Source organism: Bombyx mori, chromosome 22, assembly GCF_030269925.1.
Source record: "Bombyx mori chromosome 22, ASM3026992v2".
In the NCBI taxonomy this organism is placed as follows: Eukaryota; Metazoa; Arthropoda; class Insecta; order Lepidoptera; family Bombycidae; genus Bombyx; species Bombyx mori.
Window position 1 is genome coordinate 1,418,549 of NC_085128.1, and position 117,141 is coordinate 1,535,689.

Here is a 117,141-nt window from a genome sequence, read left to right on the forward strand (position 1 = left end):
CCCTGGCATTGCTGACGTTCATGAGCGATGGTAACCGCTCACCACCATAAGATAGTTAATATACAAGGTCAACGCTGCCATTGTGTGACGTCCACGTTATTTCGGATCCTCCCGATCCACTAACGATGCTTTTAGATACCCCAAGCACCGGTCATCATTCTCGTCGAACCCGTCGCGATGAAGGGCTCGGCGAGTAAATTAACCCACAGAAACAGCCCAGTGAGTTTCTCGTCGGATCTTCCCAGTGGGTCGCGATTTCGATCCGGTGATAGACTCTGCGAAGCACTGTTCTTCCTAGGGCTAGTGTTAGCAAATTCTCTCAGGTCCATCCAAACGTAGCTGGAATAGGCCCTTAGGCTATCAACGAATAGGTGGGGGGAAAAAAAAAATCCATCAACACAAACAAACATGTTAAAGTTTAGAAAATAATATAAAATTATGAAAACAAAAAAACACCTGTCCCACAAATCCTCATAAATCCAGTAACATACTTAAAGCGATCATCTCGAGTGAGCGCGCGCGACACCGCAATATCATAACACAGAGATTTTGTCCTAAGCCGGCGTTAATTCTTCGCCCCTCACCCCTCGCCCCTTGCCCCGCTTCGCCTCGGTCCGGTGACCGCCGTTGCCTGAGCGTCAAACACAATTTTACGGAACGATGGACTCTGAGCCGATTGCGAGAGACACGAGACAAAACCTGCCGGGGATGTTTGCGGGATTGTATCAAAATGGATGTGGTGATTTGAATTTATTGCAATTTACTGACGTTTGTAGTTTTAAGGTAGGTTTTTTTTCTGAAGTAGCCTATAAATACTGTTTTCTTTAGCAAATAGATTAATACAAAGGCTTAGACAAAGAGAAGATCATCAGCCGAGCGTGTGTTTTTTGCTTCGAAGGTCTTATATTTGTTATTTGCCCACTTAGTTTCTCGCCGGATCTTCTCAGTGGGTCGCGTTTCCGATCCGGTGGTAGAATCTGCGAAGCACTGCTCTTGCTAGGGTCAGTGTTAGTATCACCCCGGTTTGAGCCCTGTGAGCTCACCTACTAGTAAGATTACGCTGAAATAGCCTCTCAAGGCTATCAGCTTAGGTAGGAAAAATAAAGTTATTTGAAACTCACATATATTTTGTGCAAAGCTGTATTGTGTTTCTGCTAACACGATTAAGCGTTTTGCTAGGTTTGTGAGAGACTAATAACAAAAAAAGGGTGCGTGTACTTATGTACGCGCGTAAGAAGTTATACTTTATTTTTATTAAATTTATTTCTTTTTTTATATTAAATAATTAATAATAAATATTTAATGTTAATAATTTAATAATATTTAGTATGAATTATCTTAAATAATAATTTTGTCATTTATATTACTAAATAATGAATGCTAATAACACTTTTTTTACGAGTGTACATGTGCAAAAGTTCACCTGCGGCTATATTCAGACTCGCCAAGTTACGTCGGTCGTATTGTAACGAGCGATTTAGTGGGCAACTTTAATTTTGTGTCACGGTGCGCGCGCATCGTAAAATTTCACTCTCATCAATTTTTCATAACGCGTCTAAAGAAGTATAACTTCAAAAACTGTTAATTTTCTACTCGTCTGAAGTTGTAATTAAAATTAGCTCGTGTAATATCGTATCACCTAAAATCGTTTAAATTCCGGAACGATAACGAAGATGCTAAATCATCGCAAATGAAAATGCCACATCCACTAGCACGACGTGATCTCACATAATGCGAGCGGTCACGTATTGGTTAAAGGGTAGTCGAATTTTCGCGGATTATAGCGTCCGTTCGCGGCTCGAACGCGATGCTATCCGATGCGATACAGCAACTGAGCTGGATTACTGGCCTCGCGGAAGTTTTTAAATTAATTTTTATATTTTCACGTAGTCTTTGCGTGGTAGTCAATACTGCTCTGTCAAGACAGTACTGGGAAAAGTCGGCTGCAGCCATATCTGGTGAATAAGTTCCTTGATGGTTTTCTGTTATAGGTATTTTGGTCAAAAATTCGCTTACAATGCTGGCCTTGTGCGAAGGTGCATTGTCATGGTGTAATATCCAAAAAGTTTCTTTCCAAATTAGGTCTTTCCACTCCAATATGAACTTTTAAATGCCGCATAACGCTCAAATATATTTTTTTATTTACCATTTGACTTTCAGGCAAGAATTCCGTGTGCACAACACTGTGATAGTCAAAGAAAACAGTCAACTTTTGGTCGACTTTGGCGTAGTTTTTTCAATTTAAATCATCAATTTCAACGGTTCAGTAGGAAGGTGACACCCCAAAGCTTGCTCCCATGTCAAACTCGTAAACGCAAGCTTCGTCACCAATAACAATGCGTTTCATGAATGTTGGGTTGGAGGAGTCAACTGTAGCTAGAACGATATAGCATGTCCACAGCGACTTTTGCGTTGATCAGTTTTTAAAGAACATTTACTGGTGGTAGGACCTTTTGTGAGTCCGTATGGCTAGGTACCACCACCCCGTCTATTTCTAGCGTGAAGCAGTAATGCGTTTCGGTTTGATGGATGGGGCAGCCTTAGAACTCCTTAGCACCTACTCGTGCGGACTCAAAAGAGGTCCTACCACCACCAGTAATTACGCAAATTATGATTTTTGCGGGTTTGGTTTTTATTACAAGATGTTATTCCTTTTAAGGAGATCCGTCGAGAAACTCAGTGGGCTAACACTAATACCTTGTACACGTCTTCTCATCTCGTATAAAAATATACAAAATGAATAATATTCTTTTTTTTTATTTTTATTTTATTTATTGGGTACCAACATGTACCATACATCAGCACAGAATATTACATGTATCATATACATTGATTTCTACATTAAATGATGATACACTAAATGCTAACACTATTACAGGTACCGACTGCATCCACTGATAAAAAAAGCGTTTCGTTGCATATTTCTGTCCTACTTATTTCTGCCATAAAGCAGTAATGCGTTTCGGAAGGGTGGGGCAGCCGTTGTAACTATACTGAGACCTTAGAACTTATATCTCAAGATGGACGGCGCATTTACGTTGTAGATGTCTATGGGCTCCAGTAACCATTTAAGACCAGGCGGGCTGTGAGCTCATTCGCCCAAGTAAGTAAAGAAAAAACTATATATAACATTACATGAAAACCTTACATGAAAATACCGACAATGGTAGAGGTATCATAATCACGGGGCACGTAGCTTACCACGCATTTAAAAAAAAAATGAATCAACCATCCCCATTGCAAATAACAGTTGCACCGCAAAAGCTTCGGCTTATTCAACGAAAATAATAAAAAAGCTTTTATTGTTGTTATATTTTCATACAAAAACCGATGATCAGTTGAAATTGCTTTTTAAATGACGTCAAAACGTGCGAGCTTTGTCTGTGGGAAGCTGTGCACTTGTCTCAAATTATTTTCGTTATCGGATTAAGTAACTATTTTTTACTATAAGCGATATGATCACGTTCACGGCTCTGTGCCCAGACAGATCGTTAGCTCCTCTCAATCAGGGGGACCCAGGATCGAGTCTGTTCTGTCTCCATACAACTTTGTTTTTAATTATCTCTTGAAGCTAGTTATACATGGCGTGAAGTTTGAACTTTAATGTCATTCACTTTGAAATATGAGGTCATAGTTGAATTGTATAATGGCTGTTTCATTTTTCAAATTGAGACTCATATTTGCGTTACGACAGAAGCAGAATACACATCTTCTTCAAACGAGGCTTGTAGAGAGTGTTAAGTGGTAGGCAGCGGCTTGGCTCTGCCCCGTCATTGCTGACGTCCATGAACGACAGTAACCACTTACCATCAGGTGGACCGTATGCTCATCTGCCTGCTCAGGCAATAAAAAATAAAAGACACATCTGGACTCACAATATGCTCTTCCACCTACCTTTACGCAATTTCATAAATCGACAGCAACACCAAGCATCTTTGGAAGAATGTCAGGATCTCTCACAGGTGGCGCGCGACAATTATACCAGAGCGTGACCGGGTTTCTCTACTAAAATATAAAACAAGATATTTTTGTAGTCCTAGGGTACCTTGCTGGTACATAGGGCTCTCACAAGCTGTCTCCACTTCCACTTGACCCTGTCTCGCGCTTACTTCTTGACATCTATGACCTCGACGGATATGACCTGGAGTGATGTCAAGGAGTATGTCATAAAACAAGACAATCTCTCCTAACTACGCATGTTATCAAATCAAAGAGTATAGAATACAAGTGTTATTATATCGAAAGATACCTCGAATAACTTTAAGTTCTCTTAGCACAAAGAAGACCGCTTGGGGTCTACGGACCGTCGAGGCAGTCTACCCGGTCTTTGATGACTGGGTGAATCGTGGCGGGAGATGCCTCACATTCGGATGTTTCGGGAAGTACCTGTACCGGATAGGAGCTGAGCCGACGACGAGGTGCCATCATTGTGGACAGGGCCGAGACACGGCGGAGCATATGCTCGCTCTCTGCCCCGCTTGGGAGGTGTAGCGCAGTGTCCTTGTCGCAAAGACAGGACCGGACTTGTCGCTGCCTGGCGTCGTGGCGTCAATGCTATGCTCGACTTTTGCGAGTGCACCGTCTCGTGGAAGGAGGCGACGGAGCAAGTGAGGCCAAGCTCTCCTCACTACGCAGAAATCCGCTGCCACCGAGCAGGGAGTCGGGACCGGGGCCTCTTCCGTGACTTGGCCCCCTAAGAGCTTCAAGCTCCACCCGCTTTGCGAGGGGAGGGACCCAGGTGCAGCGCGGCGTCGGCAATGCGGTTTCCCGGACTTTCGATTGAGGGAACCGGTGGATGTGTACGCGAGTAGACATTATTGATATGCATCGGGTAAATAATAATCAAGTTTTTTTTTATTGCTTAGATGCGATAGACGAGCTCACAACCCACCTGATGTTAAGTGGTTACTGAAGCCCATAGACATCTACAACGTAAATGCGCCACCCACGTTGAGATATAAGTTCTAAGATCTCAGTATAGCTATAACGGCTGCCCTACCCTTCAAACCGAAACGCATTCATGGCAAAAATACGCAGGGCGGTGGTCTCACAAGAGGTCCTAAAAATATTCAGGGTTGCAGGTTCAGCAGTTTCAAGTCAAGTCTTGTTATGTGTTTGAGTGAGATAATTTATCGATGCTGATAAATAGGCCTTGTCAAAAATTAATGATGTAATACAAGAAACACCATTTATACAATCCGTCGATTTGTACACGTAACCGATAATCGGTTTTATCTCCCGGCAACGCTGGCCGATGCTGTTAAGCACCCAGCTTCAAACAATCCCGGGATACGGGCGCTGCACTTGTACGAACGTGAGGGAAATGATAATGCGGGATGATTCTAGGTTACGATACGATTTTTATTATTCGGTTCTTGTGATATTTATCGTAAGGATTAAACTACACAAAGTTGCATTAAACTGGATAAGGCTTGCTTTCAATAGTTTTGTGGTGGTTGTGTGTATGGATATGCCTACGCAGTCTCCACGATGACAGTTAAAATACAGTTACAGATTAAAATTATGCATTAATTAAAAGTTGTCAATTAAAACAAAATGTTCTTAATATATATAAATCACGTGTCACGTTGTTTGTCCGCGATGGACTCCTAAACTACTTAACCGATTTTAAATTAAATTTTCACACCGTGTGCAGTTTGATCCAACTTGAAAGATAGGATAGCTTATTATTTTTTTTTTCTTGCTTAGATGGATGGACGAGCTCACAGCCCACCTGGTGTTAAGTAGTTACTGGAGCCCATAGACATCTACAATGTAAATGCGCCACCCACCTTGAGATATAAGTTCTAAGGTCTCAGTATAGTTACAACGGCTACCCCACCCTTCAAACCGAAACGCATTACTGCTTCACGGCAGAAATAGGCGGGGTGGTGGTACCTACCCGTGAGAACTCACAAGAGGTCCTACCACCAGTGATTACGCAAATTATAATTTTGCGGGTTTGATTTTTATTACACGATGTTATTCCTTCACAGTGGAAGTCAATCGTGAACATTTGTTAAGTACGTATTTCATTAGAAAAATTGGTACCCGCCTGCGGGATTCGAACACCGGTGCATCGCTAGATACGAAAGCACCGGACGTCTTATCTTTTAGGCCACGGCGTCTTACGAATAGTTAAATTAGGTTTCATTTTTTAATTCTATATATCTTTAAAAACTATTCTATTGTGATGAACAAAAAGTTTTCATAATTAAACCACTTTGATGGCTAAATCTCGCCTTGTTTATTGTTATTAAATCATTAGCTACGTTATCGAATACACTGTTTTACAGTTTTCGTGGTAACGAAAGACTAAGGAACATAAGTATTCAAAACGTTGGGAATAAATCGTCGTATAAGCCGTTTTGATTATGTCAATGATTCGCGTATACCGAAGGACATATACTAAGAAGTCTTGACTTATAAACAAAGGCAATTACCTTTCTATGCAGAAGATGGCTTATGTACTTTAAAACGAAGTTTTGTCATAGACACAGACCACTGAGTTTCTCGTCGGATCTTCTCAATGGGTCGCGTTTACGATCCGGTGGTACAATTCTGCGAAGCACTGCTTTTACTAGGGTTAGTGTTAGCAACGTCGTCAGATTTGAGCCTCGTGAGCTTACCTACTCGACCAGAGAATATAGTATAACCCCTCGAGGTTACTGGAACAGGTAGGGAAAAAAAATTTGAGCCAATCGTTTGACTTTATTCGATCCAATAAAAGTACCCCGACGTATAAATCGTATGGTCTAAAAAGTATCCCGAGTGGATCTGAGCGCTTGTCCGAAATTACCGCAGTGTAGTGGCCCTAACAAGTCCGCAGTCTTTATCCACTCAACACAGAATAAGGATTTACTTGCCTTAGTTTGTTTTTGTCTCTAAATACTTAGTCTTTAAGCCTTTTCGAGATAGAATAAAGATTGATAATACGTACCTAATTTATTAGCTTACCTTACTACCTCGCTTTTGTTTATTGGTAAATACAGTTCTTTGTTAGGATGAATCATTTGGTAATTAACAAGAATAATACTGCAGTATATTTGTAGATTTAGATGCTTATCCGTTATCCAATAATAAGTGGTTACCGGAGCTCATAGATGGTAAAACGTGTCTAATACCGTCTTCAACCTTAAACTCCGAGATCGAAGTCTCGATGCTGTAATGTCCTTCAAACTAGAATGCATGAATGCTTAAAAAATAGGAATCGTGGAAGAATCTAGAATGTAACCTCATAAGCTCTCGTAATAAGCCCCACAAATAGTCATTATCTGATGTTTAATTCATTTTATGTATAATTGGATTCTATTTTATTAAATAGTAACAGGAAAAGAAACGGCCCTAGAATCGAATTCTAATGAATCACATCCGCTCGATTCGCGCTTGAATACACCGGGCGTCTTACCTATTAGGTCATAGATGTGGCTAGAATTTTGGTATTTTATAGATTTGTTCAAATTTAATAACCTAAATGTTATAGAAAGTAAATTTGTTAGTTTGTTTCGCTTTCAGGTTTAAGTATGTACATATTTTATGTCTCCAGTGTTCTTTTTTTAATTTGTAGATATCTTGCACTTCTACACAAACACAACAAAACACATGATTTTTTATATTTATTTATGTATGTTCGTAACTCCTTTGAAAGCTCATTATACTTTGAAAACCGACGGAAAGGCGAGCGGGACCCGTCTAAATTTGAATTTCCCCCGCAAATTACTACAAAGACATTCTCATACCGCACACACGCAAAAAGAAACGCTTAGAAAATGTGGTCCGGAATAAAAAAAAATGTGAATTCAAAATGGCCACTTACATATTTTTGGCGCGATCAAAGGAATGTGGATAAGGAATGATTTCGAATCGAGAATACGCTCAAGCGCCTTTTGTGCAATCAATATTCAATGTTGGCAGCGCCGCTCGTAATGCCGAATTTGGATTTCGAATCAATCATTCGAATTTCAAATCGAAGACGTTCGACGGCCGAATTTAATATTAATGGCGGTTTATTCAAATGTATTTTAGAACGGGAAAAAAATTATAATAAAAATCTAATTTCTATAACTGAATCAAGTAAGTAAATACATAAAGCTATTTCTGCATATAGATAATGTTACGCGCTGGGGTTCGAAATAAATAAAACTTTCACCGAAGTACAAACTGAACCTTTATTTAACACTTAGAGCACTTACAATTCGTAATTCGCTTCTTCCGCTTCGCTTCAGGTGATTCGTTCGCTGTTTCGCATCGAGTAGATCCGATTAAACTGCCTTCGTGTCATCATTTTAGGCAACGCACTGGCGTCGCTGGTGACCGTGGGCGGCGGTGAATCACTTACCATCAGGTGACCCGTCTTGCTCGTTTGCCTCTTAGCTGTTATAAAAAAAAAAGAAAAAATCTCTGTAACGCTTCTATAGTCGATACGACATCCCTAGAATTATCGGAAACATTCCTGATAGATCGAGTAGTTTCGATGAGTTTTCGCTATTCGGTAATAGATGGCGTTGTACTTCTCGAGTGTTCTCGAGTTTACTAGTTCTTTGGTTTCTGCTATTCGAGGACAGATGGCATTACTCTTACCGGCGTAAAAATAATTAAGATAAATCATGGATCATACCTACAGAACAGTCATTAAGCATTACAAAGTTGATGCATTATGATAGTGACGTAGCTACATATCTCATATTATGAGGCCCGCGGCGCATTGGAGTGAGCCCTAGTAAAAATAGTCTATAATTTATCTATTATAGTTGTAATTTAATTTTAAAAATCACTGAATCAGCTACCCAACTGTATTATTACTATTGTGTACATTAAATATACAATAAACTTAATTTTCAAAATTATAGGTATTATACTCGTATAGTTATAATAAAATTAGAATTGAATCGCTAGCCAACGCCACGAGTATGGCGACAAAAAATGAAGCAACCAATGGATGCGTATTAAAATAAAGTCATCTTTTATTATTATTTAACTTATAATTTTATGTGAAATGAAATTTATATATTTTAATTATATATTTTTGGTATATCTGTATTTTCTTCATTATTCAATAATGTCCGTAAAGGTTTGGTATATTTTTATAGACAACTCTGAATATCCTCAATAATACTACACCGCAACATACCTTTTGTTAATGTTTATAAATATAGCGTGGTCTTATTTTATTATTGTTTTAATATTAAATTATTATTGTCTAATACTTATACTACTAATAACTTATAATATCTAATACTTACATAAGTTGATAAAAAATGCTATGCAATAGCTTTATCGCGGCAGTCCCCGAGTGCGAAACGTGTTTTTTTTATTGCCCTTGTAGGCAGACGAGCATACCGCCCACCTGATGGTGAGTGGTTACCGTCGCCCATGAACTTCAGAAATGCCAGGACCAAAGTCAAGCCGCTGCCTAGCAATGCTAGGATTGATAGATAGGAGATGCTAGGAGCTAGCATCGATATGAGGATGTTGTCTTGATATGACAGCTCATCAGCTGACAGCTGACTCATCAAAGTGGTAAGCATATCTGTTTCGCGGCGGGCGTAGGCCAAAGTAGGTGGGATCTACCATTGCGCTATTACAATTCAGGTAACCCTCCTATAATACGGTAGATATGTTCCTATAAAGTCCCGTGTTGTGCGAAATCGTATTATGACTAGACTAGAAGCCAGTACAAAAAGGGGGTAATTTTTCTGAATATAATATCTCAATTATGACTGTATGTATTTTTTTAACTATTATACATAAAAATAAACAGTAAAATTCCGGTTATTCCCATATACTGTGTGCTTATAGTGCATAATGTAATTTTCTAAATTATTTTGAACAAAAATCTCACTATCGTTTTGTAGTAGTAGTACCGTGTTATAAGAGAGTTTTCGGGAATTTTTCTTTTCGTGTTAGAGTAAAACCGTGTTGTAAAGTATTGCATTATGAATATACGGAGCAACTGTTATCAGTACAAAAAGGAAAGCTAAGAGTTTTCATTGTCATCACATTATTTCCGTAGTTTCAAAAAATATACAGTTTTTGGGGTCAGGCAAACTCGACCCTTATTAAATAGTTTAATTTATTAAGTTTTTTAAGATAAATCGTGAAAACACGTATGATTAAAAAAAAATGTGATATGATGTGATAGACGATTAGACACGATCTAATATCTACGATATGGTAAATAATGGTAGGCGCCTGAAAAATTCAAATGCTATGCTTAAAGTTTGTACAAAGTACAGCATTCAGGGTGCGAATAAAAAAGAAAACTACGAAAACATGCTATATAGTACTAGCAAGCCATTATAATTTTTCTTGATATTGGTGTTAGATCGCGAAATCACTGAGAATTACATTAAAATATTCTTTTATGTAAATAAATATATAGATACATTGGTACCTTTAAAAGTATATTGGAAATAATTAGTAAAATAATATTAAAAGTTACTGTTAGTACGGCATATTATAAAGCCCGCACGGGTAGATACCATCACCCTGCCTAGTTCTACCGTGAAGCAGTAATGTGTTTCGTTTTGAAGGGTGGGGCAGCTTTTGTAAAACTCTGGTAAAACTTGATATTCCCTACATTCTCATTTAATTACGAACTATCAATATTTGAGGTCGCTAATTCAACAGATTTTTTTTCTAAAATTCTAGTATTATATAAACATAGCATACAGTTTATTGTAGTTGGATATTTGGTACGAATAATTTTAAAGTTTAGCGTCATCTATAGAATCAGCATCCGACTAAAAACTTTTAATATGCGCCATCTAGTGGCTTGCAAAACAATTATTTGCGTAGTCAAAATCATAGACAAGACACAATTCGAATTTTGAAGTTTTAGAATGAGAAACTAGATGTCGCTGCTTAAAATTATTGCGCCTAGCGCCATCTCGTGATGATTTTACTATTTAATAAGATTCTTCGCAGAGCTTTCCGACTGGAAAAGTAGCCATTTTTATTTCGGGAAGCTTTCATAATTGTTAGTAAGCTCCGTATAGATGGCGTTAGTTATGGGGAGACATTTTATTTTAAATTTAATGTTTCTTTGTTGAATTTTAATAAATTGCCGTAGGGCAGTGCTCCATTTATTTTTGCTTATTTCTAATAACGTGAAAGAAATTTATGATAAAATATTGCAATAAGTATTATCTTCAATTAAATATTTATTGCTAGTTATTGATTTTTAACATTCACTAATTGAAAGTTCTGAGTTCGTCAAAATGTCATGGTTTTATTATTTTGCGAAATGCAAAAAAAAGAAGATTAGAATGTTACAGTAATATTAAAGTTTCCCTTAGAAAAATGCCGATAGATTTCTCACGGAGCTTAATTAAAGTGTTCCCATCAATGTTATTCATTTTCTCACAATTAAAACTTTTTTGTGACTTAACCGCTACTTAGAAATACATGGTTCTGTTGACACCAACAATGTTACATGTGAATGGTTACTGCATAAGAACGGGATTCAAGTCCTATGATCGTATGATCCATCGCATCAGTGGCACGCGGAACGCCGCGAGATGCACATGTGTGTGTATAGAATTAACGGAAAAATATTTTCGAAAACCGTTACATAAATTAAATACAAAAAAAAAAAAATTTTTTTATCTTTGAATTACGAATGTGACGTTTACGTGTTGTGTTTTGTGAGTTGAACGAAATACATTGACTAGTTTGTTGAAAATTGTGTATTATGTGCGGAAGTCTGACTACAGAGCTGTTTGTTGTCTCAAAAAATGTGTTTTATTTTTTTAAATCGCATGCCATTTGATATGTTGTTAGCGTGATATTCGGGAATCGCATATTTATTTTCAATTTCAAATGAATCATCGTGATAATTTTTTTGATAAGATAAACTAAATTATAATAGTCGATTTAAGTTACTAAAAAGTTTTCTGCGATGGACAATTACGCGAAAATGTTACAAATGGGCAGCTCTCTAAATTTAGAAATTAATCTATTGAAATTGATTTGGATTACGTCCATGATTACAATATTTATTGGCGAAGTAAAAAACGGAGGTGAGATTTTTTTACTTATTTAATTAAATATGTTATATTTTAATTTCAATACAACATTCTTATGAATTATTGGCGCTAAGCAGTAGCTTAGCTGTGTACTGGCATTGTCAATGTCTATGGGTTAGCGTGGTCGTCTGCCTGGGGAGACAATAAAATAAAAATACAAAATATGTAGTTCATTAAATAAAACACAATAAGTAAAAAAGATGCAGTAACTCCCAGGCATCGCTGGAGTAACTATTAAACACAAAAATGCCGGTAAATTTAAATACACAAAATTAACAATGAATACAAAGCTGATACGACACAACAAATATTTAACTATAAAAAAAAAACATAAAACCATTGTGTAATATACATTTACCTACACAGGTACTATTAGGAATACACATTATATAAGAGTATCTTAAATAAATTTAATATTTTCACTGGTGGTAGGACCTCTTGGGAGTCCGCACGGGTAGATACCACCACCCCGCCTATTTCCGCCGTGAAGCAGTAATACGTTTCGGTTCGAAGGGTGGTGTAGCCGTTGTAACTATACTGAGACCTAGAACTTATATCTCGAGGTGGGTGGCGCATTTACGTTGTAGATGTCTATGGGCTCCAGTAACCACATAACACCACGTGGGCTGTGAGCTCGTCCATCCAACCAAGCAATAAAAAAAAAATACAGGCTATAATTACAATATTATTGAACATAGCGTGTATTTAATGCCTTTCCCAATCACTGACCTTTCATATTTCTGTTCACGAATCGGTCGCCCGCAGAGAAATAAAAGCTATGTTAATATTTTTAATTGATACGCCCTATACAAGTGTAGACTTATAATAAACATTGTCGGCGGTAATACATCACTGTCATAGAAATACAAAAAAAATGTGTGCGTGTACTAGTGTACACACGTAAGAAGTGAAACTTCTTTATGGCCTTATTTTTCGAAAAATGATCTACATGCAACTTTCTAGAAATTGGTTAAATAAAGTTAAATTAGATAAAGTTTAAACAAAAGGATTTTATTATCATAGACATGAATACAAAAAAGTTAAATTAGATAAAGTTTAAACAAAAGGATTGTATTATCATAGACATGAATACAAAACAGATGGCGCGTAACGGAAAAAAGTGACGCGTAACCGAAAAATGTGACGGATAATTTTTTTCCAACGCCGATAAGGAAGTTTCACTTCAAAAACAAAAGAAGAAACACCAATATATACTAATTAAAGAGTTTTTTTTTTCTTCGGCTTTCTCAAGTCACAATTAAAATAACTTCTACGGTTTAATCTCGAATTTATTATTGTCTTTAAATTATTTCCGATACATATATTCAAATGCCAACACCATTTAATCCTGTGACCATGAAAACATTAAAGCATAACGTACAATAAGACAGTAGCAAACGCAAAATCAGAGCGAGACAGACAATGAGCGCAAGTTTTAGTGTTGTCAATCTTCTGTTACGGTAAAAACTCTTAGGTATCAGTGTCTATACTGGTGGTAGGACCTCTTGTGAGTCCGCACGGGTAGGTACCACCGCCCCGCCTATTTCTGCCGTGAAGCACTAATGCGTTTCGGTTTGAAAGGTGAGAACTTAGAACTTACATCTCAAGGTGGGTGGCGCATTTCCGTTGTAGATGTCTATGGGCTCCAAAAATCACTTACCACCAGATAGGCTGTGAGCTCGTCCACCCATCTAAGCAATAAAAAAAAAACTGCTCCCAAACTAAGCAAACACTTTCCGATTGGTAGGAAGGTTGTAATTCAATCGAGACATTGTCCTCAAACAGTAGTCCACTGAGTTTCTCGCCGCATTTACTCAATGTGTCGCGATTCGGTGGTACATACTCCGAACCACTGCTCTTGCTAAGGCCAGTTTGCAAGTTCTCTCTTGTTGAGGGCTTGAGCTCACCTACCTTTCTACGTGAAGCCGAAATAACCTCTGATGCTATCAGCGAACAGGAGGGAAAATAAAATCATTTTACTATCTGCCTAACTATGACCCCACGCTCTGCCCCCCATCGAAACGAAACCACCCTTTTGCTCTAAAGCAGCGGTCGGGGAACCGGGGTAAATTACTCTAAACGAGGTAAAATTAAATTTTGGGGGTAAAAATGAAACTATTGTGAGTAAAAAGTATATTATATTGAAGTGAAACTTATATTACTATTATTACCGTTATGTAGGTATTACATTGATAATTTGAATAAATGATGTTTAAATTAAATTTTTAGTTATTGTTTTCTTTTCAAAATTATCATGGGGGCTATATTATGAAAGATGCTAAAAAGTAGGTAGCGATTTCGTTTTTTTTGTTCTTCGCTATGGGATACTATCAACTTACACAAAAATATTTTGGGGTAATAATTAAAAAAGTTCCCCGACCGATGCTCTAAAGTAATTATGTTTTCTAACTTTAAGGGGAGGGTCACCGTTCTTGTGGGATTGTGACTTCGATTTTGTGTATTCACTTTGTCGGGTCTATTGCCGCTAAAAATGCTCATTTGTCTGTTATCAAAAAAACAAAGATACATTTTTGGCGAACAGGTATTTTGTAATTTTACATATACAATAGATACGAATGGATATACAAACAAAAGATACAATAAGTAAACGATTAAGGTGATTTCAGTATAGTCCATTTTTTTTGTAGGTAATTAGTATAAAGTTTGTTTGTAAACATAGTTTATTAATCGGTATATATTTCTTCTTAGTTGGTCTCTTCATTGCTTAAGTTCGAATCTAGCTTGAAGTGTTGAACACTCGATGCACTATGCTTCTCCACTTCTTCCTGTCCTCAGCGATGTTTATAGGTTAACCAAATAGGCTATCAACAACACAATATTAATCTGAAGAAAATCCTCAGCAGTCGGTTAGTTATAATATAAGCTCCGTGAATCGAATCCTTGCTTTAGTACAATACAGTCGTCGTGGCCAAAAGGATAAGGCACCCGATACATTCGTATGTAGCGGTGCATCGATGTTCGAATCCCGCCGGCGGGCACCATTTTTTCTAATGAAATACGTACTTAACAAATGTTCACGATTGACTTCCACGGTGAAGGAATAGCATCGCGTAGGTAATAAAAATCATACCTACAAAATTATAATTTGCGTAATTACTGATGGTAGGACCTCTTGTCAGTCTGCACGGGTAGGTACAACCATCCTGCCTATTTCTGCCGTGAAGCAATAATGCGTTTCGGTTTGAAGGGGCACCCGTTGTAACTATACTGAGACCTTAGAACTGATATCTCAAGGTGGGTGGCGGCATTCACGTTGTAGATGTATATGGGCTCCAGTAACCACTTAACACCAGGTGGGCTGTGAGCTCGTCCAACCATATAAGCAATAAAAAAAAATAAAAAAACTTGAGAGCTTAGAACTTACATTTCAAGGTGGGTGGCGGCATTCACGCTGTAGATGTCTATGGGCTCCATTAACCACTTAACACCAGGTGGGCCGTGAGCTGGTTTAAATAAATTAATCCAAGGATCCTCACGTTTATTGTCACATTACGAAGCTGACGCATAAAAAATGTCATTACTTTTGATCTTTCAAGTTTGAAACTAGTTTGAGTTCGGCCGGAATTTTAATTAAAAGGTAAAGGGAACGAAATTAAAGATGCTCTTTCAAATATTTTTATTGACACAAATGTATTTAGGCTTATAAGTTGACGGGACGCATGGCACACATCGTAAAATCATTTTTTTTTATTGCTTAGGTTAAGATTAAGTCCTAGAAGCTATGTTAATCGTGACTGAGAAAGCCGAAGAAAATACTTTAATTAGTACATTTTGGAGTTTCTTATTTTGTTTTTTTTTTTTTTTTTTTTTTATGTTTATGACTGCGATGTATTACCGCCGACAATGCTTATTATAAGTCTACACTTGTATAGGGCGTATCAATTAATAATGTTTATTGCAAAAATCTCTGTTGTATTCATTTGTGTTGCTATCTTACTTGGCATAAAGTATCGACATAAAGTATCGATAAGTAAAGTATCGTCATAAAGTATCGATAAGTAAAGTATCGACAGGTGAAAGACTATTTGGTTTAAGCAAAAATTTTGCAACTTTATAGGAGAGCCATTTAAAGTTAAAAATTTGGAAACAATATCATATCAAACTTCTTTAGCTATTTGAATGGAGTAAACTTAATTGAAGTTCAATTAAAAACATCAAACTGTTGATGCTAATACCAAATAAAACGCACCTTTAATTGCAAAGAGAAATATCGCGTATTAAGCGAAATGTCGTTTAAACTAAATAGCTTTTCACCCCTCGACTTTACTAAAAAAAGCTTTAAAATGACGATAAGAAATCAATTAAAATTTGTAATTCTATTTGAAACCATGGATATCCGACCATGTCTCTCCTCCTCCTCCGTGCGTTGTATTCCTCAGTGCTGAGGGTTGTGACCTTTACGGAGCACTTTTGTTAAAACTATGTTCCTCCATTCACTCCAGTCCTCCGCGCAGTTGATGCTGGATTCCAAAGTCGTCTTAATCTGATCGGACCAGCGCATGGGACTACACCCCCTAGGTCTCTTTCCTTCCACTTTGCCGGTGATGAGAAGTCTTTCGAGATTGTCACCCTTTTTCCTCGCAACGTGGCCGAAAAACTCTAAAATCCTATGTAAGCAAATGGTGGAAAGTCTTGAGGAGACGCCTAGTTCTTCCAGGATTGATGCGTTTGTCCGATGCGCCGTCCAGCATTTCGTCCGAATCTGCAGCATTTTCCTCCAGCACCACATCTCAAACGCGTCGATCCGACTTCGATCAGCCTTTTTCGGTGTCCATGTCTCCGCCACATATAAGAAAATAGAAAATACAAGACATGTTACAAGTTGTCTAATGCCCAGTATGTCCTGTCTATGACTCATCCATTAACAGTAAGGTTACTCATAATAATGGCGACTCCGTATATATATTCCCATTCTGTGTTTGCGTATTGGGTTTTAATATAATATTAGTTTGATGTATGGTTGCTTGAAGACGAAATTTATGCTTTTTTTGGTGTAATGGACAGAAGATTTTACAGTCCACAATAACAACGACAAACTTGTTGCAAGAGTTCAAAAGTTGAATAGCATACACAGGTATGACAGATGTGCGCTCCATTACAATAATTTCATGCAAAACTTTTAATTCTATAACCCTTATGTAACTGCAAAGGAACATTTGTGCAAAAAAGCAGTGTGAAAATAAAAATTTAAAATATATGCATTCTATCTTTGTTCAGTATTAACAATATAGCTTCTCTTCGCAGATCAAATGATAGAGAATATGTTGATTGATGGACTTGATATGGTTGAAATAAAAACATTGTTACAGATCCAGAACCAACGACAGCAAAAGAACTAAGACCAGAGTACATACATCCAGATGGCCTACTAACCTTCGACCCTTACCTTTCTGACATAAAACCTCAAGAGGAAGAAGAAGAAGACGATTATATACCTTTACCAGAAAACGATGAAACCATTGATGGTCTTCCAATATTCTTATTAGAACCTAAAAACTCGTATGTCATTAGGAATAAACCAGCCACGATTCTCTGTAGGGCTGCCAATGCTCTTCAAGTGTTCTTCAAATGCAATGACGTGAGAACTGATAAGACAGTACAATACGAACACGTGGATCCTCAGAATGGAGTGAGGGTGGTCGAAGCAGAGCTAAATGTGACCAGAAATGAGTTAGATGAATATTTCGGTGGAAAATACGGGTGTGAGTGCTACGCTTGGAATAGTAAAGGGCGGATTCGCAGTCAGTCCATTTTCATCGAATACGCTTGTGAGTACTTATTAGATTTATATTATTTATAATTTCGCATAGATTACAGTTCATATCGTTGCTAGTGTTAGGAAATTCTCTCAGGTAGAGCCCGTGAGCTCACCTACCCGTCTGCGCGTAGCTGGAAATTTATATTTACATATGTATCATTTTTGTTGTTTATACCCTGCTGAATATAAGCATGCCCTAAATATTCTTAAAATAACCGGTTGCATGCAGTGTAAATTTAGCTAGTTCCTTAATCCTTTTGATCTTCATGACATTATTGTGATGGTCGAGAGTTAGAAATCTACTTCTTAAGCGAAACGCAGATTGACCAAAAAAATTAATATATAAGTCAAAAGACACGATTTACAAAACAAATAGTAATATAAACGTTAAAGCCTTTAAATGCCTTAAGGGCTGAACACGGACAATCGAAAGCCTTAAACATCTCACTTTCACTAACCCACTTAGCAGTAGCACCCTCTAAACATAAACGGGAGCTAGTGAGCATTCGTCAAAGTGCAAAGTGCTTGAGTTAACGAGCGGAAGTAACGTTTCCTGCACATAATGGTTCCGCTACCCGCCCCTAGATGCGGGGGATGAAAATAAAAACAGTCGTTAAAAATTATGATTTCACTCTGTTCAATGGTCTCAAAGTCTATGTTGTAAAAGTTTCGAACGCTTCGTTCTGGAGGTGATTTTGGCTCGATGCGATGTTACGGTAGACCTTTGAATTCCGATTCTTGGTTGTTCTTTTAGTAGGGATCTTTATGTCAACGTATTTTAATTATTTTGAAGTTAAGCATCTTTTATGTACAATGTAGTAGGTGTGGAGATGGTAGTGATTCAAATTTTTATATTACATAGTGTGAAGAAACATGGCTAAAATCTCCGAGGTTTTTAGGGCTTTTCACTGCAGGTTTTAATAAATTAATACAAATAGAGTACTAGTTTTTATTCCATTTTATTTGTTCACATTATCACTTACATATTTTTTTATTCTCAACACATTTGACCCAAAATATGCTCTATGTAATTCCACCCACAATGCACTTCTCAATTAGCATTTTTAACGAAGTTCATTGATAAAAAATGTATCCTCAATACGAGCGGAACGTTTAATATCCCAACTTGTAACAATTCAACATAAATAATAGTTTAAAAAAACTAACAAAATACGCTTTTATAGAAAATCCAACTAAAAAATAGAAAATAAATTTTAATAAATTTGAATTAAAAATAGTGTAAGAAAAAAATCTTTTATTGTAAAAAAGCGCTGCTTTTTTTAAACTATTATTTATTTTTCATTTTTTAGTTGAATTTCAATTTTTATAATTATTTTTTTCAATTTTTTATTATTATTGAATTTTCATCGGTCCTTATTAAGTGTACCAAATTTCGAGTAAATCCGACGTTTTGAAGGGGGTCAAAATCATGTTCAAAGATTCCGTTACAAACACACATACCTACTGTCTGAAGCTAATAATAAAAAAAAAGCGTATTAAAACCATGCCGGTTATAGATAAAGTGAGAATTTCTTCATTAGTCAATAGTATAGCATTCTTCGTCGTTCTACACCAACAGTCATCAAGAAGCATTTCGTGCAGCAACCGCAGTCAGCGACAGTCGAATCAGGCAAGAGCGTCACATTCCGATGTATTCCGCCACAAGCCACACCAGCTCCAAGTCTCAAATGGACAAGAAATGGAGTGCCTATTGAGGCAAAGGACGAAAATTTAGTGCTTCCTAATGTTGGGTTGCAGGTAATGTTTTTTTTCTTGCTCTTGTGGGCTCGACCTGATGGTGAGTGGTTACCGTTGCCAGGGGCAGAGCCAAGCCGCTGCCTACTGTTTAATACTCTCGACAAACCTCGTTTAAAGAAAGACACGTCATAGGAAGCACCGTAATAAAAGTTACATATGTATGAATTATAAATTTATGTTATTCATATTAGTGGTTAATTAGTTATATTAATTAGAACTGCGATTGAATCAACTTCAACGGCTATTATTTCACAAAGGGATATTTAAAGATATATCTTGGTTTCTTTATAAAATTGTTTAAAAATTCTTCGCAAATGTTATGTTTAATAAGGAAGATTTATTTTGATTACACAAATTATAGTCAGACGAGTCCACGGTCACCCTAGTGCTGCGCAAACGAGTTATGAGTTTTCCATATGCAACATCAATGCTTTTTATTCGCATTGTCCAATACATGTAAGCGTTCAGATGAAATGCTATTTGGTTTAAGCGGGCGATATTTCGCTTAATACCCGACATTTACCTTTGTAATTAAATCAGCGTTTTATTTGGTATTAGCATCAGCAATTCGATGTTTAATTAAGTTTACTCCATTCAAATAGCCGACGTTTTTTTGTTATGATATTTTATACGAAATTTTGTAAAGTAGCAAAAAGTCGCTCAAACTATAAAGTCTTTCACCTCTCGATGCGATATTGTTTTTGGGGCATGTAAGTGTGGACAATGGTCAATGGTAAGAGATCTCGTGGACGAATCCCCATGCGCTGGACTAATCAGGTGAAAGACCTTACTGAAACCCCACTTAACGAGTGTGTGCGCCAGGCCTCGGTTCACAAACAATGGAAAACATCTGTAAAGGCTTTAATAAGCAAGAATTCCACATGACCACGACTGCCAAGAGCAACCGACTATGATGATGAAGTGTGGACAAACAAAAATTGCATTCATGACCGAACCAAATGTCCTCACCACGTCCGCATGAATGATCACCGCTGACCGCGCCAATGTAATTAACGCTGCTCCGATATATTTGAGTGTAATAAGTGCAAAATATTAAGGTGTTATCACTTTGCGAATTCAATCACAGGACATGACAAACTACACCTGTATAGCTGAGAACGTCGCCGGTCGGCGCGAGTCGAACGTGGCCGTGCTCTCTGTATACGGTATGTTTTTAATTTCCGATCCAACAATGGTTATTATGCTAGCTGACACTACAATAGCTTCGTGCAAACTTTCCAAGACATGACGTTTTATATTTGGCATCATTTCGATAATTTTATCAACTATCGTTTCGAAAAGTTCAATCTTTATTTATTTATTGCTTAGATGGATGGACGAGCTCACAGCCCACCTGGTGTTAAGTGGTTACTGGAGTTCATAAACATCTACAATGTAAATGCGCCACCCACCTTGAGACATAAGTTCTAAGGTCTCAGTATAGTTACAACGGCTGCCCCACCCTTCAAACCGAACGCACTACTGCTTCACGGCAGAAGCAGGCGGGGTGGTGGTACATATCTGTGCGGACTCACAAGAGGTCCTACCACCAGTAAAAGAGGTACTACCACCAGCGAAAGTGTAGATATTAATAAATAAAAATAATCCACGACATTTAAAAGGTGTGACAATGTAACTTGGGATGTTATTAAGATTCCAAAGACATCCCAAAAATCCACATCAGCAAAATTACGAAGGAATAAACAAATATGAAACTTGGAAACATTGCATTATTTTTAGTGGGCAATTGTATAAAAATAATTTTTTTCAGTAAATATTTTGCTCGCATATGAAACAGAAGTGACATAAAACAGCAGCCCCTAATGAGGTCACGTTGAATCTCTGTATAATCTAAACTCAAGGGATTCTTCTTTGAACTTAATTTTCAGATTTCATTACTATGCAAAATTATTAACATGTCGATTAGTTTTTAAAATGTAACTATTATTAATCCATACGCATATTAGAGTTGTCTACTTGCAACTGCAACAGAAATTGTATTGTGGTTTTTCTTAATACTGTGAGTTGTATTTGCTGATGACTCACAAGAAAATACTGGATTTATTTAAAAGAATTTACACGGCAGAGACTATTGCGATGCGGCAGCCCCAAGAAAACTATTTCATTCAACCATACAATTTCTGTCGCGTGTATTGAAGTTTATTTTTTATTGCTTTTGTAAGTAGACGAGCATGCGGCCCACCTGGTTGTGAGTGGTTACCGTCGCCCATGGACTTCAGCAATGCCAGGGGCAGAACCAAGCTGCTGCCTACCGATCGAAAATCGGATATCACTTAATTTTAATATTGCCAAATCCACGTCACAGTAAATGGAGGCTGGTCAGCCTGGTCTCCGTGGATGCCGTGTCGTTGCGGCTCCAGAATTAGCGGAAGACGTCGCACGAGAACTTGCACAGAGCCTCCGCCGGCCAACGGAGGAGCGCCCTGCAGAGGCCAGGCCTCGCAGAGCGACGAGGAATGCTTACGATGTCAGACCGGTAAGAGTGCGGGTACCAAGACACACTCTTCATGATCGTAGTAGGATATATTGTTAATCTACAACAAGTACCAATATTCTATTTTTACCGCAAAGCAGTCGAGGGTCTGGTTTGGAGCAGGCGTCTACAGGCATAGACATCTACATAGTAATATGGCTACAGTAACCACTTAAAGAACTAATGTTTTTACTTAAATAAAAAACGAAAGAAGTGAAACTTCTTTTGCGGTGTGTCGTATTGTAGCTTTCTTCATTTTTTCATTCTTAAATAAAATTTCTCTTGTAATAAGGAATTCTGTGTATAAGAGAAAACGACTTAGGGTCGATTCGACCAAACAAGAGTAAATCTTATTCTTAGAATAACTCGTCAGTTAATCGAGAGTAAATCAATTTTACGTTTTACCATCTACAATTCTAAGAATAGTGGGCATATTCGGGAATTGTTACTATACCGCCGTTTCGCACGGAATAACGGAGCTATTCCTAGAATAAAGTAATGGCGTCAGTCAGTCCAACATCTGATTTCTGTCATTTCATAAATTTTTATTCTGTTTTAATTTCAAGTCACCGCAATGCACTAAATTATTATTAATAGTCTGGCATTGTATAATGCAACGTTTAAACGAAAAAAGATAAAACCACACGACAAAACTTGACAATTCCCTCAAACAAACAACAAATAAAAATAATACGTTTGACAGCTGGATATCTTACACAACAGCTACTTTTTCACACTAAAATACGGCAAAATCGAGTTGACGATTTGTATGCTCTTACACTATGCCGTTGAACAACAACATTTCTTGCCGGATTTTATTTTTGTTCACCATTCACTCTGCTATTCGCGTATTGTTATTCCTAGCGCAAGTATACGTGGAAAAACGACTATGGATTTACTCGAGATTAAAATCATGGAATAGGTTATTCCTCGTATAGTTACTCGAGTATAAATTTAAGTTTGGTCGAATCCACCCTTAGCTGGCTTTCTCCCTCTCTCCAAGGTCGAGTGGTTCGCAAGACGCTCTGCCTACTCTCTCACTCTCGCTCGTCTTAAATCTGTATATTTTCTCTCTGGCCGTAACGAAACTGTCACGAGTTAAATTTTACTCTCAACGCGCCTAAAGAAGCTTCACTTCAAAAAAGTAGTTGAAAGTATAGTTTTATCCATGTCTTATCTCAGAAGGTTCATGGTCTCCGTGGAGTGCCTGGTCCACTTGTAGTGGAGACTGCGTCAGGGTCCGTCGGAGGGAGTGCACCGGAGAGTGTACCGGGTCTACCTTGCAACATGCCACTTGCGTCGATGGCATGTGTCCCGCTGGCCTGAGTAAGCTCAAATATGATATTCAAATGTCGATAACTTTGCAATCCCTAAGGTTTATAGTCTGGTCCGTACTGCGAGCATCATATGGTAGGATCTACTGCAAGCACGCACTGGTTGGTCTCACCACCTCTATGTACCTATTGAGATCGCGAAGCAAATGCGCGCTTGGGCTTAAACGACAAAACAACTTCTATTACAATATGTTTTTGGTTGTGTGATATCGACTTGCAGCAATATATACTGAGTTTCTCGTCGGATCTTCTCAGTAGGTCGCGATTCCAATCCTGCGGTAGATTCAGTGAAGCCCTGCTCTTGTTGGGGCTAGTGTTAGCAAAGTCTCTTAGGTTGGATAAGAGAGGTCATCTACCAGCCACTGATTAGATGGAATAGCCAGCGAATAGGTAGGGAACAAAAAGGAGCAGTACCATCTTATGTGTTGATACTCACTAACCGCAAAGTATTTTGAAAGCCTCCACGGGTAGATAACGGGTTTAAGCCTGCCGCAGAACAGACTCGCAACCTCGAGATTTAAAGGTGGTGGCATTTACGATGTAATGTAACCATTTAACACTAGACAGATGGTAATAAAAGATAATGTGACTTGTAAAAATGGTGACTCGTGTAATCTAGAACCTCTTGTAAGTACCACCACCCTGCCTATTTCTGCCGTGAATCAGTAATGCGTTTCGGTATGAACGGTGGGGCAGCCGTTGTAACTATACTTGAGACTAGAACTTATATCTCAAGGTTATCTCAAGGTAGATGTGTATGGGCTGCGGTAACCACTTAGCGCCAGGTGGGCTGTGCGATCGTCCACTTATCTAAGCAATAAAAAAAAACATAGTTACACTATACACTATAAACAGAACACATACACAATGACATACTCGTAGGTCATTAAAGACACTCAATAAATTCTCATACATAAAGTTCGCGGTGAAAGCTTTAAGGTCCAACCGAAAATCTAAATTGAAGTCTTACCGACCCGGAGTTGGTATGGGGTTCTCAGGGGGTCCGTCTTGCCGCAGGGCTGTATAACACTAACGACGTCACTATGTACGTGGGAGTTGGCATCACGGTGGCGATGCTGGTGGCGGGAGCTACCATCCTCTACGTCTGGTGCAGATTTAGGAGCAGGCCCGGCTACACCGCCGCCAGGGCAGGTACAAAAACACTTGATTTTTACATCTTCAGCTAAATCTCTTGGATAGTAATGATACAGTCCTTTTTGGATGAGCATTAAGATAATCTTATTGCTTTAGCTTGATTTCACCGTGCTTTGTATAATAATGTATGTAATGTAATTTTTCTAAATAATCTTAAACAAAAATCTCGTCATTGTTATTGGAGTGTTACCTGTATCATTGAGCGTTCATGAATATTATAAGAAGTCTATTTTCAACTATTTCCTTAAAAACAGGTTTTTCTTAAAATTAAAATTTTAAGTTGTTTCCGTTATAGAAATTCACTCCAGTATAGCTTACCCCATTTTTCCCTGTTCTTCGCTTTGGTTCTCCATTCGTTTCTCGCTGTTTCTATTAATTCCTTGATTCATCTGTTCGCTGGACGACCTCTTCTTTTGTCCATCGGTCCTTCCTATATTGTTGTTTCTAATGTTCATTTTTTGTCCGTGTATCTAACTAGATGTCCTGTCCAACGCCACTATTGTGTTACAACGTACCTGAGAGTACCTATCTATCAGCTTTGCCTTTTAAGTATACGCAGCTGAGCATAAGATGCCTTAAACATATTCCAAAGCAATGTTATTGGAGACGGTGTAATCTCATCATTATAGGTACTCCAAAACACATCGGTCGAGATAAAGGTAACGCAGGACCGGACTTGACGAGGGCCTGCAACGAGTATTGGATGCAGGGGCCCGACAATCATTACGACATGCCTCACGTGAGAGACAGGTTGGTTTTATAGAGGCCAAGTGCAGATTCCTTTCCCGAGATCCGTGATGGGTAGAGTACTTTTTAAGCATCAGCAGTTTCACACAGAATAAATAATTTCATATCGACATTTTTACAGCTTTACAGGAAAGCCATTTCAAAATTAAAATTTCGAAATAATATCATAACAAAAAATCTTCTTCAGGTATTTGAATGATGTAAAATTAATTGATGTTCAATTAAAAACATCGAACTGTTGATGCTAATATGCTACTCGTAATACCAAATAAAACGCATATTTAATTACAAAGACAATGTCGCGTATTAAGCGAAATGTCGCTTATACCAAATAGCCCTTCACTCCTTGATGTATAATCCCTTTTTTAAATCCAATTTCTAGCGAATTTTACAATTTCATTCAAAAACAGAACTATTTGAACTATAGTAAAACTCGCATAGAGTAAGTTCGACAAAGTTAAAGATATAGGATCTCGTAAAATTCCTGCTCATTGTCATTTACTTCTGTAGTTATTCTACCCCGTTTGGAAACAGAAGTAGACATCAGTCGTCCATGGGAAGTAATCACTACGAGATGAAACCGTACAGCCCTTCGGGCGAATCCGCCTCTAGCTGCTACACAAATTGTAAGTACTTGTTGGGCACATTAATAGGTTAAGGGTATAGTTGATCCCAAAGGAAGCGCAATAAGATACGCTATGTCGACCAGATAGAGCTGATAATCGATTTAAGTAGATACTGAGACTTTAGAACTTATATCTCAAGCTGGGTGGCGCATTTGTGGTTGTAGCTATGGGCTCTAGTAACCGCTTAACATCAGGTGGGCTGTGAGCTCGTCCACCCAACTAAGCAATAAAAAAAATAAAAAATAAAGTATTTTATGACATCATTTTGCGACAAGAAAGAGCACATAATATTTAACAATAGATATGTGTTGTAAATACTACTTTATATTTTTTTTTTCGATGTTAATTTTGTATAAAAAGGTTTCCAGTTTAAACAAACCATAGGCATCCTTACATAGGTATTTTGAGACTCAACAGATCTGGTATTGTAACTAAGGTAGAGATTCCACAATGAATCCTTATCTTCCAGCCCGAACAGTGACCTCGAGGTCCAGTGAATGTTCCTCATCCCAATTAGCAGATTTGGTGACCGGAACCCCCACCCCGGTGTCCAAGGTCGACGTGGCGGTCACCATGCCGACCAGCCACACAGACAACAGCTACAGAGACAAAATATGCTTGACCATAGTTAAATAGGGAACGAGAGTTTGAGGGTAGTCGACAATGCTTGAAGTACACTGCCGGCTTTGCGAGCCGATCGGAGGTCGGTGTGGATCAAAACTAGTATTGTAATGCATATAAAAGAAACAGAACGCTCTTATTATAATCTGGTTGTACTGATCAAAGTATTATGACGAACTAAAGGCTTCGTCAAACAGAACGCGTACTTAGCGCGCGTCAGAGTGTTAAATCGACGGCGCGCTACGACGCCAAGATGTGTTTGTTGTACTGCTATGGTAATATACTGTGAAACAGAGCGCCGTTGCTATCAGTACGCAACGCTCTGTCGCGGCGTTAGGACGCTTTGACGCAGCGCTAAGTACGCGTACTGTGTAATGAAGCCTTAATAAGTTTTTTGCAATTATAATCGTAATCAAGGTGCGTACAAACTATTAAGTTAATCAGTCGTCTTGAATTTGATAGACATTATGTAATAATAATAAAAATTCGTTACAGAGATAAAACAGTTCAAAGTAATACTATCCTTCAAAAAAAATGTATAAAGTTTTAACGAGATATAAAGTTTAGAACTATTTCAATTCTAACTTTTTTGTTTTAGTTTTCTAGACTCTGAGCACTAGGTCTGTCTCGTCCTGTGTGTTCTTATAACTTCACAAACAACTTTACTTTAAGATGTACGTTTCTCATTAATCTTTATAATTTGAAATGTTCCTTTTTCCAGATTAGTAATTTATTCATTGTCATAAAATAAAAAGATAGCGTTTAAAATATTATTTTCCATTTGGGATCTTTCAATATTGATTGAGCTAATAACTTCCTGAAGTTATTAGCTCAATCAATACCTACCTGTAGTCCTTCGATTTCAGAGAACAGAGGAGATGATATCTAATTCTATAATAAATGTAAAATTATATATTATAATATATATTGCATATATACACAACGTATTTATACCTAGTCAAGTCATAAATTCTGTCACATGCTTAATGTAAAATAATTGAAACAAGTTTATTCTTTATGTAACCATTCATATACCAAAATGAACTTAACAAAACATAGATTCTTATGACACTAAAGTTTATTCAAAATGACCTCCGTGATTTTGAATACAGACCTTCAATCTGCGCGGCCAGTCGTCTATCGCAGCACGAACGAGGTCCATGTCAATATCGGCGGCTGCCTTAATCAAGGAAGTCTTGAGTGACTCCAAATTGGGATGAGGCTTTGAGCACGCCTTTTCCTCCAAGTGTTGCCATATCTTGTAATCTAACGGATTCAAATCTGGACTGGAGGAGGGCCAGGCTTCGTGCCGGATGAAGTCGATTTCACGCGCCGCCAGCCAGTCTTGTGTGCTCTTCGCTCTATGAGCTGGCGCCGAATCTTGTTGGAATACCCAGTGCCTGTTATTGAACATGGTATGAGAAACAGGTTCCACAAGGTTCGTCAGGACTGTATTTTGATACACAACTGCATTCGTTTTTTCACCTTTCTGACAAAAATGTACCTCTGTTAAGCCCCAATAAGAAACTCCCAACCATACCATGAGCGAGGATGGAAAATGACCTCGTTGGACACGCGGAAAACGGTTTCTCGCTTCTTCACTACTGTGTGCGTACACCTTATCATTTTGTTTGTTGTAGCTCTCTTCTACGGTAAAAAATTTTTCATCCGAAAAAAGAATTTCCCGATATTTTCTTCCCGCGTACCGCTTCAACAAAGCGCGGCATTCAAACGATGTCCTGTTTTTCTTCGATATGCCCGAAGCCCTAAGTCTTCATTTAACACCCTTTTCACCGTGGTTCTGCTTAACCCCATCTGAAGGGCCAACAGTGTCTGCTTACGTTTGGGATTTCTTTGAATTCGCGCCTTCACAGCTTTTATCACTGCTGGAGTCCTAACAGACCGAGGGCGACCACTTCTTGACCTGTCATCTACACTAGAGTCTTCATTGTATCGTTTGATGGTATGATAAACGAATCTTTTGGTTATATTCAAATTTTTCAGTATGTTAAAAATTTGAATTGGCGCATAACCGCAACGATGCAACGCAATAACTGCAACATTCCGATAGAGGCACCCGTCACGTGCGGACGTGCTCATCGTCCACTCGATCGCCCGGTCTTTGTTCGCCCGGCTTTTGTTAGCCCGGCCATTGTTCGCGCGGCCTGTGTTTGTGGTACATCTGCCGACTAAGTGCTCTTTCTGGAAGTTTTTATTTGTTTTGTTTCCTTTTGTTGTTTCTGTGTTCGTGGTACATCTGCCGACAAAGTGGTTTCCTGCAAGTATTTATTTGTTTTGTTTCTTTTCGTAATTTCTGTTTTGTTGTGCTTTTTCTTTGTCCTGTAGTAATCGCGCCGCATTGCCACCTGTGTTCAATAGAACCGCTCAGGTCCGAGAAGTTGGGGCCTCGCCGCAAGGCGAGTGTTTTCAAGACCCGGGGCCGCCCCACCTGGGTACTCAGCGATCATGGACGCTGTATTCGCGGAATTCCTCCGACTTCGCCACCCACAGCTCGCCTCGGAGTTTTTGGCCTTCAAGGCCAATCACACTGCGAGCCCTCTCGAGGACTCCGCCGCGCTCGCTGCTCCTGCGTCGCCTGTACCTGCGTGCAGAGCTTCTGCATTGAGCACCGCAGCCTCTGTCGTGCCTGCCGCTCCCGTGTCGCCTATACTGGCGAGAAAAGCTGCTGCGTCGTCCGCCGTGACCATCGTTTCAGCTGAGCGATCATCCGCGGCCTCCGTCGCGCCCTCTAAAACACCTACACTTGCTCGTAGGTCGCCTGCACCCGCCTCCTCGTGCTCCGACTCTGACTCGGACATGGAGGTCGACCTCGCCCCCGCCTCATCGACGGATGGATTCACCCTGGTACAGAAGGGTAAGAAGCGTGCCGCGGAGTCTCGAGCTCCCGCGGCCGCTAAAATTAGCAAAGCCGTGAACGCGTCGCGCCCCCGCCCTCAGACTCCTGTTGCGCCCCCAGCCCGTGCCACTCCGTCGCCGCGTCCGGTGGCACAAAATAAAACCCAGACCCCTCCCCCGGTAATCCTCCAAGAGAAGGCAGCTTGGGATCGAGTTTCCCTGGCCCTTAAGGCCAAAAATATCAACTTCACGAATGCCCGTAACCTCGCGAACGGCATTCAAATTAAGGTTCGAACACCCGACGACCATAGGGCCCTCTCTTCTTACCTCCGTAAGGAGCGTATAAGTTTCCACACGTATACGCTCCAGGAGGAGCGCGAACTCCGTGTCGTCATACGTGGCATCCCTAAAGAGTTGGATGCCGAGCTAGTCAAGGCCGACCTTCTCGAACAAGGCCTACCGGTTAACTCCGTACACCGCATGCACACCGGTCGCGGTAGGGAGCCATATAATATGGTTCTAGTCGCTCTCCAGCCTACCCCCGAGGGTAAGAAAATCTTTAACACACAGACCGTCTGTAGGCTCTCTGGTATCGCTGTCGAAGCCCCCCATAAAAAAGGCACTCCTAGCCAGTGCCATAACTGTCAATTGTACGGGCACTCTTCCCGTAACTGTCACGCGCGCCCCCGATGTGTTAAGTGTTTGGGCGATCACGCCACGGCCCTCTGCGCTCGCGACCAAAAAACCGCGACGGAACCGCCTAGCTGCGTCCTGTGTCGAACACAGGGTCACCCCGCGAATTACCGTGGTTGCCCCCGAGCCCCTAAAATAAATCGCCGCGTCGCCCGCCAAAACCGCCTCCGAGCTTCCGGCCCAGACATCAAAGCCTCGGCACCCTCTGCGTCGCAGGCTAAGCCAGCGTTCGTTCCGGCGGCGGTGCCCAGTGTCTCGGCCTGGGCAAAACCGCTGCCGTACACGAACACGGCTACAACTCCCTCCTCCGCGATTCGTCCCGCCCCCGCGACTCGTCCCTCTCCCGCGACTTGCCCTCCGACCGCGTCCGACAATCTCGCTTTAGCGATCGACTTCTTTCAGTCGATCAACTTTGAGCGCGTTAACGCTTTGGGCGACGCCATTCGCGCTGCCTCCACTGCACAACACTTTATCGCCGTTGTGCAGGAATACGCCGACGTATACGCGTCATTAAATACGTACGTCCTCCCCTCACTCCGCCGGTAATCAATGGCGTATATAAGTAGAATAAAGCCCCTATCCGTAACGATAGGATTTTTTAACGCTTACGGTCTCGCAAATCAACGTGATCAGGTTTCTGACTTTTTGCGTGACCACCAAATTGATATCTTTTTAGTGCAGGAGACCCTACTTAAGCCCGCGCGCCGTGACCCTAAAATCGCGAACTATAACATGGTCAGGAACGACAGGCTCTCTGCCCGTGGTGGTGGTACCGTCATTTACTATAGAAGAGCCCTGCATTGCGTCCCGCTCGATCCTCCCGCGCTCGCTAATATCGAAGCATCAGTGTGCCGAATCTCACTGACGGGACACGCGCCGATCGTTATCGCGTCCGTTTATCTTCCACCGGATAAGATCGTTCTAAGCAGTGATATCGAGGCGCTGCTCGGTATGGGGAGCTCTGTCATTCTGGCGGGCGACCTAAATTGTAAACACATCAGGTGGAACTCACACACCACAACCCCGAATGGCAGGCGGCTTGACGCGTTAGTCGATGATCTCGCCTTCGATATCGTCGCTCCGCTAACCCCGACTCACTACCCGCTAAATATCGCGCATCGCCCGGATATACTCGACATAGCGTTATTAAAAAACGTAACTCTGTGCTTACACTCGATCGAAGTAGTTTCAGAGTTAGATTCAGACCACCGTCCCGTCGTTATGAAGCTCGGTCGCGCTCCCGATTCCGTTCCCGTCACGAGGACTGTGGTGGATTGGCACACGCTGGGCATCAGCCTGGCTGAATCTGATCCACCATCGCTTCCGTTTAGTCCGGACTCTATCCCGTCTCCTCAGGATACCGCTGAAGCCATAGACATCGTAACGTCACACATCACCTCGACATTAGATAGGTCATCGAAGCAAGTTGTAGCGGAGGACTTCCTTCACCGCTTCAAATTTCCCGACGATATTAGGGAACTCCTTAGAGCTAAGAACGCCTCGATCCGTGCGTACGATAGGTATCCTACCGCGGAAAATCGTATTCGAATGCGTGCCCTACAACGCGACGTAAAGTCTCGCATCACCGAAGTCCGAGATGCCAGATGGTCTGATTTCTTAGAAGGACTCGCGCCCTCTCAAAGGTCTTACTACCGCTTAGCTCGTACTCTCAAATCGGATACGGTAGTAACTATGCCCCCCCTCGTAGGCCCCTCAGGCCGACTCGCGGCGTTCGATGATGACGAAAAAGCAGAGCTGCTGGCCGATACATTGCAAACCCAGTGCACGCCCAGCACTCAATCCGTGGACCCTGTTCATGTAGAATTAGTAGACAGTGAGGTAGAACGCAGAGCCTCCTTGCCACCCTCTGATGCGTTACCACCCGTCACCCCGATGGAAGTTAAAGACTTGATCAAAGACCTACGTCCTCGCAAGGCTCCCGGTTCCGACGGTATATCCAACCGCGTTATTAAACTTCTACCCGTCCAACTCATCGTGATGTTGGCATCTATTTTCAATGCCGCTATGGCGAACTGTATCTTTCCCGCGGTGTGGAAAGAAGCGGACGTTATCGGCATACATAAACCCGGTAAACCAAAAAATCATCCGACGAGCTACCGCCCGATTAGCCTCCTCATGTCTCTAGGCAAACTGTATGAGCGTCTGCTCTACAAACGCCTCAGAGACTTCGTCTCATCCAAGGGCATTCTTATCGATGAACAATTCGGATTCCGTACAAATCACTCATGCGTTCAACAGGTGCACCGCCTCACGGAGCACATTCTTGTGGGGCTTAATCGACCAAAACCGTTATACACGGGAGCTCTCTTCTTCGACGTCGCAAAAGCGTTCGACAAAGTCTGGCATAATGGTTTGATTTTCAAACTATTCAACATGGGCGTGCCGGATAGTCTCGTGCTCATCATACGGGACTTCTTGTCGAACCGCTCTTTTCGATATCGAGTCGAGGGAACCCGCTCCTCCCCACGACCTCTCACAGCTGGAGTCCCGCAAGGCTCTGTCCTCTCACCCCTTCTATTTAGCTTATTCGTCAACGATATTCCCCGGTCGCCGCCGACCCATTTAGCTTTATTCGCCGACGACACGACTGTTTACTATTCTAGTAGAAATAAGTCCCTAATCGCGAAGAAGCTTCAGAGCGCAGCCCTAGCCCTAGGACAGTGGTTCCGAAAATGGCGCATAGACATCAACCCAGCGAAAAGTACTGCGGTGCTATTTCAGAGGGGAAGCTCCACACGGATTTCCTCCCGGATTAGGAGGAGGAATCTCACACCCCCGATTACTCTCTTTAGACAACCCATACCCTGGGCCAGGAAGGTCAAGTACCTGGGCGTTACCCTGGATGCATCGATGACATTCCGCCCGCATATAAAATCAGTCCGTGACCGTGCCGCGTTTATTCTCGGTAGACTCTACCCCATGATCTGTAAGCGGAGTAAAATGTCCCTTCGGAACAAGGTGACACTTTACAAAACTTGCATAAGGCCCGTCATGACTTACGCGAGTGTGGTGTTCGCTCACGCGGCCCGCACACACATAGACACCCTCCAATCCCTACAATCCCGCTTTTGCAGGTTAGCTGTCGGGGCTCCGTGGTTCGTGAGGAACGTTGACCTACACGACGACCTGGGCCTCGAATCAATTCGGAAATACATGAAGTCAGCGTCGGAACGATACTTCGATAAGGCTATGCGTCATGATAATCGCCTTATCGTTGCCGCCGCTGACTACTCCCCGAATCCTGATCATGCAGGAGCCAGTCACCGTCGACGCCCTAGACACGTCCTTACGGATCCATCAGATCCAATAACCTTTGCATTAGATGCCTTCAGCTCTAATACTAGGGGCAGGCTTAGGGACCCCGGTAACCGTACTCGTCGAACTCGACAAAGAGGTCGACGTGCAACCTAACCCATGCATCAGCCCGCTGAGTTTCTCGCCGGATCTTCTCAGCGGGTCGCGATTCCGATCCGGTAGTAGATTCATTCGCGAAACAATTGCTCTTGAGTTGTTAGGTCTCCTTCGGAGGCGCTCGGGCAGTTGTTAGCAAATCCCACCCCTCTTGGCTGAGCCTTTGCTCGCCCACCTGTCCTGGTGAAACTGGAAAGGCCTTCGGGCCACCAGTAAACTTTCAATCATAAAAAAAAAAAAAAAAAAAAAAAAAAAAAAAAAAAAAAAAAAAAAAAATAACTGCAACACGGTCTTCTTTAAGCGTCCACTCCATATTTAAAAATGAGTAAAATTCTAAAAGTATACAGTTTTATTTTCATGAACAATTCGAAATTCGAATTCAATAAACTTTTTTTGTGGCCAGCATTCTAAAAGAAAAGTTTTTACTGTGTGACAATACTTATGACCTGACTAGTTATATACAAAGTTTCACATTAACGAAATCCTTAGGGAATTAGCTTTATCAGGTTTCTCAAGTCGTAGTCAAATTAAATGTTGGAGTCTGAAGTTAATCAAATTAAACACGAGACGAAACTGCAAAAAAACCTTTGTCTCTAAATAGTTATCTACTAATTTATATTATTTTAAGTTAACGCCGCTATCGGTGAAGAGACTGTAAGACTAAGAGTTAAGGTTTATTTTGCTATGGCACAGCTAGTGTAATTAGGCATTATATCTGAGGTACCTTTTATGGTTTGTTATTTTCATAAAAATAACGAAATCAACGGAAATATATTATTATATGTATGGATGGAAAATGATTATAACGTCAGCTATATACTGATTTCGGTAATAGTAGAGCGTCGATTTGATTGCTATCTAAATGTAGTAGGGGAATTAAAAAGCTTTGGCTTTTCAAGACAGTAAATTTTTAAACTCCGACAGTAAGTTGAATACCTGGATCTGGACAAGCTTTTCGTAGTCCACGATGTGGCTTTAGGTCCTATAACTTAAACGAGAGATTAACTAATTGCGTAAAAACAAAGTGTAATTTTATTCTGAATAAATGTGTGTGTACAGAAGATGTAACACAGAATGAAATCTGTGTGCGAAACTAAGTTGTTTTATTGTGTAAAAAAAAAACGAGCTTAATTTAATATTAATGTTATAATTTAATTAAGAATGTACTTGTTATAATAATACATTTAGGGAGATTCACCAAATATTATTTCTTTTTTTTTTAATTAATAAAATTAATCTGTTTTTTTTTTGTAAATTAAAAAATAGTAATATCAAATGTTCGTAGCTGGTATTTATTACTTATCGCATTGTATAGTAGTGATTATGTGGTAGCTACTTAACCCCACATCATTAACGCCATCCACTGGTGAGAGATTTTATCCAAGTCTCAATTCTCAATTACTTTATAGAATAGTTTTCCGACCCCTCTGATCGAAACGCCTGACAGCTTCGCGGTGGAATTATGCACATGGGGGTACATAGTAGATGTATTAATACCACGAGCTATTTCTTTTTAATACGCTTTAATTAGCTTCAGACGTATGTATGTTTGTAACGGAATCTTTGAACATGATTTTGACCCCTTCAAAACGTCGGATTTACTCGAAATTTGGTACACTTATTAAGGGCGGATGACAATTCAATATTAAAAAAAATATTGAAAAAAATTAAATACAACTATAAAATGAAAAATAAATAATAGTTTAAAAAAAACTAACAAAAAAAAACGCTTTTATAAAAAATCCAACATAAAATAGAAAATAAAATTTAAGGAAAGAAGACAAATTTATTAAAATTTGTTTTCTATTTTTTATTTGAACTTTCTATAAAAGCGTATCTTTTTAGTTTTTTTAAACTATTATTTATTATAATTACCTTTGGAGGCACAAGAGCTTGTAGGGTATCTGATATAAACTAGTTCACACTGCCAAAGACGACCATCAGAGCCACCACCAATTACTATTTATGAATCTATTTGAAGTGGCATGTCACAACGCACTGTTAATACCGAGGACAGAAACTTCTTCCAGGGTTTCCAAAGATCACGTACCATTCTAAAAGCCATATACCATTCTAGAAGTCGATTGTACTAAAAAAAAACCACGCTGTATATTGCATTACTTTGAATCTTCGAACGAGTTGCGTTTATCGTGCTGTAGTGGTGTGTTCGCCAAACATACAGGGTGGTTTGAAAATTAAAATCTTACACGAAACCATTTTATTTATTTATTGCATTGATGGGTGGACGAGCTCACAGCTCGCCTGATGTTAAGTGATTAACGCAGCCCATCTACAACGTAAATGCCACCACTTACCTTGAGATATGAGTTCCAAAGTCTCATTATAGTTACAACAACTGCCCCGCCATTCAAACCGAAACGCATTACTGCTTCACGGCAGAAATAGGCATGGTGGTGGTATCTACCCGTGCGGACTTACAAACTGTCTTACCATCAGTGAAACATCAAATAAAACGCGTGTTTAAGTTATAATTTGTAAAGTTTGTTACTTTTTTTGTTTTCCTATCTAAGCTTAAAGTTAGCCTTAAAGGGTTATGCCAGCGTAACCGAACAAGGTTTTTTTACACTTCACTCAAACGCAATCAAATATAATTGGACGCGTGTACAGTCACCTGGGAGGTACATCTCCTACCTACTCGTCACATTACAGGTAATAATAAAAGTATCAAGTTTTTTTCTTTCTTTTCTTATAAAATAAAGAAAGTGTGGATGTTTAAAGTTCGGGTAGTTTTGATTGAGATTCGGGGTCGTTCTGTTTAAGCGCTGAATTATAGAGAGATTGATATTAAATATAATATAATATATTTATCTTACACAATAACTTCTATAAACTTACAAATGAACAATAAAATTATTAAGTGACCAAGACTGAGTGTGTATAATCTTTATTAATAAATTGACAATTTTTTTTTTTTTTGGTGTTTTGTTCTCCTAATCTGCAATCGATTTGAATAATGTATTAAAATATTTTTATGTATCCTTAAACTGTGATATTTTAATAAAGAAAATTAATATTTATTTAAAGTAGTTTTATTTTTGATGTCATTATAAATGTTTGCTGTTGGTTTGAATGAATTTGAATGCTATTTTGCTTAGCCTATATTAGCTACGAGTATAACCTATTAGCTATAACCTGGATTAAAACATAAGTTTATTTATTTATTTATTGCATAGATGGGTGGACGAGCTCACAGCCCACCTGGTGTTAAGTGGTTACCGGAGTCCATAGACATCCACCCTTAAGATATGAGTGCTAAGGTCTCAGTATAGTTACAGCAGCTGCCCCACCCTTCAAACCGAAACGTATTACTGCTTCATGGCAGAAATAGGCGGGGCGGTGGTACCTACCTGTGCGGATTCACAAGAGGTCCTTCCACCAGTAAAAAAGATGCTTTTACTGTAGCCCGAGTGATGCAAAGGCATGTCTGCTATAATAAATACGTCAGTGTGTTTGTTTATTCATAAGTTTACCTACAAATTGATCTACAAATGGACCAATGAGACAAACGACTCTTTATTTGTATTAAAATACACTGTATTTCATTCTTTAGTCTTATTAAGATAAAAGTGAGATTTCTGCTCCATTATGAGATTTTCCCAAACGTTTGATAGAATTTAAAATTCGGCGCTGACATTCTTTTTGCGATGTAAGCGCTCATTCGGAAAGGTTTTTACGCAAATTTAGTCCAGAATGGGTTATGCCCCTACCATACTCACTCTAACCGTCGCCATCTAGGCGGACTTCGGATAGCCTGCCGACCGAGAGGGTCGTGGCGCCGACGACCGCCGGTCCGGCGTCCCGAGGGTGACGGGAGAGTTGTGTTCCGCACTAAACGCTTCACATTCCCCCCTTTGCCTTTTCATGACTTCTGTCTTATGCGAGGTTAGGACGTGGGTCGTTGAGCGACAGGAGGTTTTAGTCAGTTCGATTCCGATATTCCCCGCCATCCGTCTCCAGTGGAGGGCGGAAGTCCGGCGATTTCCTCCTGACCAAAAAAAAAGCCACACTATCGCACACATAATAGTCAGCATAATATGATGCACCCGTGGGAAACCCGGGCGCGACGCTAGTCAAATATAAGCCCCTGGGATGTACTCATAGACTGGAGTAACTTTTACGCAAAAAGCTAGCAAATAAACATTCTAAATTCGACACCAAACAGGTTAACCCCCTACGTCAATAATTATTTATTTATTCACGCCGCCGAGACCCTTGCAAAAACAAAGAGACCGCTTGAAACTGGCAAAACCCGCTCCACATGCGACCCGAAGCCGTGGTTCATGTGCAGCAAATGAAACTGACCAGCTATCATCGCTAAAACATAAGGTGTCAGCCCGCACTCTGCAAAAGGACGACGCGCATCTTAATACGAGATAAGAATACCCAGACCGAGAAAACCATATTTAATCGAGATATTAAATCGTATGTAGATACCTACTATATTGAGTATCGAACCCAGGCGATCATCCTATAGACGTGCTTATGGCGGGTAGCCATCATTCAACACAAACATATTTGACAGATGCCTGAATCTCGCTTACGACATTTTCAACATAAGCGTACATATATACAAGTTCCGAACAAAAACATTCGGACCATCGGTCTACCGAGCAATATCACCCGCATAATGGAAGATCTTCTCTCCGTCGTTAAGCCTTCCAAATGCTCATTAAGCTAGATTTGAGAGGCGTCTCGTTATTCGAGCCGCGTCATAAATAAATAGACAAATAAGGAGCTACTGGTGGAGCTATCTCTTGTGAGTCCGTACGGCTAGATACCACCACCCCGTCTATTTCTGCCGTAAAGTAGTAATGCGTTTCGGTTTGAAGGGTGGGGCACCCGTTGTCTATACTGAGACCATAGAATTTATATCTTAAGGTGGTTGGCGCATTTACGTTGTAGATGTCTATGGGCTCCAGTAACCACTTAACATCAGGTGGGCTGTGAGCTCGTCCGCCCATCTAAGCAATAAATAAATAGAAAGCTATTACTGCAAATTTGAATAGCAATTAAATTAAAATAGGTAATAGCAATTTATTACTATTATGACGTGAAAATACCATTACCCCTTACACCTTACATTATGGCCCCTCATCACATCTAGGACACAGGTAATCTTCGATAGAAAAATGACAAATCACATGATATTTATTGGTTAAATACAAATACAACTAACAAACGATTAGAGGAAGAGGTAGACCTAAGAAGAAATGGAAAGGGAGTGAAGAAATGGTATACGATAGAGGAGTATGGAAGGAGAAAATATGTTGCACCGACCCCAGGTGACTGGGAGAAGGGCAGGAGAATGATAATGACTAACAATCGATATGTTTAGGTAATTATAGTTTATGTTCATCCTAGCCTGTAGATAAATCGACCACTATCCGCATATTGAGATAAAATTATTAATGCCTACCCATGCAAAGATATCCAAATATATAAATATGCATCACGGAAATCTGGTGTTTAAATTCACAGCACAAATATCACTGATATAGAAACATGGTCAAGAAACGATATAAAATCCAAACAAAAAAAACAGAAATAAAATATTAATGCATTAAAAACCAATCAACTGTAACGGAATAGCCCTTCGGATGTCAATGAACCGTGACTCACTCATAGACCACCCAGGAATACAGTTACATAACCACATAATAATATGAAGCTCATTGATGTGTGGCCGATACACATTCTCATGTGAAAATCGGAAACTTTAATGAAGTTTGTGGTTGAAACTTCTGATGGATAATGCATCTGAGATAGGGCACTTCTTAATTGGAAGATTTTTTAATACGCGCTCTTAAGAGCCTGAAGTTAAATAATAGTAACTGACATACATGCGTGTACTTTAAATATGTATATATTTAGATAATAATTAATAGATAGATAAGAACATTATATAATAATAAATAACAGATAAACGTGTTCATCAATGTTTGTCCGATGCGGGATTGAAATCCACCACCCTCGGCGCAACAATAAGGACTGTCGAGTCAGCCAGTTAATAAAAAAACAACAATTTCTGTTGCAGAGATACAATGTTTCAAACAGATCGACAGTTTGCCTTAGATGGGTTGCCTATTTATTGGGTTAGTCTAATAAAATATAGGGGACAAAATTTAATCGATAGATTATAAGGATAAATAAATAAATAAACTACATATTATGCTATATGAATTAAAAAATAAGGATAAATCCAGTAGAGTCAGAATTCTGTTGTTAATATATTTAAAAAAAAACCTAGTAATAAAAATGTAGATTGTCATATCTTTTCACTGGTGGTAGGACCTCTTGGGAGTCCGCACGGGTAGGTACCACCACCCCGCCTGTTTCCGCCGTGAAGCAGTAATGCGTTTCGGTTCGAAGGCTGGGGTAGCCGTTGTAACTATACTGAGACCTTAGAATTTATATCTCGAGGTGGGTGGCGCATTTACGTTGTAGATGTCTATGGGCTCCAGTAACCACTTAACATCAGGTGGGCTGTGAGCTCGACCATCCATCTAAGCAATAAATAATAATAATAATAATTGGTTTAAAATACTTTATTATAAAACACATTAGTCAGTAGTTGCGGGTATAGACTCGCATTTCCCTCCTTAGCTCAATTAATAATACGTCTTTAACTATTCAGTTGCCGTTTGCAATACTAACCATTGAATAGCGGTTATCAAGTTGGTCAGACTTTGGGTTGAGTACCTGGGCGATGTCCCAAATGAAATGTTACATCTAAAAAAGAGGCAGTACAAAATGCCTTTGAATAGTTTGGGGACTCCCGTACACCTGACTTCTTAAAGAAGGGCATGGAAACATTACCACTTCGCTGGCGGAGATACATTAATTTAATGGGTGCACAGTTACAAGAAAAAAGACTAACTAACTGTCTGTATACTAAAAGGAGATTTCGTACGAAACACATGAATAAAATATTTATTGGCTCCGAAATAAATATTTAGAAAGAGAGACATTGCTAAAATTGAGTCATCATCCAAAAATAAAAGCCACACGTGGTCGTAACCCGGTTGTCATCTAGGAATCAAGGAAATCAAATGAGTAACAATCCGATTGAACTAAACATCACTTGTTTCACAGGAATTGAACACGATGAACAAAACCAAAAAAAAAGAAAGTAGGGAAATTATTTCAGAGTTTAATAGTAAATGAAAACTAGACAGATCTGGTATCTATACATTATTACGTGAAGGAAAAACTTGGTATTCCTTTTTATGAAAATTGCGCGGACGGAGGAGTATGAAATTGCCCACACTTATAGAAAATATAGAGAAGGAGTGTCTAATGCTAATATTTTTTTTTAAATTATGCCTAAAAAAAACATTACACTCACTGCCATGTATTCGACGCACACACGCATACATACTATTTATAGGTATTTATTTTCAAACTTTTGTTCTTGACGTCTGTGGTCAAATTGAGAGTAGATTAAATTGTTTGTCTTTAGTAATATTTTTCTATAGTGTAGTCTTGGCGAAATTTGTGATTATAGAAGTATAATCATCTTTACCAATAGAATGATAATAGTGTACAACTTATATTTCAATTAATTATAGCGAATTTCGCCACGTTAACTGGTCCTGTGGTAAGTTCGTAAAAAACTCGTGTTACAGGTACCAGATAACGGAAATTAATGCAAGATTTTTATTATACACATACATATATTTAATGTATACCCTGGAAAAAACATTTTATGTTATTAATACAAATATCTTCCCTCGGCGGGATTAGAACCCGCGACCACCTTGTGTAGTGACCATGTCACTTACCACTACACCAGACAGCCGTCTGGCAATAAATAATGGGCAAATTTTTGATAACTTGATTGAAAATACTAATTGTTGTTCTTATGTACCTACCGCATCGCAAACTGATCCTAAATTGTCCAAACGAGGCACTGTATCACTTTCTATCCACTTAACCCTTCCAATTAGTGCGTAAGAATGACTTATGTGTGCACTTAAACGGAACTTTGAACTTCTTTTAACATTTGACTAATGTTCCTCTAAATATAGATTCATGATTTGTTGCCTTGAAAATTCTTAACGATTGTTTAACTTGTACTTTAGTACGTTAGGTCAATTAATGACTGTCTTCTACTAATTTTAAATTGGTTAATCACTAATTGCTTTCATACTTTTTTGGTAAATCCTGAATCAAGGTGACTGGTGGTAGGACCTCTTGTGAGTCCGCACGGGTAGGTACCACCACCCCGCCTATTTCTGCCGTGAAGCAGTAATGCGTTTCGGTTTGAAGGGTGGGGTAGCCGTTGTAACTATACTGAGACCTTAGAACTTATATCTCAAGGTGGGTGGCGCATTTACGTTGTAAATGTTTATGGGCTCCAGTGACCACATAACACCAGGTGGGCTGTGAGCTCGTCTACACATCTACATCTACAATAAAAAAATAGACGACTCATATATGAGTCGTCTATTATCAAAGGCGGCAATCTGTACATTTGGACAAAAAATTTTTATTGATATGTCAATACAGATTTATTTGAATATAATCGTCTCCTTCAAAGAATACGGTTCAAAACCTGCATTAAATAAAGGTTAATAGTTAACCTGTTATTTATCTAAGATGTCGTTCCGAAGAGTTTTGTGACTGCCAGTGGAATACAAAGTCAATAATTCGTTTTTCTGATTTACCAATCATTGTCCAAAAGTCAGATTGCCGCCTTTGATAATAGTCGACTCATATACACTATATATACAGTACAGTGCAGATTTGAATAGCCATTATTAGAACATAATTGAGGCACCAATTTCGAAGATTCAATGAAACAGAATCATTCACGTTAACGTTCCCATGGGATTATAGCACGAACTTATAACGCCATAAAGTAAAAAAAGATGTGTGGTGTCGTGGGACACCGGATAGCAACGAAGTTCCTTATTATAAAAATATAAATTTTAAGTTCTATTCGAGGTATAAAGAAAATAATTATTCGGGTATACATTTTTATTATGATTTTTTTTTATTGATAAAAAAAAGACAAAGTTATGAACGTTATTTCATTCAAATTCAAATTCAAATTCAAAATCATTTATTTCAACTTAGATGTCATCAAAAACACACTTGTTGAATGTCAAAATGTAAATGAAAATGTTAAATCTACCACCGGTTCAAAAAAAAGCCACAGTCCTGAGAAGAACTGGCGAAACAAACTCAGCGGGCTTTTTTTTTGGATGTTCTCAAATATTTTCTTTTTTTTTTAATAAGAAAACATATTTACAGTATACGAAAAATCAAGTCAAAAAATACAATTCAAATAAATAATAATAATAATGAAAAATGAAAAGGCCAGGAGCGAACGCCTCAATCCCACGTAGTGCCATCTAGTAAAAAATCCTTAACTTTATAATATGCCTTGTTGCACAAACGTTCCTTGGCAGTTTTCTTAAATCTATGAACAGGTAGTAGTTGAACGTTTTGTGGGATCTTGTTGAAAAGTTGTACACCCAGCCCCCTAAAAGAGTTGCTTATTTTCTTAATTCGAGCCGCCGGCAACGATTTATAACACACAATGATTTAAAAAAAAAATTTTAATAAACAAATATTATTTTTTGTTCGTTATTACAAAGTTAAGTCGTACACTGTGTGCATTACTAATAAAAACTTACGTTACGGACGTTTTTTCCCGGTTAGGGTACCCCTCCGCATCGTTCCATAAGGAACTTCGTTCCAAAAAAATATCACTGATCGTATACATATAAACCGCCATTACGAATTCAGAAGATATACCAATACAGCACAGTATGTTCGCAGAGTGCTCACATCTCTGAATATTCATTTAGTTAATTGTTCGGTCTGCCTGAATCTATTAGCTAATTCACGACGTAATAACAGTTATGGATGTTTGCGTGGGTTTCGAGAGGAGCCTGGATGTAGATTCGACTGGCTTCAAGCTCGAACTTAATAAAATGATTAGATTTAGTTTATCAAAGACAGATTATTACACCGAAACGGTAAGCAGCGGCTTGGCTCTGCCCCTGGCTTTGCTGAAGTCCATGGGCGACGGTAACGACTCACCATCAGGTGGGCCGTAAGCTCGTCTGCCAACATGTGGAAATAAAAAAAAAAAGAAACGCATTACTGATTTACGGCAAAAATAGGCTGGGTGGTAGTACCCACGGAATAGATAAATAAGGTTGGAAAGGCCTTTGCTCTAATTTTGTATTAGAACCAGTGTCGCCGCTTCATCCCCACTATTTTAATTTCTACACATACACATACTGTGGTTACAAGTATTTCGCATACAACAAAAACACCCACACATAAATCTCAGGACAGATATTCGTTCGCAAACTAGCACAAAACACCCGTAGCGTAGCATACACACTCACACACGCAAAAAGGCAATAAAAATGTTCATACACGCTAGTGCTTGATAAAATCGATATTCTTTATCGATAAATTATCTGATGAATGAATGGAGAAAATGAAACATGAAATAAATATTAAAAAAAAAAACTATTTTACTTTTATTAATTACTAGCGACTCGCCCTCGCTTCGCTTCGGAAACATTAAAAAACACATGAAACCAAAAAAAAATAAAAAATAAAAAAAGTAGCCTATGTTCATCAGGAACAATGTCGGCTTCTAATGGAAAAAGAATTTTTCAAATCGGTCCAGTAGTTTCGGAGCCTATTCGAAACAAACAAACAAACAAATCTTTCCTCTTTATAATATTAATATTATAATTAGTATAGACAAATAGTCACTGTCCCTGAAATAAAACGTATTTGTTAAGCAGTTGGCGCTTGCTATTAATTGCGAATGAATTTTTCAAAACTAAGTGTATTCTGATTTTTTTTATGGTAAAATCATTTTCAGTAAAATGTTTAGAGCAAATAGTACTCGTCTTTGTCTCCAGTTTCCTCTACCTGTCACGTCAATCCATTGTTCCCTGGCGTTAGGTTCTTTAGGAAACCTAAATTTTTTAATTTACTGCATAAGTCAAATAGCATTTTACTTAGATTTTAATACGTCTTAGAAAATATAGTAAATACCCGTAAATGAAAGGTCTACATGTCCCTTTATATTATACCTTCACATTAATTCAATGATAATAATTCAATAATAATAATACACATTTATTTTACTCAAAATACGTCTCACTAAGAATATACTAGGTTTCATTAATTAAATATAAAATAATGCAAAAAGTATCCATGTCAAATGTAAATATAGTCGAGAATTCTGTCGATGATTTTATTTCAACACATGGTCACCTCACTATCGGCAAACTGCACCACGGCCAATCAGGGCAAAGGCGGAAATTTCAAAGATTGAAGAGAACGCAATGCATGTAGTACATTGGAAGCTGACTTGGTCATTGCGTTCATTGGGCGAGTACACATCGCGCAATGTATGCTATTTATAACTTGCTGCAATAATATTGTTAATGTTTGGAATTTCATAATGCTCCGTATATTTTTATGTTTTAGACAAATAATATTGTAATTAAATGGTAATTTCGACTTACCGATCGAAAGATATACCTCCTCGCTCTATACTTGAGGTCTGATTTTTTGTTTTACAAGTTATAATTGCACAACACGGCACTATAAAGCGGAGATCTGTTCGCCCAAGTAGTCCGAAGCGCACTAAACGCGGTGAATGAAAGAATCGGTCGAGTTATGATTGTGGAATCATAACTGTGGCACGCTTGCCCTGCCTACACTACCATTCCAACCTTATTTATCTATTCCGTGGTAGTACCTACCCATGCGGCCTCACATCCTATCATGGACATATATCCTAGACCTATCATCGACATCCTATCACTAGTAAACATACAGATCTGAAAAAATTCATAAGTACGTGATCATCATATTTGTGTTTTTATTATTAATAGAATAAACGGCGTGGAATCTAGCTTACCACGTGGGATTCCCAGGATATCATTGGCTCAGATTGGAGACAACAAGCGCACAGAAATTTTTATAATTCCTCGACCAAAGCGGACGTGATCTGGATACAATAATTGGAAAACACAAAATACTCGGGCGACTTGACTTACCTTCTAATATAGCTAAACGTTAACTAGCATATGTTGTCAAATGTTTACATTTGAAAATGGGTGTATCGGTTTATACAATATGCAAAAGTGCATCAGTAATTACCCATCAGCAAAAGCTATATGTAAAACATCATCATCAGTAACTTAGGGGTTATTGGTACCTGAATGCAGTTGCCTACATCGGTATATACCTTCAGATCATGTACCCTCAGACCCTTTGATTAATTCAGAATTTTTGGCAAATTATTGAATTCTCGGCAAAAATAATCATTAGATTTTTTTTTTGTTCTGGTACGCAGACGGGCATAAGGCCCACCTGATGGTGAGCTATTACCGTCCTCCATGCTCGTCAGCAATGCCAGGGGCAGAGCCAAGCCGCTCCCTACTGTTAAGTACTCCCCACAAGCCTCCTTTGACGAAGGATGGCAAAAGTCGTTTGAAGAAATGCGAAACAAACAACATTTACGAACGTCAAGCCTTTAATTAGCCGGCGACTAATTTCACACAATTGAAATCCGTACCTACATATTTTAATCACTTCATCTTTGGTATCGACAATATAGAATTACAGCATAATGAAAGAGCCCCTCAAAGTAACGTGTTACAAAGTACGTGGGACCGACCACAGTTTGATTGACGATAAAATGTGAACTTGCGCGGGTCAGTACCACCTGCTTGTTTATTTCTGTCTCGAATCAATCACGTGGCTGCTTGCTTCAGGTATAGGGGATAGGAAGATCAGTTATTCCAATTCAATTGAGATTCAACGGCGTAATTCACATTACGATGTCTGGACTCTGGCTTGGACCCAGCAAATCGTTCTTCGACTTCATTTAAAAAATCAGATAATCAAATTCCATTAGACATAAACACGGTACATACATTCTACTTAGATGATACCAAATAGCCAGTTTGTCAACCAAACGTCAGAGTATTCCCGTAGTATGAATTCCGGAGTGTCTAGCGACTGACACGCGACGCATTTAGTGGGACTGCGGCCTATGGCGGATGTCTCAGCATCTGCGAGAAGGGCTCTAAAATGCCGCTCCCTTGAAATAATTAGATAATATAAAGTAAAGCTTTAAGTAAGACGGCTTGAACTAATTACATTCAGAATTAATTCAATCTTTTGTTAATGATGTTGACTTTGATTTATATTTATGTTAAATGTATTAATAATCGTTTAAGATTAGTCAGACCATGTTGTCTAATAAAAAAAATAGCTATGACGAATTCATTTTTCGACACTTTGACAAATTCATCTCCAAAAATAGTTTTATAATTTAATAAGTGTTATGAAAAAGGTTTAATAATTTATTGATAACTTAGGTTAAAGCATTTTATCACCAATCTCCATTGGAATTGTTTTTATACAAATGAGAAAGAACCATTCTAACTACTTAATGTAAAGTGTAATTTCAGTGTGATTCTTTAAGTAACAAAACCGTCGATAAAAATACTAGAGGCCATGTGCCACTGTGCTTTCGCATTTTAAATATTTTCTTCTAAGTTTAATGTGCATTATAACTTAATTTGTTTATGAGGTATTCTTGTTAGTACTAGGTTTTTAAGTACCTACAGGTGAATCATGTTACATTTTAGTAGTTCTAAGTACGAAGCACGTCATAACCGTTCGTACTCCGCATCTCCAGCGCATTCTGTAGGCTTCTATACCTCTTGAATAACGTAGATATGATCAGCAACAAAAGACTTTCATCTCTGACTAAACGCAATACGAACCAAACTCCTATATCAAATCTACGGACGATCTTCATTTATCTCCACCGGAATTTGACCTGTACGTTCCGTGGTTATAAGGTTGATATTGTTATAAGCGTTTATTGCAAATCTTTGATTACATACAGTACAAATCCAAGAATGAAATAGATTCCTGTCTAATAGCTTCCCTTATCTGATCTGTTTTGAGTTTTAGTTAACATACTATTGTTATTGTTAAGAAATGACAAACGAACATCACATGAGATGTCACTGTCAATGTTTGGCAAAGGTCATTGTCAAATGTATTTCATGAGTGAACGCTCTGAAAAAAATTATATAGTCTGCACTAACTGTTTCCGGACGCTTGGTTGTTGATAGCGGATTGAACATTAAGATGTAAAAAAAAACCTTACACAAAAATTATTGTAATTATTTTAAAAGAAATCCAAAAATAAAGAGGTCCAGTTAAAAAACAAGCAAGAATTTCATTAATTATTTTGTAATATACGAGTGGCAGCCAGCCCGGCAGGTGGAGCGTTGATTTGTGAAGGGTGCCCGGCGAGAATGAGGGGAGCCGAAAACTGGACTTAGTGGTTTATGTTGGGGGAGACCTATAGACCTAGAACAGCGGACGGTTGCGGGCTAATGATAATGATGATCTACTGCTGTCCGTCTTGTTTCTGACACGAAGCAGTAAAACATTCCAACTTTTAAGTGGGGCAGCCCTAGAACTTTTTTTTTTATTGCTTAGATTTGTGGACGAGCTCACAGCCCACCTGGTGTTAAGTGGTTATTGGAGCCCATGTACAACTACAACGTCAATGTGCCACACACCTTGAGATATAAGTTCTAAGGTCTCAAGTATAGTTACAACGGCTGCCCCGCCTTTCAAACCGAAACGCATTACTGCTTCACGGCAGAAATAGGCAGAGTGGTGGTACCTACACGTGAGGACTCACAAGAGGTCCTACCACCAGAACTGAGATTTCCAATAGAACTCAAGGTGAAATTCACACTGTAGTGTCCACCACACTACACCGGTAGTGGAAAGCGTGCACAACCTGCGTGAGAAGAGGCGCGCAGTACATTTAATATCCGGGAACATAACAGCAGATCCCGCGACTAGGCTCCAGGAGTCCACCCAGATGACCCTTACCATCGCGGCGAAAGCGCGCAACCCGAAGGGGACGTACATCAAAGCCCTTAAGGAGATGGCCACAACAATAAAGGAGGCCACGGAAGATCTAGCTTCCAGATCGGCCAACGAGGAAACCCTGAGGCTGCAGGCACTCAGCGAGAGACAGGAGGCGGAGATTCTGCAGCTCAGGAAGGAAGTAGAGGACGTAAGAGCGGAAATGGTGCGCCTCGCTCAGACGACAGCGCAGCCCACTCCCGCCCCAACACTGCCAAACGAAGACGACGAGCGACACCTGCAGATAATCATGCGAGCAGTCGGGTCCATGTTGGACGCCCGACTCGCAGGTCTGGAGGCCCGTCTACTCCCAGAGCCTCGCTTGCGACCACCTTTGGCCGCTGACGCAAGAAGGAGGAGCAGAGAGAGCGAAATCGATCCAGACACTGCAGGTCTTGTGTCGGAGGCGACGCCGCCTTATGCGGCTCTGCCCCAGCTTGAGACCAACAAGAAAGTGAAGCCCAAGAAACAGAAGGGCAATAACAAGAAGACGACGCCGTCAGCTCCACCCGAGCCGCGCGCATTCCCTCCGGCCCCCGCTGCCCTTACGGTCAGTTGGGCGACCGTTGCGCGTAGAGGAGCACGGCCGAGAAGGGAAAAGGAGCCAGCACCGACGACCAACGCGGAAGGCCAACGAGACAGAAACCCTGCACCGCTCAAGCCTAAGAAGAAAGGTAGAAAGAAGAGACTTCGAGCTCCGCGCTCGCAGGCCGTTATTCTGAGGCTGCACCCGGAGGCCATCGAAAAGGGGCTCTCCTACCGGGAGGTGCTCGCCGAGGCGAGGGCCAGTATCGACGCCGGAGCCTTAGGGATCCCCATCGAGAAGGTCCGGTCAGCAATAACCGGAGCCAAAATACTCATAGTGAGCGGCGAGGACCAGATCGCGAAGGCCGACTTGCTGGCCGAGAAGCTCAAGGAGGTTCTCTCTTCCAAGAGAGTAACGGTGACAAGACCGATGGTGACCGCTGCAATCCGCATAAGCGGACTTGACGATTCGCTGACGGAGGAGGAGATATGCACCGAGCTTGCGCGCATCGGCGAATGCTCCGTCGATGCAGTCAAGGCTGGCTCTATCAAGCCCGGATCCGGAGGAATGGGCCAGGTTCTCGTTCGTTGCCCGATAGCAGCGGCGAAGAAAATTGTTACAGTGACGAAGTTGCGCATCGGGTGGAGCGTTGTTTGGGTCCACATGCTGGAGGCCCGGAGGCTACAATGCTTCCGCTGCCACGCGTTGGGCCATGTGGGTGCGCGGTGCCCGTCGTGGGTCGACCGCAGCCACGACTGCTACCGGTGCGGACAGACCGGCCACGTGGCATCCGGATGCACACTGGCACCGCGATGCGCCGTCTGCGCCTCCGCCGGGAAACCAGCGGACCACACTTCAGGGGGCAAGGCCTGTGCAAGGCCCCCGAGAAAACCGAGGAGAGAGGACGTCGCTGCACCCGCGGCCGCACCCGTTGCTGCAGACCGAAGTCAACTCGGCGAGACGACGACTCCGATGGACGTCCAGCCTCCGTCGGGCACAAGGAAGACCGGGGCTTTATGAAGAACCGGGCATGCCGATGAACCGAGGAGGAAGTCGTGAGGAGGAGGTCGTGAACCTCGGTTCGTAGGCAGTGAAGGCGGAGCGGGTGGTGCGGGCAGAAAGCCCCCACCCGGCTCCTGCAGGGGCCGTCGATTGCTGGGTGCGGGGGCGCCCGGTGCTCGGCACTAAGGTCCTGTGGGGTGGTGGTGCGCTGTGGCTCCGGTGCGCCCCTCACAAGTCGTGGAGATGAGAGGGGGAAGAAGTCCCCGGTGGCAGATCCCGCCCAACGTAACATTGGGGTTGGAGCCGGCGAAGGCGGGCCTATGGCGCGCACATGGCGGTACCTGGGTCCCTGCCCAGCCGGAGTGGAGGAGCTCGTTGGGGTTTAGTCGGTAGTCGTTAAGCTGGGCGGGCTTGGCGAGAGCTGAACTTAGCCCAGCGCGCCTTTCTAAAGGCGTAGTCTCCGTGGACCAATTGGTTGAAGGCGCGGACCTCGGTTCGCGACTTCTTCCTCTTTCTTCCACCGGAGGCGCGGAGTCCGACATAACCCGGTCCGACTCCCGTCGGCAGGGTATCCGTAAAGACTAGGATTCCCCAACGATACCAAAAAAAAAAAAAAAGATGGGAGGTGAGCTCTTTAACCCGTCTACACAATAAAAAAAAAACCAACCATTCGTTGGAGAATAGTAAAATCCATACATTATCAACTACAGAATCGTGCAGTATGAGCTGCGAGCAGGGGTGTGATGTGAGAGCTAGGCGGTTTAACGTTACACGAGGGGTCATGAAATAAAGGATATTTAATAAAAGGACGAGATTATGAAGAGCGAGGAAGGTCGTAATAATAATAATATTGTCGTCTAAAGTCTGTTTAATTTATTATGAACTAGCTGACCCGGCAGACTTCGTAGTGCCTCAATCGATAAATAAAAAACCTAAACTTCTGTATAAAATAAACTTAAAACAAACAAAAAGAATCCGTCCGACGGATGACACATCAAAGGACAACAAAAATTGTTATTTTTATTCAATTCCGAGCATTTTCATATTTATCTACTGTTTTAAACCTTCTCTGGACTTCCACAAATAATTCAAGACCAAAATTAGCCAAATCGGTCCAGCCGTTCTCGAGTTTTAGCGAGACTTATGAACAGCAATTTATTTTTATATATTTCAGAACGGGTGTTTTTTTTTTTTTTTTTTTGGTCAGGAGGAAATCGCCGGACTTCCGCCCTCCACTGGGGATAGAGGGCGGAGCATGTCAGAGTCGAACTGACTAAAACCTCCTGTCGCTCAACAACCAACGTCCAAACCTCGCACGAGACAGAACTCATGAAGAGGCAAAGGGGGGAAAGTGAAGCGTTTAGTGCGGAGCACATCTCTCCCATCACCCTCCCCCTCGGGACGCCGGACTGGCGGTCGTCGGCGCCACGACCACCAGCCCTCTCGGTCGGCAGGCTATCCGAAGCCCGCCTAGATGGCGCCGGTTAGAGTGAGCTATCCTACGGAATACCCCGCTGGACCAGAACCAGCGTGGGTCGAGGATAGCCGGCCTTCCATCACCCGGATGCTCTTGCGTAAAACGCGTGCAGAGCAGCTTGCACGTCGTCTTCTTAGGCCCCCCTCGCCGGTCCCCAGACCGACATGTGAGGGGGGACCCGAAACACTTAGAGGGCCAGGGCTTGGGCGAGGTCCGCCTCCCTGGCCCCCGCTCGACGGCGGCGGGATTGTGCGTCTCTCACGCGCCCCGCCGCCTCCTTCTGCGAGATGGTGCACTCGCAGAAGTCGAGCATCGCCTTCCACGACTCGTCGTCGCCGAGCATCGATGCCACAACACTCGGCAACGACAAGTCGTTTCCTACTTTTGCGACGAGGACACGGCGCCACCCCTCCCACGCGGGGCAGGCGACGAGCGTATGCTCTGCCGTGTCCAAGTCGCAATCACAATGGTGGCACTCTGCCGTCGGCTCGGCTCTGATCCGGTGCAGGAACTCACCGAAGCAACCATGCCCAGTGAGCACCTGCGTGAGCCGGAAAGTGAGGCGTCCTCTGTCACGATTCACCCAATCCACAAGGACCGGGCGAATCGCCTCGACGGTCCTACGACCGGCCGAAGGATCAGCCAGCCGCCTGGACCATGACTCCAGCACGGACCGCCGAGATTGGGCCCTCCGCGCTCTGACCACACTGTGGCTGGGACGCGCCACGCCCCGGGCGCGAAGGTCAGCCCGCCACTGATAGTCAGCGGCGAGCGCCTCCGCTTCCAGAGCCCAAGGCGGCGTCCCAGCCAGTACACACGCCGCCTCAAAGGAGATGGTGCGATAACCACGGATGACCCTGACCGCGATGGTGCGTTGCGGCCGTTGCAGCAGCTTCGCCACCCCCGCGGCCAGGGACTGGCCCCACACAGGCGCCCCGTATAGGGCCATTGATCGCACCACCCCCGTATAGAGACGGCGCGTCACCTGGTCAGGCCCCCCGACGTTGGGCAGAAGCCGGCTTAACGCGCCGGCCACCCCCAACAAACGAGGGACCAGGTGCTGAAAGTGAGCACGGAAGGTCCAACGACTGTCCAGAATGAGGCCGAGGTACTTCAACTGCACCCCGACCCCAATCCGGACGCCTCCAACCACGATATGGGCATCGACAGGTGGCACTCTCCGGGGCCTGTGGAACCACATGGCCTCGGATTTACTGAGTGCCACGTCGAGGCCCAATCTCCTGATTTTGCCGACGACATGCGCCACCCCAGCGGTAGCAAGACGGGCAGACTCAGCAAAACTCCCCCCCCGGGCCACGACCAACGTGTCGTCTGCGTAACAGATTACGCTTAGGCCCGGGAGGAGGGCACCCCTCAGTACCCAGTCATACCCGATATTCCACAAAAGGGGGCCGAGCACCGACCCCTGTGGAACACCGCGCACGACCGGGAACCGGTGCACGATCCCACCGTGTCCGGTACACGTGACCGATCTGTCCTCCAAGTAGGAACCCACCAGCCGGCGAAGGTAGGGGGGCACTCCGTGCCGTTCCAGCGCCCCCCCTATCACGGACCAGGGCAGGGTGTTAAACGCATTGGCGATGTCGAGAGACACCGCCAAAGCCACCCCACCCCTGGAGACGGCCTCCTCCGAGAGGGCCCGCACGCGAAGGATCGCGTCTACCGTTGAGCGGCCCTCTCGGAAGCCATACTGCTCCGCCGACAGATCGGGTCCCACCCTGACCAGATGCTGGATGATGCGGGCTGCCAGAATGCGTTCCAGCAGCTTGCCCACCTCATCCAGCAACACGATGGGACGGTACCCGGCGGCACTATCCGCCGGGCGCCCCTCCTTTCTCAACAGCACGAGTCTGCCCGTCCTCCACGATGAAGGAAACCGTCCCGACTCGAGGCAGGAGTTGTAAAGCCTCAAGAGTCGGTCCCCCAGGGCACCAAGAGCCAAGGCCCAAACCCGGCCATGGACGCCATCCGGACCGGGTGCAGTGTCCTTCGCGCACATTTTGCGCACGGCCACACGGAGCTCCGCCCCCGTTATATGGGGCACCTCGTCAGGGACTTCGCCGTCGTATTCCGGCGGCGAGTCCATAGCGGGAGCGACAAATCCCTCCCGCTCCTGCGGGAACAGCGTCGAGACGATGTCCCGCAGCTGCTGAGGCTGGAGACGCTCCGTGATCGGGGGGGCCCATGGGCGCATTTTATTGCGCACCATATGATAGGGCCGCCCCCACGGATCCTCATCCAGCGTCTCCAGGAGACCCTCCATGTGTTGATCCTTGGCTCTTCTGATGGCCAGCTGCAGTGCCCTCTGCGCGACGCGAAATACGGCGTGCAGCCGGGCCTCTGCCGCCGCGAACGCAACTGGATCGTTGCGCCGCGGCAGGCGGCGGCGGCGATGCCTGGCGCACTCGCGCCTCGCCCGAACGCACTCCACGCGGAGTTGCGCAATTTCGGGCGACCACCAGTACGCCTGGCGATTAGGAAGTCGAGGGCCGATCCGGGGCATCGACACATCACAGATGCGACGCATCGTGTCCCGAAACCACCCTGCCTCGCCCTCGACCTCGACCGGGTGTGGACGCATGGGCGCCCACGCCGCCACTGTAGAGGCTTCCATCAGGAGCTCCTTATTCAGGCGCTTCAGTGCCCACTTGGGGAATGACCGGGACGCACCACGGGGGTGATCCCCGAGGGCGTCCGCGACTGCGGAGCGGGCGGAGAGATCAAACCGAATATATCGGTGATCTGACAACGTCTCCGCCCCCTCCAAAACCCTCCAGTCGCGGATACGGCGCGCGATGGCCGGGCTCGCGAACGTAACGTCCACAATAGACTCGCCCTGCCACCGCACGCACGTTGCAACCGACCCTCTATTCAACAAACAAAGGCCGGCCGCGTTCGCCCACCTCTCCAGTAGCCTACCACGAGCGTCCGAGCGGGGGGAGCCCCATGCGATAGACTTCGCATTGAGGTCCCCCGCGAGAATCACTGGACGAGGAGCGAGGCGGCGAGCAATCGCCCCGATCCCGCCCAGGAAATGCCCGAACTCGACGGTAGGCCTGTTCGGAGAGAAGTACGCCCCGATCACGACGGTCCCTTCCAGCTGCACCGCGACGAACCCTTGACCCCTGGTCACCATCGCCAGGGGGGGGATCGCCGCGTCTCTTCTTATGACTATGGCCGCCAGGCCGCCGTCGTCCCCAAACCAGCAATCATTTGCTGGGGGAACGAAGTACGGCTCGGCGACCACAGCCACATCTATGGACCACTCCGCCATGCTCTGAGACAGCATGTCCTGAGCTCTGGCGGAGTGGTTCAGGTTTCCTTGGAGGAAGTGATAGGTGCGGTCCATTACTGTTGGACCACATCCATCGCCCCCTCCCCTTCACCACTGCCCCCGCCCTCCGGCACCAGCGCCGCAGCGGGGATTACAGTGTTGGCCAGTGCTCCTCTGGCCAACCTTCTCTTTTGCCGGCGCTTCGATTTTCGGCGCCGGTTGCGTTCGGTATTATTACCGGACGGGAAACACGCCTTGCCTCCCGCCCGGTGGCTTGCCCTGCGTCCGGCTGCAGCGCACAGAGCGCAATACGGGGCGGCCGTGCAGGACGCAGCTTTATGGCCCGGCTGGCCGCAGCGGAAACACAAACCGCTGCGGTCAACTGAGCTGGTGCACCTAGCGAGTCCGTGCCCCGTGCTGAAGCACCGGAGGCATCGCCAGGCACGTGGTTCTTGGAGACGCACGTGGGCCGCTATCCAGCCCACGCGCAGTCTCCCCGGATCCCCCGTCGATCTTCCCGGTGGAGGAGTGGCCAAGGAAGTGGCCGCCTCCACAGGGCAGCGCGCCCAAGCTGACCTGGCCCCGGAGTACCCTGAGCGAAGTTCGCCCACGGTCACGCTCTCTGGGGCACATCTCCCCTGGGCCGCTATCGCAGCTACCACCTCCTCCTTGGTGGCGCAGTCGTCCAGGCCGGTGATCCTAATCTCGGCCATCCTCACCGGCCTGTGCACACGCACCTCTTCCTCCGGCAACGCCACGCGGAGCGTCGCCACTAGTTTGTCCGCGATGCCAGAACTATCGGCACCGGGACACTCCAATAGCTTCGCCCCATTGGCTGTGTGCCGGAAGCGGAGGCCCTCCTCTGCCCCGATTTCTTCCAAGCTTACGGCCGCGCGCGCCCGGGCCATAACCTCATTATACGTGAGGCCCTTTTCGATGGCGGCCGGCAGCAACGTCACTACAACGGCAGCCGACCCCGCTGCGCGCGGCTTCTTCTTCTTGTTATTGGTCTTGCTAGCGGCCGGTGCTCGACCCTCGCGGGGAGCAGCCACGGCCGCCAGCGCTGTGTTTCGGGTAACAGCAGTCGGCGCTCGACCCCCTTGGGGAGCTGCCAGAGCTGCTGTCTGTCGCAATCTTTTGGTGCCCCGCTTCACCACTTCCGTCCAGCCCTCGTCCATGCTTGACGGGGGGGGAGGAAGGACACGGGGCTGAGGTTGGAATCGCGGGGCAGGATTCTGGGCGCCCGCACCTCTGTTATGCTGATTCCGGCTTCCACGTCGTGCCACCCTCGCGGATGGGGTAGAAGTGGAGGTCGGCTGGGTGGCCTGGTCCCGCGGGGCGGTCGCGGCTGTTGGTACAGGGACGCAATCTCTGGAACCAATCGACGAGCGGAGCATCTCCTCAAGGCCAGCCAAGTGTTTGCCGACCTCAACCGCCACCGCCCGCGAGATACAGGCCATCATTTCCTGTCTGCTTGGGAGGGCGTGATCCACTCCCCCCATTTCAGCAGCCATGTTATAAGGCCTCTGCGACCCTGCAGCACGTGGGGGCGAAAGAGGCGGCTCCGAAGACCTGGGCCGTGGCAGCGCCGGCCACTCGTCTACCATTCTCGCCAGCGGCGAGCGGATGTCCTCAGTCCTTAACCTTCCTGCCTGTATGGATGCAGGGGCGGCCGATATCCGGGAAGGCGGCGCAGGCCTTAACTCAACCCTCCGAGGGGGGCGAGGGAGCGCGGGAGTAGGCACGCGCGGAACAGGGGCCACAGAAGTGGGCGCTGGCATGAGCGCCGCCACACTCATCCCAGCCCGCGAAGGCGCGCTGGTGTCCATCTTCCTCACGGGTGGCTCAGAGCGTGCCGGCGCAGGCATCGGCGACAAGGGAGTCCCCTCTCGCAAGGCTGGGGAGTCCCCCAGAATGCGACTCTCCCTGGAGTCAAGCTGCGCTACGAGTTTGGACATGGTAGGGATCAGCTTCGTCCTAACCATAGCGGCTCCCTCCCGGAGCCTCTTCCGGTAGCTGCTGCCTGGCTCGGCGCCCTTGGCAGCCACGGTCGACAGCAACTTAGCCAGATTGACCAGGGCATGGTCGAGGTCGCGGAATGCCTCGTCCCCGCTAGCCAGGGACGCGGCCGACGTCGACATCGACTCCACCGACGTCGCCGGTGACACTGCGCCCCTCCTCCTCACTGGTGCCCACTGGGGTGCGGGCATCGTGTCTTTCGACGCGGCAGGCCCCGAAATCACCGGAGCCACCTCCTCGACGGCCATGGTCTTTTCCGGCACCTCGGTGCTGGAGGATGACGCACCGCCGTCGTCGGAAGCTGCTACGGGGATCTTCCTTCGGCCTCTCTTTTTCCCCGCCGATGGTTTGGTGGGGTTCATCGCAACCGATTCGCTGGCGAGCGCAGAGCGCATCGAGCCGGCGATCAGGGAGCGCATCGGTTCGACGGGAATTCCGCTGCCCGTCGCACAGCCTCCTTCATCTTGGCAATTGTTGCCCCCCCCAGAATACGTGGGGCAGCGTGCTTCCACCGAGGTGGAAGCACGGAGGGATTCTCCGCCCGACTCGCAGGCGGTACCCTCCTGGGGTACTAACTTTTCACAATTGGCCATCATCATTTGATCCTTTTTTATTAACCAGGGGTTTGGTCCCCTGGGATCTACGACACCCTCGGGACTGGAAACCCTCCAGCCATACATCCCATCGCCGGGTGTCGAGCTTGAGATTGGGGCATTTTTGAAGAGGTTTGCGTCCTCGCAGCTCCGACCAGTAAAGGCAGGAGCCCCCGTTCCCCATGACTGGGGTTTACGGTTTGGCCGACGGTGGCCGAGGCCTGTCCGTCGCCCACAACGCGGTGTGGAGCCACGCCGGCGAGCCGGTACCTCCCATATCTGGAAGGCTTTCCCCTGTAACCGAAGCCGGGGACATGGCAACCCGCAGCCGGAAGACACAAAAGTGCCGCCGGCTCATCAGGCTCCCGAGAGCCAACCCCTCATCCCCTGAATGCCTCCCTTTGCCAGTGCAAAGGGCGTGGGGAGAGAGTCCCTCGCTCTCTCTCAAGGAGCACCCGTGAATACGGAAGCAGCCAAGGAGAGCTGGGCGCAGTTCTCTTGGTCGCGGCGTCCCACACAGATTCCTCTGCACGCGATTTTAGGGACGCACGCTTAAGCCCCACCGCCACGACAAGGCGGAACTACATTCGGTGGGGAGAACGGGTGTATAGTATATTAGTCGGTTAGATAACGCGACTGGTATAGTAATAACGGTAAAAAACCTCAAGATTATTGTGCACTAAAGTTTGTACTCTAAAATAGGTAAATATGTTTAATAGTTATTGGATAGACGAGCGAACGTACTTATCTTGTGTTGTACCACCTGATATTAAGTAGTTACTGGTTGTCCGCTAGCGAAGTTGCTTAACGTGCTTATAGAATTAGGGGATGCATCTTCCCAATTAAAAAACTGAAGTAAAATTAGAACAACCGTTACTCCTGTTGTTTTTTTTTATTGCTCTTTTCTATATAAGAATGCATCAGTAACGAACTGTGTTGGATTTTCTATAACTAATCGTACTGCGTCCACTCGTGCGGACCCACAATATGTCCTATCAACATCAATGCCTAGAACTTAAGCATTTAAAAATGAAGACTTGACATCGCTTCAAGTGAAACACATAAAACATAATTTATGGAAGATGTTCAAAGTAGAGATGAAACAAGACGAGTTCATCCCGACGTTTATGTGGCCATAAACGTTTTACTGTAGCTTTGTCTGCGAAATATGAGTGCAATACGACATAACTAATTGTAGGTATACTAAAAAATACAGACCGCACAAAAATGAGTAATTATTACCATCCAGAGCTCTAATTTAAATTGCTAGTCTAAAGAACTAGCACAGTAATTAAAGGCTCTTGGAGCTTTTTGCTTTTGCTTCGAGTTGAGTAGGCTTCCACCTCTTTGGAGGACAGATAGACTCGTGCTGCTGCGAAATGAGGAGAGCCCGGAAACAGTCGCTGGGTACCATGCTGATCGACAATGACCTTACATGGAGTTCAGTTGGGGGACATTCTTCGACTCCACTTCCCTGGTCATTAGTGTGAGGTTTGACAACTATAATTGCCACGGATAGGGCTATTTGAGGCTATAGTATCAATCTTCTTTAAGGGAGTCAGCGACCACCCTGGTCTTTGGATATTTTCTTTTCTCGAGATCCTTTACTAGGTTTAAACGTTTGCAATTAAATTTTTGGTTTGAATTGAAAAAAAATTGCTTTGAAATTATCTGAACGCGATGTGGCAAGGATGGCTAAGTACACATTTTGTAGCTTACGCAGCGGCTTAGACCTCGCTTAATCGCGACCATTGCGATGCGTTATGCGAGCTATATGGTATCCTAGCCGCCATCCTAGCCGTAGACTTGTATCTTTATTGGGAAAATCCTGAATGGCTATATAAGATTTCATCTCGCTTCTTTTTCTCAGCTGATTCATTAATTTTCCACCATCAGCATTACGTTTCTCGTGGCTTCACAGTCATTAAAAGGGCTTGCTTGCTTCTGTAATCATATCTAATGACAAGGCCACTTTACTTTTGTTAGGCGATTGATGCGTTGATACGAATTTTGTTGGTATTATTAATAGGATGCGGGGGCTGTATTTTGGCCATTCGTTGACTACTTACAATCAGAGATTTCAAAGATGCAATCAGTCACCGAACTCTTTAATCATGACCCTATTTCCCACATCAATGGGGCTCTGATTGCAGATCCTTTAACTACAGGCAAACCTCAAATTTGAAAGCGGCGGATATTTACGCCCAACAAGAAAATTGTGTCGTTTGATGTGTATTGCGTTTATGAATAAAGATTAATTGGTGATTATTAAACCTAATAGAATAATGTGATGATATTATTTGTGGTGTAGCTGTAGGGATGGCGTTTTCTAATGTTTGCCATAATTATAGGTGTGTTCATAATTGGTTTTTTAATTTATAACCCAATAAAATGATAAGACTGTTGCCAAATTTGAACGCACTCTAGAGATTTTAAGCCTGCAATTGTTCTGGTGTACAGTCAATACTGCGTTTACCATAACGTCGCCTTACCCAAATTGTATTAGTAGTTAGCGTGGGTCGTCAATACACCTTTTTAAACGTTATGTATTTTTTTGTTTTGTATTTACTGTTCGCTATTCTGTTGCCGATTTCGCAGTAGGCAGCGGCTTGGCTCTGCCCCTGGCATTGCTGAAGTCCATGGGCGACGGTAATCACTCACCGTCAGGTATGTCGTATACTCGTCTGCCTTTTTTTTTTTTTTTATTGCTTAGATGGGTGGACGGGCTCACAGCCCACCTGGTGTTAAGTGGTTACTGGAGCCCATAGACATCTACAACGTAAATGCGCCACCCACCTTGAGATATAAGTTCTAAGGTCTCAGTATAGTTACAACGGCTACCCCACCCTTCAAACCGAAACGCATTACTGCTTCACGGCAGAAATAGGCAGGGCGGTGGTACCTACCCGTGCGGACTCACAATAGGTCCTACCACCAGTGGTTACGCAAATTATAATTTTAAGCCTACAAGAGCAATAAAAAATAAATCTTGGAAATCTTTCTCGAGAAGAAAAAAAAACCTTCAATGGAATCAATTGTGTCTTGTTATGCCAATTGTAAACCGTATCTGAATTTGTATTTCCTAAGCAAAAAAGCAAAGCTCATTTCTGGCGTCCCGCCCCGTTGTGTAGAAAATGCTAATGCTTTCCACTATTTACGAAGGTCAACTTTTAGCCTAATATTATGTAGCTATCGTCGCAAAACCACATTTATCCACTGTTAAATATCGATTTAATTATTTTTTTATGAAAATCGACCTAAAAAATTACTTTTAATGTTGCAGGTTAACATTATGCTATCTCTCTCTCTTTTTTCCTAGCTATTCATCCCAGACAGGGATGGGGTCAGCTTTTTTTTATTTTTCTCCCCCATTTTGCTCTGTCTTCGACGCCCTCCACCTTGTATAACATTAAGCTATCGTTTCAAAAAAATTGTATAATATTATTACTCGGACATACGGAAATTAAAAAGGAACTTTCCGACTTCGTTAAAAGGCAAAACCGGCGCCGCCTCAACTAGTTAATGAAAAGGAAAATAAAAAAAAAACACAAAGCAAACAAATACGCAAAGAAAAAATAAAGTATTGTTAATAAAATTGTCACGGGAGAGGGTGAAACTTAATTTCCTGTTTCGTCCGGTACTTAATAAGGAATGGGGACACTGAAAGATGAAAGAAGAATGATACTGGTTTTCATAAATTGGTTAAAGTATGTAGCATCGTGCTGCTGTGATAATTGAAGTCGTCGTGGCCTAAAAGATAAGACGTCCAGAGCATTCGTGTTGAGCGATGCACCGGTGTTCGAATCCCGCAGGCGGGTACCAATTTTTCTAATGGAATACGTACTTAACAAATGTACACGATCGGCTTCCACGGTGAAGGAATAACACTGAGTAATAAAAATCAAACCCACAAAATTATAATTTGCGTAATTACTGGTGGTAGGACCTCATGTGAGACCGCACGGGTAGGTACCACCACCCCGCCTATTTCTGCCGTGAAGCAGTAATGCGTTTCGGCTTGGAGGGTAGGCCGCCGTTATAACTATACTGAGACCTTAGAACTTATATCTCAAGGTGGGTGGCGCATTTACTTTGTAGATGTCTATGGGCTCCACTTAACGCCAGGTGGGCTGTGAGCTCGTCCACCCACCCAAGCAATAAAAAAGAAAGATTATATTCTTCTCAGTGGCTCCCTCATTGTTGAAGATCATGACTCTTATGTAGTCTTCATACGGTTTCTCTCCACCTATTCTGATTATTTTTTCCTCGTGGGGAGCTTCGTTCACCAGAATTTCTAGCTGCCGAGTCACTTAGCTGATCACTTTGAGCTTCAGCCTCTAGAACTTTTGCCTTCCATCCAAATCCAATATGAAGATATGAACATGGATATGAATAATTTTACATTAAGTTATTTAATATGCTAGTTAAAAGCTGTTCTTAATGGGTTCTTTCAGAGTACGACAATATTACTTTGTTGGTAAGTATTAGGGTGGTAGATATCATTTAGAAAGTGAACCAATAGGTAACACCATGTGATTCAGTTATACCGCAAATATATGTCTAAGTTCGGCAGAAGTGATGATTTTGTTTACAGTTAGAGCTTGAGCATTTCTGTTAATCAATAGAAATATAAAAAAAACCAACGAATTGAAAACAGTTAAACTAATATAAGTGTTAGCACTAAACTTGTTGATTTAACTCATCACATTGCTAATATGCGAGATGTATGGAAATGGTAGTGCAAGGTAGAGGGGGAAGAGGTCGACCGAAGAAGACATGAGTGGAGTGTGTGAAGGACGATATGAGAGAGAGAGGAGTGAGTGTTGAGATGACGGCTGATAAAAGAGAATGGAAGAGAAAAATTAGCTGTGCCGACCCCACCTAGTGGGATAAGGTGGAGAAAAAGAAGACTGCTAATATGCGTTAATCAACAGAGCATTAATTTATCCGATCCGGTAATTTCGATATTATCGCATTTGGTGTGCCACTAATTTTGTATAGAAGTAAATAAAGCTGGTTTTACTGTCGGAGTGCGTTTGCTGCCGTGTTATTTACCACGTTCGGGTTGTAGCGTCAGACTACACTGATTTACTGCTTCAGGAAGCTGAGCTTTTCTTCAAGACTTTTATTAAAGCAATAGCGTGCTTATCAACATTATTTAACACGTTCAACCTCGTGAGTGTGAGCAACCACATCTTTTTTTTTTTTTTTATTGCCTTTGTAGGCAGACGAGCATACGGCCCACCTGATGGTAAGTGATCGCCTTCGCTCATGGACGTCAGCAATGCTGGGGGCAGAGCCAAGCCGCTGCCTACCATAAGCCAAGCCGCTGCCTACCATAGCCAAGCCGCTGCATACCTCATTTCTGAATATTGCTACTGTGGCGCATCTTTTTTTCTCATACAAAGTTTAGCAACGTCTAAAAACGTCCCGCCGTAATACGTACATCCTGTGATGATTTTTTTAGGGAACGCGACGGTGAAGGCTATGAGAATCGAATGTGTTGCGGCGGATCACTACACTGTACATCAGTACATCAGATGAATGAGGGCTGAATTTTCGATTCGATTTTCTGTTTATTAATTATTTTAAGAAAACCCGAAACTATGGTGGTTCATTCACGATTCAATAATTATGAACGTTTGACAATTAAACCAGTTAAGCACTTTGACGGCACTAGAGTTCTACAAACAAATGCATAACAGAACACAAAGTCCAACAGCAAGGCGCGAAACAAAAACCTTTGTAAATCCATTAAATTTACCATAAAACGAGTGCGCTGGATGTATTATTAAGATATAACTCCAACGGTCCCGGAGATTCCTCTAAACGCACAGACAGTCATGATTTACGACGCGGAAGCTGCACTCTCATGTGGTTGTGACTTTACAAAGAATAACAAATATGTAGAGCTACCTTTATTTTAATGATCTGATCTTAAATAATTTATTGGAAGGTGAAGGTACGTGCAATGTGCAATGCCACATAAAATCGGTATAGAAGCAGGAGCTATTTAGTCGTTTGATATTAGTTTCTGCTTATAGACCTCTTAGCTACTACCGAATTTAGCTTTTTCATGGTAAGTCTTTTTTTTTATTGCTCTTATGGGCAGACGAGCATACGGCCCACCTAATGGTGAGTCCTTACCGTCGCCCATGGATTCCAACAATGCCAGGGGCAGTGCCAAACCGCTGCCTACCGTTAAGTACTCTCCACAAGCCTCGTTTGAAGAAGGATATGTCATACGGCTCGGGAAATAAGTCGTCGCATTCTTAGCCAATTGTCATCATCTAATCATTTCAACTAGAATTGTTGGCTCGGCTGTACCCTGAAATTGTCGATATGTACACGTGTGACTTTGGTCGTCCGCCATCAAGAAAGACCTAAAAAGTCATCTGCGCTCATAAAATCTATCCAGTCTTTCTTAGTATGAACAAAAAAACATCCAATTTTACCGCGAACCTCAAGCCGCTTCGTCTGAAGTGGAAATCGTTTCCATACATTGTTGCTTACAATCTCAAACTGCGGTTTAAGGGTCGTAAAGTTGCTGTACAGTCTGAGATGTTTTTAATACGCACATTTTCAATGGATGTGCTTTGTCACGCATGATGCACAGGTTCGAAAAAGGGCATGTCTAAAACGATGATAAGCTACAGACAGTGTTTTGGGGCAAAACTGGGTCATTGAGGCAATTGAATTCAGATTTCGACCACATACACATCTCAAGGTGGCATTTACAATATCATGTCCATAGGCTCAGTTCACCAGCTACAACGAACTTAGCTGAAAACTCATTTACTAACCTGGTGAAATTTTTTTAAAGAAAAAAAATTAATATTCTTCTCTTGATTTTACCGAATGCACCTTAATTACAACGATCAAAAATAGATATTTTAACTTTTTGTTTATTTTTTATTTTCTTCCTATTCTAGTGAACTCGGTAAATACACTATACGACTTATAGAATAGGCCAAGAGTTTTTAATAAATGTGCTATACTTATAGACTCACTTTTTTTTTTTTTTTTTTTTTTTTTTTTTTTTTTTTTTTTTTTTTTTTTTTTTTTTTTTTTTTTTTTTTTTTCCACAGGAGAAAATCGCCGGATCCCCACCCGCACGGCAGGTGGGGTATGTGGGAGTCGAACCTCACTAAAAACTCCTGCCGCTCCAGTCGGAGTTATTGAGACGGCGGGACAGGGTTTACGCAAAGCACATTACATCCATCCCGCCGTCCCCCAGACGCCGGACCGGCGGCCGCCAGCAACATGACCGCCGGTTCCCTCGGTCGACGGGCCAAGAGCCCGATTGATAGCGCCGCGCTACACCTTCCCCCGGAGCGGTCGGGGGAACGCGACCTACCACGCTGCCCCACGCCTAAGCTCCTCCCCGCACAAAGCGGGTGGAGCCCGAAGCTCTTAGGGGGCCGGGTTACGGACGGGACCCCGGTCCCGACCCCCTGCTCGGCGGCGGCGGGTTTCTGCGTAGTGAGGAGAGCTTTGCCTCACTCGCCCCGCCGCCTCCTTCTGCGAGATGGTGCACTCGCAGAAGTCGAGCATAGCCTTCCAAGACTCGTCGCCGCCAAGCATCGACGCCACGACGCCAGGCAGCGACAAGTCTGGTCCTATCTTTGCGACAAGGACACGGCGCTGCACCTCCCAAGCGGGGCAGACAGCGAGCGTATGCTCCGCCGTGTCCAGGTCGTGTCCACAATGGTGGCACCTCGTCGTCGGCTCAGCTCCTATCCGGTGCAGGTACTTTCCAAAGCATCCGTGCCCAGTCAGCACCTGCACCAGACGGAAGGTAAGGCGTGCTCGGCCACGATTCACCCAGTCATAAAAGACCGGGTAAACCGCCTCGACGGTCCGTAGACCCCACGTGGGGTTGGCCAACCGCCTCGACCACGATTCGAGCACGGACCGCCGAGAATGGGCCTTCCGCGCCCGCAGCTCACTTTTGGAGGGACGCGCCACGCCCAGAGCACGAAGCTCACTGCGCCACCGATAGTCGGCAGCGAGCGACTCCGCCTCCAGCTCCCATACTTATAGACTCATAGCTCGTATTTAGATTCCATTTATTCAGGCCAAACTGTAACGTTGTAAATTAGATGATTTGTATCAATTATTATTGTACTACTTTTGTTTGTTCATCACTAAGAAGAGGTTGTTTAACCGTCCGTATGGGTGTTTTGATTATTATTTTTATTTGGGATGTGGGCTCGTCCTCACGGCCCACCTGATGTTAAGTGGTTACCGGAGCCCATAGATATCTACCCTGAGATAATAGTTCTAGGATCTCAGTTTTTACAGTACAACGGCTGCCCCACCCTTCAAACTGAAACGCATTACTGCTTCACGGCAGAAATAGGCAAGGTGGTGGTACCTACCCGTGCGGACTCATAAGATGTCCTACCACCAGTAATTACGCAAATTGTAAGTTTGCGAGTTTTTATTCCACGCTGTTATTCCTTCACCGTGTAAGTCAATCGTGTACATTTGTTGAGTACGTATTTCATTAGAAAAGTTGGTACCCGCCTGCGGGATTCGAACACCAGTGCATCGCTACACACGAATGCACCGGACGCCTTAACCTTTAGGCCACGACGACTGCCAAATATTTAGAGTATGTCCTCTTTAGAAGCAGCAATAGCAGTTCAGAGAGACGGAGGACATATACATATTATCTGAAAGCCACACAGCCTGACGCAGACTTCTAATCATGTGATCTAAAATTTGGTTATTAATGCACATAAAAGCTCTATTAGGGCCTAAACTCGCGTCTATTATGTATGATAACCGAGAAATATTTGAAGCGATCCTGACATTGTACCATGAAGTCGTCGTGGCCTAACGGATAAGACGTCCGGTGCATTCGTGTTGAGCGATGCACCGGTGTTCGAATCCCGCAGGCGGATACCAATTTTTCGAATGAAATACGTACTTAACAAATGTTCACGATTGATTTCCACGGTGAAGGAATAACATCGTGTAATAAAAATGAAACCCGCAAAAATATAATTTGCGTAATTACTGGTGGTAGGACCTCTTGTGAGTCCGCACGGGTAGGTACCACCACCCTGCCTATTTCTGCCGTGAAGCAGTAATGCGTTTCGGTTTGAAGGGTGGGGCAGCCGTTGTAACTATAATTGAGACCTTAGAACTTATATTTCAAGGTGGGTGGCACATTTACGTTGTAGATGTCTATGGGCTCCAGTAACCACTTAACACCAGGTGGGCTGTGAGCTTGTCCACTCATCTAAGCAATAAAAAAAAAACTACCATAAGTCACGTAATGGTGATAAGGCTGGTTTGTGAGTGCACACGGGTAGGTACGGGACCACTGCTTTAACTATTTCTACCGTGAAACATTTCGGTTTGAAGGGTGAGCCATTGTATTGTAAACTAATATCTCAGGGTGAGCGGCGGAATTTACGTTGTTGATATCTATGGGCTCTGGTGACTTAACACCAGACGAGCCCTGACCTTATTCTCTAAAAAAAGTGAAGTAGTAAATAAGTGCTCTGAGGAATTGTTCGAGATGATACCGTCATCTCGTTTTTACTATCGCACCGCCCGCCACCGGAGTAGAGTTCATCCATACTACCTGGAGCCACGGCGGTCATCCACAGTGCGTTTCCAGAGGTCTTTTTTGCCACGTACCATCCGGCTATGGAATGAGCTCTCCCGCACGGTGTTTCCCGAGCGCTATGACATGTCCTTCTTCAAACGAGACGGCAGCGGCTTGGCTCTGCCCCTGACATTGCTGAAGTCCATGGACGACGGTAACCACTCACCACCAGGTGGGCCGTATGCTTGTCTGCCTACAAGGGCAATAAAAAAAAAGAAATTGTTGTTTTTGAGCATGACCGCGATTTAATGGTTATAAATAAACAAATAAGGCAGCCAAACTCGCACGCGTACAGTGTATAGAGTCGTGATTTAGCATTTAACTAGTTTCTTTGTTTCCCGTGGCTTCGTAATTAAAATGTATAATGTGTTAATTTGAATAAAAGGTCCGAAGTTCAATACCATTACGGCAACATGGCCCGTGTTAATGGACTATTCTGTATGTGTTATTTTGATACACATACATACATAAAACACGCATCCCGGTTGTATGGGCGAAAGTTGAAAGAATATTTGCGATTCTATTCAGAAACAGTTCATCTGATTCCTATCTCTTTCAACCCTTTTTTTATTGCTTAGTTTGGTGGACGAGCTCAAGGCTCACCCGGTGTTAAGTGGTTACCGGAGCCCATAGACATCTACAAAGTAAATCCGCCATCCACCGTAAGACATGAGTTGTAACTGATTTTTAACAGTACTACGGCTGCCCCGCCCTTCAAACCGAAACGCATTACTGCTTCACGGCAGAAATAGGCAGGTTGGTGGTACCTATCCGTGCAGACTCACTAAAGGTCCTACCACCAGTAACATGCAGGGAGTGTGCTTTTGGAACTGCTAAGATAGCTGAACGAAGTCCTACATAGATACACCTTTTGTTGAGATATTTCCGGGCCTCATAGAAGACACCACTTACAAAAATCAATCTTATAGATTGTAGATAGATAGTCTACTTAGTCATGTGGAGTTACAATACACGCCAGTTTTCAATATGTCCGTAATTGTTTAAGCGTTAATACAATTGCGAAAGTTGAAAATCGCGAACCATGACGTCACAAGTGGAACAACCCTAACAATGAAAGTTTAATGACATCAATCAATACAGAAAGTGCAAGCCTGGGAGGACGGAAGGGGCAAGGAGCAGGCAAGGTAAATAACAGGGTCGGCAGTGCGGGTAATTTACCAATTTACCCTAGATCGGGCTTACCCACGTATTGACTACTGACACGTGGAACTTGGGATTTATTTTGTGATTTAGACGATAAGAAACGGCATGCCTACCCACATGTCTACTCAAATTTGCGATGGCAGTCTCAAGAGGCACGCAAAAAACGACCAACAAGCAAGATGTGATAGTAAAATCAATTATATTTTTACTGGTCACTTACACGCATCAGGGCCGCTGTACCAGTCACTGGGGCAGACGGGGGTAAATTTACTACCCTAGCAACTTTTCGCATTGGACTATTGCTTGTAAATTTAGAGTTATAAACCTGCGACAAATAATAGGATCCAAATTAGGATATGCTCCCAAATTAGGATCTGTGCGAAGAAAAGCAGGGACTGATTGTACATACCAGTAGTGAAACCTCTAGTGAGTCCGCACGGGTAGGTACCACCCTGCCTATTTTTGCCGTGATGCGTTTCGGTTTGAATGGTGGGGCAAGCGTTGTACTATTCCGAGACCTTAGAACTCATAACTCAAGGTGGGTGGCGGTATTTACATTGTAGATTGCCTTTGGGCTCCGGTAACCATTAAACATCAGGTGGGCTGTGAGCTCGTCCACGCATCTATGCAATAATAATAAAAAATACTTTATTCGTTTTAACTCATGGTCGAATTGGTTGGTGTCCACTCCAGGTCAAACTGGTCGTGGCTAAGTAAATTCATCCTTATATTGTTATAACGATACGAACTATCATTAATAGAATATTCGAGTTTGTATCGAAATATATATATTATGAGAGTTTTAAAGCTCTAAAAGAAATCGACGAACTTCTGAATGAACGGTTAATTATTACGATATAAAATATAACAACCATTCCTAAAAATACTAATTACATATCTATACAAATAAATAAAATTGGAATGTCTGCTTGTAATAATATAATAACCCCTCTTTACTAAATGCGTAAGTATGTATACCACTGTACATATTATTATATCCAGTTTTTTTTTGTTTTTCTGTTCCAGCTAATCTCTGGAACGGCTGGACCGATTTTGACGAGACTTTCACTGATAGGTAGCTGATGATATAAGGAGTAACTTTTTTTAGACCAGCGATGTAACATCGCGGGACTCAGATATCAATAACAAAATTTAATGTTTCCGAAGCGAAGCGAGGTCGGGTCACTAGCTTAATATGATTTAAGTTAAAAATGATTACAATTTTAGTTTCCCAGCTTTCTCGTTTCAGTGACGTGGACGCCGTCGATGTGTATGCAAAAATCGTATTATACGCGACTGCAGTATGGAGTGACGCAAAAAAATCCATAAAAATGCTTCAATATTTCACGACTTACGTTGATTTCCCTTTAAGCCAATAGAGTAAAGACGACCGCTTGTTTTACGAGCAATGTATTTTGCCTACTACCACTCAATTTTGCAAGCCTTCGGACTTTGTCGATTTATCATCTTGTGAATCTTCCCTTTTTTTTTCCATCCTGTGGTGGTCCTCTGGTGGTAGCTAAAGCTTATTATAGCTTCTCGCAGACGGGTGTGATACTCCACATTCCTAATTCGATGACTCAGAGTAACTCCGAGCAAAGCCCTCTTCTCTGGTCTTTGAGTAAGTCTGAGCCTTCGGTTAACTCCCACAGTGGGCGACCAACATCTCAGTGCCACATTTCACTCATTGTGTTTACTGCACTGTTAGTTCATACAAAATTTGAAATTCTAAATAAATTATTACATACTATATGAAGGGTTCTTACCACAAGCATTACTGCTTTACGGCAGGGAGGTGGCACCTACCCGTGCGGACTAACAAGAGGTCCTGCCAGCAGTAAAAAGTATGTATAATACATTTCGTCATTAAGTATAAAAACTTTAATGATGCGAGAAAAGGTCTGTTGTCTGTACGTTGTCTGTACGCTTAGAAGATAATCGATAGAACAAAATCACTTTACCACTACTAGGACTTTTACCGAATTAGAGACGTATCAATACTCTTTTGTTTTATTTAAGGCAGATAATAGTAAAAAACACAAATAAATGGATCAAATATCTCGAAGGATGTAATAATCTTTTGTCCAGAGCACGTCTTGTGTACGATAATCTCCCTATTGTTTACGAGCTGAAGACGAAACAAAAGTAAACAAAACGTTATTCAATCTACCCTCGTGCTGTAAGCAATCACTTGAAGCTAGGGAGATAGTCGCGAGTCGGGCCAGGAAAAATACGAAAACTGGCAATGGCAAATAAAACAAAAACATATTCATTCAACGGTAGCTAGGTTCTAGAAATGCGTTCTGTGTTATTAGTATCGGAAACATAGAAATACAAAAACTAGTTCGGATTGGATAAGCTAGTTCTCACGGATCGTTTGGAACCTCTGGGTCTGCGGAGGGACTTCGCTTCTCTTTGTATTTTGTCTAGTGTGTTCCATGGGGAGTGCTCTGAGTAATTGTTTGAGATGATCCATTATCTCGTTTTTACCATCGCACCACATGCCACCGGAGTAGAGTTCATCCATACTACCTGGAGCCACTTCGTTCATCCACAGTGAGTTTCCAGAGATAGGGAGATTCCAGAGATTCCGGCTTTGAAATGAGCTCCCCTCCGCGGTGTTTCCCAAACGCTATGACATGTCCTTCTTCAAACGAGACTTGTGGAGAATATTTAACGGTAGGCAGCAGCAAGGCTGTGCCCCTGCGACAGTAACCACTCACCATCACGTGAGGTGTATGCTCGTTGACAAGGGCTATATAAAAAAAAATACGCTCAGAACCAAAATGCCAAATAAATATACAAATATATCAACAAATACACAGCGACAAGCAATCGAACAAGATCCTGTATCACAGTAGTCGGAATCACGAACCATTACTTCAATGAGGACATTAAGCAATAACTTTGGTGAAACACAGTCAACATTACTTGGCCTATCTGATTTGGCGACACTCGAAGGTCGGTCTGTTAATTATCAGGGAACCGCTGATTTCGTAGCTCTGCCTTCACGAGCGTGACTGACACGTCCAGAATCACGGCGACATTCTCCCAAAAACGTTTCGACAAACAAACGGAGGGACTTGTGACAGCAAATGTTTTATCATCCAGCCTCTTTGTATTGCTAATGGACTGGTCATTGACGGACTTTTTTGCTATCGAATTTCGAGCTGAGACTCCGGCGATGTCTTGTCAAATGATAGATGGAGCCAATAGGCATTTGATGAGAATAAGAATATCATTACTAACTGTTATGTTTGAAATAAATGTTAGTGTGTCACTGGCCGTCTTGAGTATCACTTGTCCCCATACACGCTAACACAACATTGGCGACGAGGTACCCACACTAAAAAAAATATAAAAAATGTCTTTCGGAAATTTAAGTAATTTCGACCATAATACGCAAACTTGGAAGACTTGGAGATGCAGACTCACACAGTGGTTCATCGCGAACGATATTAACGTGGTGAAAGATCCAGCAGGAGTCAAAAGACGGGCCATATTGCTTAGCACACTCAGCGAATCTACCTACAAACTGGCAGCTGATCTCGTGTTGCCTAAAGAAGTTCAAGAAGTACCATACGAAGATATAGTTAGTGCTTTGGACAACCATTTCACTCCAAAATCAGTGGGTTTTGGCGAGCGTCATCGTTTTTATGCCGCCACACAACTACCCCAGGAGACACCATCACAGTGGGCTGCGAGGTTACGAGGTCTCACTGCTCAATGTGACTTCAGCAATGTAGAAGAGGCATTAAGAGATCGATTCATTATGGGTATGCTGCCGGGCGTGGAAAAAGAAAAAATGTACGTGCAGGAGCTGGCCGGGCTGACCTTCGCCAGGGCTGTGGAGCTGACCGAGAGCTTGCGCAGCGCCCGCGCGGCTGCTGCTGCAAGCGCTGCTACCGAGGCTGTCGTTACAGAGCTGTACAAAATAGGCAAACGTTCTCCGACTAGGGTACCTCAAAGTGCAAAAGTGAAGTGTTCCGTGTGTGGTTATTCGAATCACAAAGCCGCGGAGTGTCGTTTTGCGAGTTACACTTGTAGGAAATGCAACGAAAAAGGGCATTTGCGCAGAATGTGCAAAAGAGTCAATTATGTTGTAACGGAGGAGAACGATGAAGGTGACGATGACGACGGTAAAATTTATAACATTCGATCTTTGCGAGGTGAACCATTAATCGAAGCCGTGTGTGTCAATGGTATCAGAATGAACTTTGAGATTGATAGTGGGTCAGCTGTTACCGTTATGTCCGTAGATACATATAACGAACATTTTAAAAACATTCCCTTATTAAGCACAAATAAGAAGTTACTAAGTTACTCGGGTGACGTGTTAGGTTGCGCCTTTCGCGCTCAGTTGTTAGTGGAGTGGCGGGGTCGCGCGCGCCAGCTCGACGTGTACGTGGTGCGCGACGGTGGACCGCCTTTACTGGGCCGCGACTTCATCGCGCAATTTCAACTGCAGCTAACGCCCGTATATAAATGTGCCACTACCCGAGACACATTGAAATTAATTCAGGAACAATATCCCGCTGTGTTCTCGGACAAGCTAGGTCAATTTAACAAATATAAAGTTAATTTGAGATTAAAAGAAAGTGCTCATCCTATATTTTTTAAACCACGGCCGGTCGCATTTGCTCTGCGTGAAAAAGTAGAAAAAGAGATAAACCGTTTGGTGGGACTGGGAGTACTCCGACCAGTCGAACATTCCGACTACGCGTCACCAATAGTCCCGGTACTGAAACGTGACGGTTCGGTCCGTATCTGCGCGGACTACTCTGTTACTATAAACAAGCAGTTAGTTGTAGAACAGTATCCGTTGCCTACCGTAAACGAGTTGTTTTCTAAACTATACGGAGGCCAGAAATTTACTAAATTAGATTTGTCTATGGCCTACGGACAGTTTTGTCTGGATGAAGAATCCCAAAAATTAACTTGTATCAATACACATAAAGGGATCTTCGCGTATACGCGTTTGGTGTTCGGGTTAGCTAGTGGGCCATCAATTTTCCAGCGAGCTATGGATACAGTGCTAGCGGGCCTGGACGGCACGCTGTGTTTATTGGACGATGTGCTTATAACGGGTCGCAATGACTCTGAACATCTTGAGAGACTGCATCAGGTCCTACAACGGTTGCAAGACGCAGGATTTGTTTTACAGAAGTCTAAATGTCAGTTTTTTCAAGATGAGATTAATTATTTAGGGTCTACCATTAATAAAGAGGGGCTAAGGAAATCACCCAATAAAGTGGAAGCAATATTAAAGGCCCCAGCGCCTACGAATGTTAGCCAACTGCGATCTTTCTTAGGCTTAGTTAATTATTATAGGAATTTTGTACCGAATGCATCTTGTATTCTCGGGCCATTGTACGAACTTTTAAAAAAAGAAACAAAGTGGCGTTGGTCTAAGTTACATAATAAGGCGTTTAATGAAATCAAGAAATTGTTAGCATCCGATAATGTATTGGCCCATTTTAATCATAATGCAACTATAATTCTAACTGTAGACGCGTCACCCAATGGATTGGGTGCTATCCTATCACAGGTGAGTTCCGATGGCCAAGAAAAACCTATCTCTTTCGCTTCGCGCACGCTTAACGACGCCGAGAAAAGGTACTCACAAATCCAAAAGGAAGCAACTGCGATTATATTCGGTGTTCGTCGATTTCATCAATATTTGTACGGCAGGTCAAATCCATTTATACTAAGGACGGACCACAAACCGCTTCTCTCGATATTTGGCCCACAACGAGGCATCCCAGAAGTCTCGGCAAACAGACTTCAAAGATATGCAATTTTTCTAAGTGGTTATAATTATGTAATCGAGTACGTGAAGAGTGCAGATAATAGTGCGGACTATCTGTCTCGTGCGAGTCTACCGGTCGGCTGGCCGTCTTGAGTATCACTTGTCCCCATACACGCTAACACAACACTAACTTAAATAGGATTAGATGATTACTAGAGCTATAAGCTTGAAAACTTCAGGTTTGCCTCTGAAAAATAAACTGTCTTCAAAAAGTCTTATCTTTCCGCAAAAAAAATCTCCAACTCTTCTAGCTCATTTTCTAGATCAGTCTTCGCAAATGTCAGTTTCTTAAAAGCTTCTAAGTTGAAATTTAATTACATTTAATTTTTATTTTCTTTCATACTCAGTTATATTGAACTATTTTATATTAAAGTTGCCGTATACTTTAAATTGCCCATCACCCTGTATTTGATTTGCCGAAAAAAGTTCATTAATGAGATAGGTACGTTCATTTTTGTACATGTCTTTTTTATCATTTGTCAATCATATTATTAAGTTAATTTTGTCTGTATATTCTTAAAACAAATTCCAAAATCATCTTTAAATAACGACTATCCTATCATTTAAATCGACTTTTGCTTTCTGCGAAAATGTAACGCGTAGAAAACCACGCGAGCTGACAACATTTCCTCTCCGACCAGATAAAATTTTAACACCACATGTCCAATATCAACACGCAACTCTGTATTTACGAAGCTATGTCCCCTACCTCCAAATCACATAACTCAAATATTTAATTCATCGTAAACGGAAATTAACATTCCCATGTCTCTTGTTAAATGGACCGAAAGTCCTGGATTTAATGCGTTGAAGGTATTAGGATAGTTTGGACGTATTATTCAGGTAGGTTCGAGTATGGCATGAAGCTTGCAAAGGGAATTTCGGGTCGGGATACGAGAATAAATTCTTGAGTAAACGTTGCGATGCGACGACAATGCTTGAAATTTGAATTGATTGACGATTGAAACCGAAACTTAGACTGCTATTAGAAATCCAAATAAAAAAAAAATATATTAACCTACTTTACTAAAAAAATGCGAGCCGTCACGGGACGCCTGGCAGATGTGAAACATCGACATTATTTTGTAAAAGTAATATGCAGAAAAGAACAGATTGTGATAGGAACTAAATATGTCATAATGATAAAATAAAATATTACGAAAAAATAATTTGTTTTCAAGTAAAACACAGGTTATGTGTACTGTAGTAAATAACACTGTATACACTACGGAGTATACACTATAGGTATCCGAGCTCAGTGTAGCGAGAGAGATGGCTTAACGCCGGATCGAGTGGGAGAGAATCGCACAGTCGATTGCGCATGGCGACGCGTCGCCACACCGTACACCCTACTGCATATACACTGTATATATATACCATCATATAGCGCGGCTACGCGTCGCCACGGCATGCGTCGCCACGACATACGTCGCCACGCCAGAAATCGGTTTTACGTGCGGCTATAGATGTTTCACATCAAAAGATGTACATGTCAGTGACGGGACAATGCATCTGTTGTTTAATATTACATACACTCCAACAGTACTCGCATATCTATTACAACGAGCCAATGGAAGATGCTTTTTTGTATCTTCTTTTGGTGTTTCTTTTACTTCATCTGTTTCTGGTTCTGTAATTTTCATTTTATTATCATAAAAGCATTTACACTAAAATTATGAGTGTCAAAAACTTTTTTTCTGCATTTTGATATGTATGTATTTTAAGCAATAGCATATACCAGAAGGAGCGTGGTTTATCAAACTATGAAATGAAAACTTACTATGGTTGTTGAATCATATAATTTAAAAGAACAATTTCAAAAGTAGTTTTTCTGGATTCCAATATTGGTATATAGCATTGCGTTAAACATAATATCTGTCTAAACCGTGACGGGTTTCACAGTGAGTGTGTTCCTGAAATAATTATAATTTAGTACTTCTCAGAATGTCTCATAACTCAACTAAATGGAGTAAGAACATGTCGCGGCGCAACTTCGGACTTTGAATTAGAATTCTTGTTATTAGTATTATCCGAACGAATGTAACATATCTAGGAAAATGGAAAACAGTCCTTAATATTAGGAACATATAGGATATTCTTGCCTATTTCGAAAGAAACCTAACACGTCGTATTTGAGTTTAAAATAATGTCTGTGACCACACAGACATTCAACATTTTAGGCTGATATTAAATAAGGATTGTTTCCAAATTTCCCCTTACTAATCGGTAAGATGCTTTTCATATGGTATGGATTTTGACTCAAACACAATATTTTCTTACGCGAATAAAAGAACAACTTCGTGTACAAGCCAGACTTATTAAAATGGACGGGTAGAGTACATTTGTAAGGTCAGTTCTTGTTCATTTCTGATGCGATCATACGTTTCTGTGTAAGGATGCCATATCAGACAAAGCTATTGAGGAATTATATGGTATGGACGGTGGTATTTCGATTATTATGCTATCATTAGTTTCCAGTAAGTGTTTAAGGTCTTGCTTATAAGGAGTCCATGGATACCCAATACTGTTGCTAGGGATGGACGAGACGAAAGTAGTAGCTGGAGTACTTACTCTCAATTTTAAAAATCGCATATGTGTGACTTCTGACTGATGTTAGATCCTGTAACCTTTTTACTGGTGCTAGGAAGTCTTGTGAGTCCACGCGGATCGGTACCATCATCCTGCCTATTTTTGTCATGCAGCAGTAATGCGCTTCGTTTTGAAGGGTACAGGGACAGTCATGGTACTGTTAAAACCGAGACCTTAGAACTCATGTCTTGAGGTGTGTGGTGGCATTTACGTTGTAGATGTCTACGGACTTAGGTTACCACTTAACACCAGGTGGGCCGTGAGCTCGGGTGAACGAATCTAAAAAATACAGGAAATTTCTAAAGGTTTTTTTTTTAAAATACTAATCTTTTTCGCCAGAATGACTACTGGAATCCTCAGCATTGAAACACTGCTACCCCTCGAATACATTTGGAGTCGTAAAGATAAATTTTAATCCATTAACTCTTCAAAGATCAGCTATTAAGAAATACATATTTTTACGACCTATCTCAGACATGGAAGGGGCGGTGCTCGAATGCACATGACTTTGGATCGGATCCAAAACGTGCGTCAGTGATAACCTATTACCATAAAAATACGTATGCTCATACAAAAAAACCAAGCTTTTACCTATTGTTTAGCCGTATTACAAATAGCTTTTTTTTGTCAGTCTACCTTGAGCTCGAAGTCTCAATTTGTATAGCATCTAAACTGATTAACTGACAATAAAATAAACAATCTCAAGTTCCAACATTAATAGATATCGATGCGCGCATACATACGCCGCAATGTACAGCTAAGCGTGCGCATACATTGCGGTACATTGATCATCCCTAAATAATACATTCTTGTTGAAACATTTCGTGCTCATTTTCGAAGCTACGACACGTTGCAAAGGAAGCAATGCACGAATACGCCCATACGTAAATTCAATTTACATACACTGATTGAGTCATCTCTTTTATAAGAGGAATTTACTCACAAGTGTTTTCACTCATATTTGCTTGCTGCGTTCAGTTAAAACGCGCATATCCTGTTCTCATATCTCATACTATACAAGCACTAACACATGTTTAATATTAGTGCAGGATGCCAAAATAAATATATTTTTTCAATTTGTATTCGCTAATATCTTCGCCAAAAATATTCCACATTAAAATTGTCAGCAAATTCGTTACAAAAATGGTACGCATTTATAATACCATTAGCCCAGAGAACTGCTCATAATAAATCTTTTAATATAGACTATTTAGAGAATTTCGTTTGAAGCAAATCGGGACTACCTCTAAAAGAGTTGGTACATTGTTTGACGGCCTAAATTCCAAGGCGTGCTATTTTTTTGCCGACATCTACCAGTCACTAGAAATGTCTTGAGAGTCTGATATTCAGTAGTCAGCGTCCCCGATCCATTAACGGTGCTTTTAGGCACCACAAGCACCGGTCACCGTCCTCGTCGAACCCGTCGCTTGCGACGAAGGGCTCGACGAGCGAATTAACCCATAGACACAGCCCACTAAGTTTTTCGCCGGATCTCCTCAGTGGGTCGCGTTTGCGATCCTGTGGTAAGTCAGTGTTAGCAACACTTCGGTTTGAGCCCCGTGAGCTCACCTACACACGTTAGGGTGAAGCTGAAATAGCCTCTCAAGGCTATCAGCATAGGTAGGAAAAAAAGTCAGCGTCTCAAAAATGGTTAGATGTTTTTTTCATTTTTATAAAGAATAGAATGGAGAATCTGCAGAAAAAGGCCCATTAGAATCGATAAGCCTTAAAAATTAATGTTATTTCGTCTGCAACCCCTTGTTTTTTCAAGGAAATTGCTCCGATCCGGGAACCCCGGGGACGACACTCGAACGCATTAAGTAAACTTTCTTTTCATTGCGTTAAGGGTGCAGTTTTGTTCTGTTGGTATTTGCGAACTTATGATACCTAGTTGTAGTCCTAACTTAGTCTGAATTTGTCCAATATTCAATACTGCCCCTAATAGAATTTGAAAAATTTAATTTGGGAACGATCAATATCAACAGTCGTAACATCAAATGTATGGTTTTTATGAAAGTTCTATGAATATGTATTTTTTTAAAGGGATTTTATTACTTGGTATTACCTTTAAGTCAAGTCCTATTTTAATTTATATACTTATTTTTATGAACAATGATATTAAGGAGTGAAATCAATTGAAATGAAGATGATTAATTTGAGACATTAATCAACTGGGATGAAATTAAATGAAATGAGATGAGATAATATGGGATGAAATATAACCTCAGTAAAATGGTGGATATTTACTGAGATTTTTTCAGTGGACTTTTTAGAGGATCCCGAGAAGTTACGTTCAGCAGCATTGTTTCATTTTCGCACATTTGTGCACTTTCACAGATATTAAACAGTTAATAAACCACCGTTATTACACATTTAAACCTGAAGAAACACTAAATAGACAAAATAAAACAAATCACACAACTTCACTCATCGCGTTCCCGCCAAAAAGCCATGAATATGTATCTGTGTGATCGGACCATAGATTAAGTACGTCAATAATATGATCCGTCCGCATATCGACTATTATTCTATAAATGCTTACAACCAGAGGTAACGTCCATACGACGGCTCTGCAGTCTGTGGGGTGTCCTAAGCGGCATTGTAGCCCTTCTTAACTGTGAGAGTGACAGTTCCGGGAGGTCTTCCATATTCCCCGTCGAGCTATTATCGTAGGTACCGCTTCGTTTCTGCTGCTCATCACAAAAAGTCAAGTATCCAAAAAGTAACCAAGTTACTCTTCGCCGCTATTGTCATAAAAGTATATTTCAAGTAGACTTATTTGATGAAACGCTCACACTACATCTATATCACGATGACGTCACTTCCTCACACTATTAAATCTTCGACATTTTCAGAGTTCCTGTGACAATACTCCCCCTTAAACGCCGAAGACAAAATCGTTGCATTATTAAATCGAAAACGTTTGATGTTTCGGAACAAACAAGATAATATTGTACGGCAACGTGCTTAGCGTTTTTTGTGTACCCAGCGAAGGGGCTCAATATTTCGGAAAAACTGTTTAACTTTCCAATTTAAGGTGGATCATTGAAGGTGAATCTGGAATAAGCAATAATTCCAAATTGTCCATTGGAAACCAACCGTGCTTGGAGTTTAAATGTACCACGATGCTTGTATCACGAGGTTTTACAGGTTCGATATAGGGCACGTATATCTTCTATTTCACGCGTTCATAAATACTCAAGATTTAAAGGTAAAATCGTATTTGTCATGATCGACCTATCGACAGATTTACTTGAGCTAGTCATTCAAAAATAAAATAGATTTGGATCAAGAATCAATAGAAACCATTAAAAGCATTTGCCTTTGCTAGAATGAATATAGCGTTGGCTAAAACTTGTAGATAAAGAGATCATCAGGGAGGATCCGTTGGGTAGATAGAATAATGAAAATCACAGATTGAAATTAAAAAGAGATAATAAGCCCCAACATAGTTTTTCTCTAAAGGTGTGTTTCTCTTTGAATGCCTCTCTTGCTTCTGTGAAAGAGTGCCTATGGACATAAGATTAGGCTAATAAAAACGTAGTAAAATGGTATTTTATAAACAAATACACACATACAGGACTGGTTAACAATCGAATGAATGCATTCTGCATCAGTCTAATGGGAATATTCAAGTTATTATATTGCCAGGGTCAACATCTGATTAACTTCATTAGATCTACTTATAGGCTATTCCGCGGCATCAAAAGCTCACCGTTGCTAAATTTGGATGATTGCAAAACACAAAATCGTTCTGAAGTGTTCTGATAAGCGAATTTTATGATGAGTAATTTTAACGAAAAGATTCGCCATACAGATCAAGTTAATAAGACCTGTTAAAACTAATTAGCATTAAAAAGCTGCAAGAGTTGATATTACTTTGATTTCGTTGAGCCAGAAACATTCAAAAGACAAGCTACCCCACAGCGAATAATTAAAACGCCACTCCACGTAGTCAAACGTCTATAAATATTCTTAAATTACCATTTTATTTATAAACCATCGTGTTAAAACTAGTAATGAAACAGTCTTAAGTATTTTTGTATGGACATTTATTAGTACGAAGCTATTACACACATTAGGGATACTTAGATTAGATTAGAAGACGGCTTAAGATAGTGTTTCGGGGTTTTAGTTTTATTAGTTTCGAGTAGGTACTTTAAAAGATATTTAGTTTTATTTTGGAGTTCATTTAAAAATACTGAAAGTTTCTCGAAAGAAGAAAGAAGTGCCCATTGGCTTATGTGTTACCGTTCCTGATTGTTGTTGTAATTTCAATTTTTTCGGTTTCTTCTTTTTTTCTATTGGCTACGGAATCCTAAAAGCGACAGATTTGAATTTGTTTCGCCGGTACTCATGAATATTAATTTCTCTTTTGCATGTTTATTTTGACTTTTGACATTAGTCTGTAAAACATTTAGGCTGAAATTAATGAATTTGAATATTTTCTAAATGACACATTTAATGTTAGACGTCTGAGGAGAGATTGGCTTTTTTTTATTCATGTTTCTGTAGATGAATTCATCCGATTTTAACTAGTTACCGGGCCTCATAGATATCATTAAGTCGTATGTTGCCATCAACCTTGAAATATGAGGTTTTAATTTTATTTCACAGCAACCCTCTCATTCTTCACTCCGGTACGCATCATTGTTAAAACATGCAGGATAATGAAGTCTATACTATGTTAAAATGTGTTCCCATGGAAAAGAGCTCTTTCAGGATTAGTTTGAGATGTTTGCGTCATCTCCTTTTTTTTCCTACCTAATCTGATAGCCTTGAGAGGCTATTTCAGCGTGACCTTAATTAGTAGGTGAGTTCATGGGGCTCAAACCTGACGACGTTGCTAACACGAACCCTAACAAGAGCCGTGTTTGTAGAATCTACCACCGGATCGAAAACGCGACCCACTGAGAAGATCCGACGAGAAACTCAGTGGGCTGTGTCTGTGGGTTAATTTACTCGTTGAGCCGTTCGGGTTCGACGAGAACGATGACCGGTCATCTCCTTCTTATCATCGCACTGTCTGCTCCCACAAACGTTGAACTTATTGTCACTGCGCCGTCAGACCCAGGTCATTTTTGACAAATCACACCGTTAACTGAACTGCTCTCACCATATCACCATATCACACTTCTCGAGCCTCGTAATCTTCTCCAAACGAGGCAAGGGCAAAGTGTGCGATATGGGAGAGAGAGGAGTGAGTGTTGTGATGACGGCTGATAGAATGGAAGTGAAAAATTTGCTGTGCCGACCCCACCTAGTGGGATAAGGTGGAGAATAAGAAGAAGAAGCATTGACGAATCATTAGTACTCAAATAAGATGTGAAAAGAGTCCTTTTTAGATAGTTTGCTGTGTCCTTGATTTCGCCAATACCACTGAACGACTTTCGTCTATTAGAATCAGGCGGGGTCTAACCTAACGGTCTAATGGGAAAAAAAGACATCCTTGGTGATTTATTATCATTTTGACAGTCGAAAAAGTGATAGTTTTTGATCGCCATAAATCAGGACCGTTTCCGAAAAGCGCGCGATGTGCACACTGGCTTATTAGGAAATGTCAATTTAGAACATTTCCTTCGAAGATGATATTAGCGGAGTGCGCAGGAGTGACGCGACGTCTGCTACCAATTAGGAGGGGCGGGTGACAAATGCGCACGCGTCGATTGAATGTACTGACGGCAATAGAAATGCTTATGTTCGTTTTAAAATTAGTTATGCGAACGCCTTGTTTTTTTTTCATCTTACCTAAGCTGATTGCCTTTAGAGGCTATTTCAGCTTAACCATAACTAGTAGGTGAGTCTACGGGGCTCAAACCGGAGTGTTGCTAACACTGACCGTAACAAGAGCAGTGCTTCGCAGAATCTACCACCGGATCGGAAACGCGACCCACTGAGAAGATCCGGCGAGAAACTCAGTGGGCTGTGTCTATGGGTTAATTCGCTCGTGGAGCCCTTCGTCGCAAGCGACGGGCTTGACGAGGACAGGGACCGGTGCTTGTGGTACCTAAAAGCACCGTTAATGGATCGGAAGGATCCGTAATGACGTGTTTTGGGCGACGTCGACTGTTTACCATTCGGTCTACAGGATCGGGTATGTAGTTTCCAGCGGCCACGACAAGAGGGTTCTCATGTCGTGCCGCCTTCTCAAAGTGAGTCGCCTTGTACACGCTTTGTGATGCACCGTGGAAAGCGAGATGAGGGCTGCCGACATGACCTGGAGTGATGTCAAGGAGGAAGCGCAAGACAGGGTCAAGATGAGACAGCCTGTGAGGGCCCTATGCACCAGCGGGATACCTTAGGACTGGGACTATAGGACTACGGTGGACCTATATGCCGGGTAATTCTAAGTGGTTTTTCCACGAATTAATCGGAAGAAATGTGCTTCACTACATAATATAAAACAAAGTCGCTTTCTCTGTTTCTATATCCATATGTATACTTAACTCTTTAAAACTACGCAACGGATTTTGATGCGGTTTTTTTAATAGATAGAGTGATTGGAGAGGAAGGTTTATACGTATAATAACATCCATTAAATAGTGGAGAAATCAATAATAAATTACAGTTTCCGAAGCGAAGCGAGGGCGGGTCGCTAGTATCGTATTTAACAAGGTTATGGTGATGGCACCGATACATGATTAATTCAGTCTGTGGAATTAGTCATGTATCGGTTCTTGGAGAAATTGGTGGTCACTGGAAAGGTCGAGGGCAAGCGACCAAGAGGCAGGAACCCGACCCGTTGGACGGACCAGATTCGTGCAGCCCTGGATACCACAGTGCACGATGCTCTGCACTCAGCTGCAGATAGGAACAGATGGCGGTGCACTATAAAAAACAAACTGTTTCAAGGCCATGACCACGACCCTCAGTAATGAGGAAACCGACGCAAGGAGGAGGAGGAGGAATTAAGTACACGCAGCAGATGCAATTAGTTGCGGCATACGTACATTTACAAATCGTTCTGGTCGAAAGATAAATGTTGAGCATTAAAATTTAAAAAAAAAAACAATGACATTTGCACCCGATGATACGTTCTCAAGCGCACGCAACGTCGCATTTGACTAATGATCAAACAGTCAACATGACATAAAGACAAAACCATTTAATTTGAATCGTACGTATCTTCTTTGTGTGTACATACATAAATAAATTGCGAAGGGATCGTGTGATTGCAAAAATAAAATTTATTTCACAAATGCTTTGGGTTGATTGTACTAACTTATCAACTGGTGGTTTCGGAGAATAATTATGAGCTGATGCTAGGCTCCTATGAATCTTGAGCATTCGTGAGCGCACTTCGGGCGACTTGGGCATGTGTAAATTATATTATTGTCGATTGCAAGAGGTCTATGTCCAGCAGTGGATGACTGTTCGCTGATGAGGATGATAAACAAAATAACTAAGGCCTACTCTTTATTACTGGCGGTAGGACCTCTAGTAAGTCTGCACGGGTAGGTACCACCACCCCGCCTATTTCTGCCGTAAAACAGTAATGCGTTTCGGTTTGAAGGGTGGGGCAGCCGTTGTAACTACACTGAGACCTTAAAACTTATATCTCAAGGTGGATGGCGCATTATGTTGTAGATGTCTACGGGCTCCAGTAACCACTTAACACCAGGTGGGCTGTGACCTCGTCCAACCAATAAACCAATAAAAAAAAAGTGTAATTGGATTATATTAAATTAAGCCGTGTAACCTATGCATATTCAGAAAACGAATATAACCCCATCTATCGAGTACTATTAGCGTTTATAGAATTTTATTCCCAATACGTTTTGTTTTAATGAAGTTTTTTTTTGTAAGGGCAATGAAGTAAATCTTGAAAACATGACGGAGGCCTATTTAGTTTTAATGGTATATACATACATCATTTTTTGTTGATATAATTTTTAATTTTCTTATTAAATAGACTGTAATAGTAAACTTTATGTTGTCACGGAAAAAAAAATGGACTTTTTGGAGTGAAGTTGTGTGATTTGTTTTATTTTGTCAATTTACTGTTTGTTGGTGGTTTATTAACTGTTTAGTATCTGTGAAAGTGCACAAATGTGGGAAAATAAAACAAAGCCGGACGTAAGTTCTTGGGATACTCCAAAAAGTCCACTGAAAAAAATTCAGTAAATGACCACAATTTTACTGAATTTATATAATCTCATCTTATTTCATTCCATTTCATGCCATGTTTCATATTAATCAACTTCATTTCACTTCATATTATCATTTTAAAATAAGACTTGACCTAAAGGTCTTAGTTATCAGGTCTAAAATCCCTTTAAAAAAAAGAAGAAAAAAATCTGCGTATGAACTTCGACACACGACTAGAGATATTTTTGCCATTGTGATGATCATTGAATATACAATTGGTAAAAGACATAAACAAACATATCTTATAACTACATAACTAAAAACATATAATATAATTTTAATAATTTAAAACATTCTTTTATATGTCGTTATATATGTATTGGTTAAAATGCCTTACATCAATAATACATGTGCTGCCATCTATTGTCACTAACTCTAAAGCCATTTAAGTTTAAAATATTCTGCTTACATAGCACTAACACAACTAATTTAAACAAGTTAAACTAAACTTAAAATTAATATCGTTAAAATAAATCACTAGAAACCAATATTTTTAATAATACGATGATTATCTAAATAATTTATTAAGTCACTGTCATCTATATGCAATTTTTGTACAATCAATATGCAGTCCAATAGAAAAATTAAGTAGACATGTAACTAATCTCGAAATTGAACATCAAGCAATTTTAAGTTATGTCCTTAAAGTCTGTGAAATGTATTCAATTGCAATAAAAAATGTAACGTTTTTTTGTCAAGGCTCTATTTTACTGTTCATAAAATTTTCATGACGGGGTCTCTAAGCGATCCTTAAAAAGTAAACCAAAAATAAAAAAATTACATGTGTGCAATTCACACGTGGTAGAAGTGAAACCTTCCAAAATTAAAATACAATTATCCTAAACGTCTTAAGTATATGTAAAATTTTGTCATTAGTAAATAATTGTAAGGTAGCGCCCTCTGTGAATTGATATTTTAATTTCACGTATAATCCTAAATTAAAATTCACTACAAGAGCTTTCATACACACGTTAGTATTAAAAAATCTCACAGATGGCGCTGTATTAAATAGTATGTATATTTCTGTCTCATTCTTTGCTGGCTTCATCCTACACATTTTTGTATTTGTGTCTCTTACCTGTCGTTTTTTCCGTTGCATCCGGTTTGAAATCACAACGATTCTAAAGATGTTTTCACTTCAAAAATCTCACAGATGGAGCTGTATTAAATAGTATGTATATTTCTGTCTCATTCTTTGCTAGCTTCATCCTACACATTTTTGTATTTGTGTCTCTGACCTGTCGTTTTTTCCGTTGCATCCGGTTTGAAATCACAACGATTCTAAAGAAATTTTCACTTCAATAAATAAATAGTCCTCGGTCTGATCCGGTGGTACAATCAGCGGAACACTGCTCTCTCGGTGTTAGAGTCGTGAGTCGTGGCCTAACGGATAAGACGTCCGGTGTATTCGTGTGAGCGATGCACCGATGTTCGAATCCCATGCGGGTACCAATTTTTGTATTGAAATACGTACTCAACAAATGTTGACGATTGACTTCCACGATGAAGGAATAACATCGTGTAATAAAAATGAAACCCGCAAAAATTATAATTTGCGTAATTACAGGTGGTAGGACCTCTTGTGAGTCCGCGCGGGTAGGTACCAGCGCCCTGCCTATTTCTGCCGTGAAGCAGTAATGCGTTTCGGTCTGAAGGGTAGGGCAGCCATTGTACTGTTAAAAAGTGAGACCTGAGAACTCATGTCTCAAGGGGGAATAACTGATAATTACTTAACACCAGGTCATCCCGCCCACCCACACATAAAAGTATTAAGTGGCGTCCTACCACCATGCACCATTTCAAAACGATTATCAGCAAATTTCATTATTATACATTTATACATAACAGTACTGTCCTGCTAAAAACAGTACGAATTGTCACCTTAAGTATAGTGTACTTAAGAAACGTCAGAGTCATAACTGAAAATAATATAGGCAAACATCTCTCAGCAGCCCTAAGTCCCATTGAAACTGGCCGGTGAAACTCCGAAGACAATTCTAATAGCCCTTAAGTACTTCACGATTGGAACAAACAGCTCCATGCCGTTGTCCACTTCTGTCGACTTTGTTATACTGAACCACTAAGTTATTTTTACGGGCGATTCAAACGAGATTCGACTTTACGATTTAGAAAATAACGCTGCTAGATTACAATGTGATTGTGTAATTATTGTTGTTTTGCGTCCGTGCCGTTTCCATGGTGACAGAATTATTATGACAACAGCAGGCTGTAGTATTTCAAACGAATTTCAATCACATACCTTTGTCATTAAAGCTGTAATGGAATGCGTAAATAAAGTTGCCAAAAATTTTCAATTGCAGGAATATTTTCTGCAACTTATTCTCTGTTTAGTTAGGAATTGATATTTTTCTATCTGACTGTATTGTTATATGACGTATAAATTACAAAAAAAAAAATGAGTACACACTTCTCAACAACTCTAACATATTCAATTCTTACTTGAGTTCTTGGTGCAAAATGGTAAGTGCATTCCCTAAGGCAATATTAAAATAGGTACCTAGAAATAAAACGAATCCATTTACGCTGGTTGAGATTTCTAGCTCTTGTCTCAAGATGATAGTGTTTAAATCTATGGGCTCCGGTAACCGCTTAAAGCCGGGTGGGCCGTAGGCTCGTTTATTCATCGTTCCACTAAAAAAGTTTTTATGGCAATTTTTATTTTTTTATTGCTTAGACGGGTGGACGATCTCGCAGCCCATCTGGCGTTAAGTGGTTACCGGTGCCCATAGACATCTACAACTTAAATGCGCTACACACCTTGACATATAAGTTCTAAGGTCTCAGTATAGTCACAACAGCTGCCGCATCCTTCAAACCGAAATGCATTACTGCTTCACGCCAGAAATCGGCAGGGTGGTGGTACTTACCCGTGCGGACTCACAAGAGGTCCTACCACCAGTCAGAATATAATAGACGCAATAAAAAAAATTAAGCCAATGTTCTCATACCTACCCCTCAAAATACCTTTAGGGTATCACACCTTGTAACATAATAATATATTGTTACACACGTTGGACTGTTGAAATTCTTTGTAAGTTTTCCTTGTTCACAAACTTTTTTTTTAAGAATTAAATCTTATTTTAAATATAGGGAATTATATTCTCCAACTCTTTCATTTGTTTATTTTCACTACATTCGTATCTTTTTATTTAGTATTTTTATCTTTATATTCTATTTATTATCTTTGTAGCTTGTATCTTTGTTGTTGGTAGCAATCTCGAGAGTTGACCGGTAAGGTAGATGGGAAAATACCTCTGGGGAACAGCCCAATACGTTGGTCCGACCAGATCCGCACCGCTCTTGATTCTAAATTTCACAACGCCTTCCACACCGCCAGAGACAAGAATAGATGGAGAAAGATCGTGCGTGCGAAGGTGATACAAAAGGGTGGTCACGACGAGGAATACGACGCAAGGAGGATTATCTTTGTTTCAGTCTAATTGTTTTATCTAATTGTCTGTTGCTTAAACAATAAAAATAATTATGGATTTCAATGTCCGAGAAGCTCAATGATAATTGTCTATTTGTTCGACTATCGCAAGTTACATTCGTATATGATTCCAGCTGCCAAGAGCTCTTGTACAATCTGGCTTCCTAGTAGCTTCCTAGCACTCAATTCTCATTTCCCAATGATTGATTCCAAATGATTCTTGTCCCCTGATGGTTTTCTAGAAGAGATCGCTCTTAGCGATAAGACCGCCAATTGTACTTTTTTGTGTTTAATGTGTCGCACTGTTTATTTGTTTTTTTGGTGTACAATAAAGAATACTCTCTCTCTCTCTCTCAGGGGACAGGGCTCCGGGTATTATGGAAATCCATATATAAGCAGCTATAAGCTGTGACCACTTTCCATCGGGTCGAGCGTGAAATCGAGTGACTGCGAATGCAAAAATATTGCATGTCAATGTTTAACAAAACAATTGAATGCAACGTTTACTGACTGTGCTGTTGCCGACATCCATACCGTTCGTGCCGTAACCATGGAAACGCATCCCCCGACCTACGCCACTCCGACGAAAACTTAATAAAACACTGACACCGCACACGTGGCAATTTAACTCTTAAACGCCATCGAAATAGTGCCGAAAATCGTGTGAAATCCTCATGCAGAAATAGAGTTTTCATCTCTCGATTATTTAGTAACACAATTCCGTTTGTGTGTTCGAAAGGAGAGAAAAACTTTGATGTTTTTCTTTTTTATGCATTCGCTTAACAATCTCTGGATACATTTTCGCGTTTCTAAGTCCCTATTGGAATGGATAGAAGTGTTTGGAGCATCGGTACAAATAAATTTCGCTAACGTAATTAGCGTAAAAAGTTCGACAGAGGTTGTCCTTTGAATTTGAAAATTCCCAGGCGCATTAAGAATATATACTTTTTTTTAAAGTAGAGATGAGCAGGCAAATCCGAAGCGCATCTATTTGTAAGTATGTGGTAGATGCCTTGAAAGTGATTAAGCTACCAAATACCTTTCAGATTGTTAAATAAGCAGTAAGCATATTATTATTTGAAGTCGTCGTGGCCTAAGCGATAAGACGCCCGAACCGTTCATATCGAGCGATGCGATGGTGCCGAGGTTCGAATTCCACAGACAGGTACAAATTTTTGTTATGAAATATGTATCTAACATATATAAGACTTCCACTAAGAAGGAATACCATAGTGAGGCATAGTGTAATAAAAATCGAACCAGTCAAAATTGAAAATTGCGTAATTGCTGATGGCAATGTACCTGCTTGCACGGGTAAACAAACGCCCATACCCTGTCTATTTTTTATATATTATGTTATATATACGCGAAGCAGTAACTAATGCGTTTTGTTCTGAAGGGTGATGTAGCCGTCATATTGAAATTTACCTTAAAATTCATACTTTTTTTTTTGTTTAGATGGGTGGACGAGCTCACATCCCACCCGGTGTTAAGTGGTTACTGGAGCCCATAGACATCCACAACGCAAATGCGCCACCCACCCTGAAATATAAGTTCCAATGGTCTCAGTATAGTTACAACGGCTGCCCCACCCTTCAAACCGAAACGCATTACTGCTTCACGGCAGAAATAGGCAGGGTGGTGGTACCTACCCGCGCGGACTCACAAGAGTTCCTACCACCAGTAAATACTACAAGCCGGATGGCGGTGTAACAGCAGATAGACCATGAGCTCATCCAAACAAACAGTTTTAAGTAATTCTACGACTCTCCAAAATAAAAGGAAACACTGAAATTATTTTGTGCTCTTTTCAGAAGCAAAAAATAAAGCTGTCCAAATAAATATACACTTTAAGTCTTTCACAGACATTATACATACGTTATTACAAATATTTACATTGTTAGTGAAAAAATGTACGCTTATCTGTTCATGACATGTTGTCAGATGCAATATTAACATTTTTATTCAGTTCACTTCCCCGTTTCGTCATGAGAGGGATCTCTTTGTATTTTGTACGGACGATGGGGTTGTTGGTATCGTCTGAAATAAAAAACACAGTTAGAATTACACTAGGCTTTATATTCCTTATAGACTTTGCAAAACTATTTATTTTACCAAAACATGACAAAACAAAAGGAAATTCAAACAAAACGTATTATTGCTTGAAAGCATTTTGAAAATTTATTGATTTTTTTTTATTGTGTGTGACAATATTTTCATTGACAATGGAGAAAGAGAATACTGTATTGAGAAAGACTGCGCTGTTTTTACTTATTGATTAGATGGGTGATCGAGCTCACAGCCCACCTGGTGTTAAGTGGTTACTGGAGCCCATAGACATCTACCACGTAAATGCGCCACCCACCTTAAGATTTAAGATCTCAATATAGTTACAACGAATGCCCCACCCTTCAAACAGAAACACATTACTGCTTCACGGTAGAAATAGACGGGGTGGTGGTACCTACCCGTGCGGACTCACAAGAGGCCCTACTACCAGTAAAAAAAATCATCATATCAAAGAGGTCATATCACCTATCAAAGAGAGCACTGACCTGGAAATTGTCTGGGAAAAGGAAGAGAGGCCGCCCCAGAACAACTTGGCGTCGCTCGGTGGCTTGATGTGCGAGGAGCTAGAACAGACTGCCCAAGACCGATGTAAATGAAAGGGTTTGATTCGAGCCCTACACCCCAGCAGAGGGTAATAGGAAAGAATGATGATGATTGACTTCATTAGAAAATGTCCGTAAAATGTTGAAAATGAATTTGTACGAAATTGTAAAGCTTAATACCATTCTAATCTAAATCGTTCAGTGCTCTCATTGAAACCTAAAGCATGTGTATGATTTCTATGGGCTTCAGTAGCCTTCTTAACTTCAGAGGGGTCGTGATCTCGTCCACCCATCTAAGTAATAAATAAATCTTTTAGAGTTTAAGAAATTACACATGGCAATTTATTATAGCCTGTATAGACAGCGATTATTCGGAACGTGGAGGATTCCAAGGAGCTAGCTAGGTGATTCAATCGTTCCGTTTTGTATGCCATGCTCATACGTAAGCTGTTTTTTTTTTATAAACGGGCGTTTATTTCTAGCGTTTTAAACGCTTGAGCAACGTTATGTATTTTTTTTTTAAATATACATTACGTAAAAAGGATTGTGTGGTTTTATGAAACCACGGTAAAAGTGAAACTTTTTTTCACATTATAGACATTTAACAAAACATTTTTGGAATAATATTCCATTAAGGGTATAAAAATCGCTTTATCAATCTTAATTTTATAATTAAGTTAAGGGAAATGATAAAAGTAGACTAAGTCTCCAACGAATCTTTTTATTGAACTCTGTGTCTTATTCGACATACATAATACTTAACAATTATTTAGATTATATACACATATTAAAAAAACAAACAAAATAGCGTGGAGCACTGGCACAAATGAATAACAGTCTATACACTTGACGGTCAGCTGCTGCGAACTATAGGCGCCGCCATATTGGCCTTGGCTGCTCTGACGAGCGCCTTTCACTTTATCCCTACTCCACGGCCGATCGTCACGCGACATGCAACACACAGACCAAATAGTTTGAGACGATGTAATAAAAGTTTAATTTAAAAAAAAATGTTCTTGGATCTAAAGCGTATTTTTATTGTTTACCGCTGGGAGGCACACAGCCTACCTGCTATTTAGTTTTGACGAGTCCACAGAAAATACAAACTGCGATGGCCATTTCGAGTAATAGTTGAATTATTTTTGATAGAAAGAAGGGATATTCCTAAGTAGTTACATATACACAGAGAAACTAGCTAAATATTTTCGGCTATATAATGAGATTTTTACAAGACATTTTACAAGATTGAAAGTAGTTCTTTTTGCAAGACTTAATAATGATTGAAAACAGTATTGAAAGATACATTAATAATTGAAATTAATCTTGCTAGATATATTAATGATTGAACCCAGTCTTACAATATTTAGACTTCAAGAGTTAAGATCTCAAAGGGTTATTCTTCATTTATTACCTACTTACTTATAGACTTCATTTACGTTGTAATTTTTATAGGATCCCACAACCACTTAACACCAGAATGGCCTTAAGTTTTTAATTTTATATTTTGTTTTGAACATTTTACTAAAGTATTCCAAGCGTGAAATTAAACTGTAAAATAGTTATAATATTCCTTTCAGCGTCTAAAAAATATCGGTCTGCATTCACCCGCTGCTCTTTGCCACGCCATTCCACTTTATCGAGTTTACTTGATATCAGTACATACTTTTGTCTGGCAGATTTCCTATCGACTGCATTTGTATGAGACGCCTCACTCCGAACTATTGCTAATAAATTTCAGAATCGTCCGGTGTACAGTTTTACTTTGCGTAGATAATATCGTTGGTGATCGGATGTGTTAAATTGTTTACTTATTTTGATGACTCGTTTTTAATGCGAACACGGTAACAATAAATTTTATTGATTACAGATAGTTTTTTTACACTAATTCTCGACCGATTTTGGACTGGATTTGATTTAAAGATGCTATTATTGCATGATCGGAGATCCCAATATTTCTAAGTCTGGAGTCGGTTAGAGGGCGATATATTTATATATTTACGTATTCAATTCGTAAATTTATGAGGAGTGATTACGGAAAATGATTGAGTCATTAAAATATCCATTGACATCCTTTTAGTTTACGTAGGGCCAGTTCATGATTTATTAGGGAATCAATTATTATTCTCGTGCATAATTATACCACATACTGATTCAAGAATCAAATTCACAGCATTCAGATATTATTCTTTTATATATGGTATCAAAAAACAGGGCTCTAAATCGAAATAATGATTCTAAATGAAAAACAATAGCTTATTATAATACATTATTCCAGAAAATGAAATGTACACACAAAATGCTAAACGATCTTATTTAAATAACAATTAATGAATTGGTTGAAGTAAAATTTAAAACTAAACAAATACCAAACATCTGAGCTAATAATGACTCTTTAATGACATATAAACCGAAATGAGTTACTTTCATTACAGTTGCAAATATGAAACACTTCGAGAGATTATCTGTTCTTCTTATACCCATAGTCTGGTCTATGGGTGTACAAGCTGATGATTACTATAGCTCTTACTACGGAGGCTTGCTGAACTCCGATGACGTTGCAGAATATACGTCGAACGGGACTTTAGCGTAAGTGCTACTGTTATTTTTAAAACCTACCTAATTATTGATAGCCTAAGGGCTATTCTAGCTATGCGCGGACGGGTACGTGAGCTCACGGGCTCGACCTGAAAGAATTTGCTCACACTAGTTCTAGTTTTTCACTGGTGGTAGGACCTCTTGGGAGTCCGCACGGGTAGGTACCACCACCCCGCCTATTTCCGCCGTGAAGCAGTAATGCGTTTCGGTTCGAAGGGTGGGGTAGCCGTTGTAACTATACTGAGAGACCTTAGAACTTATATCTCGAGGTGGGTGGCGCATTTACGTTCTAGATGTCTATGGGCTCCAGTAACCACTTAACATCAGGTGGGCTGTGAGCTCGTCCATCCATTTAAGCAATAAAAAAAAAAAATAGCAAGAACAGTTCTTCGAAGAATTTATCACCGGATCGAAATCGCGACCTACTTAGAAGATCCTGCGCTAAACTCAGGCTGTCTCTATGAGTGCTATTATCTGAAACTCTTTATGTATGTTAAGGTGGTGAATGTGGTATTTTTTTGTTTTGCTTAAGCTTGCAGCAAACCATCGTGTACAAATTGTATATGAACAAACAAACGGATCACCAAGATTTTCATAAAAATAACCAGTCTGCAAGTAAATTCTTGATTTAGGAGCGAAGTATTAAGAATCGAATGACTCAAAATCCGCATAACTTGAACGTATTATTTGCTGTATCTTCTATACAAATTCTGGAAGATGTGACCATATTCCATTTTCTTGTAAAGTTTGATATCTAACTTGTTGCAAAATTAATCTTAGTTTTCATTAATCCTTCCTGTTCGAAGAAAAGCCTGTTTTAAATAAATAATAGTTTAAAAAAAACTAACAAAATACGCTTTTATAGAAAATTCAACTAAAAAATAGAAAATAAATTTTAATAAATTTGAATTAAAAAGTAAGTAAGGAAAATTTATTTTATTGTAAAAAAGCGTTGGGTACTTTTCAGGAAATTATCAAAATAACTCTTCTACTCATATCTGTTCATAAAATATTTATAACTACTGATACCATGCATCCCACGCTTTTTTTTACAACAAAATCATTTTTGGAGTTTACTCCTTAAGAATCGATTTACATATATAGGCCCGGGGTATGAAAATTATGGGGACCAAAATCGTACTAGAGAGTATAGCATGTCACACGAAATGCGTTATGCGCCTGATTGGCTCCTGATTGCGTGATGCGTGCGCGCGCCAATCAGGAGCCAACGCGCGGCCGCGTTATCGCAGGTGACGCCGGGCTGCTGCGCCGGCAGTCCGCCACAAAGCCTCGTACTGATCGCGCGTTTCTCTCATTATTGTATTTTCATATATTTGTTAGTCGTTTGTTTTGTGTCTCGTTAATTTGTTAATAATCTGTAGTGTATCGTGTTGTCGTAATATAGAACTATTTCTCGTATTGTTTCGTTTAATTTACCGACATCGTTTTGCTTGTGGCCGGACGCCGTTCGGGTTCGATTCCTGAACGTATCAACTGTTAGTGGGTTGATACCCGAATATAACCCGCTACAAATCATTTATTAATAAAGCTTATTAAATATAAACAATTCCTTCTATCAGTGAATGGACAACTTATATATTAATTGTAAAAGTGAATTATATAGACTTACTTAATTACCGCATCCACGTGTTCCGCAACTCCCGGATCATTCTCACTAGAATACGTAACTTCCATATTTTACTGTATTCAACTGACACAAATTTATATTTATATCCAGTAAACTCCAGTCGTGCGTCGGAGCGGACACACACACTTTTTTTCTTACACTATTTTTAATTCAAATTTATTTTCTATTTTTTAGTTGAATTTTCTATAAAAGCGTATTTTGTTAGTTTTTTTTTTCCGGTCACCGTTCTCGTCGAACCCGTCGCTTGCGACGAAGGGCTCGACGAGTAAATTAACTCTCAGACACAGCCCACTGAGTTTCTCGCCGGATCTTCTCAGTGGGTCGCGTTTCCGATCCGGTGGTAGATTCTGCGAAGCACGGTTCTTGCTAGGGTTCGTGTTAGCAACGTCATCAGGTTTGAGCCCCGTGAGCTCACCTACTAGCCACGGTTACGCTGAAATAGCCCCTAAGGCTATCAGATTCGTAGGAAAAAAAAAAAAGAAAAAAAGTTAGTTTTTTTAAACTATTATTTATTTTTAATTTTTAGTTGAATTTCTATTTTTTCTATTTTTTTATATTGTATTGACATCGGTCCTTAATAAGTATACCAAGTTTCCACTTAATCCGACGTTTGGAAGGGGATCAAAATCATGTTCAAAAATTCCGGTACATAATAACATACATACGTCTGAAGCTAATAAAAGCATATTAAAAGAACTACTGCGGTCTATGTTTAACAGTACTTCAATTGTTTATAGAAATTGTACAAATGTGGTTAGTCCCTGTGATTCGACTGAAGGAAGGAGAATTGATGGAACGTGTAATAACTTGAACTATCCCAGTAAAGGCGCTACGAGAACTCCATATTTAAGAATCCTAGAAGCTGTTTATAATCATCCTTCAGATACAGGTAAGTAATTTTTTTAAATAATTTTCCATGCAGAGTGTACGGTGTTTTTATAAATTTAAAATGATTAAGTATTTATTGACCCTATGTAGCAAAAAATGTTTAGAAAGATAATATGCACAATGACAATGGAGAAAGAGAATACTGTATTAAGAAAGACTGCGCTGTTTTTACTTATTACTTAGATGGGTGGACGAGCTCACAGCCCACCTGGTGTTAAGTGGTTACTGGAGCCCATAGACATCTACAACGTAAATGCGCCACCCACCTTGAGATATAAGTTCTAAGGTCTCAGTATAGTTACAACGGCTGCCCCACCCTTCAAACCGAAACGCATACTGTTTCACCACAGAATTAGGTGGGGTGGTGGTATCTAACCGTGAGGTCCTACCACCAGTAATTACGCAAATATAATTTTTGCGGGATTGATTTTTATTACACGATGTTATTCCTTCACCGTGGAAGTCAATCGTGAACATTCGTCAAGTAAGTATTTCATTAGAAAAATTGGTACCCGCTTGCTGGATTCGAACACCGTTGCATCGCTAGATACAGATGCAACGAACGTCTTATCTTTTAGGCCACGACGACTTCTTCTCTTAGCCACGTGGGTATCATATTTTAATACATTTTAGCCATGTACCAATTTAAGGATCTCATAGCTGTTCTATTACTGATAGTTAACGAATGAATTAAGACTAGACCGCTTGTAGAAATTTCTCGCCACTTCGATTTGAAGATCGTATCGTATCGTAGAATAGCCATGATTACAATTAAGAATGCTTTCAGTATTCGATCCAAAATTGTCGGAGGACGGTGAAGAATTGACAGGAGCAAGAATTGTAAGAACAAGATTAGTGGCAGATGGAAGGGTTGAAGATGATATGTTCACTCACTGTGCCACGCACTTTGCTGTCTTCTTCGCTACAGACATAACAAACACAAGAGACACGAGTAAGAGAATTCCTAAATTGACCATTTGATTTTGTTATTCATTTTCTAAATTCATTAAAAACTAAACATGACAGTCGCCGTTTCTATAAAACACTGTCAGTAAGATGTCAATTGTAGTGTGTCATCATCATCGTCCTCATCATCATCGTCCTCATCATCATCGTCATCATCATCATCATCGTCATCATCAGCATCGTCATCATCATCATCGCCATCATCATCATCATCGTCATCATCATCATCGTCATCATCATCATCGTCATCATCATAATTATCCTGCCCCTCTCCCAGTCACCTGGGGTCGGCGCAACACGTTTTTTCCTTTCAATACTCCTCTATCATATACCATTTCTTCCTTTAAATTAAATTATATTTCATTTAAGCTAACTACGTATCTTGGAGGCCATTCTGCTGTGAGGAAGCTGGTGCATCAGATCCGATGTGTGCTCCTAACCTAGTTCCAGCCGATGATTACGTTCATCGATATTCTGGGATCAGGTGCTTGAATATGACCAGGCCACTCACATTCCAGACTTCTGGATGTCTTCCTATGACCACCACACCTTTAAGGGTAGGTGGGAATACATTCTCAAAAATATCTCTCACTCATAGTTGTGCAAATTTTTTTGCTATTTAATAACTACTACCGCATTTTATACTATGCAATTTTCTTAGCCCTCTAGACTCAAAGTCTGGAGCGGCATCTGCTTGTGATCTCTATGAGTTTTACTAACCACTTAAATCCACGTAAGTCGTAAGCTCATTCACCCAATTAACGTTTAAAGAATTAAAAAGCTTGACCGTGTTTCCCAAAGAAGGATATCATTAATGTTGTTACGGCTTAATTTTTAGATTGTAGATGCCACCCCATTATGGGACTTATCTCCAGTATACGGGAATACTGTGGAGCCCGGTCGAAGATCGAATGTTAATGGAACTTTGGCGATCGAAACCGTAAACGGAGTGGACTTCCCTCCAGCATGTAAGTAATCAAAAAACTTATCGCTAAAAGAGCAAAATCATCGATTCTAATTGGAAACTTTACACTTACAATTTTAGCTGGTGTTAATTTACTACTAGGAGTAAATTTCTTTGGCATCATCTTTTTCTGGAGATTCCACAATCACATTGCTCGTAAGCTGCTGGAAGTCAACCAGCACTGGACCGACGAGCAGCTGTTCAACACTGCAAGGGAAATCAATATTGCTAGCGGGAGCCAAATCTTCTACTATGAGTTAATGGCTTTGTTGATGGGTAAGCTTTTGATGTTTGATTTGATGTTGCGTAATCAAGCGAGGTATGAAATTTTGTGAATATTTTATGTAGACGGGCAGAAGAGCATTTTTTTTTTTTTTTTTTTTATTGCTTTGATGGGTGGACGAGCTCACAGCCCACCTGATGTTAAGTGGTTACTGGAGCCCATAGACATCTACAACGTAAATGCGCCACCCACCTTGAGATATAAGTTGTAAGGTCTCAGTATAGTTACAACGGCTACCCCACCCTTCGAACCGAAACGCATTACTGCTTCACGGCAGAAATAGGCAGGGCGGTGGTACCTACCCGCGCGGACTCACAACAGGTCCTACCACCAGTAATTACGCAAATTATAATTTTGCGGGTTTCACTTTTATTACACGATGTTATTCCTTCACCGTGGAAGTCAATCGTGAACATTTGTTGAGTACTTATTTCATTAGAAAAATTGGTACCCGCCTGCGGGATTCAAACACCGGTGCATCGCTTCAACACAAATGCACCGAACGTCTTATCTTTTAGGCCACGACGACTTCATACTTCGACGACAGCATACGCCAAAGTGGTCTTAAGCTCACAAATAGTACAATTTACAGCACAGCTTTAGTTCTGTGTATACATATAGATAACATAACGGCTATAGTGGTATCGAGAGATGCGACTATGCCGCTGATCAAATCGGACAGGCAGATAGTGCTTTGTGAGCCTGATAGTTACCACCATCCCACCTGTTTTCACCACGAAGCAGAAATGCGTTGCAAAAGGTGAAGCAGCCGTTGTAATACCATGGGCGGTGGAATTTACATTGATCAACATTAGAGGAAATCATGTGTTCCGGTTTCCTCAATGCTAAGGGTCGTGACCACCTCCCCGAAACAAGAGCTTATTGTGGATCACTCTACGTCATTTGTTCTTATCCGCCGCATCGTGGACTGTGGTGTCCAGAGTAGTTCTGGTGAGTCCAACGTGTCGGATTTGTACCTCGTGGTCTTTTTCTGTTCGATTCCAGTTTAATAGGCACCAAAGCAACAAAAAACAACAAGGTGAATGGCAGCATTCACATTGCGTTGTCTATAGGCACAGTTATAGTATATATTAGTAGCCATTTAACATCAACAAGATGAGAGAGTATACACGCGGACTTGCAAAAAGAATAATAAATCATCAGCCTGCCAATTATTGCGGAGAGGCTTTTACCTGATCTGGTTTGAAGACCAGGGCAGTCGTTATGATAAAAGGATAAACAACAGATCCTCCATCGCATCTAAGTTCGCACCTAAAAGTGTATCTCAACGTAAAGGCGCCACCCACCTTGAGATACAAGTTCTAAGGTCTCAGTATAGTTACAACGGCTGCCCCACCCTTCAAACCAAAACGCATACTGTTTCACGGCAGAAATAGGCGGGGTGGTGGTATCTACCCGTGAGGACACTAATACACATAAATATTATTTATGGATTTATTTTTGCAAGCTTCTTCGGGTTCAAATCAATTTCTGGCTAATCTGGTAATAAAAAGTGTTCGTAAAAATTAACAATATAATTATACTCCCCTCTACGGTGTTTCCCGAGCGCTATGACATGTCCTTCTTCAAAGAGCTTGTGGAGAGTATTAAGCGCTTGTGGAGAGTATTAAGCGGTAGGCAGCGGCTTGGCTCTGCCCTTGGCATTGCTGAAGTCCATGGGCGACGGTAACCACTCACCATCAGGTGGGCCGTATGCTCGTCTGCCTACAAAGGCAATAAAAAAAAAATTAAAAAAAAACCTCTTTCATTTTACGAACACATTATTTGCACCTTTTTTGTCATTTGCATACATATTATTTAAATGTAAATGTTTGAATGTGTTCAGTCTGGCCTTGCCTTGCTTCATTTATTTTACCAAAATTTATAACTTGTATGTCTATGGATTATGTATTTTATAACTTAACTTAATGGTATCTTAAAAATATGACGCTCGTCAAAAATTCTCTCAATTAGCATTTATCGTCTAATGTTTGTGTTTTTAAAATTGACGCCCCCCTCTGTGGGGAAACTTGACACTTTTAATCTTATAAACATTTTTAGAGACTCCCAATTATTATGGCGCTTGGAGAAAGTATACAATACGATTAAGCTGGTTAAAGCACAAATAGACTGATCTAGGCCAGTCTTCGGATCTAATGAAGTTCGAATAATTCATTTACAGCGAACCTTATGTGAATTGAGTTTTATGATCCGGTATTGAGTTTGAAAAGGTCAATCGTGATTATAAAACATGATATTGTTAGGAGGTTTCACTGCGTTCTCAAGAATGAAAAACATGAAAGAAGTGAAACTTCTTTTGCGGTGTATTGTACTGCGATTTTCTTCATTTTTCATCCTTAAATCATTTCTTTCTTGTAATAGGGAATGCTGTGTATCAGAGAAACGACCTAGCTCGCTTGGTCCTTTCCCTCTCTCCACGGTCGAATGGTTCGCGAGACGCACTGTCTATTTTCTCGCTCTCGCTCTTTCTAAATTGTATCTTTTTTCTCTAGCCGTAACGAATCTGCCGCAAGTTGAAGTTTCACTTCAAAAAGTCCTTGATAACTAAAACTCCATAAAAACGTCACTGAAAGCGGAAAACGAACACGTTGTACCCTATTGATGAATTGAGAGGCTTTTGAAGACCACAAAAACAGCTCGCGTGCTTTTTAAAATGTTTCTCAGAAGTGATAATATTCACGTTTGTAAGTGAACAGTTGGGTAACGGCATAGAGATTATCGTAATTTTACAACCATATTCACTCGACCTGGTTCACAGTAATAGCCATTTACCTAGGTGCTGGAGTCATGGTCCAGACGGCTGGCCGATCCTTCGGCTGGTCGTAGGACCGTCGAGGCGATTCGCCCGGTTCTTGTGAACTGGGTGAATCGTGACAAAGGACGCCTCACTTTCCGGCTCACGCAGGTGCTCACTGGGCATGGTTGCTTCGGTGAGTTCCTGCACCGGATCGGAGCCGAGCCGACGGCAGAGTGCCACCATTGTGGTTGCGACTTGGACACGGCGGAGCACACGCTCGTCGCCTGTCCCGCATGGGAGGGGTGGCGCCGTGTCCTCGTCGCAAAAATAGGAAACGACTTGTCGTTGCCGAGTGTTGTGGCATCGATGCTCGGTGACGACGAGTCGTGGAAGGCGATGCTCGACTTCTGCGAGTGCACCATCTCGCAGAAGGAGGCGGCGGGGCGCGTGAGAGACGCACAGTCCCGCCGCCGTCGAGCGGGGGCCAGGGAGGCGGATATCGCCCAAGCCCTGGCCCTCTAAGTGTTTCGGGTCCCCTCACATGTCGGCCTGGGGACCGGCGAAGGGGGCCTAAGAAGACGACGTGCAAGCTGCTCTGCACGCGTTTTATGCATGAGCATCCGGGTGATGGAAGGCCGGCTATCCTCAACCCACGCTGGTTCTGACCCAGCGGGGTATTCCGTAGGATAGACCATTCTAACCGGCGCCATCTAGGCGGGTTTCGGATAGCCTGCCGACCGAGAGGGCTGGTGGTCGTGGCGCCGACGACCGCCAGTCCGGCGTCCCGAGGGGGAGGGTGATGGGAGAGATGTGCTCCGCACTAAACGCTTCACTTTCCCCCCTTTGCCTTTTCATGAGTTTTGTCTCATGCGAGGTTTGGACGTTGGTTGTTGAGAGACAGGAGGTTTTAGTCGGTTCGACTCCAACATGCCCCGCCCTCCATCCCCAGTGAAGGGCGGAAGTCCGGCGATTTCCTCCTGACAAAAAAAAAAAAAAAAGGTATACTCTTTTGATTGTGAATAGTATTCCATCCGATTATTTCCTTCTCGACTCCTTTTAATGTCATCAGAATATTGGAAAGTATTGGAGTGAAAATGAGAAAACACATTAAATATTCATACGAGTATGACAGGTTCCAAATTTAAATCCGAAAAATCATCCAGAGAATAATAATGGGAGGAGATGTTCACGACACTAAGACATGCGACTCAGGGAGGAAGAATATATACTTCTTCAAAATACCAGAGTATATGGCCAATCTATGTTATTGCAGACTTTCTTAGTTAAATTTCTTTGATCATTCCTATGCGACATATGAACGGTTTAGTTTGGCATGAGCTACGATGACCACTCGTCATTGGGTGAGCCTTTGTAGGGAATAAAAACATAGTCAAATTACGGAAATCTCAAAAAAAAATCAGATAACATTTTCTTTCGAGTTGTTTTACTGTTTATGCCTTCAGCCATTATTTTTCGTTTTCGAATGTGTTTAAAAAAAAACTTTGTAATTTTTAGATCATTAACTTAGGACTTGGTGGATTACAAAGATCGAACGACATCATGACGAACGATCTAGCGAAGAATCGACATAGCGGCTTCCAATCCTATATCAAATACAGAGCCTATTGTTTTGGAGACAATATCGCTTCCTTTGATGATCTAAAGGGTATTATTGAAAAAGAGGTAATTGAAACATATATCATTTTTGTAATTGTAGAATAATTTATACCAGTAATTTAATTTTTGAGTTTATTAGCATTTAAAAAAAATTATAATATTGATAGATATTTTCATGTATTCTATTTTCGGCTAAATGACCATGGATAAGCCATAAACAGAAATAAATATCATAAAATCATTTAGAACTCATTTTTATTATTTTATTCAAAAAATTATTCAGAGCTAAATAAATTGTTATTTTGCAACAAAAATGAGAAAGTAGTATTTTAATAACAGACCTTTCGTTTGACTCACTCATCTTAAAAAAATAAGCTTGTTTTTATGTTTATAGACTATATGTATTGAAAATGGTACATAGTAAAATTTACGTAACAAGTAACGTATATACTTGCTGGTTTTTTTTTTTTTTTTGATAGCGCCATTTTCTTGTTTCTTTAAAGCGGTTAGTTGCCCTCAATTAAGAATAATAGTATTATTATTCGCCAATAGATGTCGGGAAGAGTCATAAAGTTGATTATCGATAAAGTTGATTATTGAAAATACGAATAAAACAACATTTTTTGATAATGAATCGTTACTAGATCGATTTATCACCCCCGAAATCCCCTGTATACTAAATTTTATAAAAATCGTTAGAGCCGTTTCCGAGATTCAAATTATATATCGACGCTTGAAAGGCAAACGTGACTAAGAGACAATAACTGCTTTGTACATAAATGATTGGCAATAACCATATTCGATGCTCAAAAAAAATATATTTCTAGGTCTATTAAAATCATTTCAATCCTACTTCTACTACGGCTAGATTCGCAAAAATAAATTTTGTTTTCAAGTATTTCAACTTTAAATTAGTCTACTGTAAAGTTCACGCATTGTCGCTTAGTCACGTTTGCCTTTCAAGCGTCGATATGTATATATACAAGAATTGCTCGTTTAAAGGTATAAGATAGATTATATTGAAAAGGGTACATAGTAAAATTTACATAACAAGTAACGTATATACGTATTATATGACATTTTTTACAGAGAATCGAGGCGTTAAAAGATGTTTATGCAAACGTTGCCGACATAGATTTGTTGGCTGGAGTTTGGGTGGAGATCTTCAAAGAAGGATCTCATGTTCCGCCTACATTCTACTGTATAGTCAAAGATCAGCTGCTTCATAATATAAAGTCCGATAGACATTGGTATGAGCGAGAAAAAAGACCTAATGCTTTTACTGAGGGTGAGTTAGTTAAAGTATGTTTTCTGAGGAATTGTTTGAGATGATTCCATCATCTCGTTTTTACCTTCGCACTGCCCGCCACCGGAGCACATCCACCACCTGGGGCCACTGCGTTCATCCACAGTGCGTTTCCAGAGATATTTTTGGCCACATACCATCTGGCTTTTGAATGAGCTCCCTTCCACGGTGTCTCCCGAGCGCTATTACATGTCCTTTTTCAAACGAGGCTTGGGGAGAGTACTTAATGGGTAGGCAGCGGCTTGGCTCTGCCCATGGCATTGCTGAAATCCATGAGCGACGGTAACCATTCACCATCAGGTGGGCCGTACGCTCGTTTATTAAGACATCTATAGATACGTGAACTTTTAAGAAATCAATTTTGGTCACAATCTGGTTACTTTAAATATTGAATACTTACCATAATTGGCTGTGACGTGGCACCAACATTAATGCAATCATCATCATCATCATTATTTCCTATTACCCTCTGCTGGGGTGTAGGGCTCGAATCAAATCCTTCCATTTACATCGGTCTTTGGCACTCTGTTCTAGCTCCTCCCACCAATAGCACCAATTATTTAAGTGGGTGTCACAAAAGGTGACAAAGAGATTCAACTTTATTTCATTTTTTTTTAATTAAAGATTACTGGTGGTCCGAATGCCTTTCCAGTTTCACCAGGACAGGTGGGCGAGCAAAGGCTCAACCAGGAGGGGTGAAATTTACCTGCGAACTTGTAGTGTCAATCAGCGTAATGTGATCGTCTAGCAGAGCTTACTGATGAAGGGGAATATAGTTTTAATTACACCCGGATTGAGACGCTGCATTATGCACACATTAACCCACAGACACAGCCCACTGAGTTTCTCGCCGTATCTTCTCAGTGGGTCACGTTTCCGATCCGGATGTAGATTCTCTGAAGCACGGCTCTTGCTAGGGCCAGTGTTAGCAACCACGTCAGGTTTGAGCCCAGTGAGCTCACCTACACGCCCGGTGGCGCTGATTTGGTCTCTCTAGACCATCAGCTTAGGTAGAATAAAAAAAAATACACTCTTTCTTCCAGCACAACTAGCTGAAATACGGAAGGTAACTGGGGCTCGGATACTATGTGATATTGGTGATTCGGTTACAGCAATACAGCCTTCAGTCTTCAAGCTGCCAGGAGAAGGGTATGATATTCTGTATCTGTTGACTTAAAAAATGACTTAACAAATGTTCACGATTCACTTCCACGCTGAAGGAATAACATCGTGTAATAAAAATCAAACCCGCAAATTTATAGTTTGCGTAATTACTGGTGGTAGGACGTCTTGTGAGTTCGCACGCGTAGGTACAACCATCCTGCCTATTTCTGCCGTGAAGCAGTAGTATATTTCGGTTTAAAGGGCGGGGAATCCAGGAACAGCCGTAGTTAAAAATGAGACCTTAGAACTCTCAAGGTGGGTGGCGGCATTTACGTTGTAGATATCTATTGGCTCCGGTAACCACTAAACATCAGGTGGGAATTGAGCCCGTCCGCCCATCTAAGCAATACAAAAAGAAAAGGTGACAGTAGCAAAAATTTACTGTACGCGATATTAGTCATAAATATTAATTATTCTCCGAGCTAGGAGAAATCGCCAAAGGCTAGAAGTGATTGGGGTAGTATGGAATATTTTATTTATGTGGCCAATTTCCTTTCTCCTTGCGATGTTGTAGTGCGTTGCCAACTAACATAAGCCTCAGATTTTAAGTGCTTACTTTCCCGAGATAAGTAGACAACAAGCTACCAGCTGGAAACTATTTAAATTCTACGTTAAATCTACCTGCCGCATGAGTGCAGTGATATAAACCTTATTTTGAGAAAAATAAGTATGTGTTTTGTATTTACTTATTCTTTGTTGTAGAAATAAAATTGTGGACTGCTCCGAAATACCGGATATTGACTACACAGCCTGGTCAGATAATTAGGTGAGATCTTTTTTTTGTTTTTTTTTTCTACCTATGCTGATAGCCTTGAGAGGGTATATCAGGGTTACCCTAAGCGTTAAGGTAAGCTCTCGGGATTCAAACCGGAGGTGTTGCTAACACTGGCTCTATCAAGAGCAGTGCTTCGTAGAATCTACCACCGGATGTAAAACGCGAACCACTGAGAAGATCCGGCGAGAAACTCAGTGGGCTGTGTCTGTGGGTTAAACGTGAGATGAAAAATGATATTGCACTCCACGCGGGTCTACGTAGGAAAATGAATAAATTTTACGATTGTCATTAAAAAAATTACAAAATAATTATTGTCTTTCAGAAATTGTTAGCGGCACATCACTTTTACGGAGAACACTTTTGTATTCCAATTGTACTTTCAACAATGAATAAAAATTTATTTGTAACTTGCGTTTATTATTCATGTTATCCCAATATTCTTATGTATGAACAAAAATCTATATATTAATACGTGAAGCAAAAACTTTATATACCTTTTTACGAAAATTGCGGGGACGGAGGAGTATGAAATTTTCCACACTTATAGAGAATATAGAGAAAAAGTGCACAATGCTAATATTTTTTTTAAATAATGCATAAAAAATACATTAAATCAATAAAGAAAACATTACACACACTACAGACCATGTATTTGACGCACACACGCATGCATACTATTTATTGTCAAACTTTTGTTCTTGACGTCTGTTGTCAAATTGAGAATAGATTAAATATTGTTTGTCTTTGTTAATATTTTTTATAGTGTAGTCTTGGCGAAACTTGTGATTATAGAAGTATAAAATACAATCATAATAGTGTACAAACTTACAATTCCAATTAATTATAGTCGAATTTCGACTACTGCGGGACTTCTAGTTTAAATTAAATCGTTAATTTGGATTCGACTATGTGTTACTGTTAATTCATAAGCCGTGTTTAAATAAAATATTAATAAAATATAAATAATCCATAAAAAACGGACAATGATTAAATTCGTGCCTTCGTAATAATACCTATTTTCAAAACCAAGAAATTCATTTAATTTCGATTTAGCAGTCCCAAATTTTAAAGTTATTCCGTGTTTTTTTTATTATCTTTTATTGCTTCGATGGGTGGACGAGCTCACGGACCACCTGACTTTAAGTGGTTTCCGGAGCCCATAGATATCTACAATGTAAATGCCGACAACCACCTTGAGACATGAGTTCTAAGTCTCAGATTCTACAGTACAATGTAAGCAGTAGTAATAACAAAAGGAGATAATGCCTGATGTAGACCGAACTCTTATCGCTTGATGGGACTATGCTCGTCTCAAGTATAGTTATATAGGCAATAACTATATTCAATGCGCAAAAAAAAAAATATTTCTAGGTCTATTATAATAATTTCAATCCTACAGCTAGATTCGTTAAAATAGAATTTCTTTCAGGTATTTCAACTTTCAATTAGTCTACTGTAAAGTTCACACATTGTCGCTTAGTCACGTTTGCCTTTCAAACGTCGATATGTATATAGAATCTATGATTTTCAAAATGGTCCCTCTCGACTCGCCTCCAATCTGACGATCACCGCCGCAATTTCTCGGTCAGCTTATAATTCACACACGAGCGCCGCATCTGTTTCTAATGAGACGTCACGTGTCCGAGCCTACAGGGTGTGTTAATTTCAGTTTTACTGTTGTCAATGGGAAATATAGGCAAGTATAGCAAAGGTAAAGTATAGAGGTATCGGCTATAAAAGCGTTGTAGAGTTGGCACGCGGTGTGTCAGTAACCGGAACTACTCAATGCGAAACAGCGAACCTGAAGCGAAGTGGAACAAGCGAATTGAGAGTTTTAAAGTGTTTGTGAAGTGTTTTAAGTGTTGAATACAGTTTTTAAGTTGTGCTTTGGTGAAATTTTGTTTATCCCGAATCCCAGCGCGTAATATACTTGATACTTGGATTTCGAGTTTCGAAATGGTGACATTCGCGTTTTATGTCTACGGTCCCCAGTCGCTGGTTGATACCGTGTGTCAATTTGCTCATCAGTCTCTTTCTGTAATGAAAAATAATAGGCAGTGCCTCCTATTTAGTCTAGAGGTCGATGGATGTTTTGGGTTATTTATTGACTCCGAAAATAATAATAAAAAGATGTGTGGTGTCGTGGGACACCGGATAGAACGAAGTTCCTTATTATAAAAATATTAATTTTAAGTTCTGTTCGAGGTATAAAGTAAATAAAACTGGAGATTTCGCAACAGCCCGCGGTCATTCGGTAACGTGCGAACTTATTGTGGTACACTTTATTCACGATTGTTTGCATAAGAGTTAGTGTATTGCGCAAACGAACGCTCTGAGATCGTGGTCAATGAATGATAAAAAAATATGTTATTTTTTGTACGTTATTACAAAGTTAAGTCGTACACTGTGTGCCTTACTAATTTGTACGTTATTACAAAGTTAAGTCGTACACTGTGTGTATTACTAATAAAAATCTTACGTTACGGACGTTTTTTCCCGGTTAGGGTACCACTCCGCATCGTCCCATAAGGAACTTCGTTCCAAAAAACGTAGGATAAATGTCGTCGTAGGATAAATGTAGGATAAACGTCGATAGAGTTGAGTTTGGCTATCGCAACATCCGCTAGTTAACGCCAATTATACCGCCTTCGTACGATCAGTATCGATTGCAGTTATGTTCGTTTTTAATTTATAAGAGTTCAACATTTTCGGATTTGTTATTCGCTCGTAAAAAAAAAAACTTTTGTAATAATCATGAAATTGGACTATTCTATTCTATCAGCCCATGGACGTCCACTGCTGGACATAGGCCTCCCCCAAGCCTCACCACAAAGATCGGTCCTGCGCTGCCTGAAATTGGACATGAAGAAATAATGCGAGACACGAATGTTGTTATAAAATGCATTCTAGAAAGTTTTCAATTCTGTGCCATTAGATCAGTGATTATCAAACTTATTTTTTTTACCGCCCCCTTTGAAAATCAATTATTTTTCAGCGCCCCCCATTTTTTATACACCCCTAAAACTTTAAAACCACAATTTCATTAATTTAATTAATAAATGTTGTATTGATTTTAGTAAATGTAGTACCACGTAGTACATAATTATGTATTTGTAGATGCTATTATTGTTTCTTCATATTATTATATGTCCATACATTGCTACAGAGCGTGTATTTACAAATTTGCAAAGTAAAAATGAATTCTTCTCATCAATATGTTTGTTTAAATTCAGAATCACCAAAATAAATTACTAGTTCACTGTACTATTACTATGCTAATTTATTAGAACGAAACTATTTTTGTTGAATATCTTTCTCATTAATATAAGATTCTCATCATAAGATAATTAAAAATTTATTAGCTAGAAATGGATCCTCCGAAAAGGACTTCAGAAGGCGAATCAGTATGGCAAAGAGAGCTATGTTCCAAATGGACCGTCTTTGGGCGGACAGAAACATCTCGAGGAATACCAAAAAGCCGCTCGTCACCTCCCTCGTCTTTTCCATTTTTCTCTACGGCGCAGAGACTTGGACCCTCAAGAAAGCCGATCGCCAACGCATCGATGCGTTTGAGATGTGGTGCTGGAGGAAAATGCTCGGGATTCGTTGGACAGAACACAGAACCAACGAATCCATTCTTACCGAGCTCAAGATTCCAATGCGCCTCAGCACTACATGCGCGCGGAGAAGTTTCGAGATCTTTGGAGATATTGCCAGAAAGAGAGGTGACAATCTGGAAAAGCTGCTGGTAACAGGCAAGGTATGCGGGAGAAGGCACAGAGGCAGAAATGCAATGCGCTGGTCGGACCAAATACGCTCCACTCCCAATACCTCAGTCCACTTGCTATCCACACAGCCGAGGACAGGCAGGAATGGCGCAAGATGATGCAGGAGAAAGTTATTAGAGGGGGCCACGACCCTCAGCACTGAGGATTATTGACGCAAGAAGGAAGGAAACTACGAAAAATAAATTAATATCATTTCGTATTATAGACAAATATGGGTAATTTTTCATAGAATTTTAGTTTATAATTTAGAACTGGTTCAAATAAAAACCGCCGCCTAAGTCAGCATTTTTATTATTTGTAATAATTAATATCTATACTAATATTATAAAGAGGAAAGATTTGTTTGTTTGTTTGTATTCAATATGCTTCGAAACTACTAAGCCGATTTGAAAAATTCTTTCACTATTTGGAAGCTTCACTATTCCCGAGTGACATAGGCTATAATCTTTTTTGAAAAAAATTAAGTATCCTTACTACAATTCCAATACTTTTAACACAAGGTGTAAAAAAAATTTCCTAAAATATTCTTTACGTCGCGTACCTACGAAAACTATTTATGATAGAATAAAATAATGTACTACGACTTTGTAGAAAACATTATTATTTACAAAAAGTGTCGCGACAGCATATGTCTATGTCTATATACAGCATATGTATATCTAACTATTATAGTTATGCCGCAATAAGTGTTCTTTTATTTAAAAAAATGCCTCTGGTAAGACACGGAGTGCCTCCCTACCTTCGCCGACTGGTGGCTTCCTGCTTGGAGGACAGATTGGTCACGTGTACTGGACACGGTGGGATCGTGCACAGGCTCCCGGTCGTGCGCGATGTTCCACAGGGGTCGGTGCTCGGCCCCCTTTTGTGGAATATCGGGTATGACTGGGTACTGAGAGGTGCCCTCCTCCCGGGCCTAAGCGTAATCTGTTACGCAGACGACACGCTGGTCGTGTCCCGGGGGGGGTTTTGCTGAGTTTGCTCATCTTGCCACCGTTGGGGTGGCGCATGTCGTCGGCAAAATCAGGAGATTGGGCCTCGACGTGACACTCAGTAAATCCGAAGCCATGTGGTTCCACAGGCCTCGGAGAGTGCCACCTGTCGATGCCCATATCGTGGTTGGAGGCGTCCGTATCGGATCGGGGTGCAGTTGAAGTACCTCGGCCTCATTCTGGACAGTCGTTGGACCTTCCGTGTTCACTTTCAGCACCTGGTCCCTCGTTTGTTGGCGGTGGCCGGCGCGTTAAGCCGGCTTCTTCCCAACATCGGGGGGCCTGACCAGGTGACGCGCCGTCTCTATATAGGGGTGGTGCGGTCAATGGCCTTATACGAGGCGCCCACGTGGGGCCAGTCACTGGCCGTGGGGATAGCGAAGTTGCTGCAACGGCCGCAACGCACCATCGCGGTCAGGATCATCCATGTTTATCGCACCATCTCTTTCGAGGTGGCGTGTGTACTGGCTGGGACGCCGCCTTGGGTCCTGGAGGCGGAGGCGCTCGCCGCTGACTATCAGTAGCGGGCTAACCTTCGTGCCCGGGGCGTGGCACGTCCCAGCCCCAGTGTGGTTAGAGCGCGGAAGGCCCAATCTCGGCGGTCCGTGCTGGAGTCATGGTCCAGGCAGCTGGCCGATCCTTCGGCTGGTCGTAGGACCGTCGAGGCGATTTGGTTCTTGTGAATTGGGTGAATCGTGACAGAAGACGCCTCACTTTCCGGCTCACGCAGGTACTCACTGGGCATGGTTGCTTCGGTGAGTTCCTACACCGGATCGGAGCCGAGCCGACGGCAGAGTGCCACCATTGTGGTTGCGACTTGGACACGGCAGAGCATACGCTCGTCGCCTGCCCCGTATGGAAGGGGTGGCGGCGTGTCCTCGTCGCATAAATAGGAAACGACTTGTCGTTGCTTAGTGTTCTGGCATCGATGCTCGGTGACGACGAATCGTGGAAGGCGATGCTCGACTTCTGCGAGTGCACCATCTCGCAAAAGGAGGCGGTGGGGCGCGTGAGAGATGCACAGGCCCACCCCCGTCGAGCGGGGTCCAGGGAGGCGGATCTCGCCCAAGCCCTGGCCTTCTAAGTGTTTCGGGTCTTCCTCACATGTCGGCCTGGGGACCGGCGAAGGGGGCCTAAGAAGACGACGTGCAAGCTGCTCTGCATACGTTTTACGTATGAGCATCCGGGTGATGGAAGGCCGGCTATCCCTGACCCACCCTGGTTCTGACCCAGTGGGGTATTCCCTAGGATAGATCATTCTAACCGGCGCCATCTGGGCGGGCTTCGGACAGCCTGCCGACCGAGAGGGCTGGTGGTCGTGGCGCCGACGACTGGCAGTCCGGCATCCCGAGGGGGAGGGTGATGGGAGAGATGTGCTCCGCACTAAACACTTCACTTTCCCCCTTTTGCCTTTTCATGAGCTCTGTCTCATGCGCGGTTTGGATGCTGGTTGTTGAGCGACAGGAGGTTTTAGTCGGTACGATTCCGACATGCCCCGCCCTCCATCCCCAGTGAAGGGCGGAAGTCCGGCGATTTCCACCTGAAAAAAAAAAACGTGTGGCTCTCGGGAACTGCGGCGGTAAAGTTATTGCATAGCATTTTTTATCAACTTATGAAATTATAATTAGACAATGATAATTTAATATTAAAACAATAATAAAACAAGACCACGCTATATTAAACCTTAATAAAGGCAAAACCTTAACTGTCCCCTTCACACTCATAAGCTAAACCGTGCGCGAGAGAGATGGGCAGACTTTTCATGATTCGCATGCAGTGTGACATCACGCCACGCGCTTATTCACAAACACTACCCAAGCGCAACGTGTGAATGTGTTGAACGCGAGCTACATGGTAGGCGGAGTGACGGGTGTTAGGTTTTTTTCGTTATGGAATTTCATGACTCGGTCGCCGCGCTCAAGGTCCGCGATAAAAGCTATGCAATAGTTTAAAAATGTATGAACTTGTATTTATGGACCTAGTGCTGTGTCTGTGAGAGTAGCACAAATTTGGTTTAAGCGTTTTCAATCCAGAAATTTTGATGTCAAAAATGCACGTCGCTCTGGTCGCCTTATTACGGATAAAATCGATGCCATTTTTGAAAAAGTGAGGCAAAATCGGCATATCAGTAGTTAAAATGTAACTGAAGAACTGGGAATTGACCACAAAATAGGTATGGCGCATTTGAAAAAAACTGGGTACACAAAAAAGCTCACTGAAAGAAACCTAATGAACCGTGTACTCATTTGTGATTTTTTATTACGACGTAATGAAACCGAACCATTTTTGAAGAAGCTGATAACTACCTAGTGATGAAAAGTGGATCACGTACGACAAGAACGTACGAGATATGTTGTGGTCAAAGGCCGGTCAGGCTTCACAGACTCTGGCGAAACCCGGGTTAACTCGCAACAAGGTGATGCTGTGTGTGTAGTGGAATTGGAAGGGCATTATACATTATGAGCTGTTACCACCAGGCAGAACCATCGATTCTGAAATCTACTGCGAACAACTGATGAGATTAAAGCAAGAAGTTGAGAGAAAGCGGCCGGAATTAATCAACAGAAGGGGTGTGGTTTTTCATCACGATAACGCTAGACCTCACACATCTTTAGCCACTCAGCAAAAATTAAGAGAGCTTGGCTGGGAGGTGTTAATGCATCCGCCGTATAGTTCTGACCTTGCACCTTCAGACTTCTACCTGTTTCGGTCTCTTCAGAATTCTTTAGGCAGTGTCAGGTTAACATCACGAGAGGACTGCCAAAACCAATTGTCGCGGTATTTTGATCAGAAGCCCCAAAATTTCTATAGCAATGGGATAATGTCCCTACCTAAAAGATGGCAAAAAGCTATCGAACAAAATGGTACCGACATACTTTAGTTAAATGTGAATAAACTATATTAAAAAATGTTGTGAATTTTCTTAAAAAATGCAAAGAAACTTTTTCCCCAACCTATTATTATATAGAAATAAAATAGTACAATGTTTACAATAAGTGAGCTGTTTAGGCTTACTATACTATACTATTTGACATTGGACGGTAATGGGTAAATTGTAAAAAATAATAATCTAAGACAAGTTTTTGAACAATAATTATATACGTATTTCCATTTTATATAAAAATTATGATTCTCACATCAGTAATTTCTTAAAAAATGCTAGGAAAATGCTTTAGAATGCCCTTATGTTAAAAACAAGAAAGAAAGTAAAGAAAACTTCAATTTGTGTTAGTTTACGTATGTGTAATATTTTAAAACTCTGCATGATAGTTTTTTTCTAATGTTTAAAATAATTTCTGGTGCAATGTAATTCAGGTAAAATTGGTCAAATTTTTTAACTATCATCGATCATGTTCCGCAGAAACTTGTTACAACTTGATTGCGTACGGTGTGTGGGCTATCCTTCGAAATCTATGTTAATTATTTTAAGTTTTTATAACATCATACAGGGTAGAAATATAAACTAATTATTCGTTATTGTGTAGTAGGTGAGTTAATTTTAGTAAAATTTTAAATACTATAAAGTAAATGAAATTACAAATTTTACAGCGCCCCCCTAACCCACATCAACGCCCCCATTTTTTCGTGGGCCCCTTAACGCCCCCCTCTAGGTTTCAAACGCCCCCCAGGGGGCGTTATCGCCCACTTTGAGAAAGACTGCATTAGATGAAGACGGTTTTTCGGCGGGAGACATCTCTGCCGACTATTTAGGCTTTTATTGCATTTATCCACATGTATGTATATAGTTTAAAAACAACATATCGGTTTTTAACTTCAAATTCAATTTTATAAACTTCGAATTAATGACTTGGGGACATATTATTATATTTTCATTAACATGTATTTTTTGCGTTTTCTTCTTTTTTTTTTTCTTTTGTTTTTTCTCTTTTGTTTTTTCGTTTTTCGTGTTGTTAATTTTATATGAATAATAAATAAGATTCTAACCTTTACTTTACAAAATTGAATTTGATATTTATAAAATTTAATTTGAAGCTATCAACCTATAACATTCTTTTCACAAGTAGACATTAGTATTTTACATTAACACATCGGTCATTTCTCCTTATTTCATTAATCGGATCCGATACGAATATTCTTTAACATGATCAAAGAAATTATAAATAAATAATAGTTTGAAAAAATTAAAAAATCTAACTAAAAAATAGAGCTTTTCAGGATATTATCAAAATAACTCATATCTGTACACAAAATATTTATAACTACTGATACCGTGCAACCCACGCTTTTTTTTTACAATAAAATCATTTTTTCTTACACTATTTTCAATTAAAATTTATTAAAATTTATTTTCTATTTTTTAGTTGGATTTTCTATAAAAGCGTATTTTTTTTGTTTTTTTAAACTATTATTTATTTTTCACTTTTTAGTTGAATTTAAATTTTTTAATTTTTTTTTTATATTAATTTGTCATTGGTCCTTAATAAGTATGCCAAATTCCGAGTTAATCCGACGTTTTGAAGGGGGTCAAAATCATGTTCAAAGATTCCGGTACATACAAACATACTAATATACTGAAGCTAATAAAAGCGTATTAAAAACATTATCATCTACACGTCATCCCATACTTCCTTAGACAGACGCTTTCTTCTTATAATTCGCACCACCGTCAATTGCTCAAAGCGCGGCGCCTGAATTTAATGAGCAACACGTGTCCAATGAACGCTTGCCCGTTATAATTAACTGTTACACGTCACTTACACGCATCAGGGCTGCTGTACCAGTTACTGCGGCAGACATGGGTAAATTTACTACCCTAACAGTTTTGCGCATTGGACTATTGCTTGTAAATTTAGAGTTATAAGTGATCTGCGACAAATAATAGGATCCAAATTAGGATATGCAGGATATGCAATTAGGATATGCACCCAAATTAGGATCCTGTGCGATGAAAAGCAGGGACTGATTGTACATACTAGTAGTAGGACGTCTTGTGAGTCCGCACGGGTAGGTACCACCACCCTGCCTATTTATGCCGTGAAGCAGTAATGCGTTTCGGTTTGAAGGGTGGGGCAGCCGTTGTAACTATACTGAGACCTTAGAACTCATATCTCAAGGTGGGTGGTGCCATTTTTTTTGTAGATGTTTATGGGCTCCGGTGACCACTTAACACCAGGTGGACTGTGAGCTCGTCCGCCTATCTATGCAATAAAAAAATAGAAAACATGTAACCTCTATACGATTAATCCTTAAAGAGGTTAATATGTTATTTATATCATTCTTCTATAGATGACATAAAATAGAATTTCGATTATTGAAACATTAGAACATTAGACATATAAAGAGCATTTTTGCAATATTAAAATATAAAAAGATATAAAAATAATGGTGAAGCAATAGCTTTAAATGTTGTTTCTCTTCATAAGAGCAACTCAATTGCTATAGTTTTACAAAGCTAAACTGTATTTTGATACAAATAAAATAATACATTATAAAACAACATTTCTACAGCTAGTTACCAAGAAAAATGGATAAATTGAAATTCGAGTTCATGGTTAAAGCCAATGAAGATATAAAACAAAATATAAATAAACATATTTTCAAACATAATATCTATTATAGAAAGATAGGAAAAAACGAAAAGATTGTACTAACTGAGGAGTTTAGTAAAAAAATTATAAAACATGTACATCACTACTATTGTCACATAGGAAGACGACAAATGGAAAATAAGATTAAACCCTTTTATCAAGCAAAAAATTTATCGGATAATATTAAAAAAGCTTGCGAAAATTGTGCTGTCTGTATAAAAAATAAATCTAGAGGACAACACAAATTTGGACTAATGTCTCACTTAGGTCCGGCTACATATCCATTCGAAATAGTGTCTATAGACACTATAGATTTGGGGGTTCTCGTTCAACCAAAAAATATTTACATCTGCTTGTAGACCATTTTACTCGTTACGCCTATATTCTAACATCCAAAACACAGAGTGCGCATGATTTTATAAAACTTGTCCAAAAAGTAACACCTGATTATAAAATTGACTTGATTCTATCAGATCAATATCCAGGCATTAACTCCAAAGACTTCAAAATTTTTTTAGAAAAAGAGGGTATACCTATAGTTTTCACTGCAGTAAATGCGCCATTTTCAAATGGATTAAACGAAAGGTTAAACCAAACGTTAGTTAACAAGATTCGTTGCAAGGTTAATGAAAGAAGGGACAAAATTGCTTGGACAACTATTGCTTACGAATGCACGGAAAGATATAACGAAACTGAACATAGTGTAACAGGGTTCTCTCCAAAATATTTACTGCAGGGAAAAAACGTTGATATTCTACCAGATGAACTGAAACAGAATATAACAGATAGTTATATATTGCGAGACAGAAAAATTGCTTTAGAAAATAGTATAAAATCTCATAATTATAATAAACAAAGGTTTGATAAAAATAGAAAACATTGTGAACTAAAAGTTGGTGATTTGGTATTTGTTGAAAACGGAAAACGATTAAACAGAAAAAAACTAGATGAATTGAAAATAGGACCTTATCAAATTGTAGACAAAATATCCAACACAATTTATAAAGTAAACACAGGTCATAGAAAGTCTGAGTCAAATCTCTTTCA

At 41.2% G+C, this 117,141-nt stretch overlaps 4 protein-coding genes across 5 annotated transcripts; 3 read left to right on the forward strand and 1 right to left on the reverse strand.

Annotated features, from left to right (window-relative positions):
• The first annotated feature begins 11,496 nt into the window (after window positions 1-11,496).
• Window positions 11,497-27,308, forward strand: LOC101741765 (netrin receptor UNC5C). Of its 2 annotated transcripts, none has more exons than XM_012690144.4 (10): window positions 11,497-12,020; window positions 17,357-17,815; window positions 19,385-19,563; window positions 20,651-20,729; window positions 21,890-22,060; window positions 23,240-23,383; window positions 24,409-24,543; window positions 25,176-25,296; window positions 25,804-25,919; window positions 26,389-27,308. In XM_012690144.4, exons 1-10 carry the CDS (start codon window positions 11,900-11,902, stop codon window positions 26,553-26,555), a joined length of 1,692 nt encoding a protein of 563 aa, XP_012545598.2. In that variant the 5' UTR covers window positions 11,497-11,899; the 3' UTR covers window positions 26,556-27,308. The 2 variants fall into 2 exon arrangements, with proteins under 2 accessions (XP_012545598.2, XP_012545599.2); XM_012690145.4 differs by having other exon boundaries at window positions 25,828-25,919.
• A 22,899-nt stretch (window positions 27,309-50,207) lies between these two features.
• On the reverse strand, window positions 50,208-57,235 carry LOC134201029 (serine/arginine repetitive matrix protein 1-like). Its single transcript, XM_062675085.1, has 2 exons — window positions 55,603-57,235; window positions 50,208-50,446 (listed from the first exon to the last, which is right to left on the reverse strand). The coding sequence occupies exons 1-2, from the start codon at window positions 57,233-57,235 to the stop codon at window positions 50,208-50,210; spliced, it is 1,872 nt and encodes a 623-aa protein (XP_062531069.1).
• A 356-nt stretch (window positions 57,236-57,591) lies between these two features.
• LOC119630222 (uncharacterized protein K02A2.6-like) lies at window positions 57,592-79,659 on the forward strand. Its single transcript, XM_038018912.2, has 3 exons — window positions 57,592-57,675; window positions 71,611-73,369; window positions 79,631-79,659. Exons 1-3 carry the CDS (start codon window positions 57,592-57,594, stop codon window positions 79,657-79,659), a joined length of 1,872 nt encoding a protein of 623 aa, XP_037874840.2.
• Window positions 79,660-93,216: 13,557 nt separating this feature from the next.
• On the forward strand, window positions 93,217-106,175 carry LOC105841592 (peroxidase). Its single transcript, XM_062675086.1, has 12 exons — window positions 93,217-93,390; window positions 95,785-95,936; window positions 96,723-96,887; window positions 97,271-97,458; window positions 97,740-97,869; window positions 97,947-98,196; window positions 99,154-99,187; window positions 102,422-102,589; window positions 103,613-103,811; window positions 104,873-104,978; window positions 105,696-105,759; window positions 106,091-106,175. The coding sequence occupies exons 1-11, from the start codon at window positions 93,245-93,247 to the stop codon at window positions 105,757-105,759; spliced, it is 1,602 nt and encodes a 533-aa protein (XP_062531070.1). The 5' UTR covers window positions 93,217-93,244; the 3' UTR covers window positions 106,091-106,175.
• Window positions 106,176-117,141: the final 10,966 nt, after the last annotated feature.

What these genes read in the sequence shown, in the direction of transcription:
- LOC101741765 (XM_012690144.4), top strand. Translation starts at nt 11,900, where the DNA reads ATGGACAATTACGCGAAAATGTTACAAATGGGCAGCTCTCTAAATTTA. An exon ending in CATTTTCATCGAATACGCTT is followed by an intron (nt 17,816 to 19,384) that starts GTGAGTACTTAT and finishes CTACACCAACAG; the next exon opens with TCATCAAGAAGCATTTCGTG. An exon ending in TTCCTAATGTTGGGTTGCAG is followed by an intron (nt 19,564 to 20,650) that starts GTAATGTTTTTT and finishes ATTCAATCACAG; the next exon opens with GACATGACAAACTACACCTG.
- LOC134201029 (XM_062675085.1), bottom strand. Translation starts at nt 57,235, where the DNA reads ATGCGCTCCCTGATCGCCGGCTCGATGCGCTCTGCGCTCGCCAGCGAA. An exon ending in GAAGCTATTGGAGTGTCCCG is followed by an intron (nt 50,447 to 55,602) that starts GTGCCGATAGTT and finishes GGCTAAGTTCAG; the next exon opens with CTCTCGCCAAGCCCGCCCAG.
- LOC119630222 (XM_038018912.2), top strand. Translation starts at nt 57,592, where the DNA reads ATGACTGGGGTTTACGGTTTGGCCGACGGTGGCCGAGGCCTGTCCGTC. An exon ending in GGAGCCACGCCGGCGAGCCG is followed by an intron (nt 57,676 to 71,610) that starts GTACCTCCCATA and finishes CAAACTTGGAAG; the next exon opens with ACTTGGAGATGCAGACTCAC. An exon ending in TGTTTTACAGAAGTCTAAAT is followed by an intron (nt 73,370 to 79,630) that starts GTCAGTTTTTTC and finishes TTCCAATTTAAG; the next exon opens with GTGGATCATTGAAGGTGAAT.
- LOC105841592 (XM_062675086.1), top strand. Translation starts at nt 93,245, where the DNA reads ATGAAACACTTCGAGAGATTATCTGTTCTTCTTATACCCATAGTCTGG. An exon ending in TAATCATCCTTCAGATACAG is followed by an intron (nt 95,937 to 96,722) that starts GTAAGTAATTTT and finishes GAATGCTTTCAG; the next exon opens with TATTCGATCCAAAATTGTCG. An exon ending in CAAGCGAGGTATGAAATTTT is followed by an intron (nt 98,197 to 99,153) that starts GTGAATATTTTA and finishes GTTCGATTCCAG; the next exon opens with TTTAATAGGCACCAAAGCAA.